The following is a 144179-nucleotide window of genomic DNA, read 5'->3' as shown; positions in this document are numbered from 1 at the left end:
GGTTCATGTGAACTGGGAAATATTCAGTATTAAATACCTGATACTAATGTTTGTTTGCTGACCTATCTAATATAGACATGTCTTAGAATAATTAACATTAAGTAGAATATTTTTATTGTACCTAGGTTTAATATAAGTTAAATATTATATCTGTTACAAGTTTATCAACAAGGAAATTACCTCGAGTGAAGAAACTTCTTAAAAAATGTAAATGAGATATGAGCTTTTATATAAACTCTATTAAGAATAATTATTCTTTAGAAATATCTGTCTAAAATAGTCTCTCCAGATTGGTGTAACTTAAATTTCTAAGGGTTGTGCCAAGTGTGCTAAGTGTTGGAAGTCTATTAAATAGTTAGGTCATCTCCAAATAAAATTAGATTTTGAAACATTTACTACTAAACACTAATTTCCTTTTACAGAGAAACTAAAGAGATTTGGGAATATAAATGAATGTTTGATGCCATCCTAAAATGTTCTAAGAAAGCAAGTGTTTTAGAAATTATCACTGGTATTTATGCTCACCAATCTATAAAATGCTAATATAAAAGTTAGTTCTTGGTTGCTAAGGAAAGCAGGAAGTGTGTTTTCCGTAAAAAAAAAAAAAGAAAGAAAGAAAGAAAAGAAAAAGAAAAAGGTATAAAAAAATACTAAAAAGAGTTATGCATGATCAGGATTTTCTAAAATTGGATTGCAATTAATTAGATAAATGGATTTTCTTAGAAATGACACAGCCATAAGAAAACTGGTTAGAGTCAACTAGGTCTAAGATGATGGAGATGACTTTCACTAGACCTTCAGCCTGGGTATTTAGGCCTTGTGACATATCAACAAGCTAAATGATACACCCATCAACATTGACTAAATCTGACCAAATGTTCTAAACCCTTTTAATTGATCTTTTCGATAAAACTTCCTAAATAGAATTCTTTTGAAGTTCTTTTGACCTCTAGCTAACTTTGGGGTGCTTCAGAGGGCCCCTAAAACATCCCAAAGAGAGATATTAAACTGTGTTTATTTGGTTGGTTAAAATATATGAAAAAGATTATCAAATGAGTAATAAATCTACTCATGTTATAATGTATGGTAAAATTACTAATACAGATATCCTAGAAATTATATGGAGTTCTTAACATTATGATATGTCCTGGTATTCTAATGGAAAACCTGATGACTTCACAAAGTTAACAAAAGGACTGAATGAACCAACGAATATGCTTATAACTTTTATGGTTTCTATCTGAAAAATTAAAAGTTTGAACCTTAGGTTTTCAGGGAGTAGGGAAAATCTTCCTGTCAAACTAATTATGACAATACTTTGGGAAAATTAAATGTTATAAACAAAACAATTATATTTTCTATCTGACTCCTCCAAAAATTGGAAATTCTTAGGTTTCCAGTAAGTTTATCAAATGAGGTAGGAAGATTATCTCACAGGTACAAAAATCTCAAGAAATTTTTGAGACCTTAAAAAGGGAAGAATTCACCTAGATTTGTTAGGCAAAATCTGTGGTAAGCCTTTGGTGTGAGTTTCCCAACCCTGTTTTATTTTAAAAGTTCAGTCTGAGACTCTATAAATGTTTCAGCAAAATGAAAAGTCTGTAATCAATTATGGTTATATAAATCATCAGACCAAAATTAGTGAGAACAGACCTATTTTGCAAACAAACTAGCCTTAATTTGGTTATATTTGATAAAAATGAGGGTAACTTTAGGGAGAAAAAGATATTTCAAAAAAATGTTAAATCCCAGTTTGTTAATGGGGGTCTGCATCTAGTAAGACTCATCTCTTAGATAGTTCTTTGCTGTTATGTGATATTAATGTAAAATTTAATTGAATTCCTAAAGAACACCCTAAGTTTGTTTCTGAATCTTATCTCAGTAATCTATCTTTGGATGAAGATCAGAAGTCTCATGACCTTCAACCAGGACTGGAAAAAGACATAATTTAAGGGACTTTCTCCAACCTGGATGGAAGGACTTTTTTATCAGGTACTCTTAACTAGCTCATACACAATGAAACTGAAGGGAAATTAACTCTTAGATTAATTCCCACTTCCAAAGGCCCCTACGATGGATTGGTCTATAGAGAAGACAGCTGACCTGATCTCACCTTAAAATGATGCTCAAGCAGGAGAAACTACACTACACCAGGATGAGAAGATGACAACATCAGAGGTAGACAGCTTGCCCAAGATGCTGGACCTGATTCATACAATCATTTATGTTTTCTTGACTTCTTAGACCTTTGCATATAAGTCAAATGCTTTTCTATCATAGGCCTGATTCTATGCTAGTTTTAGAAATCAATCCAATTGTTGGGTTTGTGGCCAATTACCTGTGTCTAGTTCTGGGTTACTTTGGAAAATTTCTCCACTACAAGACTCTAACTGGTTGGTCCTGGGAAAATTTACTTAAAAATAAAAATTATAGTCATATTCAGATCACTGAGATATTACTAGATGGGATCCCCACTCTGGGCCAATTAATAATGCCTGCTCTGACTCTGGCCATAAATTTGAGCTTTTTTTCTATTACTCAAGCTCAATCAGAGCAACAAGAAAAGTTTCAGCAAAGGAGGAAAAAATCTCCCACAATTATGGGATGGATTTATATAGCTAACACCAGGCTATGGTAATTTAGGCTTAAAGTCTCCTCTGTGTTGGAAACAATTAAATCATACTAAGGACAATCAATCTAGTAACACTAGAAAACTGGGCTATGTGCCTTATAGACGGTGCCAATATATAATTTCCCTGGAAGATAAAGATTCTACAGAGCAGACTAAGTCAGATGACCTGAGATATACTGAGCTACATCTAATGGAAGCTCTTAACTTAAGTCTTACTTGTGACTTTACTAATACTGCTGGCTATGTTATTTGTATTTCACCTATTTTACAAAATTGCTATTTCTTACACTGTCGAATGTGTGTCTGAGGCCTCTAATAGAATAATATACAGTCCCATATGAGATTGATGATGGTAACAGTGTAACTCTAGATATAGGAAGAAGCAACAAGAGGGAATATTTTCCTGGACCAAGAGGCTAGTAAAACAGGTGGTCCAGAGAATTTTGGATACTGTTTTATGGCCTAGTCCAGTAACAGCACATTGAGTGGCCTGTCAACAAAATCTTTGCCAAACCTGAGAATGGACATTCTCATCACCATGGGGTAAAATGATCATGAAATGCCCCCCCTCAAAATCATGGTCAAGTTTATGAGCAAAAGGGGCTCTGCCAACTGAAGACTAACACTTGCCATCTACATCTACAAAGATTAAGTCATGGCTGCTGCAACTGCTGACTTTCAACGCCCCTGAAAGGAGTTCAGGGTGAAAATCAGGAATGAGGCACTCTGTGCTCTGGGAAAAACTGGCAGAACAGGCCTTCAGATAGTTAGATCTTTTCAGGAGAAGATTTTATGAGTCCCAATTCTTGCATCTTGTCATACCTCGAGAAACACTGACATCATTAACGGTGAAATCTGCTTTGGCTATTAAGGAAAAGTTTACAATTAAAAGTCAAAATAGAGTAGCTATGGTTCCGATATCCTGGGAAATAACTAGGTGATCTATGGGTGTACTTTCAGATTAGACCTTATATTGCTAAACACTTGAGTTTTCTGAGTCGTGTCAGGCTTGGATGCCACCATTCCCAAAACAATGTCTGCTGAAAGCTAGTAACTGCAACCTTACTTTTTATAAAACTAGGCAACTGGCTACCTGGCTACAAGTCTCCCTGAAGTGCCAGGTCCAGACTGGGTTTCAGGCCTATTCTTCTAAAAAGAAATGAAATTTATTTTGTCTACTAAATTCCAGTTATCACTCCTAATTGGGTCTGTTACACCAAAATGGCAGACCAAGGGATTGAGATTTTACTCATAAAAGACTCAGATCTAGAACTTGGAACTCAGTAATACTTTCAATTCAGTGTCTATACTCCAAGCTGAGGCAGTCCTATGCTCCATTTTGACAGGAAGTTACCACAGTCATAGTTGCCTAGTTCCCTAAATTAAAACTGAGTAGAACTCTGTGGGGCTCTGGAGTAGAGATCTGTTCTGTGTTCTCCATTTCTTGTCTGTAGGATATACGATTCATTCAGCCTCCTTGACCTTCCCTGAGTTCCAAAGTGTGGATTCAAACAATTGCTAATCAGGGAAGGGAGGGGATACAGAAACAGGAGAAACAATCAAAGGTTGGTACAGCCTCCAAACAGAGTCCTGGTTCCTACTCAAAGAAATATACATAACAATGTCTTTGAGCCCCCACCCAGGTGGAGGATGGTAACTTCAGACTGAACACAAGATTCCTGGAGCACAGCTCTGTTGCCTCACCACCAACCAATCACAAAGGGTCACAAACCCTGCAACCCTCACCCCAAATGTTGCCTTCTGTTTCCAGGGACCAGAGATAACCATCCTGTTAGGTCTCCTGTTTGGCCCCTGTCTATTTCATCTCTGAGAGGTGCCAACAGTTTCAAACTAAATTGCTGTTATTATAAGGGTGAATGCTGGTTTCAGGCAAAAAATACCTTGACTTAGATCTGGTAGAGAGAGACTTCTGCTCTACTAGGCAGGCCTACACCCATGCACAGCAGGAAGAAGTTACAGAAGAAAGAGACCTCCGCCCCAATTCCCAAGAAGTATCTTGAGTATGAAGTCTCTCAGGGGGGAGTTGTTAGGGGAAGCACACTGTTTGAAACCGCCCACACTGGCCAGGCACCATAGTAACCATTGCATGAGTTGTTTTATGACAGGAGATCCTGATAAGTGATGTGGAACTTATAAGCCACCACCAACCGGAAGAGTTCAGGAAAGGTCAAAAGGAGACACCGCGTGTCCGTCCACTTCCCAGAATCCCTCTCGCTAGCATCCATCTTGGCTGAGCGATGCGTGCGCCACCAGGAAAGACTCTGAATTAGAATGATTGGCCAAAGACCACCCGGAAACTAATCCCATCACTATAAAACCCGAGACTGCGAGCCATGTGGCATAGCAGTTCTCTTGGGTTCCCTTACCCTACTGCTCTCCACCTGGGTGCCCTTTCCCAATAAAATCTCTTGCTTTGTCAGCACATGTGTCTCCTCGGACAATTCATTTCCGAGGGTTAGACAGGAGCCCAGTTTCAGGCCCTGGAAGGGGTCCACCTTCCTGCAACAGATTGACTGGTTTGATCTCCTTGCAGTCCAAGGGACTCTCAAGAGTATTCTCCAGCCCCACAGTTTAAAAGCATTAATTCTTTAGTACTCAGTCTTCTTTATGGTACAACTACAATCACAGAAAACGAACCAAAATGGCCTGCAGAGTTAAACCAGAGGGAGGACATGTTTTTCTGGCAGGAAAGCAGTGAAGTCTCCACATCCCTGACAGCAAAATCAACATGTATGTGGAATGCTCCCATTATGGTGCAGTGTGCTGAGGTCTTGGTACAACTTGCATAGAAAGCTGAGTTTAGAGAGTCTCACATATTTAGTAAGAGAACTGCATGCTTCTCTTTTTTTCCTTCTCTTTTCTTTTCCTTCTTGACATAAAAAAATGATATCCTGTGTTCCACCCTGACTTCTGTTGCAGAAGGTAAACACTGTTGAAAAAGCCTCATAAATTTTCAATGACTTTCTTCCTTCTGTTTCACAAGCGCCTCTACACATATTTGAACAACTAAGAACACTCAGGAGCAAAATTCTTTATACCAGCCATGCATGATGCTAAGGGTACACACATAGGCTGAATGCCGCTTTACAAAGCTCTCTGCTCCTCAGGAGTTTGGAAACCCTAATTAGGGTAAAATATCCTGGCCTCTGCATCGCAGTGATGTGTTTAAAGTTATATTGCTGTTGTTTAGTAGCTCAGTTGTATCTGATTCTTTGCAACGCCATAGGCTGTGGCCCATTAGGCTCCTCTGTCCATGGGATTTCTGGAATACTAGAGTGGGTTGCCATTTAATTCTTCAAGGGAATCTTTCCAATCCAGGGATCAAACCTGAATCACCTGCATTGGCAGGTGGATTCTTTACCACTGAGCCACCTGGGAAGCCCCCTTTAAAATTATATCCTGCCTTAAAAAGCTGTGTGATCATGAGCATGTTACAGAAACTCTATGAGTACCTGGAAGTGGGGGATAATACTCATCCCTTTGTAGGTGTCCTTTTATAATGAACTCAAAAAACATAACGAAAACAGCTGGCATACAGCAGGCACTCAACAATGGTCTATGTCCTTTCTCTCAACAGGAGAGTCACCTTTAAACTCACATCCAATAATAAAACCCCAAGAGAAGAGGATCTTCTTTTGAATATTTTGTATCAAAGTAGTTATTTGATAAATTTAATGTTTTGTGTATACACTTGGAAGTTATGCTTTCCCTTTCTATTCTTTGGGTGCATGGCTGTGTGTGTGCATCCTAAGTCACTTCAGTCATGTCCGACTCTGCAACCCCGTGGACTGTAGTCAGGCTCCTCGGTCCATGGGATTCTCCAGGCAAGAATACTAGAGTGGGTTGCCATGCCCTCCTCCAGGGGATCTTCCTGACCCACGGATTGAATCTACATCTCTTACATCTCCTGTATTTGGGTTCTTTACCACTTTACTGCTGCTGTTGAGAAGATGATGATGTCTCATTTTTGTTGTTTTTAGGCAACCTGGACTTTGCTCCCTGTTTCCATACAGGATCTTTGTTTTAGGTGTTTTGCAATTTTGTTCCCATGTAGCTAGCTGTTGTTTATTTATTTAGGCCTCACCGAGCTTCCTGAATATAAGAACTCTTTTTATTCCTTGATATTGGAAAATTCTCAGCCATTATTTCTTTGAATGTTGCCTCTATCTCTTTCAAGCTCAGTCTTGCACTTGGAAGGATCATTTTTTATGTCATCCAGTATTCCTAGAGTTTTATTTAATAGTAGTGAATGTGGACCTCCCCATTGACAGAAATAAAAGTCCTAATCTTTGCATTTTTAAAGTTCTCTGAACTTAGCATTAAATTCAAATGTAATACCAAAGAACTCTTTAGAGCCCCAAATTACTTATTTAAATCACAAAATTTGTATACGCTGCATACAATGACATTATTCTTATAACAATGTTAAGTTGAGCAATGAAAGCAGGTGAATGATTGAACTTAAATTTCCTGACTGACACTCAAAGGATGCTCTAAAACCTTATTAAGTCAACATCCTTCCTCCCAAAATTTGCCTGCCTGCAGAAACCTCTTACCATGGCCAACAAGTGCAAGTTACACCATGTGTTTCTTTTTTAAAATCACCAAACTGCCCATCATTATTCTCTTGTCTGTGGGCTAAATAAGCATCATGATTTCATTCCATTAAATGTATTAACACTGAATTTGCTGTTGTCATTTAGTTGCTAGGTCAAGTCTGACTCTTTGGGACTCCATGGACTGTAGCCTACCAGGCAGGCTCCTCTGTCCATGGGATTTCCCAGGCAAAATTACTGGAGTGGGTTGCCATTTCCTTCTCAACACTAAGTTATTTATATTTTTTTCAGAATACTTTATAGCATTTTATATACTTGCCAGCTTTTTTTTTTTTTTTCCTTTTTGCCTAAATTCACCCTCAAAATCAAATATCCCTTTTTCTTTTCTGTGTTCTTCAAACACAACAACTGTTTGCAGGGACCCTGCACTCTCACAGGCACATCTGCTAAGTTTTCATTTGTGTGACTGACAACAAAGGCCACCCCAGGGCAGAGACCTCTAGACCATGTCCTCAGACAACACTATTTGAAGACAGTCCTTCATCAGGGCAGAATCCACCTCCTGGAACCTCAACCCACATTTCCTCGTTTCTTTGCCATATCCAAGAACATTTCTATGCGAAACTTCATGAAGTATTTTTAATGAGATGAAAATGTTCAGGCAGTATTCCTAAGTCCACTAATTAAAAACAAGAAGAAATGAAGCTGATTAGTGATGGATTTGTTCATCAGGAACGTCAGCTGGCACCCAGTGTTCATTATCTCCTCTTGTAAATGTTCCCACACCATCTGTTTCATGTGGCATTCCCGAGGCTACCAGGAACTGACTTGAAGTTCATCAGTCCTGAGTCTTCATTTCCCCCCCTTTTCTGAAAGGAACTCACACAAGTCCAGTGTCTATTGTGCCTCCCCAGGACTCTTCAAAGGTGCCTGGCAGGGGCTCTGAGAAATACTCTGGAATGTGACTGGTCTGGAGCTGAAGGGTCCACTTGCCAAATGCTTGACCAGTTTTCTGACTCTCCTTTCACCTCTCCTGAGTCTTCGTTGTTGTTGTTCAATCACTAAGTTGTATCTGACTCTTTGTGACCCCATGGACTGCAGCATGCCATACTCCTCTGTCCTCTGCTATCTCCTGGAGTTTGCTCAAATTCATGTCCATTGAGCAGGTGAAGTTGAAGGAGGAAACAGAACAGGCTCCGTCTTGAAAGCAGGACTCCATCTTGGGCCAGACTGTGGACTTTGAGTTATATGCCTGGTATCTGTGTAAACAACATACCAACTGGGAAACCAGGTCCCTGGAAGGAAGAGCCCCAGGGCTTGTACCTAGATACTCCATTGCCTAAAAGAATACCCTAATTATCTGTGAAACTGAATAGAATCATAAATTCTACTATGCTTATTGGGGTATGACCACAGGCCTATTAATAGTTGTCCACTGTTAACTACCTAGGCTTAAGGCATACGATCACGGGTTAACTTTGATTGTATCTTTCTTTTCCTTTGTTCAGACTAGTTTCATAGAATTTGGGGAGGTGGGTTTGAGCACGTACACTTAGGGTATATAAAGTTTTCACAAAAACTGGTCAGGGTCCTTGGCTAAGAGGAGACTCTGCCTTGGGCCTGCCGGTGTAATAAACTGCACTCCACTATCTGCATTGTCCTTCTTAGTGAGTTTGTTTCCGGGAACGCGTGGCTACAATAATGCCATCTAACCTTCTCATCCTTTGTTGTCCCCTTCTCCTGCCTCCAATCTTTCCCAGCATCAGGGTCTTTTCCAATGAGTTGGCTCTTTACATCAGGCCCTCAGTCTACCTCTCTTTTTATATTATTTTAATTTTTCAAACCAGAAGACCCTCTTTGGAGGACCATAATGAGTCTGTTGGCTTCCTTCTATCTCATGCACAAAAGCATCTTCCTCAGGGAAAGGTACTTACATTTCTCAGTCACCTGATCCTCTTCTTACAGGTCACTACCAAAGAATTTTATTCTATTTATATAGAGCCCCTCCCTCTCTGTCTTTTTACATTATTTCATAAAGCTGAGCTCAAAGACCTTTTTATGCAGCTTTCCATCTTCTCTAGATGCCTTTTCCTTTAGTATTATTTGTGAATTCTAAGTCATCTTATTTTTTCAAATCTTCTATTCTCATGGGTAAATATCCCTTTTAAGATTCTGTATCAGATCATTGATACAAAGATCACAGCATCCAGTCCCATCACTTCATGACAGATAGATGGAGAAACGTGGAAGCAGCGACAGATTTTTATTTTCTTGGGCTCCAAAATCACTGTAGGCAGTGAGCACAACTATGGGATTAAAAGACGCTTGCTCCTTGGAAGGAAAGCTGTGACAAATCTAGACAGCATATTAAAAATCAAAGACATCATTTTGCCAACAAAGATCTAAATAGTCAAAACTATGGCTTTTCCAGTAGTCATGTATGGATGTGAGAGTTGGATCATACAGAAGGCTGAGCACTGAAGAATTGGTGCTTTTCAATTGTGGTGCTAGAGAAGACTCGAGAGTCCCTTGGACAGCATGGAGATCAAACCTGTCAATCCTAAAGGAAATCAACCCTTTAGGGGTTGAATATTCATTGGAAGGACGGATGTTGAAGTTGAAGCTCCAATACTTTGGCCACCTGATACATAAAATCGACTCATCTAAAAAGACCCTGATGCTGGGAAAGATTGAAGGCAAAAGGAGAAGAGAGTGGCAGAGAATGAGATGGTTAGATAGCTAATATCACTGACTCAATGAACAGGAGTTTGAGCAAACCCGAGGAGATAGTGAAGGACAGGGAAGCCTGGCATGCTGCAGTCCATGGGGTTGCAAAAAGTTGAACACGACTTAGCCACTGAACAACAACATCAGACTGCTAAACTTTAACATCTTTTTAAAATAAAAAGAATAGAAAAATTCAGGAAGTAGGGGAAGTTGTGTAGAAGCAAGAGATTAAGTACAAAAGATGCCAAGAAAATAATTAGAGAAGTTTGTAGCCAATGAAAAGAGATTACTTTCAAAATTTCTAATACAGGAATGTCAAAAATAGAAATAGATGTCAAAATAGAAAGGCACCTCCATTATAGAAACATAAAGGGGATACTTGGGAATGGAAGCAAAGAAGCACATGATTTTACCCATACTTACACTACAAACGTCAAGAGTACACACACTTGCCGTGGAAGAATCCAAACATTCCAGAGCTTCCCCAAGTTCGCCGAAGGCCATGAGCACTGCCCAGAGACAAACCACAGTGGACAATGCTGTATGTCTCTTCCTAAGGTGTGAGGATTTCTTTGAGACAGGCTTTATTGAATCTGAAGATTCAAATGGAGTTTCATGGCACAGAGATCAGAAGCATCAGACTTGGTCATGCTTGGCAAACAGGATGTTCTAAACCAAACTTGAAAGAATCCTTTCTAAGTAAGTCATTCAGCCTTCAGGGCACGCACCCAAGGTGAACTTCTAAAGCAGCCACTCCTAAACATTGCCTTTGAACTCCCCCTCCCTGGAGGACAGAGGCTGGAGCTGAGACCCCAGCCAAATACACCTACTGAGAGACTTGCATATTTTACCATTTAAAAGGATGCTCCATTCCTCATACATAAGTAAAATGAGACTATATAAATGTTTACATGTATATGTCTGCATATCTATTGCTGTTGTTGTTTAGTCCCTTTCAGTTCAGTTCAGTTCAGTCACTCAGTCCTGTCCGACTCTTTGCAACCCCATGAATTGCAGCACGCCAGGCCTCCCTGTCCATCACCAACTCCCAGAGTTCACTCAAACTCACGTCCACTGAGTCAGTGATGTGATTCAGCCATCTCATCCTCTGTCGTCCCCTTTTCCTCCTGGCCCCAATCCCTCCCAGCATCAGAGTCTTTTCCAATGAGTCAACTCTTCGCATGAGGTGGCCAAAGTATTGGAGTTTCAGCTTTAGCATCAGTCCTTCCAAAGAACACCCAGAACTGATCTCCTTTAGAATGGACTGGTTGGATCTCCTTGCAGTCCATGGGACTCTCAAGAGTCTTCTCCAACACCACGGTTCAAAAGCATCAATTTTTCGGCACTCAGCTTTCTTCACCATCCAACTCTCACATCCATACATGACTACTGGAAAAACCATAGCCTTGACTAGATGGACCTTTGTTGGCAAAGTAATGTCTCTGCTTTTGAATATGCTATCTAGGTTGGTCATAACTTTCCTTCCAAGGAGTAAGCATCTTTTAATCTCATGGATGCAATCACCATCTGCAGTGATTTTGGAGCCCCCCAAAATAAAGTCTGACACTGTTTCCACTCTTTCCCCATCTATTAGACTCTGCCCGCCAGGCTCCTTTGTCCATGGAATTTCCCAGGCAAGAATACTGGAGTGGGCTTTCATTTCTTTCTCCAGGGGATCTTCCCAAACCAGGGATTGAACTCCTGTCTCCTGCATTGTCAGGCAGATTCTTTACGAGTGTGCCACCTGGAAAGTCCCAAGTCTATATACTTGTATATATTATAGATATGTATGTATACATATACATATTTTATACATATAAATGGGCTTCCCAGGTGGCTCTAGTGGTAAAGAGCCTGCCTGCTACTGCAGGAGCCACAGGAGATACGGGTTCAGTCCCCAGGTTGGGAAGATCCCCTGGAGGAGGGCATGACAACCCACTCCAGTATTCTTGCATGAAGAATCCATTGAACAGAGGAGCACATATACATACATAAATGAAAGTATGAAAGGGTTAGTCAGGCAAGAATACTGCAGTGGGTTGCCATCCCTTTCTCCCATGGATCTTCCTGACGCAGGGATCAAACTCGGGCTTCCTGCATTTCAAGTGAATTGTTTATGTCTGAGCCAAGATACATACATACACATCCCTATTCCTTGCCATCATACTTGTTTTGACCACGAGGTTTCCTCACTAGTCCTGAATCTGTCAGTCCCCCTGTTTCAATGTTCTTGGGCTGCTGTAACAAGGTATCCCAGACTGGGTGGCTTATCCAACAGAAATGTGCTGCCACATTCCTGGAGATGTGTTTGCTGGCAAGGCTGTTTCCCTCTGAGGGCTGTGAGGAAAAGATCTGTTCCAGGGCCTCTCCTTGGCTTGTCCACAGAACTGTTCATGCTTTCATTGTCCTATCCCCATCTGCAAGTCTGTCTCCAAATTGCCCCCTTTTATAAGGACTCCAGTCATATTGGATTTCAGTTCAGTTCAGTTGCTCAGTCGTGTCCGACTCTTTGCAACCCCATGAATCGCAGCACGTCAGGCCTCCCTGTCCATCACCAACTTCTGGAGTTCACTCAAACTCATGTCCATCGAGTCAGTGATGCCATCCAATTATCTCATCCTCTATTGTCCCCTTCTCCTCCTGCCCCCAATCTCTCCCAGCATCAGAGTCTTTTCCAATGAGTCAACTCTTTGCATCAGGTGGCCAAAGTATTGGAGTTTCAGCTTTAGCATCAGTCCTTCCAAAGAACACCCAGGACTGATCTCCTTTAGAATAGACTGGTTGGATCTCCTTGCAGTCCATGGGACTCTCAAGAGTCTTCTCCAACAGCACAGTTCAAAACCATCAATTCTTCAGCGCTCAGCTTTCTTCACAGTCTAACTCTCACAGCCATACATGACCACAGGAAAAACCATAGCTTTGACTAGATGGACCTTTGTTGGCAAAGTAATGTCTCTGCTTTTGAATATGCTGTCTAGGTTGGTCATAACTTTCCTTCCAAGGAGTAAGCATCTTTTAATTTCATGGATGCAATCACCATCTGCAGTGATTTTAGGGGCCACCTTAATAACCTCATTTTAACTTGGTAAAAACTCATCTCCAAAAACAGCCTCTCTGAGGGATTAGGGATCAGGATATCACCATATGACTTGGGGGGTTACATAATTCACCCCATAATGCACCCCCACCTCCAGCCTCTGCCCCATAAGTCACTTTATTCTGAAAGAAGCAGCTCTTTAGCATCAAACAACAAAATCAGCTGAGAAGAACCAAGGCTCCAAAGTCTATGTACAGTTCTTGTAGAAATCTGTGTTCCAGCTGGTTGAGTATCTATGGAAAAACAGCCTTTCCCAGGAGAGTAAGAAACACAGGAAGGGACTTCCCTGGTGGTCCAGTATTTAAGAATCTGCCTTGCAATGCAGGGGACAATCCCTGGTCTGGGAACTAAGATCCCACAATCCACAACTACTGAGCCCCATGTACCACAACTAGAGAGTCCCTGCACCACAATGAAAGATCCCACATGATGCAAGGAGAATTCCCCCATATGCCACAACTAAGATTCAATGCAGCCAAATAAATAAATATTTAAAAAGAAAGAAACAAACACAGGAGTTATAAGAAGGAAAAAATAAAAAGAAAGGAAAAGCACAGCAAAGTCCCCTAAGCCAGGTGAAGGTTGCAGAGGGAGCTGTTGAGTGTCTGTTTGTTTAGCTCATCTACACAGTTCCACTCTGGAAAACAAAGTCTGTCATGCCCATGTTTGGAAGCCCAGGGCCCTGACAGCAGACAAGAGGAAGTCTGCACGTGGGCCAGCCAGATTTGTCCAGGCACCCAGGATGTTTATGTTCCACGTTTCACACCTGCAAGGTCACCAATGTAACTTACCTACTAGATGGTTGTGTAGGTCATTCACTGTCACTGAGAATCCCTTCTATACTGTAGGTGTGGATGAGGGTGTCCCAGGATATAGGAATGAGGCTACATGGAACCCAAGGTTTGCCCACTGTGTGCCACTATATATTTATTGAGCTCCTACTCTGGGCAGGGCACTGTGCTAAATATTGTACTTCAATGTAGCTGAGAGTCTGAGTGGAGATTGAGTGCATATGGGGTGTAGGACTGTGGTTCCTTCCATTCTACTCAGGCATCCATTTTCATAAGCTTATAGGGGTGAGTGGGAAGTAGCATTGGAGTTAAAGGGGGAAACAGGAGATGGTGCTTGGGGACTAGGAAAGAGGCTTGGAGGGAACCAAGGAACTTTGTAGGAGGATATGGGGGACCCAGTCCCTCCCCAGAGTCTCCCTTGGTTGTAAGGCAAAGGCAAATGGAATGTTTTGAATAAAACTTTCTGACTTTGGGCTCAGATATAAGTTTTTTCTGGTTCCTGTGTGGACCTTGTAGCTTCATCCAGTGGCAGCTTTAGAAGGTCAGCAGATCAGCCCTGCTCTTCCCTTCAGTTCAGTTCATTGCAGCTGCTCAGCCGTGTCCGACTCTTTGTGACCCCATGAATCGCAGCACGTCAGGCCTCCCTGTGCATCACCAACTCCTGGAGTTCACTGAGACTCACGTCCATCGAGTCAGCGATGCCATCCAGCCATCTCATCCTCTGTCATCCCCTTCTCCTCCTGCCCCCAATCCCTCCCAGCATCAGGGTCTTTTCCAATGAGTCAAATCTTCGCATGAGGTGGCCAAAGTACTGGAGTTTCAGCTTCAGCATCAGTGCTTCCAATGAACACCTTGGACTGAGCTCCTTTAGAATGGACTGGTTGGATCTCCTTGCAGTCCAAGGAACTCTCAAGACTCTTCTCAAACACCACAGTTCAAAAGCATCAATTCTTCGGTGCTCAGCTTTCTTCACAGTCCAACTCTCATATCCATACATGACCACAGGAAAAACCATAACCTTGACTAGACAGACCTTTGTTGGCAAAGTAATGTCTCTGCTTTTGTATATGCTATCTAGGTTAGTCATAACTTTCCTTCCAAGGAGTAAGTGTCTTTTAATTTCATGGCTGCAGTCACCATCTGCAGTGATTTTGGAGCCCAAAAAAGTAAAGTCTGACACTGTTTCCACTGTTTCCCCATCTATTTCCCATGAAGTGATGGGACCAGATGCCATGATCTTCGTTTTCTGAATGTTGAGCTTTAAGCCAAATTTTTCACTTGCTTCTTTCACTATCATCAAGAGGCTTTTTAGTTCCTCCTTACTTTCTGCTATAAGGGTGGTGTCATCTGCATATCACTCTTCCCTTAGGATCTTCTAAAATCGCAAATGCTCCCACACTTGGGTCAGTGATTTATTTTGCAGTATTTTCTGAACTAGTTTTTCTTTTCTATCTATCCCCAAAGTATTTTGTTTCTGAGAACAGAGCTCTGAGACTTGTAAATAACTGCACATGTTTTGATTTAACAACACGTGAATTATTGAATCACATCGTTCCTAAGTTACTGAGGTAGCCATTAACAAAAGAAGCATCTCCATGCTGAGTCAGGCCACTGGGAGAGTTTTTCAGTGACGCCATTCGAAAGTATATAACCACATCTCCTTAGAAAGAAACCGCTAAATTATAAAAGAAAGCATATTAAATGCTGTTTGGTATTAATATTCACAATAATGTTTTAGAGTTTGCCTCATCACATTTTAAAAATCCATTTCCATCCCACTTAAATAGTCATGATCGACTCTGAGCTTGCAACCTGCAAGGGTATTTCAGAATTAAAAACACCCTATTGTCTTCTGTGCATTATTCCAATAAGTTACTAATTGTTTAATTTTGCTTTTTTCTCCAAGAAAAAGGCTATTTCACAAAGTATAATTTCTCAAACAGTAGTTTATGGTTCTCTTTATTCTGCCAGCATATAAAAGCTTCTGTTATGATTTGTATAAACTTGCCAAGTGAATTAAATCAATGTACAAAATGCATATGTTACCATGCAAATGTAGAAACCTGTCTGAGTGTGAGGGAAACCCACCCACCCTCATGCCAACAAGAGCCAGGGAGCTGCCCAAATATAGAGAAGTTTGGCTCAGGGCACAAAACAGTCATTTTATAATTCATTTACTGGGTTCCAGAACTGTTCATAATTCAATTTCCTGTAGTTTCAAGTCAGGGCTTTCTTTGTTAGTGGACTGATGCTCTGTGCAGATGGGCCAGCCACTCGCCCAAGGACTATTTCTATGTGCTTCAGCTAAGAACCCTGGAGAGTTCTTCTGACCTTCCACCCAGAAATTAAAGTAAACATGGCCATCAATTGGTTTTAAAACCTGTGTAGGAGGACTTCCCTGGTGGTCCAGTGGTTTAAGAATCTGCCTGTCAATGCAGGGGACATTGGTTCAACCTCTAGTCCAGAAGATTCCACATGCTGTGGGGTAACTAAGCCCATATACCATAACTACTGAAGCCCAGATGCCCTAGAGCCCATGCTCCACAACATGAGAACCCCACACCACAAATAGAGAGTAACCCCACTGCTCGTTGCAGCTAGGGAAAGCCCACTCACAGTTAAAAAGATCCAGCAGAGTCAAAAATAAATAAATATGTGTCATTGTTGTTCAGTTGCCAAGTCATGTCTGACCCTTTGCAACTCCATGGACTGCTGCACACCAGACTTTCCTGTCCTTCACTATCTCCAGGAATTTGCTCAAACTCATGTCCATTGAGTCAGTGATGCCATCCAACCATCTTATCCCTTGCCACCCCTTTCTCCTCTTGCCCTCAATCTTTCCCAGCATCACAGTCTTTTCCTTTTTTATATTTATAACTATATACAGGGCTTCCCTGATAGCTCAGTTGGTAAAGAATGCGCCTGCAGTGAAGGAGACCCCTGTTTGATTCCTGAGTCAGGAAGATCCTCTGGAAAAGGGATAGGCTACCCACTCCAGTATTCTTGGGCTTCTCTTGTGGCTCAGCTGGTAAAGAATCCGCCTGCAATGTGGGAGACCTGAGTTTGATCCCTGGGTTGGAAAGATCCCCTGGAGAAGGGAAAGGCTAGTATTCTGAAGGGAAAGGACAGTATTCTGGCCTGGAGAATTCCAAGGACTGTATAGTCCATGGGGTCGCAAAGAGCCGGATGCAACTTTCACTCACTTTCACTCACTCACTCATAACTATATGAATAAATTGTTTTTTAAGCCTGTACATATTTTTAGGGTATATCTAGAAACAATAAATATAAGCCATACTTCAAACAATTGTAAATTTAGCCAAAGTCACCATTCCTTTATTTTTCACAATATTTAGGTTTCTTCTCCCCATCTGCTTCTCTCTCACTCCACCCCGCCCCTCTCCATTGTCTCCACCTGGCCTGCAGCATTTCCAGGATAGAAATAGAGAGCAAAGAAGTGGTGCTGGGAGGAGAGGTAAGTTATCTGCTTTAGCTCCTCTCCCTACAGAGTGTGCACCTATGGTACCCAGCTTTGGAGGGACTCTGAAAGAATGAAATTGCTTGAAAGAAAATTGGAGCAATACACTCAAAGAGCATTTTCCCCACTTATCTTCATCTTTTGTCAAATTCCGAGTGCACTCTTTTTCTCTGAATCCCTAATTAGAGCTGTGAGATGTTCTCTGTAAGGAGAATGCATTTATTTTTTCTATGTCTTCCTTAGCATTTTTTTTCTCTTCCAGCCTTATGGAGATAACTTACATACAGCACTGTATAAATTTAAGATGTATAACATAATGATTTGACTTACGTATATCATGAAATGATGATCACAGTAAGTTTAGTGAAGATTTATCCTCTCATATGGGTGCAAAATTAAAGAAACAGAATTTTTTTCCTTGTGTGAGAACTCTTGGGATTTACTCTCTAAACCACTCTTGTTTGTACGTGCAGCAGTGTTGGTCATATTTGTCATGTTGGACATTACACCCCTAGTACTTACTTACAACTCTAGGTTTGTACCTTTTGAGCACCTTCAACCAATTCTCCCCACTCCAACTCATCCCTGCCTCTAATTGCTACAATCTGATCTCTTTTTCTATGCATTTGTTTGTTTTTAAAGTATAATTAAACTACAACACTATTTTAGTTCCTGTTATGCAACACAGTGATTTGATATTTCTATGCACATTTGGGGCTTCCCAGGTGGTAAAGAACCCACCCGTCAATGCACAAGACTTAAGAGATGCAGGTTTGATCCCTGGGTCAGGAAGATCACCTGGAGAAGGAAATGGCAACCCACTCCAGTTTTCTTTCCTTTAGAATTCCATGGACAGAGGAGGTTGGTGAGCTATGGCCCATAGGGTCACAAAAAATCAAACACAACTGATGTGACTTTATACACTTGCACACATACACATTTAAAAATGATTACCATAATAAGTCTAGTTATGATGTATCACCATACAAAGATATTACACAATGATTGACTGCACTCTCCACACTGTACATTTCATGGTTGTGACTCGTTTATTTATTTTGTACCTCTTAATCTCCAGCACCTATTTCTCTTCTCACCTCACCCCTAGCTCTGGCAAGCATCTGTTTGTTCCCTGTATCTATAACTCTGTTTTGTTACATTTGTTCACTTGTTTTGCTTGTTATGTTATGTTCATGTGTTATGTTTGTTCTTTTGTTTCTAGATTCCCAACACAAGTGAAATCACACAGTATTTGTCCATCTCTGACTTATCTCACTTAGCATAATACACTCTAAATACATCCATGTTGTTGAAAATGTCAAGAGTTCATTTTATGGCATATATATATATATATATCATATATCATATATCACATATCTCATCTTTATCCATTCACTTACTGATGGGCATTTAGTTTGCTTCCATATCTTGCCAGTGTAAATAATATTGCAATGAACATAGTGGTGCATATATCTTTTGGAATGAGTGTTTTCATTTATTTTTTTTTATAAATACCCAAGAGTGGAATTGCTGGATCATATGAGAGTTTTATTTTTAATTTTTTGAAGAATTGACATACTGTTTTCCATAGTGGCTTCACCAATTTACATTACCATCAAAGTGCACAAGGATTCCCTTTTCTTTCCTTTTTTTTTTTTTTAAGATTTTTTGATGTGGACCATTTTTAAAGTCTTTCTTAAATGTGTTACAATAGCACTTCTGCTTTATGTTTTGGTTTCTCAGCCCTGAGGCATGTGGGATCTTAGTTCCCTGACCTGGGGTTGAACCCACACTCCCTGCACTGGAAGGCAAATTCCTAACCACTGGACCACAAGGGAAGTCCTAACCAATCCCTTTTCTACGCATCGTTGCTAACAATTGTTATTGATAACATTGTTATTGATTTGTCTTCTTGATAATGGCCATTCTGGTCTTGATTTGCATTTCCCTGATAATTAGTGACATGGAGCATATTTTGATGTACCTATTATCAAAATCTGCAAATTATTTAGTTCCAAGGAGCAAAATCCTATATACTGCTGTTGTAAAACTTGGAAGTGCTTAGGAAATTGAGTACTTAGGAAACTGAAACAGATTTAAGCAATGAAGGTCCATACAGCAAGAGGAATGAACTATCTACAACAACATGCAGAAATGTAGATGAAACCTCACAAACATAATGTTGAGAAAAGCCAGACAGCAAAGATGACCTACAGTAAGTTCTAATGACACAAAATTAAAAAACAGGCAATATTAATCTCCAGTGTTAGAGGTCAGGAGAGTGGTCATTCTGGTGGCATGGGAGTGAATGGAAGGGGTCTTAGGGGAATACCTGGGGTTCTGGTTATGTTCTGAATCTTAATCTGAGTTCTCATACATAGGTGTGCTCTATGAAAATTTGTTGAGCTGGGAACACAGAAAAGTCTCTTTTCTGAAGTACATTCAGTTCAGTTCAGTCACTCAGTCATGTCCAAATCTTTGTAACCCCATGGACTGCAGCATGCCAGGCCTCCCTGTCCATCACCAACTTCCAAGTTTACTCAAACTCATGTCCACTGAGTTGGTGATGCCATCCAACCATCTCATCCTCTATCGTCACCTTCTACTCCCACTTCAATCTTTCCCAGCATCAGGGTATTTTCAAATGAGTCAGCTTTTTGCATCAGGTGGCCAGAGTACTGGAGTTTCAGCTTCAGCATCAGTCCTTCCAATGAATATTCAGGACTGGTTTCCTTTAGGATGGACTGGTTGGATTTCCTTGTAATCCAAGGGACTCTCAAGATTCTTCTCCAACACCACAATTCAAAAGCATCAATTCTTTGGTGTTCAGCTTTCTTTATAGTCCAACTCTCACATCTGTACATGACCACTGGAAAAACCAAAGCTTTGACTAGATAGACCTTTGTTGGCAAAGTAATGTCTCTGTTTTTTAATATGCTGTCTAGGTTGGCCGTAGCTTTTCTTCCAAGAAGCAAGCATCTTTTAATTTCATGGCTGTAGTCACCAACTGCAGTGATTTGGGAGCCCCAAAAAATAAAGTCTCTCACTGTTTCCATTGTTCCCCTTCTATTTCCCATGAAGTGATGGGACCTGATGCCATGATCTCAGTTTTTTGAATATTGAGTTTTAAGCCAACTTTTCCACTCTCCTCTTTCACTTTCATCGAGAGGCTCTTTAGTTCCTCTTCACTTTCTGCCATAAGGGTGGTGTCTGAGATTATTGATATTTCTCCCAGCAATCTTTATTCCAGCTTGTGCTTCTTCCAGCCCAGCATTTCTCATGATGTACTCTGCATAAAAGTTAAATAAGCAGGGTGGTAATATACAGCCTTGATGTACTCCTTTTCCTATTTGGAACCAATCTGTTGTTCCATGTCCAGTTCTAACTGTTGCTTCTTGACCTGCATACAGATTTCTCAGGAGGGAGATAAGGTGGTTTGAGATTCCCATCTCTTGAAGAATTTTCCACAGTTTGTTGTGATCCACACAGTCAAAGGCTTTGGCATAGTCAATAAAGCAGAAATCAATGCTTTTTTGGAACTCTCTTGCTTTTTCCATGATCCAACAGATGTTGGCAGTTTGATCTCTGGCTCCTCTGCCTTTTCTAAATCCAGCTTGAACATCTGAAAGTTCTTGCTTCATGTACTGCTGAAGCCTGGCTTGTAGAATTTTGAGCATTACTTTGCTAGCGTGTGAGATGAGTGAAATTATGCAGTAGTTTGAGCATTCTTTGGCATTGCCTTTCTTTGGGGTTGGAATGAAAACCGACCTATATATGTCAATAAGTTTTTTAAATGTGTGCCTTGTTGGTCCATTTCCTACTTTGGCCCTCACTACCACTTTTTTCCCTCACATTTGAACTACAGCACAGCACAGTATTCTTGCCTAGAGAATCCCATGGACAGAGGAGCTTTGTGGGCTGCAGTCCATAGGGTGGCACAGAGTTGGACACACACACACACACACAGTTTTAGAGACAGAATCCCTGTGTTCAGACAAGACCCACTCTACCATGAATATAGTTCAGTATTTGTGCAACTTCATTGGCTGACTACTAAGTTGTATAGATGGAGAGGTGAGCCCTAGGAAGCTGGGCTTTAAAACAAAACCAAAAAAAAAAAATTTTTAAGGAAGGTATATTCAATAACAGCTGGATGCCACAGGGCAGGGGGACCAGGAGTTGATTCGCAGAGTTAGCCCAAATACATCATAAACAAAGAAACAAGGAAAAAAGACCAATAAAAACGTTTAGGGAGAAAATCAGAATTCAGAGTTGATACAATATGCAATCTCAGAAGTCAAGTTTTCAACACAAAATTACAAAAAGTAAATAAAACAGTGACCCATACTCCAGAAGAAAAATATTTAATAAAAGCTGTCACTGGGGATGGTGCTAGTCACTCAGTAGTGTCCAGCTCTTTGCGACCCAATGGACTCTAGCCCATCAGGCTCCTCTTTCCTTGGAATTCTCCAGGCAAGAATACTGGAGTGGGTAGCCATTCCCTTCTCCAGGGGATCTTCCTGACCCAGGGATCAAACCCAGGTCTCCACAGGAATCTGCATTGCAGTCAGATTCTTTACCATCTGAGCCACCAGGGATGCCCAAAGAATTAAATGTTCTATTACTTTTTTGTTTTTTGATCCCAAGGGACTTGATCTGTTGTCTTTTTTTTTTTTTATAGCTACTCATTAGTGGTGGTGGTGGCTGTGTTTAGCTGACAAAGACTCAAAAGTAGCTATTATAAATAAATCAAGGAACTAAAGAAAACCAGGTGTAAAAATTTAAAGGAAATTATGACAATGAATCAACAAATGGATATTTTCAATAAGAAGTAGAAATTATAAATAAAAAACAACAAAGAAGTTCTGGAGGTGAAAAATCCAATAACCGAAATGAAACTTTCACCAAGAGGACTCAATAACAGATTTGAGATGGAAGAAAAAGTTTCTGTGGACTTGAAGATAGAGGAATAGAAATTTCCAATACGAAGAATAGAGAGAAAAAATATTAAGTAAAAATTAACAGAGCCTCAGAGACCTGTGAGTAACCATCAAGCATAACATCTACACTCAGTGAGAATCACAGAAAGGGTTAAAAAAAAAAAAAAAAAAAAAAAAACAGGAAGGAGAAGTAGAAAAAAATTGAAGGAACAACAATCAAAATTTTCCAGAATTTATGAGAAAAGCATTAATCTACCATCTTAATTCAGTGTGCTGAATCAATGACTATGAACTGGGCAACTTATTATCATGCATTTATTTTTCACAATTCTGGAACATGGCATCCAAATCAGGGCTCCAGCACCACTGGGTTCTGATGAGATAAAACTTCCTGTTGTATCCTCAGGTGGCAGAAAAAGGGAAAGCTAGTGCTCTGGCCTCTTCTGATGAAGGCATCAGTCACCTAATTACCTCCCAAAAGCCCCACCTCCAAATACCATCACATAGGAAATTAGATTTCAATATATGAATTCAGTGAATATTCAACAAATATTCAATCAACAACATCTACATATGCAAGAAGTCTGATGAATACTAAGTAGGATAAATTCAAATACTGCATAGTTGAATTGTAGAAAGGCAAAGAGAAAATCTTGAAAGTATCAAGAGAGGACATCTATGGTAGTGCAGTGGATAGAAATCCACCTGCCAATGCAGGGGACACGGATTCGATCCCAGGTCTGGGAAGAATCTACATGCCACGGAGCAATTAAGTCCGTGTGCCACAACCACTGAGCCTGTATGCCACAACTACTGAAGCCCATGCACCCTAGAGCCACACAGCAAAACTACTGAGTCCCTAGGCTGCAATTTCTGAAGCCAGAGCACCTAGAAACTGTGCTCAGTAACAAGAGAAGCCCATGCACCACAACGAAGAGTAACTCCCACATGCTGCGACTAGAGAAAGCCCCAGCACAGCAAGGAAGACCCAGTGCAAGAATAAATTTTTTTAAAAAAGAAAATAATTTAAAAAATAGAAAAATAATTCATGAACAGAAGAGCATCAACATGATTGATGGGCATCTTCATCTAACAAGAGAAAGCCAGAAAGCTGGAGAATGACATATTCAATGTACTTAAAACCAAAAAAAAAAAAACCTATCAATCAAGAATTCTAACTATTGCAGTAACCATTTTGCAATATATACACACATCAAATCAGCATGCACAACTAAAACTAATACAACTGTTAGATGTAAACTGTATCTCAGTAAAACTGGTGGGGGGCAGAGAATTCTATATCCAACAAATGTCTTCTTCGAAAATGAAAGTAAAATAAAGATATTTCCAGATGAACAAAGAATCCATTGCTAGCAGACTACATTACAGGAAATACTAAAGGAAGTTCTTCAGGCTGAAAGAAAATGGCACCAGCTGGTAAACAATCCAGGGAAAGAAATTAATAGCTCACAAAATGGTAAATATGGAGCTTAAAGTCTATAAACGTATTTTTTCTTATTTAGCCTCTTAACTTCTTCAATAGACACAGATTCTACAAAACCATCACTCTAACATTGTATTGTTGGATTTCTAACTTCTATAAATTTAATGTATAAGACAACAACAGTACAATTGGAAGTGAAAGTAAAGTCACTCAGTCGTGTCCAACTCCTTGTGACCCCATGGACTGTAGCCCACCAGGTTCCTCTGTTCATGGAAATTCCCAGGCAGAAATACTGGAGTGGGTTGCCATTTCCTTCTCCAGGGAATCTTCCCAACCCAGGGATCAAACCCAGGTCTCCTGAATTGCAGGCAGACGCTTTAGCATCTGAGACAATTGGAAGAGGGATTAAAAAAAAGAAGGCAGGGACACACATGGTGCCTGGGTTCAATCTCTGGTCAGGAAACTAGATCCTGCATGAAGGACCTAAAGATTCCTGTGTGTGTGTGTGTGTATGTGTGTGTCTGTGTGTGTGTGTGCATGATCAGTCATGTCCAACTCTTTGCGACCCCATGGACCATAGCCCTCCAGGCTCCTCTGTGCATGGGATTTCCCAGGCAAGAATACTGGAGTGGGTTGCCATTTTCTTCTTCAGGGTATCTTCCCAACCAAGGAATTAAGCCCACATCTCCTGTAGCTCCTGCATTGGCAGGCAGATTCTTTACCACTGAGCCACCTAGGAAGCCTCTACGAAGATCAAAGTCCCACTTGCTACAACTAAGGCCCAGTGCAGACCAAAAAAAAAAATTTTTTTTAAGGAGAAGGGGACAAATTTCTACATTTTACTAGAATTAAGTTAATATTAGTTTGAAGTGGCTTATGACAAATTAAGTCATATTATGATCCCTAACTCAACCAAAGAAAAAACTCAAAAGTGATACATCTTTTTAAATCAGCAGGAATGTATGTTTAAAAATACTTACCACCAGTCAGAATGGCTGCGATCCAAAAGTCTACAAGTAATAAGTGCTGGAGAGGGTGTGGAGAAAAGGGAACCCTCTTACACTGTTGGTGGGAATGCAAACTAGTACAACCACTATGGAGAACAGTGTGGAGATTCCTTAAAAAACTGGAAATAGAACTGCCTTATGACCCAGCAATCCCACTGCTGGGCATACACACTGAGGAAACCAGAAGGGAAAGAGACACGTGTACCCCAATGTTCATCGCAGCACTGTTTATAATAGCCAGGACATGGAAGCAACCTAGATGTCCATCAGCAGATGAATGGATAAGAAAGCTGTGGTACATATACACAATGGAGTATTACTCAGCCATTAAAAAGAATACATTTGCACCAGTTCTAATGAGGTGGATGAAACTGGAGCCTATTATACAGAGTGAAGTAAGCCAGAAAGAGAAACACCAATAGAGTATACTAACGCATATATATGGAATTTAGAAAGATGGTAACAATAGCCCTGTGTACGAGACAGCAAAAGAGACACTGATGTATAGAACAGTCTTATGGACTCTGTGGGAGAGGGAGAGGGTGGGAAGATTTGGGAGAATGGCATTGAAACATGTATGATATCATGTATGAAATGAGTTGCCAGTCCAGGTTCGATGCACGATACTGGATGCTTGGGGCTAGTGCACTGGGACGACCCAGAGGGATGGTATGGGGAGGGAGGAGGGAGGAGGGTTCAGGATGGGGAACACATGTATACCTGTGGCGGATTCATTTTGATATTTGGCAAAACTAACACAATTATGTAAAGTTTAAAAATAAAATAAAATTAAAAAAAAATACTTACCATAAAAATCAGCTTTTAAAAGGAATAGAACATTTACATTCATTATATGAATCTAAGCATTGTAAACAGCATTTACTGTTTTCAGAGTTTTTTTTTTTTTACTTGTATCGGGCAGAACCGGTTTGGTTGGAAGGAACATCAGATCCAGTGAAAAAATGGATTAGGAATGTGACTGGCCGTCCCAGGAGCTGAGGAGTTGTCAGGAGCCACTCCCTTTCTGCGGCCCCAGGGATTTTGGCCTATGCTCCTTTCCTCACTTTGCTCCCCAGCCTCAGTGTTGGTTTACCACCACACACTGAGCTCCCAACATTTACCAGCCCCAGGGCTACTCGACCTTACAGATATGGCCTCACCTCTGTCTGACCAAGTACGTTCTTTTTCTTCAGTCTCAAGAGAGGCTCTCATTGGTAGCCTGACAGTCACCTGTCATCTCTCCTGATCACCTTTCCCTTTTGGTGTTGGGAGAGGCTGAGCAGAAGAACTTCAGCAAGGGCTGGGAGAGGCCAGCAAAGTGACTCAGGTGACTGCACTACTTTCTTTACTGGAAAAGGAACATCACTTTGCTTTTTCCCTATACACTGGCATGTCTGGTGGACACATTTAGTATTGTACATTCATTTTTAGTCAGAAATCTTGACAAGTGCCCTGAATCTAAAGAGAATTTTTTGGTCTCAGCAGTGGTCAGGGACCAGAACAGGGGCCTTCTCTGGGAGCAGTGGTTGAGCTAGGTGGGGCAGGACCCCAGGAACTGGGAAGAGGGGATACTCTGGCCTGAGATGCACAGCAGAAGCACCATGGGAGGTGTTAGTACCAGGAGATGCTGGGGCTGCTGTCAAGAAGGACTGACTGGGAATCTCTGGAGGGGGGGGGGGGGCGTCCCAGGGGACAGAAATGTGGTCCTGACACTGAGAATCACTTATATAAAGGAAAATCTTGGCAAAATAGTGACATCCAGAAATTTTAAATAATCTCATAAAAACTTAGGTGTTATGGGGAGGAGTGTGTGGAAAATAGAGCCAAGGAAATAAACTCCAAAAGATTGCGTGTCAGGACTTCCCTAGTGGTCCAGTGGTTGAGAGTGTACCTTACAATACAGTGGACAGACATGGGTTCAATCCTCAGTTAGAGAACTAAGATCTCACTTGCCAGAGTGCATCTAAGCCCATGCACCACAACTATTGAGCCCAAGCACTTCAACAAGAGAGTCTATGAGCTGCAGTGAAAGATCCTGCATGACGCAAGGAGGACCCTGCTTGCCACAACTAAGATCTGATGCAGCCAAATAAATAAACATTCAAAACAAACAAAGGGCTGTGTACGATATCCTGGACATTGTTAGCCTTGTGTTTTGGAGACTGAGTCCTCTGATGGATGTGGATGGCTGTCTGAGGAGAGGTAATTCATGGCTTTGGACTCAGACTGCACTCTGTCTCCAGCAGGTGCTGATTTCCTCAGCTGATGTCCTTTCCCTTAGCTGGGCTCTATCCCTCTCTGGTCGGTTCAGGGATCAGGCAGGATGGTGAAGCTTCTGCTGAGAACTGGGGACACCCTCCCTCTGGTCCCTTCCTTCCCAAGATCACCCATCACTCACCAGTGCCTGTGATTTCACCTGCCTCTGTTCTCTGACCATTCAGGAAAGAAAGAATCAAGATTTTTACAGGAGTTTTGTCTTTTCCATGGGTCTTGGCATGCTGCCAGGCTCAAGGCCATGAAAACAGTTAACTCTTTCCAGGCTATTCTCATTTTTCAAGGGTCATCACTGAATCACCTGCTTTTCCTCATTCTTCTGTGTTGTTTGTGTGTTTTGGGTCCAAAGTTTTACTTGTCTTCTGTAGGGTGCTCAGAATGAGGGAGACAGGAATGACTTGGGGTTCCAAGGCACCTGGCGGTGACTGACATCAATGAGCTGAGAGACACATGGAGAACACAAGCCGTTATGAGGCTGAGGATGTTGGAGGTGAAAGAGGAACAGGATTCAAGTCCCCTCCACTTGAAACCGAGCAGGGTCCTGTGGGGCTCCCAGGCACGTAGGTCTCTTTTTTGTTCCCCATTTCATTTGGCAAGACTCCAGCCTCCATGACCTTCCCTGAATTCCAAAGGGCAGATTTAAACAGTTGAGGCTCCAATACTTTGGCTACCTGATGTGAAGAGCTGACTCACTGGAAAACACCCTGAGGCTGGGAAAGATTAAGGGCTGGAGGAAAAGAGGGCAACAGAAGATGAGATGGTTGGATAGCGTCACTGACTCATTGGACATAAATGTGTGCAAACTCCAGGAGGTAGTGAAGGACAGGGGAGCATGGCTTGCCGCAGTCCATGGAGTTTCAGAGTCGGACATGACATAGTGACTGAACAGCAACAACAATCAAGGGAGGAGCAGCCAAGAAACCATCTGAGATGAGATTAAAGGAACCATAGAACTCATCAAAATTAGGAGACCAACCGCCTGAGACCCTGTTCAAATCTTAGTGACCCCACATTTGAATCTTCATTATAAAACCCTTCATCAGATACTCCCAGGTTGGGACACAGTTTTTTGAGGCAGAAGCCCACTGTTTCCCTCTTGCTCTGCCAAAGTAATCAGTTCAGTTCAGTTCAGTTGCTCAGTCATGTCCAAGCATTAGGGTCTTTTCTAATGAGTCATCTTTTCATATCAGATGGCCAAAGTATTGGAGCTTCAGTTTCAGCATCAGTCCTTCCAATGAATATTCAGGACTGATCTCCTTTAGGATTGATTGAGTGCAAGGCACTCTCAAGGGTCTTCTCCAATGCCACAGTTCAAAAGCATTAATTCATTGGCACTCAGTTTTCTTTATGATTCAGCTTTCACATCTACACACGACCACTGGAAAAATGATAGCTTTGACTCAGTTCAGTTCAGTTCAGTCGCTCAGTCGTGTCCAACTTTCTGCGACCCCATGAATCGCAGCACGCCAGGCCTCCCTGTCCATCACCAACTCCCGGAATTCACTCAGACTCACGTCCATCGAGTCAGTGATGCCATCCAGCCATCTCATCCTCTGTCATCCCCTTCTCCTTCTGCCCCCCAATCCCTCCCAGCATCAGAGTCTTTTCCAATGAGTCAACTCTTCGCATGAGGTGGCCAAAGTACTGGAGTTTCAGCTTCAGCATCATTCCCTCCAAAGAAATCCTAGGGCTGATCTCCTTCAGAATGGACTGGTTGGATCTCCTTGCAGTCCAAGGGACTCTCAAGAGTCTTCCCCAACACCACAGTTCAAAAGCATCAATTCTTCGGCGCTCAGCTTCCTTCACAGTCCAACTCTCACAGCCATACATACTGGAAAAATCATAGCCTTGACTAGATGGACCTGTGATGGCAAAGTAATGTCTCTGCTTTTCAATATGCTATCTAGGTTGATCATAATTTTTCTTCCAAGGAGTAAGTGTCTTTTAATTTCATGGCTGCAATCACCATCTGCAGTATTTTGCAGCCCCCAAAAAATAAAGTCTGGCACTGTTTCCACATCTATTTCCCATGCAGTGATAGGACCAGATGCCATGATCTTCGTTTTCTGAATGTGGAGCTTTAAGCCAACTTTTTCACTCTCCTCTTTCACCTCCATCAAGAGGCTTTTTAGTTCCTCTTCACTTTCTGCCATAAGGGTGGTGTCATCTGCATATCTGAGGTGATTGATATTTCTCCCAGCAATCTTGATTGCAGCTTGTGCTTCTTCCAGCCCAGCATTTCTCATGATGTACTCTGCATATAAGTTAAATAAGCAGGGTGACAATATACAGTCTTGACGTACTCCTTTTCCTATTTGGAATCAGTCTGTTGTTCCATGTCCAGTTCTAACTGTTGCTTCCTGACCTGCATACAAATTTCTCAAGAGGCAGGTCAGGTGGTCTGGTATTCCCATCTCTTTCAGAATTTTCCACAGTTTATTGTGATCCACACAGTCAAAGGCTTTGGCATAGTCAATAAAGCAGAAATAGATGTTTTTCTGGAACTCTCTTGCTTTTTCCATGATCCAGCAGATGTTGGCAATTTGATCTCTGGTTCCTCTGCCTTTTCTAAAACCCGCTTGAACATCAGGAAGTTCACGGTTCACGTATTGCTGAAGCCTGGTTTGGAGAATTTTGAGCATTACTTTACTAGCGTGTGAGATGAGTGCAATTGTGTGGTAGTATGAGCATTCTTTGGCATTCACTTTCTTTGGGGTTGGAATGAAAACTGACCTTTTCCAGTCCTGTGGCCACTGCTGAGTTTTCCAAATTTGCTGGCATATTGAGTGCAGCACTTTCACAACATCATCTTTCAGGATTTGAAATAGCTCAACTGGAATTCCATCACCTCCACTAGCTTTGTTCGTAGTGATGCTTTCTAAGGCCCACTTGACTTCACATTCCAGGATGTCTGGCTCTAGGTCAATGATCACACCATCATGATTATCTGGGTCGTGAAGATCTTTTTTGTACAGTTCTTCTGTGTATTCTTGCCACCTCTTCTTAATATCTTCTGCTTCTGTTGGGTCCATACCATTTCTGTCTTTTATCAAGCCCATCTTTGCATGAAATGTTCCCTTGGTATCTCTAATTTTCTTGAAGAGATCTCTAGTCTTTCCCATTCCATTGTTTTCCTCTATTTCTTTGCATCGATCACTAGACAGACCTTGGTCGGCACAGTAATGTCTCTGTTTTTTAATATGCTGTCTAGATTCTCCTTTTCTACTACACCCAAAAGTCTGTCTCCAAGAATTTGATTCAATACTGATGTACAGAGAAGCCGAGCTTTCTGTAACATACCTCCAACCCCCACCTCCCTCAGATGGAGACAGGGATCCTGGGAGAAAACAGCATCCAAATTTCCCTTTGGGGCCTCTGGAAACCCATTCTGATGGATTATTCAGACCAAGAGAGCCATGCTCCGTTCTGGGGCAGGAATGCCCTCAGGCTTCACTCTCTACTTTATCACTGGGTGTGAAGGGGTCAAGAAGCCATGAAAGATAACTCAGATAGGAAAACACTAGAGGGGGGGAAAAGTGTCTTTCTCCTTGCCTTAACCTGTAAATGCATGCAAAGTGAATGAAAACTCCAGCCAGGTGGAATCTCAACAACCATTTGAAGATTATATGGAGGAATAAAGGTTTGTAAATGCTAAGTCAACTTTGAAAAATCAGTAAAATAGTGGGCTTGGCCAAGTAGATACAAAGACATACCTCAAAGTTAGAGCAATAAAAAAGTGTGCCATAAGCACCCAAGATGGACGGGTCATGGTGGAGAGATCTGACAAAATGTGGTCGGCCCACTGGAGAAGGGAATGGCAAACCACTTCAGTATTCTTGCCTTGAGAACCCCATGAACATTATGAAAACACAAAAAGATAGGACACTGAAAGGTAAACTCCTCTGGTCAGTAGGTGCCCAATAAGCTACTGGAGATCAGTGGAGAAATAACTCCAGAAAGAATGAAGAGGTGGAGCCAAAGCAAAAACAACACCCAGTTGTGGATATGACTGGTGGTAGAAGTAAAGTCCAATGCTGTAAAGAACAATATTGCATAGGAACCTGGAATGTTAGCTCCATGAATCAAGGTAAATTGGAAATGGTCAAACAGGAGACGGCAAGAGTGAAATACACATTCTAGGAATCAGTGAACTAAAATGGAATGAAATGGGTGGATTTAACTCAGATGACCATTATATCCACTACTGTGGGCAAGAATCCTTTAGAAGAAATGGAGTAGCCATCATAGTCAATGAAAGAGTCTGAAATTCAGTACTTGGGTGCAGTCTCAAAAATGACAGAATGATCTCTGTTCGTTTCCAAGGCAAGCCATTCAATATCACAGTAATCCAAGTGTATGCCCCAACCACAAACGCCAAAGAAGCTGAAGTTGAATGGTTCTATGATGACCTACAAGACCTTCTAGAACTAACACCATCATAGGGGACCAGAATGCAAAAGCAGGAAGTCAAGAAATACCTGGAGTAACAGGTAGGTTTGGTCTCGGAGTACAAAATAGTTTTACCAAGAGAACACACTGGTCATAGCAAACACCCTCTTCCAACAACACAAGAGACAACTCTATGCATGGATGTCACCAGATGGGCAATACCAAAAGCAGATTGATTACATTCTTTGCAGCCAAAGATGGAGAAGATCCATACAGTCAGCAAAAACAAATCCAGAAGCCGACTGTGGCTCAGATAATGAACTCCTTATTGCCAAATTCAGACTTAAATTGAAGAAATTAGGGAAAACCACTATACCATTCAGGTATGACCTAAATCAAATCCCTTACATCATAAAGAGGAAGTGACAAATAGATTCAAAGGATTAGATCTGATAGAGTGCCTGAAGAACTATGGCCCAAGGTTCATCACATTGAGGTGCAGGAGGCAGTGATCCCCAAGAAAAAGAAATGCAAAAAGGAAAAATGGTTGTCTGAGGAGGCCTTACAAATAGATGAGAAAAGAAGAGAAGTGAAAGGCAAAAGAGAAAACGAAAGATATACCCATCTGAATGCAGAGTGCCAAAGAATAGCAAGGAGAGATTTCATGCAAAGATGGGCACAATAATGGACAGAAACAGTATGGACCTAACAGAAGCAGAAGATATTAAGAAGAGGTGACAAGAATACACAGAAGAACTATACAAAAAAGATCTTAATGACCCAGATAATCACAATGGTGTGATCACTCACCTAGAGCCAGACATCCTAGAATGGGAAGTCAAGTGGGTCTTAGAAAGCATGACTAAGAACAAAGCTAATGGAGGTGATGGAATTCCAGTTGAGATCTTTTAAATCTTAAAAGATGATGCTTTGAAAGTGCTGCACCCAATATGCCAGCAAATTTGGAAAACTCAGTAGTGGCCACAGGACTGGAAAAAGTCAGTTTTCATTCCAATCCCAAAGAAAGACAATGCCAAAGAATGTTCAGACTACTACAAATTGCACTCATCTCACACACTAGCAAACTAATGCTCAAAATTCTTCAAGTAAGGCTTCAACAGTACCTGAACCAAGAACTTCCAGATGTTCAAGCTGGAAAGGCAGAGGAACCAGAGATCAAATAGCCAACATCTGCTGGATCATAGAAAAAGCAAGAGAGTTGCAGAAAAACATCAACTTCTGCTTTATTGACCATGCCAAAGCTGTTTGGATCACAACAAACTGTGGAAAATTCTTCAAGAGATGGGAATACCAAACACCTGACCTGCCTCCTGAGAAATCTGTATGCAGGTCAAGAAGCAACAGTTAGAACTGGACATGGAACAACAGACTGGTTCCAAATTGGGAAGGGAGTATGTCAAAGCTACATATTGTCACCCTGCTTATTTAACTCATATGCAGAGTACATCGTGAGAAATGCTGGGCTGGATGAAGCACAAGCTGGAATCAAGATTGCCGGGAAAAATATCAATAACCTCAGATATGCAGATGACACCATCCTTATGTCAGAAAGTGAAGAGGAACTACAGAGCCTCTCAAAGTGAAAAAGGAGAGTGGAAAAGTTGGCTTAAAACTCAACATTCAAAAAACTGAGATAATGGCATCTGGTCCCATCACTTCATGGCAAATAAATGGGGAAACAATGGAAACAGTGACAGACTTTATTTTCCTGGTCTCCAAAATCACTGTAGATGGTGACTGCAGCCATGAAGTTAAAGGATACTTGTCTCTTTAGAAAAGCTATGACCAAAAAGCAAAGATATCACTTTGCTGATGTCAAAAGTAATGTTTTTCCAGTAGTCATGTATGGATGTGAGTGTTGGACCCTAAAAAAAGTTGAGTGCCAAAGAACTTATGCTTTTGAACTATGGTGCTGGAGAAGACTCTTGAGAGTCCCTTGGATTGCAAGGAGATCAAATCAGTCAATCCTAAAGGAAATTAGTCCTGAATATTCGTTGGAAGAACTGATGCTGAAGCTGAAGCTCCAATACTTTGGCCACCTGATGTGAAGAGCTGACATTCTTTTCTAGGAAAGACTGAGGGCAGGAGGAGAAGGGAACAGCAGAGGATGGGATGGTTGGATGGCATCACCAACTTGATGGACATGAGTTTAAAACAAGCTCCAGGAGTTGGTGATGGACAGGCAAGCCTGCTACAGTCCATGGGGCTGCAAAGAGTCGGACACAACTGAGTGACTGAACTGAACTGAACTGAAGCACAAAAATAGAAAATGAATCAAAAGGGACAGAATAGACAGCCCTGAGTAAAACCTGGGTCTATATGGGAATTCTTTTTTTTTTCTTTCTTTCTTTCTCTGTGTGTGCTCAGTCCCATTGTTAGAGAAAACCAATTAGGAAAGAGCAGATTACACATGTATACCTGTGGCGGATTCATTTTGATATTTGGCAAAACTAATACAATTATGTAAAGTTTAAAAATAAAATAAAATTTAAAAAAAAAAAGGAAAGAGCAGATTGTTTAGTTGATAGTACTGTGGAAATTGTAAGGGTATCAAGCAAAATAAAATCAAATTTCTATCTAATATACAAATAATGTGAGCTCTAGATTGATTCAACACTGACATGAGAAAGGTAAAACTATGAAGTTAGTAGAGAAAGATAAGAGAGTACCTTAATGATTGACCCGTAAGGTAGGACTTCTTAAGCAGAACTTCAGGTGCACAGAAAAGCTGGTAAGTTTGATGACATGAAAATGAAGGACTATGGGGACTTCCCTGTTGGTCCAGTGGTTAGGACTTTGCATTTCCACTGCAGGGGGCATGAATTTGATCCCTGGTCAGGGAGTTAAGATCCCATAAGCCAAATATCACAGCCAAAAACAAAGAAAGAAAATGAAGGACTTTTGGTCAAGAAAGATCATCATAGACTAAGATAATAGGTAACAAAGTGAGAGAAGATTTTGAAAGAAATAAATCAACAAGGTATTAAAAATGTGGAACAAGAAATGTCTGCAAGCAAAAGAAAAATCTTAACAACCCTGATAGAAAAGGGGTTAAAAACAACTTACAGGCAGGAAGCTGTGGAAGTCCCCTGCACTTGAAGGGGTGCTCAAAATCCTTAGTAGGCAGAAAAATGCAAATTAATACCACTGAAAATCACTTTACACCTCTCAACCTGGAATTAATTCAAAAGCTGACTGATACCAAGAACTGGCAAGGGTGTGGGGCTCCCTGGACCTTGTACTGGCTCTGCTGGTGGGAGTAATGGCAGGGGCACTTTCTGAGGCACAGGCTGTTCCTGGTTTAGGCATATTAAGCCAAATCACTCCATTGTTGTTGTTTAGCTCCTAAATTGTGTCGGACTCTTTGCCACCCCACGGACTAGTCCGCCAGGCTCCTCTGTCTGTGGGATTCTCCAGGCAAGAATATTGGAGTAGGTTGCCATTTCCTCCTCCAAAGCAGCTTCCTGACCCAGGGATTGAACCCAAGTCTCCTGTGTCTTATGCATTGCAGGTGAATTCTCAAATCACCCCAATGACCCAGCGATTCTGACCCCAGGTGTGGGAATTCTTACCCAGTCCATGGTGGAGAGGTGTTTTAAAATGTTTACTGCAATAAGCAGCTCACAAAAGGATAAATACTGCTTGATCCCACTTCTATATGGTACCTGCTACTGCTGCTGCTAAGTCACTTCAGTTGTGTCTGACTCTGTGCAACCCCATGGACTGTAGCCCACCAGGCTCCTCCAACCATGGGGTTTTCCAGGAAAGAGTACTGGAGTGGGGTGCCATTGCCTTCTCCGATATGGTACCTAGAGCAGTCAGATTCATCTAGACAGGAAGTAGAAGGGCAGTCACCAGGGGCTGGGTAGGGGAAATGGAGAGTTAGTATTTAATGGGGACAGAGTTTCACCTGGGGAAGTTCTGGAGACAGATGATGGTGAACAAGTGGGTATGGATGTGTGCACCTGAGAAGGTATGCTTGTGATGGGGGGTTGTCACTTGAATATCCAGGCTCAAGGAGAAGGTCTGTGTTAGTCCAGAGTGGGAGATAAATCAGGGGCACAGGTTGGGACTAGATTGAGAGTTTGAACTTGATCTCTGAAGCCAGGTCAGTAAGGTTTTAGAACAATACAGTGCAGGGTTGGTAGAAGTATGCAGACAGGGATGGAAGGAGCAAGATGTCATCAAGGTAGATGGCCCCTAACACTGTGGACCAGATCAAGGGAGCAGGTGAACACCAGGCTCACAACCTGCACCCCTTCCCTTCTCCTTGTAGCTCCACACGTTTTCAGCCCCCAGGTTCTAGTATTGCAGGTGAATTTGAGGTTCTTCTTCATTGAGAAAGAATTCGGAGATGAAGCAAAGAGGTTGAGAAAGTAAAGTGAAAGCTTATTTGAGCAAAGATACACTCTCAGGGCTTCTTTAAGTGGCTCAGTGGTAAAGAACCCACCTGCCAATGCAGGAGACTCAGGAGACATGGGTTCGATCCCTGGGTTAGGAAGGTCCCCTGGAGAAGAGAATGGCAACCCACTCCAGTATTCTTGCCTGGAGAATTCCATGGACAGAGAAGCCTGGCGGGCTACAGTCCATGGTGCTGCAAAGAATCAGACATGACTTAGAGACTGAGCATGCAAGTCTTACTATAATGAGATCACAGTGAGCAAAAGATTACATTTAGACACAGAAGATTCCTGCCCTTCCACTGCTTTTGCTACTTGGACCCTTATCACCCAAAATATGCAGCTTCCAGTCAGTCTGAAGGTTCCTGCTTTCCTCTCTCTGCCCATGGACCCTCACTGTTTACAAATTGTGTGATTTCCTGCTGCCTGGCCCCGTCCCCTTTTCTCTGGCTCAGACCTAGCTACCTGCCTGCTGTAACACCAGCAGCCTTCCAGCCCCCTAGGGTCTAAGGTGGACACACTGGAGGTGCAGTCTACCTTCAAAAGGACGGACCCGGAACTGCCCTGGTGGTCCAGTGGTTGAGACTCCACACTTCCACTTCAGGAGGCATGGGTTCAATCCCTGGTCAGGGAACCAAGATTTGGTGTGTCCCATGGTCCAATCCCCCCACCCCTAAAAAAAGAAAGCACTGGGAAAATAATCTAGAAAGGAGTGTGTGTGTGTGTTTTAGTCGCTCAGTCATGCCTAACTCTTTGCTACCCATGGACTGTAGCCCACCAGGCTCCTCTGTCCATGGGATTCTCAGGCAAGAATATTGGAGTGGGTTGCCATTCCCTTCTCCAGGGGATCTTCCTGACCTGGGGATTGAACCTGGGTCTCCTGTATTGCAGGAAGATTCTTTAGCATCTGAGTCACCCAGGAAGCCCTAGAAAGGGGTGGATATAGCTATATGTTTAACTGATTCACTTTTCTGTGCAGCAGAAGCTAACACAACATTGTAAATCATCTGTACTCCAATAAAAATATTTTTAAAAAGAGGATGGATCAAGGAAGAGCTCACACTGAAACTAGAAATGGCCTGGATCACTTCTAGGGGTTGAGGAGTGCTCAATGGTGACACCCCAAACTTCACAACTCAAGATGTTGAACTTGAATCACTCACCAGCCACCAGCTACCCTGCTTTGCAGAGAGTTCCTGCTGAGCCACCACGCCTTCTGAAACACTTGAATAAAGAAATGGGTGGGAATATTGGCACTAAACTTACACAGAAAAGAATCAAGTTGTATTCAATCCAAGCCCAGATCAATCCATCTCTTTGATCTTCCCTTCACTCAGTCATGTCTGACTCTTTGCGACCCCATGGACAGTAGCCTACCAGGCTCCGCCGTCCATGGGATTTTCCAGGCAAGAATATTGGAGTGGGCTGCCATTTCCTTCTCCAGGGGATCTTCTCAACCCAGGGATCGAACCCGGGTCTCCTGCATTGCAGACAGATGCTTTACCATCTGAGCCACCAGGGAAGCCAGGTTAATAGGGGCTGGGCAGGGGCTGGAATGCAGGAAGCTGAGATGAATCAGTACTGCCCAGTTACCACCCAGTGAAACGGATACTTCTCAAGGAGCCAGGAACTAATTCATGAGGTCACATCCCCAGCAACAGACAATTGTGATTATTCACATGGCAGTAAACCCAGAGTCGAATCTTTCTGGATGACCCAGGAGGAGGAGCTCCAATACTTTGGCCACCTGATGTAAAGAGCTGACTCACTGGGAAAGACCTTGATGCTGGGAAATATTGAAGGTAGGGGGAGAAGAAGGCAACAGGATGAAATGGTTGGATGGCATCACCAACTCAATGAACATGAGTTTGAGCAAACTCCAGGAGATGGTGAAGGACAGAAAAACCTGGAGTGCTACAGTCCGTGGGGTCACAAAGAGTAGGATCCAACTGAGCAACTGAACAACAACAGAAATACTTCATAAGCAAACAATCTGAATGAATCATACAAAATAATACAAGATTGGAAAGCTTTGGAGATTATGGTTTGTTAGCCCATCATTTCATATCTGGCAAAGAGAGAGTCTGAGTCACTAATTGGAACAATGTTTCTGGATTTGTCTCCACTGGCATCCTTTGGGTTGTCCCCAGAGCTTACAGAGGAAAAGGAAGACGTTTTCAGTGCCACACCCTCTGCACGTATTCTTTGCGATTTCCACCCAAGCAGCTATCTCAGCAGAAAACTCAGAAGCTGGGTCAAGCAGAGCTTGCCCTATTAACTGGGACCAAAAGCCCACATCCCATGACATTCAGTAAGTCAGGCAGAGCAAGATGTCATTCCCAAAAGAGATACCTACATGGGTGTGCTCCTGCAGTCAGCTGATAACCACAGACCCAGAAGCATTTCTGGGGGGAAAAAATGGTGGAGATATTTTGGTTAGACTTCCTAAAATTTCCCCAGAGTGATAAGGTAAGGGAAGAAGTCATTCTTCTATAATAACTCAGCTGCTTTTCCAACCACAAGACTTTGTACACCCACCACCAAAGCACAAGTTCAACCTCAAGAAAAGGTCCTCCCTGACTGAGCCCAGCAGCCATAAAACATGCTGATAATTTAACTCTGTGACCCTTTCCAACTTATGTGTGAGGAAAAAAAAAAAATCCTAACTAAAGTCAGATGATAAATGGCAAATGATTAAGTTATTCTCCATATGCATGCTGTATGTACCATTCTAATGGCAGGAAATGAAGAGGAACTGAAGAGCCTCTTGATGAGGGTGAAAGAGGACAGTGAAAAGGCTGGCTTAAAACTCAACATTCAAACAACTAAGATCATGGCATCCAGTCCCATCACTTCATGGCAAATAGATGGGGATAAAGTAAAAACAGTGGCAGATTTTGTTTTCCTGGGCTCCAAAATCACTGCGGATGGTGACTGCAGCCATGAAATTGAAAGACACTTGCTCCTTGGAAGAAAAGCTATGGCACACCTAGACACGATATTAAAAAGCAAAGATATCACTTTGCTGATGTCAAAGCTATGGTTTTTCCAGTAGTCATGTATGGATGTGAGACCATAAAGAAGGCTGAGCACCGAAGAACTGATGGTTTCCAATTGTGGTGCTGGAGAAGACTCTTGAGAGTTTCTTGGACAGAAAGATCAAACTATTCAATCCTAAAGAAAATGTACCCTGAATATTCACTGGAAGGACGGATGCTGATGATGAAGCTCCAATACTTTGGCCACCTGATGGAAAGAGCCAACTCATTGGAAAAGACCCTGATGCTGAGAAAGATTGAAGGCCACAGGAGAAAGGGGCAGCAGAGGATGAGATGGTTGGATGGCATCACCAACTCAATGGACATGAGTTTGAGCAAACTCTGGGATATGGTGAAGGACAGGGAAGCCTGGCATGCTACAGTTCATGGGGTCGCAAAGTCAGACATGACTTGGCAACTGAACAACAATGTACACAAGAGCTTATTCTTCACTATGAAAAGAGCTTTTAAAAATCAGTAAGGAGCCACCCAATAGTTGGGGGGAAAAACAGGATTTAAATAGGTAGTTGACATGAAAGCATAGGAAAATAGTCTCAAGCTGGCTCATAATTACAGAAACTAAGATAAAAATAATTAAAATGCTTTCTTTTCAATGTTGGCAAAAATTTAAAGTTTAGGTATGAGAAACAAGCATTCTCATACAGCGTGGGCTGCAGTGTAAGTACAATATCTGTGGGGAAATTTGGCAACATATATTTAAAATGTACAAACTAGCACAGTTTAAATTCTTAAAATATTCCTTAAGAATTTATTCTATGCAAAGAAGACATACAGATGGCCAATGGGCACATAAAAAGATGCTCAACATTACTAATCATCAGGGAAATGCAAATCAAAACTGCAATGAGGTACCGTCTCACACCAGTCAGAATGGCCACCACCAAAAAGTCTACAAATATATTGCTGGAGAGGGTGTGGAGAAAAGGGAACCCTCCTACACTGTTGGTGGGAATGTAAGCAGGTACAGTCACTGTGAAAAGCAGTATGGAGGTTCCTTAAAAGGCTAAAAATAGAGGATTTCCTGGCAGTCCAGTGATTAAGACTCCTTGCTTCCAATTCAGAGAGCGCAGGTTTGATCCCTAGTTGGGAAACTAAGATCTCACACCCCAGGCAGTGCAGCCAAAAATTAAAAAAACAAAAAAGTTAAAAGTAAAGTTACCATGTGATCCAGAAGCCCCACTCCTGGGCATATATATGGAGAAAAACATGCTACATGAACTCTGATGTTCATTTCAGCACTATTTACAATAGCCAGGACATGGAAGCAATCTAAATGTCCATTGACAGATAAATGGATAAAGTATATGTGGTACATACATACAACAGAATATTATTCAACCATAAAAGAATAAAATAATGCCATTTGCAGCAACCATGGATGGACCTAGAGACCATTACAAGTGAAGTAAGTCAGACAGAGAAAGATAAGTATCATATCACTTACATGTGGAATTTAAAACAACAACAACAACAAAAAAAAAAACAGTATGAATGAACTTACTTACAAAACAGAAATAAAGTCACAGATGTAGAAAACAAGTGTATGATTACCAGGGGGAAAGAGAAGGAAAGGAGAGATAAATTGGGAAATGGGGATTGACATATACACAATACTATATATAAAATAGACAACTAATAAACACCTACTGTATAGTAGGGAACTCTACTCAATATTCTCCAATGATCTATATGGAAAAATAATATTTAAACAAAAAAGAGTGGATATATGAATACATATGGACTTCCCTGGTGGCTCAGTGGTAAAGAATCTGCCTGACAATGTAGGAGACACAGGTTTGATCTCTAGATCTGGAAGATCCTTTAGAGAAGGAAATGATAACCCACTCCAGTATTCTTGCTTGGGAAATCCTATGGACAGAGGAGCCTGGTGGGCTACAATCCATGATGTCCCAAAAGAGTGGGACATGACTTAGTGTCTAAACAACAACAATGTGTATATATATATATATATATATATATATATATATATATAACTGATTCACTTTGCTGTACACCTGAAACTAATGCAACATTGTAAACCAAATATATTCCAATCAAAATTAAAACAATATAATATAAAATACATAAACAATAAGGTCCTTCTGTATAGCACAGGGAACTATATTCAATATCCCATAATAAACCATAATAGAAAAGAATATGTGTATATATATATATAACTGAATCATGGTGCTGTTCACTAGAAACTAGCAGAACATTGTAAATCAACTATACGTTAATCAAAATTTTTTAATTAAAAAAATGACTGCTCAAAAATGTTTATAGTAGCACTATTTGCTATAGCAAATAAGTAGAAACTGCCCCCAAGGTCTACAGTATAAACCTGGTTAAGTCAACATAGTAATGATACTATGCTGTTTTTTTCCCAAAAAATCCAAAAGATTTATATGTGCTGATATGGAAAGATTGCCTGGATATTTTAAGTAGAAAGAAAAGAAGAGTAGAAAATAAAGTCCACACTATACTATATTTACTGCACTATACATAGTCTTCTTAAACATTTTACAATTTGATTTTTAATTTATATACTATATATATATATGAATTCCAGAAGAATATACAAAAACTATTTTAATAGTTTTTTATTAATTATGAATAAATCACTAATATTAGCCATTATTAAATGATTACTTCTAAAGACGGGGGAAAGAATTGGCAAGAGAAAGTGAATTTTGACTCATCCGTTTGAATCTTTTGTTTTACCATGAACATGTATTATATTGATCATTTCTTTAGAGTGACTCTAATGTTGAAGGGACCCCAGTGGTGGAGAGCACATGTAATAGCTTAAGGGCACTTGGTGCAGACTTACAGGCTTTGTTCATATGAGTCCTTGTTTATTGATATTCCAACATAATTTACACCCACTCTTTACGGGGACTTTAACCCTTCAAGAAAGTTCTTGACTTTCCATGGATTGATATTATGCATGTGCACACTTAATTGGGTCTTCTGCAGGGTGGTACAATTTGCCCCTGCCCCCTGGCTTCTATTGCTGCATTACTAAGACAGGCAGAAACAGATGGAGACAGAGACAACTAAAGGCATCTCTTTATTCCCAGGTAACATTCGTTGGGAGAAGGCAATGGCACCCCACTCCAGTACTCTTGCCTGGCAAATCCCATGAAGGGAGGAGCCTGGTAGGCTGCAGTCCATGGGGTCGCGAAGAGTCGGACGTGACTCAGCAACTTCTGTTTCACTTTTCGCTTTCATGCTTTGGAGAAGGAAATGGCAACCTACTCCAGTGTTCTTGCCTGGAGAATCCCAGGGATGGGGGAGCCTGTTGGGCTGCCGTCTATGGGGTCACACAGAGTCGGGCATGACTGAAGTGACGCAGCAGCAACATTCATTGATCATGGAGAAAGCAAAGGAATTCCAGAAAAACATTTACTGCTGTTTCTTCGACTATGCTAAAGCCTTTGACTGTGTGAAACACAACAAACTGGAAAATTCTTAGTGAGATGGAAGTACCAGAGAACCTTACCTATCTGCTAAGAAACCTATGTGCAGGTCAAGAAGCAACAGTTAGAACTGAACATGGAACAATGACTGGTTCAAAATTGGGAAAGGAGTATGACAAGGCTGTATATTGTCACCCTGTTTATTTAACTTATGTGCAGAGTACATCATGAAAAATGCTGGGCTGAAGGAATCACAAGCTGGAATCAAGATCAAAACCTCAGATATGCAGATGATACCACTCTAATGGTAGACACTGAAGAGGAACTAAAGAGCTGCTTGATGACGGTGTAAGAGAGTGAAAAAGCTGCCTTAAAATGCAACATTCAAAATACTAAGATCATGCCATCTGGTCCCATCTCTTCATGACAAATAGATGGGGAAAAGTGGAATCAGTGACACATTTTATTTTCTTTGGCTCCAAAATCACTGTGGACAGTGACTGCCCTATGAAATTAAAAGACACTTGCTCCTTGGAAGGAAAGCTATGACAAACCTAGACAGCATATTCAAAAGCAGAAACATCACTTTACCAACAAAGGTCTATATAGTCAAAACTGTGGTTGTTCCAGTAGTCATGTACAGATGTGAAAATTGGACTATAAAAAAGGCTGAGCACTGAAGAATTAATGACTTCAAACTATGAGCTGGAAAAGACTCCTGAGAGTCCCCTGGACAGCAAGAAGATCAAACCAGTCAGTCCTAAAGGAAATCAACCCTGAATATTCACTGGAAGGACTGATGCTGAAGCTCCAATACTTAGGTCACCTGATGAAAAGAGCTGACTCAGTGGAAAAGACCCTGATGCTGGGAAAGATTGAAGGCCAAAGAAGAAGGGAACAGCAGAGGATGAGATGGTTGGAAGGCATCACCAATTCCATGGACATGAATCTGAGCAAATTCCAGGAGATAGTGGAGGACAACAGAGGAGCCACACAACCACAAAGCAGAAGAGCCAGGAGGCCTCCCCTTTCTACCCCAGAGCCAGAGTCATGACCTCACACAGGGGCCCCTCGCAGATCCTTATGACCTTATGACTTGAGGAACCGAAACTCAAGCCATCTACTGGAAGACAGTCAGACTTCTGTTTTCATGCTTGAATTTAAAAGCCACAGGATACTCTGCTGTCAGGGATTTGTACTTGCAACTCAAGACTCCAGAGGTGCAGATGGGCCTGGACCCTGGTCTGTGATCCCCTGTCTTTGGAATTCTTCTTCGTGTTGCAGGTAAGAGCCAATTCTGACTCCATGATGGAGCTGTTTCTTTGACTTTAACCTTTGTTTTTCATTGCTTTTGTTATTATAATCATAAATCATGACCTGCCTAAGGGAACCCTGGCCCTCAGTTGTTGTTTAGTCACTAAGTTATGTCCCACTCTTTGTGATGCCATGGACTGTAGCGCACCAGGCTCACATGTCCTGCAATATCCCCCAAATTTTGCTTAAATTCATGTCCTTTGAGTCTCTGGTGCTATCCAACCATCTCATCCTCTGTCACCTTCTTCTCCTTTTCCCACCATCAGGGTCTTTTCCAATGAGTTGACACTATGCATCAGGTGGCCAAAATATTGGAACTTTTAACTTCAGCATCAGTCCTTCCAATGAATATTCAGGGTTTATTTCCTTAAGGATTGACTAGTTTGATCTCCTTGCTGTCCAAGGGACTCGCAAGAGTCCTCCAGGACTACAATTCAAAAGCATCGATTCTTCAGCATTCAGTCTTCTTTATGGTCCAACTCTCATATCAATACATGACTACTGGAAAAACCATAGCTTTGACTATATGGACCTTTGTCAGCAAAATGATGTCTCTGCTTTTTAATATGCTGTCTAGGTTTGTCACAGCTTTTCTTCCAAGGAGCAAGCATCTTTTTATTTCATGGCTGCAGTCCCATGACTGCAGTGATTCTGGAACCCAAGAAAATAAAGTTTGTTACTGTTCCCATTTTTCCCCCTTTTATTTGCCATAAAGTGATGGGATTGGATGCCATGATCTTAGTTTTTTGAATGTTGAGTTTCAAGTCAGCTTTTTCACTTTCCTCTTTCACCTTCATCAAGAGGTTCTTTAGTTCCTCTTCACTTTCTGCCATTAAAGAGGTATCATCTGCATATCTGAGATTGTTGATATTTCTCCTGGCAATCTTGATTCCACCTTGTGAGTCATCAAGCCAGGCATTTCACATGATGTACTTTTCATATAAGTTAAATAAGCAGAGTGAAAATATACAGCCTTGTTATACTCCTTTCCCAATTTTGAACCAGTCAGTTTTTCCATGTAAGGTTCTAACTGTTGCTTCTTGACCCTGCCTCTCTACCTGAAGAGATTAACACAATCCCTCCCTTAGGTTGGCCATGCCAGGAGATATTTGTAAGGTAATGATCTTTACTGCCCCATCTCTGTCCTATAAAAGAAACTGGCATCCAGACCCTGCCAAGATGGTTATTTTGAGACATTAGTCTGCCATCTTCTCAGTCAGCTGGCTTTCCAAATAAAGTCATATTCCTTGCCTCAACATTTCATCTCTCAGTTAATTGGCCTGTTATTTGGCAAGCAGACCAAGCTTAGACTCAGTAACATTTGTGTCCCCTTTTCCTTGCTCTAGACTCCAGGTAGGCAGTTGCCCAAGGAGCACCATGTGTTGCTGATTCTCCTCTGTTGGAAAAAGAGCTTCCTTCCCATTGCCAGGGCAGGATGCTCTGTAAGGAACAGAATGATTTTCCAATTCCATAGTGAATCCAGTGGTAAGCTGTCAAGTCCAGAAGTTGAAGCTAACATCTTGAATAACTTCTGACCCAAACCACCATGTGTGCATGCTCAGTCACTCAGTCGTGTCTGACTCTTTGCATGTGACCCCATGGACTGTATCCAGCCCCAATTCTCTGTCCATAGAATTTTCCAGGCAAGAATGCTGGAGTGGGTTGCCATTTCCTTTCTCCAGGGGATCTTCCCAACCCAGGGATTGAGCCTGCATCTCCAGCTTCTTTTGCATTGGCAGGCAGATTCTTTACCACTGCACCACCTGGGAACACAAGCCAAGAGATAAGCTAACTTTTACTCTACACTTCCACCACCACATTTTCTACTGCATAATAGTTTCAACTGCTACTGCTGCTGAGTCGCTTCAGTCGTGTCCAACTCTGTGCGACCCCAGAGATGGCAGCCCACCAGGCTCCCCCGTCCCTGGGACTCTCCAGGCAAGAACACTGGAGTGGGTTGCCATTTCCTACTCCAATGCATGCAAGTGAAAAGTGAAAGTGAAGTCGCTCAGTCGTGTCCGACTCCTAGTGACCCCATGGACTGCAGCCCACCAGGCTCCTCCATTCATGGGATTTTCCAGGCAAGAGTACTGGAGTGGGGTGCCATTACCTTCTCCGAATAGTTTCAAAGAAATGTACATATGATCTGGTGAATGTAGCCACAACTGATCCATTAAGCATGTACCAATTTTATAAAGCAGTACTGAACCCTTACTGTCACAGAGCTAAACACATCACATAGACTATTTAATGTAATTTAAATTTGATCTCATTTAATGCTCACAATATGCTGAAGAGTGGCATCTCCCATTGTTTTTATCCCCATTTTAGAACTCAAGAATCTAAGGTATATAAAGAACTCATACAATTCAAAAACCATAAAACCAAACAACACAATTTAGAAATGGCCAAAGGATCTGAATAGTCATTTTTCCAAAGAAGACATACAAATGGTCAATAGGCACATGAAAAGGTATTCAACACCACTGATGATTAGACAAATGCGTATCAAAATCAAAATGTAGTGTCACCTCACATCAGTCACAGTAATAATCATCAAAAAGACAACAAATAACAAGCGTTGGTTGAAGATGTGGATAAAAGGGAACCCTGCACTGTTGCTTGGAATGTAAATTGGTGCAGCCACTATGGAAGCCATTAGGGAGATTACTCAAAAAATTAGGGATTTAACTGTCTGTTCCTCTTCTGGCAGTATACTCAAAGAAAACAAAAACAGTAATTTGAAAAAACATATGCACCCCAATGTTCATTGCAGCATTATTTATGGTAACCAAGATCTGGAAACAATCTAAGGGTTGACTGATGGATGAATGGGTAAAGAAGATGTGGTATGTATAGTGAAAAATTATATATACAGCCATAAAAAGGAATTAAATCTTGCCATCTGTCACAACATAGATAGACCTTGAGGGTATTACATTAAGTGAAATATGTGAGCTAGAGAAAGACAGATACCATATAATTTTACTCATAAGTACCATCTTAAAAAAAAAAAAAAAACGAGTCGCTAATGAAACCTGTTTAGAGAAGGACATGCACTCCCCTACTCTTGTGAGAGCACCAAAATCACAACTATCTGTTGAACAACCAGAGGACACAGGAATCCACTAAAAAAAGATACCCCACATCCAAAGACAAAAGAAAAGCAGAAACAAGATGGTAGGAGGGGCACAATCACAATAAAATCAAATCCCATACCTGCTGGTGAGCAACCCACAAACTGGAGAACAATAATGCCAAAGAAGTTCTCCCCACTGTTGTGAAGGTTCTGAGCCCCATGTTAGGCTCCCAGCCTGGGGCTCCAGCAATGGGACTGGGAATCCCCAGGGAACTTTACTTTGAAGGCCAGCAGGATTTGGTTAAGGACTTCCACAGGACCAGGGGAAACAGAGACTCCACTCTTGAAGGGCATGCACAAAATCTTGTGCACACCAAGACCCAAGGGAAAGGAGAAGTGACCCCACAGAAGACAACCTCTTTCTTTAAAATCCAAAATTAAACCTCTTTTCAGGTTTAATACTTCCCATCCCAATCATTTTATTAACTTGGGGTCTACTTTCTCTTGAATTTGATTGATTATCTGTAAGTTGACAATAAACTCCCTAAACAATGGGGCTGAAATAGAAAATTCTGGAAATCACACTTCATGAAAAAGGCGATACTTTTTGTTCCATTACATTTTTGACTGGGGAACTGGTGGCAACACCACTGAAGCAGCATCTAATGGAAGCATAATATTCTAATAGTGGGGGTTCTTCTAAAACAAACTCTGTAGAGAAGGTGGCTTTTCCAATCCCTTCTAGACATTTGAGATGGCTTTGGCTACTGTGAAATTTGGACATAAAATGAGAAATCCTTAAAGACCATGTCCAGACTCTGTGGACTATCCAATGCACTCATGTGATAACATTTTGAATGAAGCAAAGACACTTTTTAGGAGAGGAGCCCAAATCATATGAGGACCTTCATCAGGTTTGCTGGCATTTTCATTCATCTTTTCATAAAATAGTTAACAGTGAACAATTAAGACTCAGATATTTCACTTCAGGGGTCCTTGGGTTTGTGGCCACTGTTCCAGCCCACAGCTTCCCTGGTTCCACTTGAACACAGAAAAGACTTTGTTGTAGGAATTAGCCTAGCAGCCTGAGGACCATGAGCTCTGAGTGCCAGCTGTTGCCATAGTTACCAGGCCCTACTAGGGTGCCTTCCAGATTACAGATATTGTTTGAAAACAAACCAGCTCCTTGGCTTCCATTCACATTGTTTCCACTGTTTTATTCTTGAATTAAAAATCAACATGAGCCTCTGATACTAAAGAATACTTCTCAGTTCTGGTATTCAAGAGCCCTGTGAGCATGGCATGGTCTTTTCAACCATATTGCACACCACTTGGCTTGACAAATGGATTTTATACCTTTACATTAATGTCTTTATATTATGTCTAATTTCAGGTCTGGGTGGGACTTCCTGTCAGGGAATCCTATGATGAATGGCTTCAATGCTGCTGCTGCTGCTAAGCCACTTCAGTCGTGTCTGACTCTGTGCGACCCCATAGACGGCAGCTCACCAGGCTCCCCCGTCCCTGGGATTCCCCAGGCAAGAACACTGGAGTGGGTTGCCATTTCCTTCTCCAATGCATGAAAGTGGAAAGTGAAAGTGAAGTCGCTCAGTTGTGTCCAACTCTTAGCGACCTCATGGACTGCAGCCCACCAGGCTCCTCCATCCATGGGATTCCCCAGGCAAGAGTACCAGAGTGGTGTGCCATTGCCCTCTCCATAAGCAAAAGTAAAAGAGAAAAACACTCCTCTTGAAATATATGTTACTGATATAATAAAGTAAAAATTGCAGTGACCAACTAAAAACCACAGCTGATGTCTTGCCAGTGAGAAATTCTTTCCCAGCGATCAGAATTACTCAAGGTGAAGCACAGATTGGTCATCAGGGCCCTAGAGAAAATCAAAGATCTCAGGGGGGTTGTCAGCATCACTTCAACAGCCCCAGCTTCAGGAGAGGTCTCTCAGAGAACCTGCCAGAAGGCAGCCCCCCACATCAACCAAGGTGAGGGTAGCACACACCTATGTGGGTACCCAACCCCCACTGTCATTATGAAGTTGTCAATGCGAACTATACAAGTATAAAACAACACCAGGGGTGTCACTACTGACCAAGGAATTTTACAAAACCTACAGGAAGGCCTGAGCACTGTTGAACCCATGCCAAGAGAGAAAGCTATGTGGTTTTTGAGAGAGGCATTTTGCACAATTAAGGTTTACAGATAAGTGGATATCAAGCCTCCATGCTCCATGATAGTTCAGAGAACCAGCTTTGAAATCAGGTCAGTCTGAGGTCAAAGCCCAACCCCTTGCTAGCCCTGAGAACTTAGGTGAACCATGCAATGCTTCTGGGTGTCCATTTCCTCATGGCAGAATGAGAATGACGACACCAGTTGTACAAAATAACAATGAAATACTGGAGGTTTTTCCCTGTGGCTCAGACGGTAAAGAATCTGCCTGTAATGCAGGAGCCACAGGAGATGTGGGTCAGGAAGATCCCCTAGAGGTGGGTATGGCAACCCACTCCAATATACTTGCCTGGAAAATCCCATGGACAGAAGAGCCTGGCAAGCTACAGTTCATGGGGCCACAAAGAATCCAACTTGACTGAAGTGACTTAGAATGCATGCACAATGCTTGACACAACACTCAAGACACAGCATAGTCAATATTTGAGAAGTGGTGGCTATAATAATAATAATCATGAGAAGAAAGAGGAGATGTGGAAAGGGAGGGGGAGGGGACAGTGGCAGGAGGAGCCCTGAGCAGGAAGAAGAGAGAAAGAGGAAGAAGATTCAGAAAAGGAGTATTTACAATGTTTACAAGATGTCATGTATAATGTCAACCCACTCCAATATTCTTGCCTGGAGAATCCCACGGACAGAGGAGCCTGGCGGGCTACAGTTCATAGGGTCCCAAAGAGTCGGACACGACGGAAGCAACTTAGCACCCACACATGCATGTATAAACTGGGATGGAAATGGTAAGGCATGGCCTTGACATACAGAGAGACCTGGGCTCAAATTTTAACTCTGACATGTCAAAATTATTGGCTTCAGAACTGGGCCTGGGAGGGAAGGAGTAAAGATTACCAAAGAAACAAGCTGCTGCTGCTAAGTCGCTTCAGTCGTGTCCGACTCTGTGCGACCCCATAGACAGCAGCCCACCAGGCTCCCCTGTCCCTGAGATTCTCCAGGCAAGAACACTGGAGTGGGTTGCCATTTCCTTCTCCAATGCATGAAAGTGAAAAGTGAAAGTGAAGTCGCTCAGTCGTGTCTGACTCTTAGCGACCCCATGGACTACAGCCCACCAGTCTCCTCCATCCATGGGATTTTCCAGGCAAGAGTACTGGAGTGGGGTCCCGTTGCCTTCTCCGAAGAAACAAGGCTTAGGGGAAAAATGCTGACCTGATTTTCATCTTTTCCTGTGAAATTCCCCCTGCATATTTCCCCCTAATATTCTCCTAATATATTATATTAGGAGAATATATATATAATATAATATAAAATTATATATAATATAATATATATATAATATATCTCCATATTATATTAGGAGAATATATATAATATAATATATAATTATATATAATATAATATATAATTATATATAATATAATATATATATAATATATCTCCTAATATATCTCTTCCCCCTAATATTCCAAGAGCAGGGTAGCTGAGCCATTTTAGGAATTTGGAGTAGCGGATACAATTGTCCGTGTGTGCATGCATGCAAAGGTGAGTGCAGTGTGTATATAAAACCTAAGCATTTGAAATACAGTTAGCAATTAGAAATTCTTAAAAATAAGCTTTCACTTTTCACACACATCAAACAGTACTTGATAAAGATACATGGCTGGCCAGAACAATAAAGAACGGTATACATTCTTAACCTCCAGCCTAATGACTTGATCAAGTTTAAAGGTATAAGGAGTAATAATGTCTGGATGTTGGCCAAAATTTGAGTGAAATTCAATTATTTCACAGTGTGCCTGGAACAGATAACATGTAAGCACCAGTGAACATTACAACCAAAGTAGGACACAGGCCCCTGGCACCTTTCAGTATCAGTTCAGCAGCTTCATAGACATAAGGTTCTTCCAGGCTTGGCTTATTTCTTCTAGTTGTTACTACCGGTTTTCAGATCCAGCTCCTCAAAAGGCCTTCAAATATGGCCTCCATGCCCATTCCAGCATATGCGCTAAGTTGCTTCAGTTGTGTCCGACTCTTTGCCACACTATGGACTGTAGCCCGGCGGGCTCGTCTGTCCATGGGATTCTCTAGGCAAGAATACTGGAGTGGGTTGCCATGCCCTCCTCCAGGGGATCGTCCCAGCCTAGGGATGGAGCCCACGTCTCTTGCATCGCAAGCAGATTCTTTACTACTAGTGCCACCTGAGAGAAGAGAGTCTTACATCTTAAAGTCTGTACTGACATTTTCAACCCAAACCTAGTAACCTAACACAAAAGTGTCTGCATATTCATTCTCTTTTCCTTTTCTAAGCAACTATCTTTTTTTATCATCTTTTTTTTTTTTTTTTTTTTTTTTGAGAGGATATCCTTGTGCCAGCTTCAGTGTATAGACAGTTGACCCTCAAATAACATAGGTTGAAATTGCTGGGTCCACTTATACTTGGGTTTCTTTTTTTTTTGGTTGCACCACATGATTTGTGGGATCTTAGTTCCCCAACCAGGGTTCAAACCCCCCATGCCCTCTGCAGTGGAAGCACAGAGTCCTAACTGCTGGACCACCAGAGAAGTCCCACGTGGATTTTTTTCAACAGTAAATACTATAGTACTACTCGACCTGGGGCAGTGAATCTGCAGATACGGAACCCCAGATGTAGAGGACAGCTATAAGTTACAGTCAGATTCTCAACTGCATGAAGGTCATCATCCCAACCTCCACATTTATTTAGTCAATTAGACAACACAGATTTACTGGGCATGTAGTATGCACTATTTGGGCTCAAGGACATAATTGTGAACAATACAGCAAAAAATCTCTAATTACATGGAGCTTATAACCTAGTGAATAAGACAGACTGTACACAGAATAAATGGCATATAGTAGGATGGGACTAGGGCTTCCCAGGTGCCTCAGTGGGTAAAGAATCTGTCTGCAATGCAGGAGACATGGGTTTGATTCATGGGTTGGGAAGATCCCCTGGAGGAGGGCATGGTGCAACCCACTTCAGTATTCTTGCCTGAGAATCCCATGGACAAGAGGAGCCTGGTGAGCTACAGTCCATTGCAGGGAGCGAGCTCTGCCCATGGCAAAGGTCATGAGGAAGGAGGCTTGGCATACGCAAAGGCGGGATCAAGCCTCAGGAGTCTCCCTGGAAATTCTCGAGCATCTACCCCCAAAACCAGAGTCTGCCTACTTTCTGCTTTGTGCTTTCACCTACACCTCTGACTTTATGGGGGGCTGTCCCCCACTACCTCTCTCTGAAAAAAGAGCTTACAGCTCCAGTTAATAATTCCTGGGTGTGACAGTGTTTCAACCTACAAACTCCTTTGGAAATCCTCTAGCCTGCCTGAATAGGTTTTTCCGGCCACATGTGATTGCTCAGAGCCTCCCAACTGTGAGAGGCATGAGATGTTCTAAACTGTCTAAATACAGATTCCTTTGAGCAGTTAAAAGATTGATTAGAAATTGTATTGGTGAAGGGTTTTTCACTTGTTGGGCCAATGCTTGCTGCTAAGTCTCCATATCCCTTACCTGCTGTGTCCTGGCAGTGTATTGATTAATATAATTGGTGTAAATAGTAGCTTTAATGTTTGTAACCTGGGACCCTTGAGTTAATTCTTTTTCTTGTTATACCCCACCACACCTTTGCTCTGTAGGAATGCAACTTTATCTAATGCTTTTGGAGGGTGGCGCTTGACTAATCACCTTTAGAGAAAAATAAGTTTTCTGAAGAAAGGGTCTTAAAATGTTAACAGGCCTCTGGGCCAGAAGATGATGCAAATCACCTAAACTTTTGCATATGATAAGTTTGCAGGAAGAAAGCCTGGCTTACTGCATGACTCTACCCCTTCCCCCATTATCCTCTATGCATAACTTAAGGTATAAAAACTACTTTGGAAAATAAAGTGCGGGCCTTGTTCACCAAAACTTGGTCTCCCCATGTCGTTCTTTCTCTTACCTTCTGGCTGAATTATTCAGCCTCTTTTCTTCACTGAATTTTCCTACTGAGCTATCCTTATTTTACCACTCTTTATATCCTTAATTAACGTTTTATTAAGCAGTTGTTTCCTGATCCTCGCCGACGCCGTCCCCGCCTCGAATTCCCTGGATCCACTGGGGCTGGACCCCAGCAGTCCATGGGCTCGCAAAGAGTCAGACACAACTGAAGTGACTGAGCATGCCCGCACGCAGGTTGGAATCAGCAGGAAAATAAAGCAGGAAAGGAAGATAATGAGTACTAGGCAGACAGGGAGTTCACATTATTTTATAACAGTTTTATTGGGATATCAGTTCAGTTCAGTTCAGTCTCTCAGTCATGTCTGACTCTTTGCAACCTCATGGACAGCAGCATATCAGGTTTCCCTGTCCATCAACAAATCCCAGAGCTTGCTCAAACTCATGTCCATTGAGTTGGTGATGCCATCCAACTATCTCATCCCCTATTGTCCCTTTCTACTCCTGCCCTCAATCTTTCCCAGCATCAGGGTCTTTTCCAATGAGTCAGTTCATCTCATCAGGTTGACCAAACGATTGGAGTTTCAGCTTCAGCATCAGTCCTTCCAAAGCATATTCAGGACTGATTTCTGCTAGGAGTGACTGGTTTGATCTCCTTGCAGTCCAAGGGACTCTCAAGAGTTTTCTCCAACACCATAGTTCAAAAGCATCAATTCTTTGGCATTCAGCTTTCTTTATAGTCCAACTCTCACATCCATACATGACTACCGGAAAAACCATAGCTTTGACTTGACGGACCTTTGTTGTCAGAGTAATGCCTCTGCTTTTTAATATGCTGTCTAGGTTGGTCATAACTTTTCTCCAAAGGAGCAAGTGTCTTTTAATTTCAAGGCCACAGTCACCATGTGCAGTGATTTTGGAGCCCCTAAAAATAAAATCTCTCACGGTTTCCATTGTTTCCTATTCTATTTGTCATGAATGGATGGGACCGGATGCCATGATCTTAGTTTTTTGAACGTTAAGTTTTAAGCCAACTTTTCACTCTCCTCTTTCACTTTCAGCAAGAGGCTCTTTTGTTCTTCTTCACTTTCCAGGAGGCATAGGTGTGAAGATGAATGTGGACCTGTGTTGGTAGTAACACCAGCATGCAGTGGAAGTGAGAGAGCACACAGATCCCAGTGGGGCCAGCCGGGAAAACCTAGCCAACCAGATGGGAGGCAGCAGATGTCTGCACTTGAGGCAGAAACCCTGCCAGGGTGGACTGCCCAACTAACATGGTATTTCACTTGCCTGACCACAGGTCTCAATTCTACTGGAGTGAGGCAAGATTTACCCAGAAGCCCTCTGTCTCCCACTCCTTACTCAGGCACACACACACACACACACAGCTCCCTGTTCCACACACTCCTCACCTGGTTATGACATCTAATAGTTTCCCATTCCCTCCAAACTGTCTGTCTTCATCAAGATGCTCTTTAGTTCCTCTTCACTTTCTGCTGTAAGGGTGCTGTCATCTGCATATCTGAGGTTATTGATATTTCTCCCAGCAACCTTGATTCCAGCTTGTGTTTCATCCAGCCTGGCATTTCACATGATGTACTCTGCATATCCGTTGTTCTATGTCTGGTTCTAACTGTTGCTTTTTGACCTGCATACAGAGTTCTCAGGAGGCAAGTTAGGAGGTCTGGTATTTTCATCTCTTGAAGAATTTTCTACAGTTTGTTGTGATCCACACAGTCAAAGGGGTTAGCATAGTCAATGAAACAGAAGTCAATATTTTTCTGGAATTCTCTTGCTTTTTCTATGATCCAATATAGAAATTTGATCTCTGGTTCCTCTGCCTTTCCTAAATCCAGCTTGAACATCTGGAAGTTCTCATTTCATGTACTGTTGAAGCCTAGCTTGTAGAATTTTGAGCATTACTTTGCTAGCGTGTGAGATGAGTGCAATTGTGTAGTTTGAACATTCTTTGGCATTGCCTTTCTTCGGGATTGGAATGAAGACTGACCTTTTCCAGTCCTGTGGCCACTGCTGAGTTTTGCAAATTTGCTGGCATATTGAGTGCAGCACAGCATCATCTTTTAGGATTTGAAATAGCTCACTGGAATTCCATCACCTCCACTAGCTTTGTCCCTAGTGATGCTTCCCAAGGCCCACTTGACTTCAGGCCCACAGCACTCCAGGATGTCTGGAGCTAGGTGGCAATCACACCATCATGGTTATCTGGGTCATTAAGATATTTTTTGTATAGTTCTTCTGTGTATTCTTGCCGCCTCTTCTTAATATCTTCTGCTTCTGTTAAGTCCATACTGTTACTGTCCTTTATTGTGCCCATCTTTGCATGAAATGTTCCCTTGGTTATTGGGATATAGGTCACCCTTTAAAGCTGCCCAGTTCTATGATTTCTAGTGTATTCACAGAGTTATGCAACCAAATCCACTACCTACTTTCAGGACATTTTCATCACCCAGCACTGATCCCCTGCCAAAAAAAAATACCCAGTAGCAGCCACTCCCCATTGCTTCCTCTCCTCAACCCATGGTGATCACAGATCTCCTTCCTGTGTACAGACTTGCCTGTTCTGTACAATTCATATAAATGGAGTCCTACAATATGTGGCCTTCTGTGTCTGACTTCTTTCAATCACATAATGTCTTTAAGATTCATCCATGTTGCTGTCTGTGTCAACATTCCATTCCTTGTTGTGGATGAGTAACATTCCACTGTATGGAGAGACCACCATCTGCTTATTTATTCACCAGTTGGTTGAACATTTGGGCTGTTTCCACTTTGCGGTTATTGTGGATAATGTTGCTATGAACATTCATGTACATGTTCTTGAGTGGACATATGTTTTCCTGTCTCTTGGGTATAGACCTATGAGTGGAATTGCTGGGTCATACTTTGAATTGTGGTGAAGAAGATTCTTGAGAGTCCCTTTGACAGCAAGGAGATCAAACCAGTCAATTCTAAAGGAAATCAATCCTGAATATTCATTGGAAGGACTGATGCTGAAGCTGAAGTTCCAATACTTTGGCTACCTGATGCGAAGAGCTGACTCATTAGAAAAGACCCTGATGCTGGGAAAGACTGAACGCAGGAGGAGAAGGAGATGACAGAAGATGAGATGGTTGGATGGCATCACCAATTCAGTGGACATGAGTTTGAGCAAGTTCCAGGAGATGGTGAAGGACAGGGAATCCTGGTGTGCTGCAGTCCATGGGGTTGAAAAGAGTCAGACACAACTGAGTGACTGAACAACAACAATGGTAACTCTATGTTTAATTTAGGGGGAGAGAGTTTCATTTTAAATGGAGTGGCTGCAGGAGGCCTTGTTGATAAGAACACTGAGCAGACAGCTGAAGACATCAAACCTGGTACATTAAAAGAAACCTAAAAAATTAAAAGAAAAATTAGGTTCCCCAAGCTTGTTTTTTTGAATGTTGAATTTTAAGGCAGCTTTCTCACTCTTATCTTTCACTTTCATCAGGAGATTCTTTAGTTCCTCTTTGCTTTCTGCCATAAGGATGGTGTTATCTGCATATGTGAGGTTATTGATGTTTCTCCCGGCAATCTTGATTCCAGCTTGTGCTTCATCAGCCCAGCATTTCGCATGATGTATTCTGCATATAAGTTAAATAAGCAGGGTGACAATACACAGCCTTGACATACTCCTTTCCCAATTTGGAACCAGTCTGTTGTTCCATGTCCAGTTCTAACTGTTGCTTCTTGACCTGTATACAGATTTCTCAGGAAGCAAGTTAAGGTGGTCTGGTATTCCAATCTCTTGAAGAATTTTCCAGTTTGTTGTGATCCACACAGCCAAAGGCCTTATCATAGTCAATGAAGCAGAAGTAGATGTTTATGGGGAAACAATGGAAATAGTGACAGACTTTATTTTCTTGGGCTCCAAAATCACTGCAGAACAATTCTGCACTGAAAAACAACCTAACCTCAACGAGGTTAACTTTTAAAATCTACAACAAACAAAGAGTCTTCAAACTGCACTCTGAATTGAGTCCCCATGGGGGTCAAAGTCCCTATAGCTATACTCAGAGCAGCTCTTCATCCATCTGATTTTTATATGGAGATCCATTTAAACAAAGAGATATATATATATATATATATATATATATACACATACATGTATTTGAAAACAACTGGATCCTTTGTAAAATTCCATCAGTAATGATCAACTTTATTGTCCCATACAGGTGTGTACATGTGTGATAAGTAGATTCAGTCATGCCCGATTCTTTGTGACCCTACGGACTATAACCCACCAGGCTCCTCTGTCCATGGGATTCTCCAGGCAAGAATACTAGAGCGGGTTGCCATTCTCTCCTCTAGGGGATCTTCCTGACCCAGGGATTGAATCTGCATCTCTTATATCTCCTGCATTGGCAGGTAGGTTCTTTACCACTAGTGCCACCTGGGAAGCTCCCCTTGAGGGAGAACAAATTGGATGTTTTCCAGGGTCTAAATTCCTCCTGGCCAGCAATTTTTTTTTAATTGAAGGATAATTGCTTTACAATACTGTGTTGATTTCTGCCATACAACAACATGAATCAGCCACATGTATATATGTCTCCTCTCTCCTGAACCTCCCTCCCACCCCATCCCACCCCTGTGAATGGTCACAGAGCACTGGATTGAGCGTCCTGTGTCACGTAGTATTTCTTAAACCTAGTTTCACAGCTCAATTATCTGAGGAGCTTCTAAAAATACTTTGGCTCATGAACCCCATAAAGAATTTCATAGTGAGCCAAAGGTGACATCACTGGTCTAAAACTATTCCAGAAATTCAAGCCAGGAGGAGAACCATCAACAGGTGTATTCAGGAACCATGCAAAACTCCCATTCTCTACCTAGATATTTTGCAATCCCGACATATCAAGCAAATCCCCTGTAGCCACTCTGAAACACCATCAAGGTGCACATTTTTAAGTGAATTTGATCTACCAGCATTTCTGTTTAAAATCTATGAACCTGGTCAAAGGCTGGAGAAAGTGATTTATTATTGTTGTTGTTCAGTTGCTGAGTGGTGTCCAGCTCTTTGCAACCTCATGGACTGTAGCCCGCCAGGCTCCTCTGTCCATGGAATTCTCCAGGCAAAAATACTGGAGTGCATAGCCATTCCCTTTTCTAGGGGAATCTTCCCGACCCAGGGATCAAACCTGCATCTCATGTCTCCTGGAATGGCAGGCAGGTTCTTTACTGTCTGAGCCACCAGGGAAGTCCAAAGTTATTTATAGAGAAATCTGTTTATATCTAGAGAGTGGTCTCTAGACAAAAACAAAGCCAGGCTGCATTTCTCTGCTTTTTTTTGGAGACCCTGAGGAGAAATTAGTCTATGAGTGCAATGTTTTCTTGTGGGAGCTTTATTTGCATGCCTAGATAACTTCTGTTTCTTTCGAGGGATGGACAAAACAAACAAACATTTTATGCAACAAACCACAGAGAAAAGTGACCTGGTACAAAACAAGCAAATTAAAATTCTTGTCCTGGGACTAAGGCATAGTTTACCTCGTTAAAGTCATTCTACCAGTGTGTTTTAGAGGTTTCACAACTAATTTTTTTTCCTACTTACCTGAAGTCTTTCCAAAACAAATGGTCAAAACGCCGAGCAGCTCAGGCACCTGTGAAAAGAAGGCTTCTGCGAGGATAATGAGTCTATTTCCAAACATTTGGAAACACATCATACTAGGCTAAAAAGGCTTGAAACAAGGGCAGTCAGCCACTTGGCCCATGGGGGTTCTGTTTATACTTCCACGAGGAGCTATTTACAGGGTAAAAGAAGATTCTGTATCTTGATCAAAATTGTAGTAGGCTATCAGTTGTTGACAACTTTAGACTCCTATCAACCGCATAGACTATACAGCCCATGGAATTCTCCAGGCCAGAATACTGGAGTTGGTAGCCTTTCCCTTCTTCAGGGGATCTTCCCAGCCCAGGGATTGAACCCGTATTGCAGGCAGATTCTGTACCAGCTGAGCCACCACAGAAGCCCAAGAATATTGGAGTGGGTAGCTTATCCCTTCTCCAGCAGATCTTCCTGAAAGGAATCAAACCAGGGTCTCTTGCATTGCAAGTGAATTCTTTACCAGCTGAGCTACCAGGGAAACCCCCCTATGTAACCCAGCATTTGAAATTCAGTCAACCACTGGTTTTCATGTCTTTTAAGAATGTACCACATTTTGCCAAAAATTGATTGTCCTGGATAAAAGCATTGTTACAAAATTACAGAAATCCAAGATGGTGGAGTAGAAGGATGTGCACTTATCTTCTACTCCAAAATTACACATTTCTGCTGAGCAACCATCAACAGGAGAATGTTGGATCCCACCAAAATAAAATACCCACATCCAAGGGCAAAGGAGAAGCCCCAGCAAGATGGTAGGAGGGGCAAAATCACATTTAGAATCAAACACCCTACCTGTCAGAGATACTCAGAGAGCTCAAACAAACGCTGTGCACACCAGGACCCAGAGACCCCCACAGAGACTGAGCCAGAACTGTGTTCCAGTGTTTCTTGTGGAGGTACAGGTTAGCAGTGGCCTGCCACAGAGTCAGGGGTTCTGGGTGAAGCAGACCTGGGTATGGCATAAGCCCTCTTGAAGGAGGTCACCATTAACCCCACCATAGAGTTACCAGAACTTACACTGCTGCTGCTGCTGCTGCTAAGTCGCTTCAGTCGTGTCTGACTCTGTGCGACCCCATAGACGGCAGCCCACCAGGCTTCCCCATCCCTGGGATTCTCCAGGCAAGAACACTGGATGGAGTGGGTTGCCATTTCCTTCTCCAACGCGTGAAAGTGAAAAGTGAAAGTGAAGTCGCTCAGTCGTGTCTGACCCTCAGCGACCCCATGGACTGCAGCCTTCCAGGCTCCTCCATCCATGGGATTTTCAGGCAAGATACTGGAGTGGGGTGCCATTGCCTTCTCCAAGAACTTACACAGGACTGGGGAAACAGACTCTTGGAGGGCACAAATAAAGCCTTGTGCACACCAGGACCCAGGAGAAAGGGGCAGTGACCCCACAAGAGACTGACCGACTTCCCCGTGAGTGTCCAGGAGTCTCCAGCAGAGGCGTGGGCTGGCAGTGGCCTGCTGCAGCGTCGCAGGCACTGAGTGCAGCAGCGCACCACACCTTTTGAAGAGGCGGCGATTATCTTCCTTACCTCCACCATAGTTTGGACTCAGGTCAAACAACAGGGAGGGAACACAGCCCAGCCCATCAATAGAAAATTGGATTAAAGATTTACTGAGCATGGCCCCACCCATCAAAACAAGACCCAGTTTTCCCCTCAGTCAGTCTCTCCATCAGGAAGCTTCCATAAGCCTCTTACCCTTATCCATCAGAGGGCAGACAGACTGAAAAACCACAATTGCAGAAAACTAACCACACTAATCACACTGACCACAGCTTTGTCTAACTCAATGAAACTATGAGCCATGACATGCAGGGCCACCCAAGATACACAGGTCATGGTGGAGAGTTCTGACAAAATGTGGTCCCCTGGAGAAGGGAATGGCAAACCACTTCAGTATTCTTCCCTTGAGAACCCCATGAACAGTATGAAAGGGGAAAAAGATATGACACTGAAAGATGAACTCCCCAGGTTGGTAGGTGCCCAGTAAGCTACTGGAGAAGAGTAAAGAAATAGCTCCAGAAAGAATGAAGAGACAGAGCCAGAGAAAAAAGAACACCCAGTTGTGGATGTCACTGGTGATAGAAGTAAAGTCTGATGCTGTAAAGAGCAATACTGCATAGGAACCTGGAATGTTAGGTCCATGAATCAAGGCAAATTGGAAGTGGTCAAACCAGAGATGGAAAGAATGAACATTGACATTTTAGGAATCAGTGAACTAAAATGGACTGGAATGGGTGGATTTAACTCAGATGACCATTATATCCACTACTGTGGGCAAGAATCCCTTAGAAGAAATGGAGTAGCCCTCATAGTCAACAAAAGATTCTGAAATGCAGTATCTGGATGCAATCTCAAAAATGACAGAATTATCTCTGTTCATTTCCAAGGGGAACTATTCATTATCACAGTATTGCAAGTCTATGCCTGGATCAGTAATGCTGAAGAAACTGAAGTTGAATGGTTCATGAAGACCTACAAAACCTTCTAGAACTAAGACCTAATAAAGATTTCCTTTTCATATAGGGGACTAGAATGCAAAAGTGGAAAGTCAAGAGATACTTTAAGTAACAGGCAAATTTGGCCTTGGAGTACAAAATGAAGCAGGTCAAAAGCTAACAGTTTTGCCAAGAGAACACACTGCTCATAGCAAACACCCTCTTCCAACAACACAAGAGAAGACTCTACGCATGGACATCACCAGATGGTCAATATCAAAAGCAGATTGATTACATTCTTTGCAGCCAAAGATGGAAAAGCTCTATACAGACAGCAAAACTAAGACTGGGAGATGACTGCGGCACAGATCATGAACTCCTTACTGCCAAATTCAGACTTAAATTGAAGAAAGTGGGGAAAACCACTAGACCATTCAGGCATACCCTAAATCAAATCCCTTATGATTATACAGTGGAAGTGACAAATAGATTCAAGGGATTAGATCTGATAGACAGAGTGCCTGAAGAAGTATGGACAGAGATTATGACATTGTACAGGAAGCAGTGATCAATACCATCCCAAAGAAAAAGAAATGCAAAAAGACAAAATAGTTGTCTGAGGAGGCCTCACAAATAGCTGAGAAAAGAGAAGCTAAAGGCAAAGGAGAAAAGGAAAGCTATACTTATTTGAATGCAGAGTTCCAAAGAATAGCAAGGTGAGATAAGGAAGCCTTCCTCAGTGATCAATGCAAAGAAATAGAGGAAAACAATGGAATGGGAAAGACTAGAGATCTCTTCAAGAAAATTAGAGATACCAAGGGAACACTTCATGCAAAGATAGACATAATAAAGGCCAGTAATGGTATGAACCTAACAGAAGCAGAAGATATCAAGAACAGGTGGCAAGAATACACAGAAAAACTATACAAAAAAGATCTTAATGACCCAGATAACCATGATGGTGTGATCACTCACCTAGAGCCAGACATCCTGGAATGCAAAGTCAAGTAGGCCTTAGGAAGCATCACTACGAACAAAGCTAGTGGAGGTGATGGAATTCCAGCTGAGCTATTTCAAATCCTAAAAGATGATGCTGTGAAAGTGCTGTATTCAATATGCCAGCAACTTTAGAAAACTCAGCAGTGGCCACAGGACTGGAAAAGGTCAGTCTTCATTCCAATCCCGAAGAAAGGCAATGCCAAAGAATGTTCAAACTACACAATTGCACTCATCTCATACACTAGCAAAGTAATGCTCAAAATTCTCCAAGCCAGACTTCAGCAATACGTGAACAATGAACTTCCAGATAATTCAAGCTGGATTTAGAAAAGTCAGAAGAACCAGAGATTAAATTGCCAGCGTTGGATCATAGAAAAAGCAAAAGAGTTCCACAAAAACATCTACTTCTGCTTTACTGACTACACCAAAGCCTTTGACTGTGTGGATCACAGCAAACTGGAAAATTCTTAAAGAGATGGGAATACCAGACCACCTGACCTGCCTCCTGAGAAATCTGTATGCAGGTCAAGAAGCAACAGTTAGAACTGAACATGGAACAACAGACTGGTTCCAAATTGGAAAAGGAGTGTGCCAAACCTGTGTATTTGTCACCCTGCTTATTTAACTTATATGCAGAGTACCTCATGCGAAATGCTGGGCTGGATGAAGCACAAGCTGGAATCAAGATTGCCGGAAGAAATATCAGTGTCATCTCAGATATGCAGATGACACCCTTATGGCAGAAAGCAAAGAAGAACTAATGAGTGTCTTGATGAAAGTGAAAGAGAACAGTGAAAAAGTTGGCTTTAAACTTCACATTCAAAAAACTAAGATCATGGCATCCGGTCCCATCACTTCATGGCAAATAGATGGAGAAACAATGGAAACAGTAAAACACTTTATTTGGAGGGCTCTAAAATCACTGCAGATGGTGACTGCAGCCATGAAATTAAAAGACATTTCCTCCTTTGGAGAAAAGCAATGACCAACCTAGACAGCATATTAAAAAGCAGAGACATTACTTTGCCAACAAAGGTCCATCTGTCAAAGCTTTGGTTTTTCCCAAAGTCATGTACGAATGTGAGAGTTGGACTATAAAGAAAGCTGAGCACCAAAGATTTGATGCTTTTGAACTGTAGTGTTGGAGAAGAATCTTGAGAGCCCGTTGGAATGCAAGGAGATCAAACCAGTCAATCCTAAAGGAAATCAGTCTGAATATTCTTTGGAAGGACTGATGCTGAAGCTGAAACTCCAATCCTTTGGCCACCTGATGAGACGAACTGACTCATTGGAAGAGACCCTGATGCTGGGAAAGATTGAAGGCGGGAGGAGAAGGGGACGACAGAAGGTGAGATGGTTGGATGGCATCACCAACTCAATGGACATGAGTTTGAGTAAGCTCGGGCAGTTGGTGATGGACAGGGAGGCTGGCGTGCTGCAGTCCATGGAGTCGCAGAGAGTCAGACACCACTCAGCGACTGAACTTAACTGAACTGAAAAGCATTATAAACAATATACTAATTAACTGACCAGTGGATGTGGAAGAGGGTTTGTTTGCTTTTCCTCTGTTTGGTGGATAAATGCTTTATGCTCACCTTCTGATCTCCACAGTACCCGCACACAGCCAGGGGTCTCCGGGGACAGCGATGCTGTTTATCAAGAGGCTTGTGTTTTATCGCCATCTAGTGGCTCTTCTCTATTACTACACCTCACCGGCTCTCTCAATGGCCCACGAATCCACCTGCAATGTAGGAGATGTTGGTTCCATCCTTGGGTAGGGAAGATCCCCCGGAGAAGGAAATGGCAACCCGCTCCAGTATTCTTGCCTGGAGAATCCCAATCCATGGGGTCTCAAAAGAGTCGGACACAACAGCAAAACAGTCACCCTACACTCACTACCTATGCACAGGTTTGACACTGTTTTTTAAAGAAGCATTTCTAAAATCCCTCAAGGAACTTTGTAAGTAATACACTCCATTCCCTTTCTATACCTCTCACTTTAATCTAGAAAAATTGATGACAAAAATAAACCCTCTTTATCTCTTTTCTTGGATCCTTGCACCAGAGGAACATTTCAAACCAAAGAAATGCAAAAAAAAAAAAAAAAAAACCCAAAAGTAAAAAGTGGAAGAGGAAGCACTTACTGTTCTGTGGTTAGAAAAATGCGCTTGAATATTTGTGTACCTGCTTTTCAAGTTAAAAAATAAAAAAGGAGGACTTCCCTGGCAGTCCAGTGGTTAAGAATCTGCCTGCCAACCTGCAGGGGACACAGGTTCGATCCCTGGTCCAGGAAGATTCCGCATGCTGCAGGGTAACTAAGCCCATGCACCACAACTACTGAGCCTGTGCTCTAGGGCCTGTGCTCCACAAGAGAACCCACTGCAGTGAGAAGCCTGCCCACCACCACCAGAGAGTAGCCCTGACTCCCTGCAATTCAGAAGAAGACTGCAACAACAAAGACCCAGTGTAGCCTAAAACTCAATTAAAAAAAAAATTAAAAAGGAACAGTTACTCTGAATGTTCAGGCTCTGTATAAACTAATCAAAACCAACTCTTTGAACCTCTGTTAGTTGAGATCATCATAGAATTGTTCCGTTTCTTTGGTCTTTTCTCTCTCTCTCTTTCTTTCTTTCTTTTTTTTTTTGAAGAAGGATTTTGTTTATTAACCTGGATGTTTCTTTTGAGCTTTTTCTTTTACATATTTGTAATGCTGTTTGTTTTCTAGAAACTTTATATATGGACAAAGCATGTGGATTTTTAAACTATATTTTGATATCTCATAGTCTACATTTGTCATTGTGCCTCTGGACCCACTAGCCATTGGAGGCTAGACTGATGGGTGAAGCCAAATCTGGATGAGAACTTATACTAGTTACATGGTATTATTGATCAAAATGATTTTTGCATTTTAATAATACCTTGTAAAGAGTGAAATGTGAGTGAATAAATAATATATACTAGAATATTAATTTCTTGACTACAAAAGACAACATAATAAAAATAATTCAATTAAGTGATTTATTAATTAATTTAAATAAGTGATTTACTCTGCTTATTATTAGCACAAATATTTATTCTCATTCAAAAATACAAAAAAAAAAATAGGAAAACTGGCATCTAGATGAATAAATCTGTCTCCAGCCTGCTCTACCACAAGAGCTATAAATCAGCCCCAGAAACAGTAAATGCTTAAGGCCTATTTGGGTGTGGAGCAGCTATAAAATTGTGATGCTTTTTACATAGGACATAATCTAATGAAAGAGAGTACAAGGTAGAAACTAAATTTTAAGCATACGGATTTCCATCCCACTGCAGTCTCTCACCTTATTTTTAACAAGGAGAGAAATTTCCTCAGAGGAGTCTACTTCAACATTTTGGAACAAAATAATGTTAATTCTCTTCAAAATGCCTCTTTTTGTTACCAGGGTAACCAGAAAAGAGCTGTCTGCCAGAGTTCCCGTGAGCCACACGACTTCTGCCACCAGAGACTACATTCCCCAGTGACACCAACAGGCTTAGCCACAAAATCAATAGGCAGACTTAGGAGGAGGAAAAGTTAAGGGCTACTCCAAGTCGACAGCCAGCTTTGTCCTCAATTAAGAAAACAGCACAGAGAAGGGCCCTTCTGGTGGCACAGAAGCAATCCTGGCTGCAAGGAAAGCACACAGAGCACCACACACGCAGAGAGGGGCGAGATGTCAGCAAAACCTTACGAGGAAGGGAAAAAATTGCTATCAGACACTAAGATGGGGCAGGTGAGCAGAGAAACGCTTCAAACCTACCTGGTGAACAAGTCAAGGGGCTGGACCAGCTCTTGGAGAACAGACACTCAGCATCAGGAGGCAAGATTACAGTCACAGGCTTTGCACGTAGCAGTCATGGCTGCGAATCAATCAGTACAGGAGAAGCAGAAGCAGCCACTCCCTCCAGCGTGGAAACGTGCACAGGGCACTAGGGTGGCGAATTTCTTTGTCTGCCTCAAGATCCCTACACACATGGACAGCAGCGACATTTAAACAAGGCTTGGGAGACAAGGTACACAGTGGTGCAAATAATACAAAATAGGACATAATGAGACAATCAGTGTCATTGGAAAACATGGACCAATGACATTGATGCAACAAAAAGCATCCATCCCAGCGGGCACAGAAAAGTTCTGCCGAGGATCCAGGACCACCCCCTGCCCCCCACTACAGACAGACTGAGCCAGCCTGTACATGGAGAGGCTAGAAATGAAGAAATCCACTCCTTGGGACAAGATATTTGTTATTCAACTTTATTTGTATGGTTGTTCTCTGGAAAGTTCTTCATCTTCAAAGCTAATTCTGAGAAAAGTAGCATAAGGCACATACAAAGAAGTACTTTTGTCTTATCACAAAGAGAAGTTCTATATTTTGTAATTTTTTTTTCAGGGTATTAGTGAGAAGGACTATTCATGCAAAGCAAAAAAAATTTAAGCAAAGGCCACAAATGTCAGGCCCGTGAAAGTATGTGTGGGCTGTCTTCACATTTGATTTCATGTCGATATGATTAAGTAAATACATGTGTGGAGATCTAATCGCATCATATCATACAATTCCCCGGTGAACCCTGGACATCCTGACAGAGGTGTGCTAGCTTCAGGCCAAAGCGTTTTGTTGAATTCAGTTTGTGGGGAGACAGATGAAATGGTGCTTCATGGTTTGGGTTTCCTAAAAGAAAGGGAAAATATTAGGGAGATGAAAATTAAAGAGAGACAGAGAATGTTTACCACAAACTTAATTATTTATCAAGAGAAGTGAAGTGAAAGTCGCTCTGCTGCTCCTGCTGCTGCTAAGTCACTTCAGTTGTGTCCAACTATGTGACCCCATAGACGGCAGCCCACCAGGCTCCTCCGTCCCTGGGATTCTCCAGGCAAGAACACTGGAGTGGGTTGCCATTTCCTTCTCCAGTGCATGAAAGTGAAAAGTGAAAGGGAAGTCACTCAGTCATGTCCGACTCTTAGCAACCCCATGGACTGCAGCCTGCCAGGCTCCTCTCTGTCCATGGAATTCTCCAGGCCAGAATACTGCAATGAGTTGCCATTTCCTTCTCCAATCAAGAGTCAAACTGCCTTTTATTCTAGAAACTACTACTCATCAAGGGCAAAGACAGGAAATTAAATTTTTCTTGTGGAAAACTAGCCGAGGTTTATATCCTTTCTCCGTACTAACCTATCAAACAACAGAGGGAAGCTGGCATCTTCCATTACAGTTTCCCCATTGCATTTTCATGAAAAATGGAGAGACTGAATTTACAGCTTAGTCCTGGGGGTGGGGGGGAAGCAAGGCAGGAGCAAGCAGGGGTAGTTGAAATGATCCACAGCTAGACTAGAGACAGCATAAAGCAGCATCCCGTTAGGAGACAGAACTCAGTCTCAGACTATAGACTGTTTCTCCTGGGGCATCAACTTAGCATCAATTTCAAATATAAGAAATGAGAAATCTTTCATAGTTCCATTCACGGCCATATTCTCCCTAGGACCATTTCTTCAAGCAAAATGCCTGGCATATGCATGAGTTATGAGATGGTTTGCTTTTAGACACAGAATGGTTTGCCCAGTGAAATGCGCCATGCCATGCATTTCAAGTTGCATTTTCAAGGACATAGGATCTCTCTGGGGGTCAGGGATGCGATTTAGGAAAGTGATTCTTGCCTTCCCTGCCAGGCATTTTGACCTCACGACAAACTTCTACGAACTAAATTCCAAACTAGAAGGCATAGGTTGTTGTTGTTCAGTCACTAAGTCATGTCCAGCTGTTTGCAACTCCATGGACTGCAGCACGCCAGGCTTCCCTGTCCTTCACCAACTCCCAAAGCTTGCTCAAACTCATGTCCATTGAGTCAGTGATGCCATCCAACCATCTCATCATCAGAGAAACAGGTAAAATGGCCTTGCCATAGGTTTTTTTTTTTTTAATCAGTCTATAGAGCCATCTGGCTACTGAAGGATTCTCTCTCAACTGTGTCATTTCATATTCAATATTTTTTATAAGTATCACATTAAATTGCATAATTTTAAAAGACTTTACAAGCGGAGTGAATAGAAATGCATTTAACTGTATTTATGAGTCTTTTACTGTTGAGGGGAAGGTTGCTATAAATATCAGCATATTTTCCTTTTCTATCATTCTTCAGATAGAATTCTAAAAGTTAACTTGCCAGTCTTCATTTTTTTCAAAATTGAGTCCTAATCCATTCCTAAGAAATGGGATTAGGGACACTAATCAGACTGAATTCTCAATTGTAACTTTTTTCTTCTACTTAGAAGAAAATTAAAAATAAAGAAATGAGATCGCTTCCAAATTGATCATCATCTGGACCTGAAGTGGAGGTCTGTGTGGTCACAAAATGAAAGAAAGCACCTGGGAAAGCATCAAATGATGGGCTAGATTTGCTTCCCTGGGGCTCAGACAGTAAAGAATCTGTCTGCAATGCAGGAAACCTGGATTCGATCCCTGGGTCAGGAAGATCCCTTGGAGAAGGGAATGGCAACCCACTCCAGTATTCTTGCCTGGATAATCCCATGGACAGAGGAGCCTGGATGGCTACAGTCTATGGGGTTTCAAAGAGTTGGACAATACTTTGGCCACCTAATGCAAAGACCTGACTCATTGGAAAAGACCCTGATGCTGGGAAAAATTGAGAGCAGGAGGAGAAGGGGACGACAGGATGAGATGGTTGGATGGCATCATTAACTCAATGGACATGAGTTTGGGTGGACTCCGGAAGTTGGTGATGGACAGGGAGGCCTGGCGTGCTGCGGTTCATGGGGTCGCAAAGATTTGGACACAACTGAGTGACTGAACTGAACTGAACTGAGTGACTAACACTTTCACTTTCAGATTTGCTTTGTAATTTGAATAAAGCAGTGATGAAACTTCCATAGTCGCAATAATACAGTGTGATGGCTGCTCCCACCAGCTCCAAGATTTCCTAAAAATACATCTTTTTTTTTTTAGTATCAGTATTTTATGTATAAGTGTAAGTATATTAAAAGGAGAGATATATACTATTCAAATTGGTCTTTGGTGCACAGTGTGGAGCCTTATGTTAGCTGATATTTATAAGCACTGGAGTTTCTTTTCCTGTCTACAGTGGGACCCTTTTGTCTGCCCTCCACTAGACAGGCTCCAAGTGTGACTGCAGACCTTAACTGAAGACTTGTTGTGTGTCCAGCGCTCATTCTCTCATCCTCTGTTTCTTCCTGCTCCCCTGGTATCAACAGCCGCCAAATCGGTCTTACCTGCTTCAGTGGAGGCATGGTACAGACAGAAAGGAGACTAAAAAAAAAAATTTTTTTTTTTTTTAATGAACAAGAACCCTTAGGGTACCAGAGCAAATTGTGAGCCTCACTGCCCTAGAGAATAAATACTTGCCCTCAAATCTGTTGGCAAGGTCAAATCATGTCAATGGAAACATAATGTTCACATGGGTATTTGCTAAAAGTCTGTTATACCAGATACTTTTATAGCTCTTAATGACCTTATCATCTTTTCTGTATAGGCCACAACATTTGAGTATTTTCTCTGTGTCCTCAATATCCACTTTCAGCATCTTACTAATATAATACATTTAGGGTTATCTGCTGAAGCCAAAGCTCCAATACTTTGACCACATGATGCCAAGAGCCAACTCATTGGAAAAGACCCTGATGCTGGGAAAGATTGAGGGCAGGAGGAGAAGGGGACGACAGAGGATGAAACTGTTGGCATCACTGATTTGATGGAGATGAGTTTGAGTAAGCTCTGGGAGTTGGTGATGGACAGGGAGGCCTGGCATGCTGCAGTCCATGGGGTCACAAACAGTCGGACACGACTGAGCTACTGAAAAACAAAAGGGTTAACTCACCGAACTGTTAAGAACCACATAATTCTTTTTCATTGTCAATAGAAGTTTAAAATTACAAGGTAGTAAGCATACTTGTCAAAGATACCTAAAGTGACTTCACCATATTGCAAACTGTTTCTACATGAGTGCTCTGGCTAATATTGAATAAATGGAATGTTTTTATATAAATCAATGAATAGTAATATCAAGTACTTATCATTGAATCTGGCAATATTTTTTTTCATGGGCAGCCAGCTTTGTGGTTTTTTTTTTTAGGTTGTATTGATAATTTATCGCCATTGTTATGAACATCTATTGTAAATTCCCCCACAGATACGTAAAGGAGTTCATGTGATAGATGCTGAGAACAGAATACTTCCTGTGCTTTCACTTAAATAAAGAGGAAGAAGCAGCAGCAGGTGCAACACAAACTTCCTCACCTGAAAGTCACACTTTTTACTAGAAATTGTATCAACCACAGCCTTCCTTGCCCTGGTGCCCAAGAAACGGGTCCAGGAGAGTTCACCAGCCCAGCAGCTCCAAGAAGGGGCAGCCCAGGGCCTCGGGAAGACAAACAGGTCGAATTGGAATCCACCTCCGTCACTAAGTGAAATGTGGTCTAGACGGCGGACAGTAATAAGCAAGCCTTCAACCCCAGAACGATGTGGCTACCTGGACAAGTGGAAAAGTAGAGCATGAAAAGGCCTAAGACTCTTCTTCCTCGTCTCCTTCTCCTTCTTCTTCTCCTGGTTCCTCTTCTCCTTCTTCAGCTTCTTCTCCCTCTGCTTCCCCTTCTGCTCCCTCTGCAGTTACTTCTTTTGTCTTTAACAAAAATTACACCGTTATGGAGACGTGTAAGGGTCAACAGATATGGTGAGGAAGAGTGTAAAATATCAGACTAGAGGTCAGGGCCTCCCACACCCCATCTAACACACACACACAACATACCCATACCACACACACACAACACACACACCCGCCACACATACACACCCCACATATATACCCACCACACACACATACAAGCCCAACACATACACACACCACACACATACCCCACAAACACATCACATACATACCCCACACACACCACACACATACTCCCCCACACACTCCCTGCATATACACCTACCACACACACATACACACCAAACACACACACAGAATACACATACCCCACACATACACACCTCACACACACACTCACCACATACATACACCTACCACATACACACCCAACATACAAAAACCACCACACACTCAACACACAACACACACATACCCTCCCAACACACCCCACACATACATCCACCACACACACACATCCATGCCCAACACACACACACACACAACCCACACACATACACTCACCACATATACACACACACAGACATCATCTTCCTAAACAGAGACGCTTCACCCTGGGATGGTTCTGCTGGCAATATGTTAATTCTAATGAGTTTCATGATTCCTCTCAAGCATATAGTCTTTACTTGTATTAACAGATTGTTCTAATACAATTACCTTTAAAAATTCAGAAAGCACTTGGAAGAATAAAACACAAAAAGAATCTCAGCAAAAAGAATTTTGTCAGAACTTTGATGAGGCTTTTAAACATGGAAGCTGGCTATATTTTGTTATACAAAGTAATTTCTTGAATCCAAAGTTATCAGCAACCTACGTATATAATCTGAAACTACTTGCAAATTAATAACCTGTTTGTCTTATTTTTATACATAAAAATGGGATTTTTTTTAAATGGAAGCTTGCCTAGCAAGAGAGGAATGAAAATTTATTATTGGAAAGATATAACATACAGATAATGAAAATTCACTGTATAGAATAGGCTAAAAATAACTTTTAGGTCTAATAATAGGGATGAGTTTGATAAAATAATATTAAAATAATGAAACAGACCTATATTTACCATCCCTGTAAAATATATGGCTTAATTACATGAATAAAAGTAGATTACAGAAGAGTATCCATGAAGGTTTGATAAATATGTGTGTGTATGTGTATGAGTGTGTAACTAGTGGGTCTCTCTGGGTAATGGGGTTATAAACTATTTTTAGTTTCTGTTTTTCTCTGTATTATCTAAACTTTCTATAAATGTCATGAATTATTTACAATTTTAAAAATCAGCAAAAATTTTGGGGGGGAGTTTCTTATGACAGTTGGGACCTTCTTTAATGTGAATGACCTTCCACTGAAATACCTAGACAATACCTGTGACTTTTGGTAAATATTCTATCTTTCCTTGAGTTTTCAATTTTAATTTAGCTCTCTGATTAGCATTTGTACTTTTTAATTAATTTTTATTGGAATATAGCTGCTATTTCTTTTCCTTTCCCGTGGTTGGTGTTTTCCTTTATGGGTACAGGAAGGACGGCGGAGAGGAAGGCTCTGCCCAAACAGTTGGAGGCTCTGATCAGCTGTTTTTACTTCTGATGGTCCCTCATTCCTTTCAATCCTGAATCCCTACAATGAAGATGCTCCACCTCAGCTTTTACAAACAAACTGACTGCACACTAAGCCCTGGAGCAAGGATCCCCAACTCCGGGGCCACGAACAGGGTGGTGGGCAAGCAAAAGCTTCATCTGCCATTCTCCATCCCCTCCATCACTCACATTACAACCAGAACCACCCCCCAACCCTGGTCCATGGACATATCGTCTTCCACGAAACCCGTCCCTGGTGCCATATAGGTTGAGAACTGCTGCCCTGGAGCGTCTTATTCACCGACTGAGAAAAGCAGGCTTCTGAAGGTTCCAAAACACCATGGGTGATTCTGATGCACACCAGTGGTTAAGAACCAATCTTCTACCAATACTTTGGTCACCTGATGTGAAGAGCTGACTCATTGGAAAACACCCTGATGCTGGGAAAGACTGAAGGAAAAAGGAGAAGAGGGTGCCAGGGGATGAGATGGTTAGATAGCATCACCCAGTCAATGGACATGAATTTGAACTAACTCCAGGAGAAAATGACAGACAGGGAAGCTGGTGTGCTGCAGTCCATGAGATCACAAACAGTCAGACACGACTTAGCAACTGAACGACAACAGTTGCTTTGACATATACACACTATTGATACTATATATAAAATAGATAGCTAATGAGAACCTGCAGTATAGCACAGGGAACTCAAATCAATGCTCTGTGGTGACCTAAATGGGAAGGAAATTCAAGAAAGTGGGGATATATGTATAACTGATTCAGTTTGATGACTATCAGTTTTAAATGATGAGCCCAAAAATGTTCACAAACAATAGTCTTAAAAGTCTTGATTATAGTGCAGGTCTAGCTAACCTGAGAGGATGAATAGAAGTAGGGAGAATCCAAGAATGTCCCTTTGGACCTATCCTCAGAATCCACTAACATTCTCAGAACAGACTCATCCACCTGTTGACAAGATTCCATCCCCATTAGGAATTAAAGTTAAAACTCCCCAACACCCAGCTAATAAAGTGCAGGTTCAACAGGCAAGTAGTTCAGTAAGAATCTCAGTTCCACTTTGCTTTTACATGTAATACCTCTTCCCCATTGTCAGCAATACAAAAACAGCATGCTGACCTTGCCAAGCTCAACCAATGAAAATTATCATAAAGCTCCTTATTATGGAGTCCTCCCCCCAGTGCCTGTGAAGGAGCAAGTCTGATAGGATCCAAATGTTTCAACAAGCAGGGAAAGAACAGGAAAGGAGAGGATTATCTGTGAAAATTTAGATTGAGTTAAAGACCTTCCTCAGTCTTAGATACCTTCTCTTTCTCTTTACTCATTTCCATTACTCATTTCAGTCACCAAAGAAAAGTAAAAGTTTTTTTTTTTCCATCAAACACAAGTTCCTCATGTAAAATAAATATTGTGTTTGAAATTAAATGGACCTTTTATTACAAGCTGAGCTAAAGAAGGCTGAGCACTGAAAAAGTGATGTTTTAAAATCATGTTGCTGGAGGAAACTCTTGAAAGTCCCTTGGACTACAAGGAGATGAAACCAATCAACCCTAAAGGAAATAAATCCTGAATATTCATTAGAAGGACTGTTGCTGAAGCTGAAGCTCCAGTACTTTGGCAACCTGATGCAAAGAGCATCAGGAAAGACCCTGATGCTGGGGAAGATTGAAGGCAGGAGGAGAAGGGGACGACAGAGGGTGAGATGGTTGGATGGCATCACCAACTCGATGGACATGAGTTTGAGTAAGCTCCAGAAGTTGGTGATGGACAGGCAGGCCTGGTGTGCTGCAGTCCATGGGGTCGAAGAGAGTCAGACGCCACTTAGTGACTGAACTTAACTGAACTGAAAAGCATTATAAACAATATACTTTCTATAAATGCCATGAATTATTTGCAATTTTAAAAATCAGCATAAGTTTTGGGGGGGAGTTTCTTATGACACTTGGGACCTCCTTTAATGTGAATGACCTTCCACTGAAATACCTAGACAATACATGTGACTTTTGGTAAATATTCTATCCTTGAGTTTTCAATTTTAATTTAGCTCTCTGATTAGCATTTGTACTTTTTAATTAATTTTTATTGGAATATAGCTGCTATTTCTTTTCCTTTCCCGTGGTTGGTGTTTTCCTTTATGGGTACAGGAAGGACGGCAGAGAGAAAGGCTCTGCCCCAAACAGTTGGAGGCTCTGATCAGCTGTTTTTACCTCTGAGTGATCCCTCATTCCTTTCAATCCTGAATCCCCACAATGAAGATGCATCATCGACGCAATGGACATGAGTCTGAGCAAACTCGGGGAGATAATGAAGGACAGGAAAGCATGGCTTGCTACAGTCCCTGGGGTCGAAAACAGCTGGACACAACTAAGCGACTGAACAACAGCAATTACCAGCATCAAAACAGTAGGCGTTCTTGCCCTTGACCTCTACTTGGCAACGCTTGGGTCACTTAGAACCTGTGTTCTCAGCATTGATAGAGCATCAGAATCACCTGAAGAGCTTCTCAAAACAATCTTCTTGGCTCCAACTCAGGGCTTCTGACCTTATAGATCTGGGGCCAGGCCTGAAAACACGTATTTGTAGAGGTTCCCAGGTGAGGCAGCTGCTTCTTCTCTGGAAACCCACTTTGAGAACCTCCACTGAAGCCTGGACTTCCCTGGTGGCTCAGACGGTAAAGAGTCTGCCTGCAATGCAGGAGCCTGTGTTCTCTCTCTTAAATCACACTGGTTGATGACGGCATGGTTGAGTGCTTACAAGTAGTAGGTTTGGTATCACCACCCGCCAAAGTCTTCATTTACCAGGGTGGGTTATGTTTGTTCCCATGCTGGTATATCCAAGTCAGTCTTATTGTAATTACACAACTTAAATAAATATCACAGGGACTTCCCTGGTGCAGTGGTTAAGACTTTGCCTTCCAATTCCGGGGGTACAGGTTCAATTCCTAGTCAAAAAGCTAAGATCACACGTGCCTTGAGGCCAAAAAACCGAAACATAAGACAAAAGCAATATTGTAACAAATTCAATAAAGACTTTAAAAATGGTACACATCAAAAAATTTTTTAAAAAAATAAGCACCATGGAATCCAATGATATATGAACATGAAAAGAACTTTTTTCCCATGTAAAGTTAATGGAATGCTTTGAAAAGACCAACATATGTCTGTCATCAAATGAAGTGTCAAAAAGCTTGGGTGCTAAGGAGGACTCCTGAAACCCAAAAGGAAAGAAACCAAAACTGGAATTTCTAGACAGACTACTGATTATGTTAGGAAGACAGCAGGTAGTTCTAGCCATTGGACTATTTTTTAAAGAAGCGATTTTTGTCCTGCATCCAAAAACTTGGCAGTAAATACACATCTGTATATTTCAAGTTAAAATAAATGTTTAAGGTCTCTACATTTCTGTGATTTAACATTTTAATTAAATTCTTCATTTGTTCAAATAACTCCCAGCTCCAAATATGAGACATGAGGTCTCCCTAGGAATGTTGGTTATTATTTGAGCATAGATCCTGTAAACAAACATGTTGGCCAGCCCAATAATAGTTTAAATTATATGTTACAGAGGATATATTTCATTCCTTTAAATTTTATCCTTAATATCACTAATATTGTTTTATAACTTCTCTTTCATTGTTTTAAATGTACTTGTATTCTCAGTACTCACTTATTTAATACTTCTTACTTTGTGCAACTCTTTTTTTATTATTATTATTATTTTATTTGCCTGCTCTGGGTCTTAGTTGTGGTGCACCGGCTCAGTAATTATTGCATAGCACAGGGAATTCTACTCAATATTTTATAATAACATGTAAGGGAAAAGAATCACACATGAATCACTTTGTTACACATCTGAAACTAACATAACACTGTAAATCAACTATGTTCAAAAAAAAAAAAGAACACCCACACACACACAAATAGTAATGCTCCCCCTGGGTAGATCCACACTAGAAATCCTGGAACCATGTGGTTACTTACCTATGTCACATGTCTTCCAGACACTAAATGATGAGCTGCATGTTTAAAGCTCCTGGTGTCTAAGGTACACACCATGGTACAAGACTACAACTAAGACTCAGTATTATCCGCTGCCTTAACATTGGTAAAATTGGGAAGACTTACAATGGCCTGACCACTGGCTCCCCTCCCCGTCTGATCCCACAAATTAGGTCTCTCACCCAAGCAGCCCTCGGTATCAAGGGACCAGATGCAGTGCCTGCTTTCACCCCAGAATTACTCAATCAGGCCAACCATGTCCCCCGTGTGGACTCGGGGACACCCCACCCTCTTGATTCTACACAACCTGCCTCCCACAGCCCTAGTTGTTCACACTGTTCCCAAGAGACCCTACCCCGTGTGGCCCTGCACTGTGTGGATGACCTCATCCTCTGGGCTTGGAGAACATGTGAATAATAAACCCTGTCCAAACCTGTGGCTGATTCATGTCAATGTATGGCAAACACCACCACAATATTGTAAAGTCATTGTCCTCCAGTTAAAATTAATTAGTTAATTAAGAAAATAAAATAAGCCCTGTCCATCTCACTTGTCCAGTGAGTGTGTCCAGTTGTGTGTCTGCCATTCCCATAACCAGAGGGAGGGAATTCCTCACTCACTAACAAGGTAAACAGGAGGCCATCAAGTAACACCAGTGAGAACCACACAAGCAGTATAAATGGTGCACTATTCAATGGGATGGGAAGGAAGAAGGGAGACGGCATCGCCACTGAAGGACTTGGTCCAGCTTGGCCTGACTTATTGATGACACCTTCACCACAAAAGGTGAAGGCTTCAGAGCCCCTATTTCTCCATTCACCTCCAAATGTATCTCCAACTTATTTTATTTCTCTTCTTGGCAGGCTAAAGGAGGACTTGCTGGGAATGTGGGTCGAGTCAGCTTCTCTGTATCATGAACATGGAGAAATGTTGGAAAAGCTGCAATTCTCTCACCTAAAAGATGCTTTTGTTAAGCACAACACAACTGTGAAATATGCTACTGTACCTCTTCTGCTGCTGTCTCTCCCTCTTCTTCCTTAAATCCACAAACAGAAATTAAATAAAAACATAAGTTTTAAGTTGAATCTAAAAATTAAGCAAACTATATAGCCAATACTTGGTAATAACTGTAAATGGAAAGCAACTTTTAAAATGGCATAAAAATTTTAAACTATAAAAAATTTTAGTTAAAAAAATAAATAGAAATTAAGCAAGCTATAATAAATGCATATTTACCAAAACTAAGAATATCAATTTATTGAGAAAACATCAATAGCAAAGATATGATAACTGAGCAATGCTTACTTATTTCATGCATTTTATTTCAAGTCCTTGGAATATTATAAAATCAAAGACATATTTTCATCACTCTTACTCCTAAGAAAATACAACTAATTAGTAATACTGCTTAATTATATGTTTAATACTGTTCTATATCCAAAGCATATTGCAGACCTATAGAGCTATCAAGGAAAATTCAGACTATATATGTAAGCAACTAGAAAATTTGAACAAAATTATGTCTTTTCTGCTTTTATGACCTTATAAGTATGCCTTACTTCAGTTCTGAACCAATTAATAAAAGTAGATTAAAAACTTTTCCTCCATCAGAACAAATAACATTTCTAAACCATTTAAACACTGAGTCCTGGTTAAAGAAAGAAACTTAAAGTTAAGAAATGATAAAACCATTTCCAGGCTCAAACAGGTCTCCACTCTGCCAATGCACAGAAGTTTCTATTTCCCTGGGATCAAAGTAGGAAAACCAGGCAATACCTCCTAAAATTGCAAAGAAATAAGAACCTTCACATCCTTTCCCAGAATGGCCCTCTCATGAGCCTTTCTGGGGCCAGAGTATTACAACGGCTTTAATTGGGCAGGAAGATCTGGTTCTAAAAAGTAGTCCCTAAACATTCCTAATGCCTTTCAAAGCAGGCAGTAAGTTCATGGAATTCTGGACCAGAGGAGTTGAAAGCAACCTCATAATTACCTATATCCTCTTACTCAGTCTTTTCTTTGGACAAATGAGGACACAAAGACCACAGGGTTAAGTAATTAGACAAAAATCAGAAGCCAAGTAACACAATCAGGACTTACTCTGAGACTCTCTGTTGTTGTTGCTGTTTAGTCACTAAGTGTGTCCAACTCTTTGTGGCCCATGGACTGCAGCATGCCAGGCTTCCCTGTCCTTCACTATCTCCCAGAGTTTGCTCAAACTCATGTCTATGCAGTCAGTGGTGCCTTCCAACCACCTCATCCTTTGTTGCCCCCTTCTCCTGTTTCCTAACTTAGTGTTCTTCCTACTCCACCACACAACCTCTCAAGATTATCACAGAAGACAAGTCATGGAGGGCCTGCCATATGGCCACCTTCTCTGGCTCAAGTTCTTGACCAGCTCCAGAACAATACTCTCAGATTTCTGATGCTGGCAAAGAAAATACAGAAAGCCCGATCCAGCCGGCTTAACCTGAGTCAACCCAAGAGGTGTCCCAGTACGGGGAATCTCTAAACTGAAGCTGGCAACACAGCAAGTCTTATAAAGTTCAGGAAAAGATAGTCCTGCACTTGTTGCAGAATCCGAGTGTTGGTTTTTCAGCAATGTGTTGAATATTAAATGTCTTTGATATTGTCTACCTCTGCCAATGCCTTGTCTTTCCTTCACCATGACTGCCATCTTCTCTCACCAAAATTACATCACTTCTAGGCTTCCTTATCTCCAAGTAACTCTCCACACTATAGCCAGAGATATCATTCTAAAAGACATCCCAGGGACTTCCCTGGTGGTCCAATGGTTGGGAATCTGCCTGCTAAAGCAGGGGACACAGGTTCCATCCCTGGTTCAGGAATCTCCCACATGCTTCAGGGCAACTAAACCTGTGCACCACAACTACTGAGCCTGAGCTCTAGAGCCTGTGCTGAGCAACAAGAGAAGTCACTACAATGAGAACCCCGTGCACCGCAATTAGACAGTAGCCCCTGCTAACTAAAACTAGAGAGCCCACACACAGCAAGAAGATCTAGTGCAGTCAAAAAATTTAGTTAACTTAAAAAAGACAATCCACCTCATGTCTAAAACCTTCCATCTTTTCATGATAAATCCATAATCTTTAGGATGGTTGAGAGGCCGTCATGATTTGGCTCTTGCTCACCTTTCTAGTCACATCATGTTTTACTTCAGCTAATGATCACATGTAACTTTCTCACATCAGCCACACCTTCCAGGACACTGCATACAATGATATTTTCAAGGAAGACTTTCCTGACCCCTAGGGGCTTCCCTGGTGGCTCAGTAGTGAAGAATTTGCCTGCCAATGCGGCAGAATCAAGTTTGATCCCTAGGTGGGGAAGATCCCCTGGAGAAGGAAATGGCAGCTCATTCCAGTTTTCTTGCCTGGGAAATCCCAAGGACAGAGGAGCCTGGCAGGTTACAGTTCATGGGGCAGCAGAGTCAAACCCAACTTAGCGACTAACCAACAACAACAACAAGGGATGAGTTAAAGAATCCCCTTATTTGCTCCCACAATCATCATTTATCGGCCTCCCTGACTGTGTGCTCTTGGGGGCACATGTGTCCTTGTTCATTTTTGGGTTTTCAGGACCCAGCTACTGTCTGGAATAAATACAATAAATGTATTAAGTGACTAAATTAATGAACCTGTAACTCTTTTAGATCTATTAACTCTTTAGATCTCAAAGAACATTCATTTTCTTCTTATCCACATACAATCAAATTAGAATTCACACTACATAATACAGAACTATCAGCTATGTAGAGTTTTACACTTTCTAAATCCAATTATTTTTATTAATTGTGTACAGTTGAAACAACTGAGTTAACAAAACCACACTATTAAAAATGGGGTTATCCTTAGAGCTAGGCTGGAGGCCACTAAGAGTTCTTATAGGAATAAGTGGTCATCTCAACTTCTAGAGGTTAGCTAGCAGCAATTACCACGGAATCTAGGGCTTTTATCAATACATGAATTGACCTTGATTTCTTGAAAGAGGCATTAAATATAAAAAGTAATTGCTCAGAGAATTTCTAGAGATACTTAGCCTCAAAAGGTCAAGTAAAGAAAAACAAATATTGTATATTAACACATATATGTGGGATGTAGGGAGAAGGCGATGGCACCCCACTCCAGTACTCTTGCCTGGAAAATCCCATGGACAGAGGAGCCTGGCAGGCTGCAGTCCATGGGGTCATGAAGAGTCGGACACAACTGAGTGACTTCCCTCTCACTTTTCACTTTCATGCATTGGAGAAGGAAATGGCAACACACTCCAGTGTTCTTGCCTGGAGAATCCCAGGGACAGGGGAGCCTGGTGGGCTGCCGTCTATGGGGTCGCACAGAGTCAGACACGACTGAAGTGACTTAGCAGCAGCAGGAGTGGGATGTAGACAAATGGTACAGGTGAATCTATTTGCAAATCAGAAGTAGAGACATTGACATAGAGAACAAATGTATGGACACCAAGAGAGGAAGGAGGGGTGGGATGAATTGGGAGACAGGAATTGACGTATATACACTCTGTGTATAAAATAGGTAACTAATAAAAACCTATTGTATAGTACAGGGAACTCTACTCAGTGCTCTGTGGTGACCTGAATGGGAAGGAAGTCCAGAAGGGAGGGGATATATGTATACATATAGCTGATTTACTTTGCTGTAATGTAGAAACTAACACATATTGTAAAGTAACTATACTCAAATTAAAAAAAAGTTTTAAAGGTCATGTAAGCTTTGAAGAAACTTGGCTAAGACCATCATCAGCTCTACCAGAACAGAAGCTCATTTTCACAGCTCCATCCCTGATCCCTGCACTGCCTGGCATGAGGCAGCATTCAATCTGTCAATAAAATGTTGAATTAAGGTATTTATGTATGCCATTCCTGCCTCAAATCTTTCTTAGGAGGAGATGGGATATTAATTAAATAAAAACTTCAATGCCCATCCTACAGTTCAGTTGCTCATTCATGTCCGACTCTTTGCAACCCCAAGGACAACAGCATGCCAGGCTTCCCTGTCCATCACCAACTCCCAGAGCTTGCTCAAATTCATGTCCATCATGTCAGTGATGCCATCCAACCATTTCATCCTCTGTCATCCCCTTCTCCTCTCGCCTTCAATCTTTTCCAGCATCAGGGTCTTTTCCAATAAGTCAGTTCTTTGCATCAGGTGGCCAAAGGATTGGAGTTTCAGCTTCAGCATTAGTCCTTTCATTGAGTATTCAGGACTGATTTCCTTTAGGTTTGACTGGGTTGATCTCCTTGCAGTCCAAGGAACTCTCAGGAGTCTTCTCCAACACCACAGTTCAAAAGCATCAATTCTTCGACACTCAGTTTTCTTTATGATCCAACTCTCACATCCATATATGACTACTGGAAAAACCATAGCTTTGATTAGATGGACCTTTGCTGGAAGAGTAATGTCTCTGTTTTTTAATATGCTGTCTAGGTTGGTCATAGCTTTTCTTCCAAGGAGCAAGCGTCTTTTCATTTCATGGCTGCAGCCACCATCTGCAGTGATTCTGGAGCCCCCAAAAATAAAGTCTGTCACTGTTTCCACTGTTTCCCCATCTATTTGCCTTGAAGTGATGGGACCGGATGTCATGATATTGGTTTTTCTGAATGTTAAGCTTTAAGCCAACTTTTTCACTCTTCTCTTTCTCTTTCATCAAGAGGCTCTTCAGTTCCTCTTCACTTTCTGCCATAAGGATGGTGTAATCTGCATATCTGAGATGATATTGATATTTCTCCCAGCCATCTTGATTCCAGCTTGTGTTTCATCCAGCCTGGCATTTCACATGATGTACTCTGTATTTAAGTTAAATAAGCAGGGTGACAGTATATAGCCTTGACATACTCCTTTTTCTATTTGGAACTAGGCTGTTGTTCCATGTCCAATTCTAACTGTTGCTTCCTGACCTGCATACAGATTTCTCAGGAGGCAGGTCAGGTGTTCTGTTATTCTCATCTCTTTAAGAATTTTCCACAGTTTATTGTGATCCACACAGTTGAAGGCTTTGGTGTAGTCAATAAAGCAGAAGCCGATGTTTTTGTGGAACTCTCTTGCTTTTTCTAGATGTTGGCCATTTGATCTGTGGTTCCTCTGCCTTTTCTAAATCCAGCTTGAACATCTGGAAATTCTTGCTTCATATACTTTTGAAGCTTCACTTGGAGAATTTTTTTTTTTGCCTTTTTTTATTATTTTTTATTTTTTTAATTTTATTTTATTTTTAAACTTTACATAATTGTATTAGTTTTGCCAAATATCAAAATGAATCCGCCACAGGTATACATGTGTTCCCCATCCTAAACCCTCCTCCCTCCTCCCTCCCCATACCATCCCTCTGGGTCGTCCCAGTGCACTAGCCCCAAGCATCCTGTATCCTGCATCGAACCTGGACTGGCAACTCGTTTCATACATGATATTTTACATGTTTCAATGCCATTCTCCCAAATCTTCCCACCCTCTCCCTCTCCCACAGAGTCCATAAGACTGTTCTATACATCAGTGTCTCTTTTGCTGTCTCGTACACAGGGTTATTGTTACCATCTTTCTAAATTCCATATATATGCGTTAGTATACTGTATTGGTGTTTTTCTTTCTGGCTTACTTCACTCTGTATAATAGGCTCCCGTTTCATCCATCTCATTAGAACTGATTCAAATGTATTCTTTTTAATGGCTGAGTAATACTCCATTGTGTATATGTACCACAGCTTTCTTATCCATTCATCTGCTGATGGACATCTAGGTTGCTTCCATGTCCTGGCTATTATAAACAGTGCTGCGATGAACATTGGGGTACACGTGTCTCTTTCAATTCTGGTTTTCTCAGTGTGTATGCCCAGCAGTGGGATTGCTGGGTCATAAGGCAGTTCTATTTCCAGTTTTTTAAGGAATCTCCACACTGTTCTCCATAGTGGCTGTACTAGTTTGCATTCCCACCAACAGTGTAAGAGGGTTCCCTTTTCTCCACACCCTCTCCAGCTTTTATTACTTGTAGACTTTTGGATCACAGCCATTCTGACTGGTGTGAAATGGTACCTCATTGTGGTTTTGATTTGCATTTCTCTGATAATGAGTGATGTTGAGCATCTTTTCATGTGTTTGTTAGCCATCTCTATGTCTTCTTTGGAGAAATGTCTATTTAGTTCTTTGGCCCATTTTTTGATTGGGTCATTTATTTTTCTGGAGTTGAGCTATAGGAGTTGCTTCTATATTTTTTTGAGATTAGTTGTTTGTCAGTTGCTTCATTTGCTATTATTTTCTCCCATTCTGAAAGCTGTCTTTTCACCTTGCTAATAGTTTCCTTTGATGTGCAGAAGCTTTTAAGGTTAATTAGGTCCCATTTGTTTATTTTTGCTTTTATTTCCAATATTCTGGGAGGTGGGTCATAGAGGATCCTGCTGTGATGTACGTCAGAAAGTGTTTTGCCTATGTTCTCCTCTAGGAGTTTTATAGTTTCTGGTCTTACATTTAGATCTTTAATCCATTTTGAGTTTATTTTTGTGTATGGTGTTAGAAAGTGTTCTAGTTTCATTCTTTTACAAGTGGTTGACCAGATTTCCCAGCACCACTTGTTAAAGAGACCAATAGTATTCTTCACAGAGCTAGAACAAATAATTTCACAATTTGTATGGAAATACAAAAAACCTCGAATAGCCAAAGCGATCTTGAGAAAGAAGAATGGAACTGGAGGAATCAACCTACCTGACTTCAGGCTCTACTACAAAGCCACAGTTATCAAGACAGTATGGTACTGGCACAAAGACAGAAATATAGATCAATGGAACAAAATAGAAAGCCCAGAGATAAATCCACGCACCTATGGACACCTTATCTTTGACAAAGGAGGCAAGAATATACAATGGATTAAAAACACTTGGAGAATTTTGAGCATTACTTTGTTAGCATGTGAGATTAGTGCAATTGTACAGTAGTTTGAACATTCTTTGGCATTGTCCTTCTTTAGGATTGGAATGAAAACTGACCTTTTCCAGTCCTGTGGCCACTGCTGAGTTTTCCAAACTTGCTGGCATATTGAGTGCAGCACTTTCACAGCACCATCTTTTAGGACTTGAAATAGCTCAGCTGAATTCCGTTACCTCCACTAACTTTGTTCATAGTGATGCTTCCTAAGGCCCACTTGACCTCTCATTCCAGGATGTCTGGCTCTAGATCAGTAATCACACCATTGTGGTTATCTGGGTCATGAAGATCTTTTTTGTATAGTTCTTCTGTGTATTCTCGCCACCTCTTCTGAATATCTTCTGATTCTGCTAAGTCCATACCATTTCTATCCTTTATTGTGCCCATCTTTGCATGAAATGTTCCTTTGGTATCTCTAATTTTCTTGAAGAGATCTCTAGTCTTTCCCATTCCATTGTTTTCCTCTATTTCTTTGCATCAATCACTGAGAAAGGCTTTCTAATCTCACCTTGCTATTCTTTGGAACTCTGCATTCAGATGAGTATATCTTTCCTTTTCTCCTTTGCCTTTCACTTCTCTTCTTTTCTCAGCTATTTGTAAAGCCTCCTCAGACAACCATCTTACCTTTGTGCATTTCTTTTTCTTGGGGATGGTCTTGATCACTGCCTCCTACACAATGTCATGAACCTCCGTCCATAGTTCTTCAGGCACTCTGTCTATTAGATCTAATCCCTTTAGTCTATTTGTCACTTCTACTGTATAATCGTAAGGGATTTGATTTAGGTCATACCTGAATGGTTTAGTGGTTTTCCCTACTTTCTTCAATTTAAGTCTGAATTTTGTAATAAGGAGTTCATTATCTGAGCCACAGTCAGCGCCTGGTCTTGTTTTTGCTGACTGTATAGAGCTTCTCCATTTTCGACTGTGAAGAATATAATCAAACTGATTTCGGTATTGACCATCTGGTGATGTCCACCTGTAGAGTTTTCTCTTGTGTTGTTGGAAGAGGGTGTTTGCTATGACCAGTGTGTTCTCTTGGAAAAACTCTGTTAGCCTTTGCCCCGCTTCATTTTGTACTCCAAGGCCAAACTTGCCTGTTACTCCAGGTATCTCTTGATTTCCTACTTTTGCATTGTAGTCCCCTATAATGAAAAGGAAATCTTTTGGGGGTCTTAGTTCTAAAAAGCCTTGTAGGTCTTCACAGAACTATTCAACTTCAGCTTCTTCAGCATTACTGGTCGGGGCATAGACTTGGATTATTGTAATATTGAGTGTTTTGCCTTGGAAACGAACAGAGATCATTCTGTGATTTTTTTTTTTTTTTGCAAATCATTTTTTTAAATTTTATTTTATTTTTAAACTTTACATAATTGTATTAGTTTTGCCAAATATCAAAATGAATCCACCACAGGTATACATGTGTTCCCCATCCTGAACCCTCCTCCCTCCTCCCTCCCCATTCCATCCCTCTGGGTCGTCCCAGTGCACCAGCCCCAAGCATCCAGTATCGTGCATCGAACCTGGACTGGCAACTCGTTTCATGCATGATATTTTACATGTTTCAATGCCATTCTCCCAAATCTTCCCACCCTCTCCCTCTCTCACAGAGTCCATAAGACTGTTCTATACATAAGTCATTCTGTGATTTTTGAGATTGCATCCAGATATTGCATTTTGGACTCTTTTGTTGACTATGAGGGCTACTCCATTTCTTCTAAGGGATTCTTGCCCACAGTATTAGATATAATGGTCACTTAGCTCACGAAATTTTAAAACATCAGAATTACACAGATCCTTAAATGTCCTCTGGAGGCTCAGATGGTAAAGAATCTACCTGCAATGCAGGAAACATGGGTTCGATCCCTGAGTCGGGAACATCCGCAGGAGGAGGAGGAAATGGCTACCACTCCAGTATTCTTGCCTGGGAAATCCCATGGATAGAAGAGCCTGGTGGGCTACAGTCCATGGTGTCACAAAGAGTCAGACATGACTGACTGGACAAAGCTACAACTTAAAATTATTTTACCTTGTTGTTCTTCTAAGAAAGCTAGTCCATCAGTGGAGACACAGACATAGAGAACACACTTAAGAAAAGATGGGTGGAAAAGAAGGAGAGGGTGGAATGCATGAAGAAGGTAGTATAGAAACATACACTACCATATGTAAAATAGATAGCCAGTAGGAATTTACTGTGTGACTCAGGGCACTCAAACCAGGGCTGTGTAACAACCTAGAGGGGTGGGATGGGGAGGGAGATAGGAGGGAGGTTCAAGAGGGAGGAGACATGGGCAAACATATGGCTGATTCATGTTGATGTTTAGCAGAAACCAACAAAATATTGTATTGCAATTATCCTTCAATTAAAAATAAATAAATAAACTTTTTTTTTTTAAGAAATCTAGTCAAAGGAAGCCTCCAAAGTGAGAAGTCTTAAAATTTCATAGCAGCTGTTTCTCTTGGGAAGTTGGCCAGGGAGGCAGGCTGCTGACATGGCATGTGACCAGGACTAAGGACAGGTGTCAGCCGTGGTGAGTGTCAGGCAGTGGCTGGTTAAGACAAGTGGCCAGCGTGGAAGGAAGGCAGGGACCAGCCCAGAGGGATCTGAAGAGGGTGACCAGGCTGGAGGTCAGGAATAAGAGCAGGGTTCTTGTCGGGAGCCGCGTTAGGCATTACTGACAAAATGGAGGCACGGTCCCCAGCCCCCTCTCCTCATTCCGCAGGCAAGGATCCTGGGATGAAGGAGTTAGGCCTTGTAATTCTGACTTGTCTTTTCCTCTCCTCGGCTGAGTTGACTGAAAAGGAATATTAAGGTGCTTATTGTTCTTGAGAGGAGCATGAAAAGGCACAAAGCCTTCTTCAGTTGTGCTCAGAAAATAATTCATAAAGTTAATCATTGACATTGGTTTAAGGACTTTTACAAAAGAATGTTCCACGATGAGCACATAGGCCGTAGCTTGAGGCCATGGGAGGGATTGATATCTGAAGCCTATTTGTGAGGAGAATGTTTATGGCAAAGGAGTTTACTGAATTTAGGGCTTAGAAATAATTAAAATAGTTAGAAGTTAAAGATTTAAGGAATGTGGTAAAGTTAGCATATTTTACTATAGCTTATAGAAGTTAGGAATTTTTAGACACTATAGCTAGAAATGGAATGAAGCAGGGCAAAGGCTAATAGAGTTTTGCCAAGAAAATGCACTGGTCATAACAAACACCCTCCTCCAACAACACAAGAGAAGACTCTATACATGGACATCACCAGATGGTCAATACCGAAATCAGATCGATTATATTCTTTGCAGCCAAAGATGGAGAAGCTCTATACAGTCAGCAAAAACAAGACCAGGAGCTGACTGCGGCTCAGACCATGAACTCCTTATTGTCAAATTCAGACTTAAATTGAAGAAAGTAGGGAAAACCACTAGACCATTCAGGTATGACCTAAATCAAATCCCTTATGATTATACAGTGGAAGTGAGAAATAGATTTAAGGGCCTAGATCTGATAGATAGAATGCCTGATGAACTATGGAATGAAGTTCGTGACACTGTACAGGAGACAGGGATTAAGACCATCCCCATGGAAAAGAAATGCAAAAAAGCAAAATGGCTGTCTGGGGAGGCCTTACAAATAGCTGTAAAAAGAAGAGAAGCGAAAAGCAAAGGAGAAAAGGAAAGATATAAACATCTGAATGCAGAGTTCCAAAGAATAGCAAGAAGAGATAAAAAAAAAAAGCCTTCTTCAGCAATCAGTGCAAAGAAAAAGAGGAAAACAACAGAATGGGAAAGACTATAGATCTCTTCAAGAAAATCAGAGATACCAAAGGAACATTTCATGGAAAGATGGGCTCGATAAAGGACAGAAATGGTATGGACCTAACAGAAACAGAAGATATTACGAAGAGATGGCAAGAATACATAGAAGAACTGTACAAAAAAGATCTTCACGACCAAGATAATCACGATGGTGTGATCACTGACCTAGAGCCAGACATCCTGGAATGTGAAGTCAAGTGGGCCTTAGAAAGCATCACTACGAACAAAGCTAGTGGAGGTGATGGAATTCCAGTTGAGCTCTTTCAAATCCTGAAAGATGATGCTGTGAAAGTGCTGCCCTCAATATGCCAGCAAATTTGGAAAACTCAGCAGTGGCCACAGGACTGGAAAAGGTCAGTTTTCATTCCAATCTCAAAGAAAGGCAATGCCAAAGAATGCTCAAACTACTGCACAATTGCACTCATCTCACACGCTAGTAAAGTAATGCTCAAAATTCTCCAAGCCAGGCTTCAGCAATACATGAATCGTGAACTTCCAGATGTTCAAGCTGGTTTTAGAAAAGGCAGAGGAACCAGAAATAAAATTGCCAACATCCGCTGGATCACTGAAAAAGCAAAGAGAGTTCCAGAAAAAACATCTATTTCTGCTTTATTGACTATGCCAAAGCCTTTGACTGTGTGGATCACAATAAACTGTGGAAAATTCTGAAAGAGATGGGAATACCAGACCACCTGATCTGCCTCTTGAGAAATTTGTATGCAGGTCAGGAAGCAACAGTTAGAACTGGACATGGAACAACAGACTGGTTCCAAATAGGAAAAGGAGTACGTCAAGGCTGTATATTGTCACCCTGCTTATTTAACTTCTATGCAGAGTACATCATGAGAAACGCTGGACTGGAAGAAACACAAGCTGCAATCAAGATTGCCGGGAGAAATATCAATAACCTCAGATATGCAGATGACACCACCCTTATGGCAGAAAGTGAAGAGGAACTCAAAAGCCTCTTGATGAAAGTGAAAGTGGAGAGTGAAAAAGTTGGCTTAAAGCTCAACATTCAGAAAACAAAGATCATCGCATCCGGTCCCACCACTTCTTGGGAAATAGATGGGGAAACAGTGAAAACAGTGTCAGACTTTATTTTTCTGGGCTCCAAAATCACTTCAGATGGTGACTGCAGCCATGAAATTAAAAGACGCTTACTCCTTGAAAGGAAAATTATGACCAACCTAGATAGCATATTGAAAAGCAGAGACATTACTTTGCCAACAAAGGTCCGTCTAGTCAAGGCTATGGTTTTTCCTGTGGTCATGTATGGATGTGAGAGTTGGACTGTGAAGAAGGCTGAGCACCGAAGAATTAATGCTTTTGAACTGTGGTGTTGGAGAAGACTCTTGAGAGTCCCTTGGACTGCAAGGAGATCCAACCAGTCCATTCTGAAGGAGATCAGCCCTGGGATTTCTTTGGAAGGAATGATGCTAAAGCTGAAACTCCAGTACTTTGGCCACCTCATGCGAAGAGTTGACTCATTGGAAAAGACTCTGATGCTGGGAGGGATTGGGGGCAGGAGGAGAAGGGGACGACAGAGGATGAGATGGCTGGATGGCATCACTGACTGGATGGACGTGAGTCTGAATGAACTCTGGGAGTTTGTGATGGACATGAAGACCTGGCATGCTGAGATTCATGGGGTCGCAAAGAGTCGGACACAACTGAGCGACTGATCTGATCTGATCTGATCTGATAGCTAGAAACCTTTTTTAAGAGATAGTGAGCTCAGGATGTTAGGGGCAAACAGGATTTAGGAAGATAAGTAGTAAACTGAGGAATGTAGCATGAGCTACAATATAATCACAAGTTAACTATAGGACATTAGAGGAGGTAGATAATAGATGATAAGGCTGATTCCAAGAGAATCACTGAAACAAGAACTCTGTTTGAAGAGCAACAGTGATTTATGGAGATAATAAATCTGGAAGAGGGGGAACTGAAAATGTCAAACCTCTGGCCTAATGTTTTTGTAAAAGTATAAAAGAGAATCTTAAACTTGGAATAAACAGGCAGTCCATAGAAAACTGAGAGGCTGTCTCATTGGCCGACCCCGTCCATCTCTTCAGGTTGAATCCCTGGTTGCTGGAGTTGGACTCCGGCAGGTTCTCTCCATCATCAGACAGTATGGGAGCTCAGCCTTAGACTCACAAGTTCATGGTGGACATAAACCAACACCTGCCCCTTGATGTAGAAACTACCCTCCAGATTGATTTTGGAGGAATCAGAGTGGGGAATATGTATAGACCATAATCATGTAGTCAGTCAAGCCAAGGTGTCAGAAGGTTTTGGAGAGGATCACTGAATTGGCAAAGAACACAATGTAAAATATTTTGGCCTCAATGAAAACCAAACACAAAGATGAACAAATTGCATCTTTTATTTCCAGGGTTTCATAAAGTTCTCATGACACCCCCAGTGTGCAGTCCCCTTCTCAGAGTTCCCAGAAGCTGAGGTGACCTGCTTGCCTTCTTTCCTCCTCTGGTAGTATTCACAAACCTCCCCTCTCCTCCTTAGCCCCTCATCCCTCCCTGGTCATCAGGGAAGGGAACCATGAAGTCCCCTCTCTGTAGATCTGAAGCTACAGGTGATTACATCTTAGACAGGAATGAAAGCCCTTTTCATGGTGCACCATTTTGCCTCCCAAACACTGCCCCGACCTGTCAGCAAGTAGGTAACATACACTTCGGCATCTTATGTGTAAGAACCCCCGAGGTTTGGGTTGGTGGTCAGGAAAAGTCCACATCATTAAAGGAAATAATTATGATTTTTTAAATTTAAATTTATTTATTTTGATTGGAGGCTAATTACTTTACAATATTGTATTGGTTTTGCCATACATCAACATGAATCTGCCACGGGTGTACACGTGTTCCCCATCCTGAACCCCCCTCCCACCTCCCTCCCCGTATCATCCCTCTGGGCCATCCCAGTGCACCAGCTCCAAGCATCCTGTATCCTGCATCGAACCTGGACTGGCGATTCATTTCTTATATGATATTATACATGTTTCAATGCCATTCTCCCAAATCATCCCCCACCCCCCCACACTCCCCCCGCCCACCGCAGAGTCCAAAAGACTGTTCTATACATCTGTGTCTCTTTTGCTGTCTCACATACAGGGTTATCATTACCATCTTTCTAAATTCCATATATATGCGTTAGTATACTGTATTGGTGTTTTTCTTTCTGGCTTACTTCACTCTGTATAATAGGCTCCAGTTTCATCCACCTCATTAGAACTGATTCAAACGTATTCTTTTTAAGGGCTGAGTAATACTCCATTGTGTATATGTACCACAGCTTTCTTATCCATTCATCTGCTGATGGACATCTAGGTTGCTTCCATGTCCTGGCTATTATAAAAGTGTTGCGATGAACATTGGGGTACACGTGTCTCTTTCAATTCTGGTTTTCTCAGTGTGTATGCCCAGCAGTGGGATTGCTGGGTCATAAGGCAGTTCTATCTCCAGTTTTGTAAGGAATCTCCACACTGTTCTCCATAGTAGCTGTACTAGTTTGCATTCCCACCAACAGTGTAAGAGGGTTCCCTTTTTTCCACACCCTCTCCAGCATTTATTGCTTGTAGACTTTTGGATCACAGCCATTCTGACTGGTGTGAAATGGTACCTCATTGTGGTTTTGATTTGCATTTCTCTGATAATGAGTGATGTTGAGCATCTTCTCATGTGTTTGTTAGCCATCTGGATGTCTTCTTTGGAGAAATGTCTATTTAGTTCTTCGGCCCATTTTTTGATTGGGTTGTTTATTTTTCTGGAATTGAGCTGCAGGAGTTGCTTATATATTTTTGAGATTAGTTGTTTGTCAGTTGCTTCATTTGCTATTATTTTCTCCCCTTCTGAAGGTTGTCTTTTCACCTTGCTTATAGTTTCCTTTGTTGCACAGAAGCTTTTAATTTTAATTAGGTCCCATTTGTTTATCTTTGCTTTTACTTCCAATATTCTGGGAGGTGGGTCATAGAGGATCCTGCTGTGATGTATGTCGGAGAGTGTTTTGCCTATGTTCTCCTCTAGCAGTTTTATAGTTTCTGGTCTTACATTTAGATCTTTAATCCATTTTGAGTTTATTTTGGTGTATGGTGTTAGAAAGTGTTCTAGTTTCATTCTTTTTTTTTTTTTTTTTTACAAGTGATTGACCAGTTTTCCCAGCACCACTTGTTAAAGAGATTGTCTTTTCTCCATTGTATATGCTTGCCTCCTTTGTCAAAGATAAGGTATCCATAGGTGCGTGGATTTATCTCTGGGCTTTGTATTTTGTTCCATTGATCTATATTTCTGTCTTTGTGCCAGTACCATACTGTCTTGATGACTTTGGCATTGTAGTAGAGCCTTAAGCCAGGCAGGTTGATTCCTCCAGTTCCATTCTTCTTTCTCAAGATTGCTTTGGCTATTTGAGGTTTTTTGTATTTCCATACAAATTATGAAATTATTTGTTCTAGCTCTGTGAAAAATACCGTTGGTAGCTTGATAGGGATTGCATTGAATCTATAGATTGTTTTGGGTAGTATATTCATTTTCACTATATTGATTCTTCCGATCCATGAACATGGTATATTTCTCCATCTATTAGTGTCCTCTTTGATTTCTTTCACCAGTGTTTTATCGTTTTTAAATCAATGTGATATTCTTTGATAAATATCTTCCCCATGAAACTAGCATCATCTGAGCACTTAGAAGTGTGTACTGAATAAACACGTGCAATAGTTGAAATCAGGTGAGCTTAGACACTCAGCTGGTCTATCACTGGTTTTAATGCTCCCAGCCACTGGAGGGAGCTATTACCACTGCCCACTTGAAAATGGTTCTGAACACACAGTTCAGTTCAGTTGCTCAGTCATGTCTGACTCTTTGTGACCCCATGGACTGCAGCACGCCAGGCCTCCCTGTCCTTCACCATCTCCCAGAGTTTGTTCAAACTCATGTCCATTGAGTCAGTGATACCATCCAACCGTCTCATCCCCTGTTGTCCCCTTCTCCTCCTGCCTTCAATCTTTCCCAGCATCAGGGTTTTTTCCAATGAGTCAGTTCTTCAAATCAGGTGGCCAAAGTATTGGAGTTTCAGCTTCAACATCAGCCGTTTCAATGAATATTCAGGACTGATTTCATTTAGTCCTGAATGGACTGGTTGGATATCCTTGCAGTCCAAGGGACTCTCAAGAGTCTTCTCCAACACCACAGTTCAAAAGCATCAATTCTTCTGCACTCAACTTTCTTTATAGTCCAACTCTCACATTCATACATGACTACTGGACACACAGGAATGGTGTTTAACACACAAATGAAAGGTTTGGGGAAAATGGTCAACCCTAAATATGGTCTATAAGTCTACTTATCAGAGATGCACCAAGGTCATACTCTTGGTTTCTACCTCCTACTGTAGCCAGCTGAGATGTCACCACTAGAGGAAGCCAGGAGAAGAGCACACAGGACTCAGTACTAGATCCTTGTGAATCTGTAATTCTTTCAGAATAAAAGGTTAAAATATGTTTGTATTCCTTGTCATGAACAGTGTGGCTGTATACATGTGCTCAGTCACTCAGTCGTGTCCAGCTCTTTCTAACACCATGGACTGTAGCCTGCGAGGCTGCTCTGTCCGTGGAGTTTTGCATGCAAGAATACTGGAGTGGGTTGCCATTTCCTTCTCCAGGGATCTTCCCCACCCCAGGCTCAAATCCTCATCTCCTGAATTACAGGTGGATTCTTCACCACTGCGCTACCTGGGAAGCAATGGTTTATACCAGGATACAAATTCTCATTTTGTTCTCCCTGCTACCCAAAATAAGAGTTACTGTCTTCCCCACACAAAAAAGGAGACAGCCACATACTTGTTCTTGTTCCCCACCTGCTGGGAAGAAGTTACCAACTGTGCTTTTCAAAACCCTGGGCTGAGAGAGGTGAGGAGGCTAGATGATCCCTGTGAAAAAAGTCCTTGGAGTTTAGGACTTGGAGCTGAGAAGATGGAAGCAGCCAGATTCAAGAGAGAAGGAGGTGGATGTTCCAGGTGGTGCCAGGACTTACCTGATGCAAAAGCTGAGTCAGGGACCCTTGGGGCATCGGGACAGCACCTGGACATGATGCTCGGGGAAGCATCAACTGTGGTCAGAGGGCTGGTCACTGTGAGAGGCATGGCCATGTCCAGCCAGGGCAGAGGGCCTAACCCATGCTGAGGGACCAGCATTAACAGTTTCCAATGGGCTTCAGGAAACCCACATCACAGCAGGACCACCATAAAGAACCAGGGCCCTCTTGCCTCCAGTCACCCCTGAAGACCCCAGGATGACTCTTAAGTCCCTGGAGAGGAGTGGGTCTCTGAAATGCTTCACCTAGATTGAATTTCCTGCCTTCCAGAAGTGGAGGCATGAAGCAGATAATATTATGTCTAGAGAAATCAATGACGGTCCACGACCACAAGTTTTAAAAAACTAAACCTAGATTTAGCAGCAGCAGCAGCAGCCCACAAATCCAATGTTATTTAAATCCCTCACGGAGTGTTGGTTAGAAAAGGAAGTGCAGGGAGCCGCTGTTTAGTTACAACAGACTTAGCGAAAGCTAAGAATCCATGAGATCTCCCTAAGATGGTTTCAACAGAGCCAGGGTTTGCACCTAAAAGCCTTGGATTTATCTGAATTGTGATATCTAGAAGAACCTACTACATGTGACTGGTACTTTAAAAATCCATGTTACAAAGGTAGAACACAGTGATCTAATTGGCCTTTCTGCTCATCACAGATAAGCCTGTGTAAGCCTGGGTGCACAGCTGGGAAAGACATGATGACAAAGAGCTGAGACAGCCATCTCAACCTTGAAAAACAACCCCAACCAGAAAAGCAGACAGAAAGCTCTTGAAGCACAAAATGCAATCATTCTAAATATCAGATCGCTTTTGTCTCTGTTTAAAATTTTAATCAAGTTTTCTATGCATTCAATCCCAAAGCTAATGATGTTATTATGTCATTTTTAATGTTCTCTGACAGATTATGGTTTTCTCCCTTATTTAACTGAATTACAGTAAGTCATAGGGCATGCATCGCTTGTTAAATGAGAAAAAGTCAAAATCTTTCTTTATGTAGAATGAAAAATTTTTAGTCACTCAATCTTGTCCAACTCTTTCCGACCCCATGGACTGCAGCCCACCAGGCTCCTCCATCCATGGGATTTTCCAGGCAAGAGTACTGGAGTGGGGTGCCATTGCCTTCTCCAATCTAAACCACTGGACTAGAATAAATATTATTAAAGAATTGATAGTTAACATTGATGTTAATTAATTATTAACATTAATTCATCTAAAATAAAAATGTCTTCTAAATTTAGTCATTCCTTCACCACAGCCCACGCAAAAATACCAAAACAATGTTTTTATTTCCTATGGGGATCCACAAGATTGCAATTTATTTCACAAAGTGCTCACAATTTTAGAAAATATTAACAAGAAAATCCCCAGGCTGAATGGCTTATCACTTCACTGAACTAACCGGCCCAGCAACTGAGAAGCTGGGAAGTTGAAGCCAGCAGGCTCTGGCCTCAAGATGCTGTCTTCCTCTTAGGTCTCATGAGAGAAAGGGTGTGGGGTGTAATGTTTCTTTTCTTTGTTTCTCTGCCTTAAAAAGAGAAAACTGAATTTCAATGTATAAATCAATAATTCTGTACCAGTTTTAGGCAATCCATGCAAAGTCAGATTATAAAATGCTTTTAAAGATTTTTATAATCTCCAAGATAATTAAATGGTCACTCCATTTCATGTTAAATTGATTATTTCTGAATTATACAGGCAGCCATGATACCCCACCTAACTTCTAAGCAAAGACTGAAGAAGATTTGGTCTTTCTTCAAAACAGAAATGTCAAAGGGTCTTAAATTATCAACACTGAAATAGCAGTGTTGAAACATAAGGGAATTTACTGCCCTGGTTCCTCCCAAATTTAAATTCCTTGAGATAAAGATAAACTGATGCCATCTCACATTTTCCATAGCAAGGCATCAGTCTTGGCCCCTTTCCCAGTCACAGTCTCTTTGCTGGGAACAAGGGTCCAACGATCAAGAGCTGTTCACACCTCTCCTGGAATCAATAAATAGGGACAAAAGCAAACCACTGGGCTTTGGTAAATAATCTTTTCTACAATTGGCCCAAAGCAGAAACCCACTGAAATCCTCCTGATTTCTACCCTGCCCATTCAGGCTCCCTTGGCACCAGGGTCTCTCCTTTGCCTGGCTTCCCAGCCACATTTTCAGAATTTCTTGAATAAGTAGCCCATCTGACCCCTCATTATCTTAGCTTGGCGCTTCCAGAACCACAATCTCCACTTGGCCCTTTACTCTGCAGCCCCTGCATTGGAACCTTTTAGAGGTAGCCTTGCATCAGCTGGGTTCTGCAGTTCCTCTGATTGGCCTCAAATTGGAAGCCTCAAATCCCTCCCCCCAGCCCCTCTATCCTCAGCTCCTGTTGGCTTCCCACAAATCCTCTTGCTGGAGTATGTCAACTACAAATCATATGTCATCTACCTCTACAAGGATTAACCGTGAGCCACTGCAGCTGCTGACCTTCAGCACTCCCAGAAAGGAGTTCAGGGTGGAGATCAGGAACAAAGCCCTCTGTGCCCTGGGAGGAAGTGGCAGAACAAGTCCTCGGATAGATATTTTCAGGCCTAGATTTTATGAGCCCAATTCTTGCACCTCCTCATATCTAGAAAAGCACCAAAATCCTTCATGGTGATGACTGCTTCTCAAGACTACCAGAAACCTTCTGCAGAATATATAAGCGTGATTGCATTTACCCCTCCTTCACAAAGACCATATATACTGACCTTCCCCTTACCTCTTTGAAGCGGTTTCTCAGAGCTAACTGAAATGATGTCTCCCAAGCTATAGTCCTCATTTTGCCCAAATAAAGCTTAATTCAAAACTCTCACAATGTGCATTTTTTTGTCCATATATTTTATTCATTTTATATTTAATGATACATTCCTTAGTTAAAATTATAAAACATTGCACACTTGCTTGTTAGAGTAACAATGTGTTATTAAAAGATTAGTAGCATTTAGATAAATGGGAGAAGGAAATGGCAACCCACTCCAGTGTTCTTGCCTGGAGAATCCCAGGGACGGGGGAGCCTGGTGGGCCGCCGTCTCTGGGGTCACACAGCATCGGACACGACTGAAGCGACTTAGCAGCAGCAGCAGCAGATAAATTGAGGTTGATAAACTTGTGGCCTTAGGAAACATCACTACAAACAAAGCTAGTGGAGGTGATGGATTTCCAGTTGAGCTATTTCAAATCCTAAAAGATGATGCTGTGAAAGTTCTGCACTCAATATGCCAGCAAATTTGGAAATCTCAGCAGTGGCCACAGGACTGGAAAAGGTCGGTTTTCATTCCAATTGCAAAGAAAGACAATGCCGAAGAATGCACAAACTACCACACAATTGCACCCATCTCCCATTCTAGTAAAGTAATGCTCAAAATTCTCCAAGCCAGGCTTCAGCAATACATGAACTGTGAACTTCCAGATACTCAAGCTGGTTTTAGAAAAGGCAGAGGAACCAGAGATCAAATTGCCAAAATCTGCTGGATCATCAAAAAAGCAAGAGAGTTCCAGAAAAACATCTATTTCTGCTTTATTGACTATGCCAAAGCCTTTGACTGTGTGGACCACAATAAACTGTGGAAAATTCTGGAAGAGATGGAAATACCAGACCACCTGACCTGCCTCTTTTTTTTTTTTCAACAAGTATGATAGGAATTCACCAATACTTGTGAACAAGGCATAAGGTCCCTTGTTTCTGAAAGAACATGAACCCAACCTAATCCTAACAACACAACAACAAGCCTTGTGTAGCCTGCCACTCCAGGCCTGAGTTCAGGCCCTTCCTCTGGCTTCCTTTCAGCCCTCACCTACCTCACACACAGCAGTTAACATGTTAAGTGAAAATTACCTGCTGCCTCCTGGCTAATCCCTCAGTTCCTCACTTTTGAGCTCACTATTGTGTGCCTAGAAAGATTCCTAGCATCTGGTCAGAGCTCAATAAATGGTTATTGAATAGAACTGAAACCAGTGAAACTACAGTGAGAAAAGCAAACACTCACATCCTTCTCTTGGGATCCAGCGAGGTCGCCTGCATCTTCATCACCCTCTTTCTGTGCCTCCTGTTCTCCACTTTCTTCAGCCTTCTCTGTTCCCTGGTCACAAAGGAAACCCATGGTATCACCAACCTTGGATAAGCTTCCAAGACAACCCCAGGCCATAACTGCTACAGTTTCCTTATTTAGATACAGTATATACCTGAAGCAAAGGTAGACCTCTATTTACTAGTCACTCAACTCCTAGAGTATAGGATCACCAACCCTCAACATTGCTAATTGGATCTATCAGTGTCAGTGAACAGACCCAACTCACATGCATGGTAGAGTCATAAAGACCCTGAAGTGAAGTGAAGTGAAGTCACTCAGTCACGTCCAACTCTTTGTGACCCCATGGACAGTAGCCTACCAGGCTCTGCTGTCCGTGGGATTTTCCAGGCAAGAATACTGGAGTGGGCTGCCATTTCCTTCTCCAGGGGATCTTCCCAACCCAGGGATCGAACCCAGGTCTCCTGCATTGCAGACAGACGCTTTACCCTCTGAGCCACAAGGGAAGCCCCATTAAGACTCTAATAGGAGTTAATTCATCCACTTAAGGCTTGTGAAGAGAACTTCAAAGGATTCCCTATTTAGGGAGTATTTGTTTTCTATTGCTTATGTGGAGAGAGGCATTATAATTTTAGAGATTAAAAAAGATAGATGATAGAGATAAATGATGGATGATTGATAGATACATAGAGAAATGATAGATGTGATGGATAGATGGATAGATAGTTGGATGGGTAGCTAAATAGGTGTGATGGATGGATGGATAAATAGATAGATGTGATAGATGGATGGATGGATGGATGGATAGATGGGTGGATGGATGGATGGATAGATGGATGGATGGATGGATGGAAGAGGTAGACAGACAAACAGATATGGAAAAACTAGAACCCAGTAGACATTCTACGTAAAACAGGTTTCCCGGAAGATAGTTCAAGACCCCAACTCTTACCTCTGTGGTGCTCTGAGCCTCTCCTGCCACTTCACCATCAGGAAGGGAAGATGCTTCCTCAGGCGACTTTGTCACCTGCATCACAGAAATTAAGAATGTTTGAGAGTTTTCTTGAGGATAATGGCTTGCATTTCAACACCTTTTAAGTCTCCATACTATGTTTGTCTTCACCCCTCATTTTATCTTCACTATGATGTTGTAACCTAAGTCAGTCGATAGTCACCACCACTCACACCTAAGAAACAAGAAACAACATAAGTCAGTAGATAGTCACCACCACTCACACCTAAGAAACAAGAAAATAAGGCAAAAATTGTCACACTGCAAGTTAGGGGCAGGGCTAGGATATACCTTCTACTTTATGATTTCCTGACCTATCCAGCGGTTTCCAGCCTTTTATAGTACTAGTTTATTTTCCTCATCAGAAGTAAATTGTAACTATGTGAGGTAACAGATGTTAAATAAACTTACTGTGGTGATTATTTCACATATCTACATATATCAAATCATTGTGTTGCACTCCTTAAATTCATACAATGTTATATTTCAATTATATCTTAGTAAAGTGGGGTGAGGGTAGAATTTGGTGATTTTTTTAACTTTTTATTTTATATTGAAGTATAGCCAATTAACAATGTTGTGATAGTTTCCAGTGCACAGCAGAGTGACTCAGCTACACATATACATGTATCCATTCTCTCCCAAACTCCCCTCCCATCCAGGCTGCCACATAACATTGAGCAGAGTTCCCTGTGCTATACAGTAGGTTCTCATTGTGCACATCTGTGAGTGTGTGTTAGTCACTCAGTCATGTCCAACTCTTTATGCTCCCATTGTAGCCTGCTGCCAGGATTCTCTGTCCATGGAATTCTCCAGGCGAGAATACTGGAGTGGGTAGCCATTCCCTTCTCCAGGGGATCTTCCCAACCTATAGACTGAACCCAGGTCTCCTGCTTTGCAGGCAGATTCTTTACCCTCTGAGCCCCCAGGGAAGCCCAGGTTCTCATTAGCTGTCTGTTTTACACATAGCCTGCATGTATATGTGTCAATTCCAATCTCCCAATTCATTCCACTCCCCTTCCTCCTTTGGTGTCCATGTGTTTGTTCTCTACATCTGTCTCTAGTTCTGCTTTGCAAATAGGTTTATCTATACCATTTTCCTAGATTCCACATCCACATGCAAGTTGTGGATGGACCTAGAGACTGACATACAGAGTAACATAAGTCAGAAAGAGAGAAACAAATATATAATAATGCATAAAGATTTGGTGATTTTTATTCCAAAGGCACTTCAAGTTCATGGGAACAAATTGGGCCATAAACACACCCTCCAATCCCACGCTCCTACAATACTCAATATTAAAATCTTTGTATGTATTCAACTCTATGTTAACATATACATAGGCTATTTTTGTTTCATTTTTGTGTTTTTTCAAAACAATAAATAGGTACATACTACACACAACTTGATTCTTTTGCTTAGTATATCATGGGCATTTGTCCAGATTAATTCATATGGTTGTAACTCATTCCTATTAACATTTGCTTAATGTTAAAAATATAATAACTTATTCATATATTTCCCAACTGATGGCTATTCAGAAAGTTCACATGTTTGTGTGTCTACAAACAACACTATACTAAACTGAATAAATGCATGATAAATCACTTTTTAAAAAAAAAAATTTTTTGTTTTGTAGCCTTTTATATACACAAATCTATCTAACTTTTGGGGCTTCCTAGGTGGCACTAGTGGTAAAGAGAGAGAGAAAGTGAAGTCACTCAGTCATGTCCAACTCTTTGCAACCCCATAGACTGTAGCCTACTAGGTGCCTCCATCCATAGAATTTTCCAAGCAAGAGTACGGGAGTGGGTTGCCATTTCCTTCTCCAGGAGAGTGGTAAAGAACCTGCCTGCAAATACAGGACACCTAAGAGACGGGATTTGATCCCTGGGTCAGGAAGATCCCCTGGAGGAGGGCATGGCAACTAACTCCAGTATTCTTGCCTGGAGAATCCCATGGACAGAGGAGCCTGGCAAGCTATAGACCATGGGGTTGCAAAGAGTCAGACACGACTGAAGCAACTTAACATGCACACATCTAACTTTTATTTTCTGACATGTAGTTATTTTATATTAATTATTAACATCTAGTGATTTAATCAGTGTGAAATCTAATTTTGTGTATAATATAAAGTAGGGCTCTGTTTTCTTCCAGATAAATGACAAAGTATGCCTGTCACATTTATATACCACCATTGTCCTGTCAATTAAGATGTTATTTTTGTCATTTATGTATATATACATTTGGATCTGTTAACACACTAGTCTATGTATAAATATATAAACATATCCATGGATGTATTTATTTTTTCCCTTGGATGTATTTATATGTTCCCAAGCCAATATATAGCTTTTATCACTGTAGTTTTAACCTGAATTTTAATATTCAGAAAGGCAAGCTGCTACAAAGTCTCCTTTTTCAAAGTTTTTTGGCTCTTTTCAGACCTGTATTATTCCAGTACATTTTAAGAGCATTTTTCCCAGTATCAACAATTTTTAAATAGGCTTTTCTTTGAAATACCACTAAATGTATTTATTAGTTTAGAAATTTTCACTTCTTATTGTTAAGTCATCTCACCTAGGGCATCATAATCTCCCCATAACTTTAGTACTTGTTGGTGTCCTTCAGATAAATTTACTCCTAAAAATTTTAAAGATTTTTATCACCATTGTGAACAGGATTTGTTTTTTACATTTTAACTTCTCATCCATTATAGTTGATACAAGTAAAAGCTACTAATTTTTCCATTCTTTAACCCAGAAACTCTATGTTATTAATTCTAATGAATTTTACTGGAGTCTCTTGAAATTTCTAAGTATACATTTACATCATACACAAGTGAAGATATTTTTTATATATCATACATTACATATATATGAGATATTTCATTTTCTTACTTTATTGTAATAACTACAGCTTCTAAAACAATGTTTAATATTACGTCCATGGCGCCTCTGTCCATGGGATTTTCCAGGCAAGAATATTAGAGTGGGTATTTGTTCCCTTCTCCAGGGGATCTTCCCAATCAAGGGATCAAACCCAGGTATCCCACAGTGCAGGTGGAATCTTTAGCATCTGAGCCACCAGTGAAACCCAAGAATACTGGAGTGAGTAGCCTATCCTTTCTCCAGGGGATCTTACCAACCCAGGAATTAAAACCAGGGTCCCCTGCATTGCAAGAAGATTCTTTACCATCTGAGCTACCAGGGAAGCCCAATAGCCACAGTTTCTAAAACGTTTAATAATATGGTGATGATGGGCATGCCTATTGTCTCTTGATTTTAATAGAAATGCTTCAGTATTTCAGGTTCATTATGATAGTTTCCTCTTGACAACTGGTTTTTATCACATTTAATCAGTTTCCTTCTGCTTATATTTTAATCCATGTTTATTTTTAACCAGGAATATGTGATTAATTATATCAAATATCTTCTTGGTACTTACAGACAGAATCTTACAGTTTTTCTCCATTAATAAGTTCATGTAATGAACTATGTCAATAGAAAAAATTCTGCTTTAATTAGTTACCTGTAACCCACTGCTAGATACAGTTTGCTAATACATTATTTAGACTTTTCCCATCCAAATTCATAACAGAAATTGATTTATGTATAACTGAAAGTTTTCTAAGTAATGCCTCAACTGATCAGGGATTTTATCTATTTTATTTGTCTGTTCAAATTATATACAGCCAAATTACATATAAACAGGAGACCTCCCTGGTGGTCCAATGGTTAAGAATCTGCCTTGCAATGCTGGGAATGCAAGTTTGATCCCTGGTCGAGGAACTAAGATCCCATATGCTGTGGAGCAACTAAGCCTGGGTGCACTGCAACTACTGAGCCCATGTACCACAGAGCCCATGCTCCACAACTAGAGAGTCCACGCACCACAACAAAAGATCCTGTATGATGAAACTAAGACTCCAAGCAGCCAAGTAAATAATAATAAAACAATAAATATTTTTAATTCATATAAATGTATTCAAGTTCAGTCACTCAGTTGTGTCCAACTCTTTGCGACACCATGGACTGCAGCATGCCAGGCTTCCCTATCCATCACCAACTCCCAGAGCTTGCTCAAACTCATGTCCATGGAGTTGGTGATAACATCCAACCATTGCATCCTCTGTCCTCCCTTTCTCCTCCTGCCTTCAATTTTTCCCAGCATCAGGGTCTTTTCCAGATTCTCAGTTCTTCACATGAGGTAGCCAAAGGATTGGAGCTTCAGCTTCAGCTTCAGCATCAGTCCTTCCAATGAATATTCAGGACTAATTTCCATTAGGATTGTCTGGTTTGATTTCCTTGCAGTCCAAGGGGCTCTCAAGAGTCTTCTCCAACACCACAGTTCAAAAGCATCAATTCGTTGATGCTCAACTTTCTTTATGGTCCAGCTCTCACATCCATACATGACTACGGGAAAAACCATAGCTTTGACTCGACAGATCTTTGTCGGCAAAGTAATGTCTTTGCTTTTTAATATGCTGTCTAGGTTGGTCATAGCTTTTCTCTGAAGGAGCAAGCGTCTTTTAATTTCAAGGCTTCAGTCACAACCTGCAGTGATTTGGGAGCCCAAGAAAATAAAGTCTCTCACTGTTTCCATTGTTTCCCCATCAATTTGTATTCAAATGACATATAAATTGTACATATATATATATATACATACATACACACACATAAACGTACACGTTTGTGTAGATAGATACTTTCTATTTTATATTAATCTTGGTTTTCCCTTTTATTCATTCACTGCATATGAATTATTCTGTTTTTCCATTTTCCTAATTTTAAAAGTTGAGTATTCATTTTACTAGGTTTTTATTTTTCTGTTATTTTTTGTTGTTTAGTCGCTAAGTTGTTCTGGCTTTTTGCAACCTCTGGACTCATAGCCCACAAAGCTCTTCTGTCCATGAGATTTCCATGGAAAGATGCTGGAGTAGGCTGTCATTTCCTTTTCCAGGGGATCTTCCTGGACCAGGGATCAAACCCACATCTCCTGCCTTGGCACGTGGATTCCCTACCACTGAGCCATGAGGGAAGCCCCAAAATATTTAAAGCTACAATTTTCCTCTGTATAGAAATTTGGCCATATGTTGTGATTTGTATATGCAATAATATCTTTTGCTTATTATTTTATGATTTGTAATATCAGTTTTGTTTTCCTTTGGATATGGAGTTATTTGAAATATATTTATTTCTTAATTTTTATGTTATTCCCCTTTCATATGGTAATTCTACACTTGGAATAAAAATGTATCCTATAAAATCATCCCCTTTTGAAGTTTTTGAAGGTTTCCTTTGTGACCAAGACTATAATAGATTTAGAAATTGTGTAATAAGTATACAAGAAAAATACATTCTATTTCTATCCAATATATTCTTATTCTTGTATTTGCACACATATGTCTACACATTTCTATTAAATTGTTTGCTGTCACAGAAGACCCCAAGGTACCAAAATAATCTTAAGAAAGATAAAACTGGAGGTATTATGTTCCCTGATTTCAAATTATGCTACAAAGCTACAAAATGAAAACAGTATGGTATTGGCACAAAAACAGACATACGGATTGATGGAACAGAATAGGGAGCCTGGAAATAAACCCACACATTTATGGTCATTTAATTTATGACAAAGTAGGCAAGAATATACAATAAGGAGAAGACAATGTCTTCAATAAATGGAGTTGGGGAAACTGGACAGCTACATGCTAAAGAATCAAAGTGGACTACTTTCTCATACCACATACAAAAATGAACTCAAAATAGATTAAACATTTAAATGTAAGACCTGAAACCATAAAACTTCTAGAAGAAAGCCATAAGCAGTACACTCTTTAACATCAGTCTTAGCAATGTATTTTTGGATGTCTCCACAGAGAAGAGAAACAAAAGCAAAAATAAATAAACTGAACTACATCAAACTAAAAGGCTTTTGCACAGTGAACGAAAATATCAAAAACAAAAAGACTGCCTACTGAATGGAAGAAGATATTTGTATACAATACACTTCAGGAGGGATTAATATCCAAAATATACAAAGAACTCATATAACTCAACACACACAAAAATTTTAATGGTCAGAAGACCTAAATAGACACTTTGCCAAAGAAGATATACAGACGGCTAACAGGCACATGAAAGATGCTCAACATCACTAATCATCAGGGAAATGAAAATCAAAACACAATGAGATATCACCTCATACCTGTCAGAATGGCCATTATCAAAAAGACAGCATAGAGGGCGGTCCAAAATGGTGAAGAATAGGACGGGGAGACCACTTTCTCTCCCACAAATTCATCAAAAGATCATTTGAATGCTGAACAAATTCCACAAAACAACTTCTGAACCCTGGCAGAGGACACCAGGCACCCAGAAAGACAGCCCATTCTCTTCAAAAGGAGATAGAACAAAACATAAAAGGTAAAAAGAGACCAAAGAGTTAGGGACAGAGACCCATCCAGGAGGGAGCCCTGAGAGAGGAGAAGTTTTCAAACACCAGGAAACCCTCTCACTAGCGGGTCTGTGGAGAGTTTTGGAATCTCACAGGGCAACATAACTCGGAGGGGGAAAAAAAAAAACAGATTATGCACCTAACCACAACTCCCAGCGGAGTAGCAGCCCAGATGCTCCCGTCTGCCAGCAGCGAATGGGGGCTGAACAGGGAGGCCCGGGCTACATGTTTAGGGCAAAGACTGGGCCTGAATGCCCTGAAGACAATCTGAGGGAGCTAACATAAGATAGCAACCCAAACTGTGGGATAGTCAGAGAGAGAGAAAAGAGAGAGAGACAGAGAACTTCCCCTCAAAAAGCTCTAAGGCACAACCTGGCCCACTCACAGAACAAAGGATTGAGCAAATACCAGAGGAGAGCTAGCTGGCTGTGGACTGGCCCCTCCACCCACTGGAGGCAGAGAGGCAGGTGGGCAACAGCCAGAGCCAGAAGGCGAGAGGCAATCTCAGCCCCAGAGATGGCATCCTCCACGAAACTGTGAGCAGGCTCCCAGTTGCTAACCAAGACTTCCTGGGATCCTGGATGGTTGACATCCACCAGGAGGGTCATGGTAAGAGATCAGCTCCCCAGAAGAGACACACAGCACACCTGAGATGGCGCTCTTGTGGTGCACCCAGAAAACTGAGTGGCTCGGACTAAGGAAGTGATATGATGCACCACCCACCTGTGGAGAGTGTGCTTGCCAAGCACCTGGTCACCTGAGCTGCTCGGACCTGGGAAGGGCACAAAACACAGGCCCAGCTGAGTCTGTGCCTTTGTGGAGTACCCGAGAACCTGAACCTGAGCAGCTTAGACCTGGGAAGTGCAAACAACCCAGGGCTGGCTTTACACAGTTCCCCTGCAGAGCAACCTGGAGCCTGAGCAGTATAGACTGGGAAAGCACACACGCAGTGAACGGGGGCAAACCCAATGTGGCCCAGACACTGCAAGCACTCCCCACATATACCAGTGATATTTGTTTGCAGTGTTCCTCCCTCCTCACAGCACAACTGAACAAGTGGGCCTAAATAAATAACCACCTTCGCCCCCTTGTGTCAGAGTGGAAATTAGACACTGAAGAGACTTGCAAACAGAGGAAGTCAAAATAAACAAAGAAGAGGGAACTGCTTTGGAAGTGACAGGTACAATAGATTAAAACCCTGTCGTTAGCATTGGCTACATTGGAAGGGGCCTATAGACCTTGAGAAGAAGTATAAGCTGGAACAAGGAACTATCTGAAACTGAACTGACCCCACACTGCCCTCAACAGCTCCAGAGAAATTCCTAGATATATTTTACTATTATCATTTTTTAATATTTTTAACATTTTTTATTTTTAAGTTCTTTATTACTCCTTTAATTTTCATTTTAAAAACCTACTATTACCTTGCAAAGAAAATACCCTGTTTTTAAAGCAAATTTCACATCTATATTTTTTATAATTTTTATGATTTTGTTTTTTTTTAATATTGTATTTTTGAGAGTGTAACCTCTACTCTAGATTTTTAACCTGTGCTTTTTGGTATTTGTTATCAATTTTGTACCTTTAAGAATCCAATATTCAGTACCCATTCTTACTTAGGAGTGTGATTACTGGCTTGATTTCTCTCTCCCCTTTTGACTCTCCTTTTTCTCCCCCAGGTCACCTCTATCTCCTCTCTCCCCTTACTCTTCTCTACTTAACTCTGTGAATCTCTTTGGGGATTCTGGGCTGTGGAGAACACTTAGGGAACTGATTACTGGCTAGACTAGTCTCTCTCCTTTTGACTGCCCCTCCTCTCCTCCTGGTCACCTCTATCTCCACCCCCACTTTTCTCTTCTCCATGTAACCCTGTGAACCTCTCTGGATGTCCTTCACTGTGTAGAATCTTTTCACCATTAACCTAGATGTTTTATCATCAGTGCCGTATGGATGGAGAAGTCTTGAAGCTACTGTAAGAATAAGATTGAAAGCCAGAGGCAGAAGGCTTAAACCCAAAACTTGAGAACACCAGCAAACTTTTGACTCCAGGGAACTTAATCGACAGCAGCTCATCCAAAAGCCTCCATACCTACACTTAAACCAAGCTCCACACAAGAGCCAACAAGTTTCAGAGCAAGATATACCAAGCTAATTCTCCAACAATGCAGGAACACACCCTGAGCATTAAAATACAGGAGGCCAAAAGTCACACCAAACTCATAGACACCTCAAAACTCTACTGGACACTTCACTGTACTCCAGAGAGAAGAGATCTAGCTGCACCTACCAGAACACTGACACAAGCTTCCCTAACCAGGAAACCTTGACAAGCCACTCATCCAACCCCACCCACAGTGAGGAACCTCTGCAATAAAGAGGAACCACAAACTTCCAGCATACAGAAAGTCCACCCCAAACACAGCAATCTAAGCAAGATGAAAAGGCAGAGAAATATTCAGCAGGTAAAGGAACATGATAAATGCCCACCAAACCAAACAAAAGAGGAATAGATAGGGAGTCTACCTGAAAAAGAATTCATAATAATGATAGTAAAAATGATCCAAAATCTTGAAAACAACCTGGAGTTACAGATAAATAATCTGGAGACAAGGATTGAGAAGATGCAATAAAAGTTTAATAAGGACCTATAAGAAATAAAAAAGAGTTAATCAATAATGAATAAAGCAATAAATGAGATCAAAAGCACTCTGGAGGGAACCAACAGTAGAATAACTGAGGCAGAAGATAGGATAAGTGAGGTGGAAGATAGAATGGTGGAAATAAATAAGGCAGAGAGGGAAAAAAAGAATTAAAATAAATGAGGACAACCTCAGAGAATGTTAACAATGTCCTCAGACAATCTCTGGGACAATGTTGAATGCCCCAACATTCAAATCATAGGAGTCCCAGAAGAAGACAAAAAGAAAGGCCATGAGAAAGTACTTGAGGAGATAACAGTTGAAAACTTCCCTAAAATGGGGAAGGAGATAGCCACCCAAGTCCAAGAAACCCAGAGAGTCCCAAACAGGATAAAGTGAAAGTGAAGTTGATCAGTCATGTCTGACTCTTTGCGACTCCCTGGACTGTAGCCTACCAGGCTTCTCCATCCATGAGATTTTCCAGGCAAGAGTACCAGAGTAGGTTGCCATTTCCTTCACCAGGGGATCTTCCCAACCCAGGGATTGAACCTGTGTCTCCTGCATTGCAGGCAGACACTTTGCCCTCTGAGCCACCAGGGAAGCATTCAAACAGGATAAACCCAAGGCAAAACACCCCAAGACACATAGTAATCAAATTAATGAAGACCAAACACAAAGAACAAATATTGAAAGCAGCAAGGGAAAAACAACAAATAACACACAAGGGGATTCCCATAAGGATAACAGCTGATCTTTCAATAGAAACTCTTCAGGTCAGAAGGCAATGGCAGGACATACTTAAAGTGATGAAAGAGAAAAACCTACAACCCAGATTACTGTACCCAGCAAGGATCTCATTCAAATATGAAGGAGAAATCAAAAGCTTTACAGACAAGCAAAAGCTGAGAGAATTCCGCACCACCAAATCAGCTCTTCAACAAATGCTAAAGAATCTTCTCTAGACAGGAAACGCAGAAAAGGTTTATAAACTCAAACCCAAAACAACAAAGTAAGTGGCAATGGGATCATACTTATCAATAATTACCTTAAATGTAAATAGGTTGAATGCCCCAACCAAAAGACAAAGACTGGCTGAATGGATACAAAAACAAGACCACTATACATGCTGTCTACAAGAGACCCATCTCAAAACAAGGGACATATACAGACTGAAAATGAAGGGCTGGAAAACGCTATTTCACGCAAATGGAGACCAAAAGAAAGCAGGAGTGGCAATACTCATTTCAGATAAAAATAGACTTTGAAATAAAGGCCATGAAAAGAGACAAAGAAGGACACTACATAATGATCAAAGGGTCAATCCAAGAAGAAGATATAACAATTATAAATATATATGCACCCAACATATGCAATATGTAAGGCAAATGCTAACAAGTATGAAAGGGGAAATTAACAGTAACACAATAATAGTGGGAGACTTTAATACCCGCCCTCACACCCATGGATAGATCAACTAAACAGAAAACTAGCAATGAAACACAAACTTTAAATGATACAATGGACCAGTTAAATCTAATTGATATCTCTAGGATATTTCACCCCAAAACAATGAATTTCACCTTTTTCTCAAATGCACACAGAACCTTCTCCAGGATAGATCATATCCTGGGCCATAAATCTAGCCTTGGTAAATTTTTAAAAATTGAAATCATCTCAAGAATCTTTTCTGATCACAATGCGGTAAGATTAAATGTCAACTACCAGAAGAAAAAAAAAAAAAAACTATTACAAATTCAAACATGCTGCTACTGCTGCTAAGTCACTTCAGTCGTGTCCGACTCTGTGTGACCCCATAGACAGCAGCCCACCAGGCTCCCCTGTCCCTGGGATTCTCCAGGCAAGAACACTGGAGTGGGTTGCCATTTCCTTCTCCAATGCAGGAAAGTGAAAAGTGAAAGTGAAGTCGCTCAGTCGTGTCCGACTCTTAGCAACCCCATGGACTGCAGCCCACCAGGCTCCTCCATCCATGGGATTTTCCAGGCAAGAGTACTGGAGTGGGGTGCCATTGCCTTCTCCGAATACAAACATATGGAGTCTAAAAAACACGTTTCTGAATAACCAACAAATCACAGAAGAAATCAAAATATGCGTAGAAATGAATGAAAACAAAAACACAACAATCCAAAACCTATGGGATTCAGTAAAAGCAGTGCTAAGGAGAAGGTTCATAGCAATACAAGCTTACCTCAAGAAACAGGAGAAAAATCAAATAAATAACCTAACTCTACACCTAAAGCAACTAGAAAAAGAAGAAATGAAGAACCCCAAGGTTAGTAGAAGGAAAGAAATCATAAAAATTGGGGTAGAAATAAATGAAAAAGAAACAAAGGAGACCATAGCAAAAATAAACAAAGCTAAAAGCTAGTTCTTTGAGAAGATAAATAGAAAAACCATTAGCTAGACTCATCAAGAAAAAAAGGGAGAAAAATCAAATCAACAAAATTAGAAGTGAAAGTGTAGAAATCACAACAGACAACACAGAAATACAAAGGATCATAAGAAACTACTATCAGCAGCTATATGCCAATAAAATGGACAACTTGGAAGAAATGGAAAAATTCTTAGAAAAGTATAACTTTCCAAAACTGAACCAGGAAAAAGTAGAAAATTTTAACAGACGCATCACAAGCACAGAAATTGAAACTGTAATCAGAAATCTTCCAACAAACAAAAACCCAGGACCAGATGGCTTCACAGCTGAATTCTACCAAAAATTTAGAGAAGAGCTAACACCTATCCTACTCAAACTCTTCCAGAAAACTGCAGAGGAAGGTAAACTTCCAAATTCATTCTATGAGGCCACCACCACCCTAACACCAAAACCAGACAAAGATGCCACACACAAAAAAAGAAAAGTACAGGCTATAATCACTGATGAACATAGATGCAAAAATCCTTAACAAAATTCTAGCAAACAGAATCCAACAACATATTTAAAAAAATCATACATCATGACCAGGTGGGCTTTATTCCAGGGATGTATGGATTCTTCAATATTTGCAAATCAATCAATGTGATACACCACAGTAACAAATTGAAAAATAAAAAACATATGATTATCTCAATAGATGCAGAGAAAGCCTTTGACAAAATTCACATCCAATTATGATTTTAAAAAACCCTCCAGAAAGCAGACATAGAAGGAACATACCTCAACATAATAAAAGTCATTTATGATAAACCCATAGCAAACATTATCCTCAGTGGTGAAAAAAATGGTGAAAAATTGAAAGCATTTCCCCTAAAGTCAGGAACAAGACAAGGGTGCCCACTCTCACCACTACTATTCAACATAGTTTTGGAAGTTTTAACCACAGCAATCAGAGAAGAAAAAGAATAAAAGGAATCCAGATTGGAAAAGAAGTAAAACTCTCACTGTTTGCAGATGACATGATCCTCTACATAGAAAACCCTAAAGACTCCACCAGAAAATTACTAGAGCTAATCAATGAATATAGTAAAGTTGCAGGATATAAAATTAACACACAGAAATCCCTTGCATTCTTATACATTAACAATGAATAAACAGAAAGAGAAATTAAGGAAACAATTCCATTCACCGTTGCAATGAAAAGAATAAAATACTTAGGAATAAATCTACCTAAAGAAATAAAAGACCTATATATAGAAAAATATAAAAACTGATGAAAGAAATCAAAGAGGACACAAATAGATGGAGAAATACACCATGTTCATGGATTGGAAGAATCAATATAGTGAAAATGAGTATACTACCCAAAGCAATCTACAGATTCAATGCAATCCTTATCAAGCTACCAGTGGTATTTTTCACAGAACTAGAACAAATAATTTCACAATTTCTATGGAAATACAAAAAAACCTCAAATAACCAAAACAATCTTGAGAAAGAAGAATGGAACTGGAGGAATCAACCTGCCTGACTTCAGACAATATTACAAATCTACAGTCATCAGGACAGTATGGTACTGGCACAAAGACAGAAATATAGATCAATGGAACAAAATAGAAAGCCCAGAGATAAATCCATGCACCTATGGACACCTTATCTTTGACAAAGGAGGCAAGAATATACAATGGAGAAAAGACAATCTCTTTAACAAGTGCTGCTAGGAAAACTGGTCAACCACTTGTAAAAGAATGAAACTAGAACACTTTATAACACCATACACAAAAATAAACTCAAAATGGATTAAAGATCTAAATGTAAGACCAGAAACTATAAAACTCTTAGAGGAAAACATAGGTAAAACACTCTGACATAAATCATAGCAGGATCCTCTATGACCTACCTCCCAGAATATTGGAAGTAAAAGCAAAAATAAGCAAATAAGACCTAATTAAGCTTAAAAGTTTTTGCACAACGAAGGAAACTATAAGCAAGGTGAGAAGACAACCTTCAGAATGGGAGAAAATAATAGCAAATGAAGCAACTGACAAAGAATTAATCTCAAAAACATACAAGCAGTTCCTGCAGCTCAATTCCAGAAAAATAAACGACCCAATCAAAAACTGGGCCAAACAACTAAACAGACATTTCTCCAAGAAGACATACAGATGGCTAACAAACACATGAAAAGATGCTCAACATCACTCATTATCAGAGAAATGCAAATCAAAACCACAATGAGGTACCATCTCACACTGGTCAGAATGGCTGCTATCAAAAAGTCTACAAAAATAAATGCTGGAGAGGGTGCAGAGAAAAAGGAACCCTCTAACACTGTTGGTGGGAATGCAAATTAGTACAGCCATTATGGAGAACAGTGTGAAAATTCCTTCAAAAACTGGAAATAGAACTACCATACGACCCAGCAATCCCACTGCTGGGCATACACACTGAGGAAACCAGAATTGAAACAGACATGTGTACCCCAATGTTCATCGCAGCACTGTTTACAATAGCTAGGACATGGAAGCAACCTAGATGTCCATCAGCAGACAAATGGATAAGAAAGCTTATACATATACATATACATATACATTGTGTATATACATATACACAACGGAATATTACTCAGCTATTAAAAAGAATGCATTTGAATCAGTTCTAATGAGGTGGATGAAACTGGAGCCTATTATACAGAGTGAAGTAAGTCAGAAAGAAAAACACCAATACAGTATATTAACACATATAGATGGAATTTAGAAAGATGGCAACAATGACCATATATGTGAGACAGCAAAAGAGACACATATAAAGAACACTTTTGGACTCTGTGGGAGAAGGTGAGGGTGGGATGATTTGAGAGAATAATATTGAAACATGTATATTATCATACGTGCAATAGGTGCCAGTCCAGGTTTGATGCATGAAACAGAGTGCTCAGGGCTGATGCACTGGGACAACCCTGAGGAATGGGATGGGGAGGGAGTTGGGAGGGAGGTTCAGGATTGGGAACACATGTACACCCATGGCTGATTCATGTGAATGTATGGCAAAAAAACACCACAATATTCTAAAGTTAAAAAAAAAAAAAGACAACATATAACAAGTATTGGTGAGAATATGGAGAAAAGAGAACCCTAATGCACCATTGATAAAAATGCAAATTGTTACAGCTACTAGGGAAGAAAGTATGGACAGTCCTCAAAAAATTAAAGATAGAACTGCCATACTATCCATCAGTGGTACTCCTGAGTATTTATCTGAAGAACATGAAAACACTAATCTGAAAAAAATATATGCACTTCAATGTTCATTGCAGCATTATTTACAATAGCCAAAATATCAAAGCAACCTAAGTGTTCTTAAATAGGTGAGTAAATAAAGAAGATATTATATATATATATATTCCATATATATGTGAATACTGCACCATTATATAAAAATAATTAGGACAAAATAAAATAAAATTAAAAAAATAATAATAATAATTAGGACTTCCCTGTAGCCCAAATGGTAAAGAATTTGTCTTCTATGCAGGAGACCAGGTTTGATCCCTGGGTCGGGAAGATCCTCTGGAGAAGGGAATGGTGATCCACTCCTATGTATACTTGCCTGGAGAATCCCATGAACACAGAAGCCCAGTGGGCTATAGTCCATGGGGTCGCAAAGAGTTGGACATGACTGAGCAACTAACACACAACACACACATATAAAAGAATGGAATTTGCAAGTGCATGGATGGACCTAGAGGGTATTATGCTAACTGAAATAAGTCAGACAGAAAAAGACAAGTACTGTATGATACCATTCATATATGGAATCTAAAAAGCAAAACAAATGAACAAACATAACCAAACAGAAGCAGAGTCATAAATACATAGTGGTTGCCAGAGTGGAGAAGGATGGAGGGAGGAAATAAATAACTGAGGGAGATTAAGACATACAAACTTTAAGTTACAAAATTAATGAATCACTGTTATGAAACATACAATATAGGGAATACAGTCAACAATTATGTAATATCTTTGTATGGTAACTTGATTTATTATGGTGATCATTTTGAAACGTCCTGAAATAATGAATCACTATTTTGTACAATGGGAACTAATGTAGTGTTGTTGGTTAATTATATTTCAAAAACAAATAAACAAACTCATAGGGGAAAAAATGTATTTACCAGAGGCAGGGGGTGGGGAGAAGTGAACCGGATGATGATGGACAAAACGTACAAATTTCCAATGACAAAATAAATAAGAACTATAGATGTACTATACAACATGATAATATAATTAACATAGCTGTATGTTATATATGAAAAATGTTAAAAGAGTAAATCCTAAGAATTCTCACACAAGGAAAACAATTTCTTTTCTAGTTCTTCAATTTGGTATCTATACAAAATAATCAGATCAGATCAGTCGCTCACTAAACTTACTGTGGTTCATTTCATGATGCATGTAAATGATTATGCTGTATGCATTAAATTATAGCGCTGTATGTCAATTATATCCCAATAAAACTGGAAGAAATTTTTTTTAATTTTAAGATTTTTAAAAATTAATTTTGCTAATTACATTTGTTTGTATGCTTAAAAGAGTACCCAATATGTAAGAAATGCAATGTATGTATTGAAAAGTATGTTTTTAACAAGTTTTCTCTAGGGGTTTCTGGTTTATGTATTTGACTGCCATGTACTATGATCCACAAAGATCCATGACTACTATATTTTCTTCATATATTTTTACCATTTTTCTTTATATAATACCTCTTTTACTTCATTATCACTTTTGGTCTTTAATTCCTCTGACAGCCAATATTCCAGCTTTCTTTTTGTTTATGCCCTTCATTTCAAGTTTTCTTTGAATTATTGTTCTATTGTTATAAATAACATATCTCAATCTTCACTAAAATCTAATTTCACTGGCAACTCTAATTCTGTTATAGGAAAGTAATCTTCTACAGACACTCAAACAGACAATGATTATAAACTCTAGGTGAAATTTAAAAAATAAATTTTCTATAAGACATAAGTTAAAGGAAAAATAAAAAGCTAGATGATTCAAGAGGAAGTTGACACTTGAAAGATGAGAATGATTTGTACCCTCATGCTCACAGCCACATTATTAACAAAAGCTAAGAACTGGAGACAATCCAAATACCATCAGTGGGTGAATGGAATATATAATGGAATGTTATTCAGCCTTAAAAAAAAAAAGAAGGAAATCCTGACACAAACCTGTCACAAAAAGACAACTACCATTTGATTTCACTCATATGAGGAGTCTAAAATGGAAAAATTCATAGAAACAAAAAGAAAAATGGTGGTTACTAGGGACTGAGAATAAGGAGAAATGGGGAGTATTATGAATATAAGGCTTTCAGTCTTACAAAATGAAAAGTCCTGGAGATCTTTTACACTGCAATGTGCCGGGGTCCAGCCCCAGCTGATCCAGGGTATTCGAAGGAGAGACGGCTAGGCGAGGGTCGGGGAACAACTGCTTAATTAAACGTTAATTAAGGATATAAAGAATAATAAGATGAGGATAGCTCAGTAGGAAAATTCAGTGGAGAAAAGAGGCTGAGTAGCTTGGTTTACGCGGGGGACCAATAAAACTTCAAGACAAGAAGCTTGCACCACTTACGTAGGCCGCAGGCGTCCTTCCGTTCTCCCGAAGGAGAGGAGACACTGAGGCCTCCCCGGTCGGATCTTAGAAGCCCAGACATAATTAGTAAGCATGGTGGGTTCCGCGCTCCAGATGGAGACTCAACCAGAGTGAGAGAGAGAGAGAGACATGGGGAGACCAGTCTTTCGAGGAACTGATCCCAATTCTTTATTTTCCATGGTCTACTTTTATACACTGAGGTGTTATGCAAAAGTCACGCGGGGTCAGCAGTCCTGACTTTTATCAAAGTCAGGTGCTTCATACAAATGTATACAGAGGTCTTAGGGGTGTTACATCATCTTCTGGCCAGGGGGCCTGCTGACAATTTACGACCCTCTCCTTGTGACAGCGGTCAGTCAACCAGGATACTTATTTCTCCAGGGGTGATTATTCTTAAAACAGACGCCACCCAAATAAAGTTACATTCCTATAGGGTGAGGGTGTAGTGGGTTTTAGTTAAGGAAAGAATTTACTTAGCCTAAGGTCTAACGTGATTAATATCAAAGGTTAATACTTATGTCTTCTATATATTCATTAATGTGTATAAGGGCAGGGGATGTGGAGACTTAGCAGTAAACACTGGCTCAACAAATGAAAAACCCTTCACCAATACGATTTCTAATCAGCCCATTACACTTATACTAATAATTTTCTAACTTTTCTAAAGAACCTGTTTTTAGAAGGTTTAAAGCATCTTGTGCCTCTCATGGTTGGGAGGCTGTGAGCAATCACATGTGGCCGGACAAGCCTGTCAGGCAGGCTAGAGAACCTTCAGAGGAGTTTGTAGGTTAAAACACTCTTGTCACGCCCAGGGATTATTAACTGGAGCTGTAAGCTAACTCTTTTTTCAGAGAGAGGTAGTGGGAGACAGCCCCCCGTAAAGTCAGAGGTGTAGGTGAAAGCACAAAGCAGAAAGTAGGCAGACTCTGGTTTTGGGGGTAGATGCTCGAGAATTTCCAGGGGGACTCCTGAGGCTCGATCCCGCCTTTGCGTATGCCGAGCCTCCTTCCTCATGACCTTTGTCATGGGCGGAGTGCCTCACGCTGGCTCCAGGCAGTGATAGAATTCCAGTTGAGCTATTACAGATCCTCACTCAATATGCAATATGCCGGCTCCCGGCAGCAATGTACATATAGTTAACACTACTGAGCAGTAATTTTTTAAAAAATATTTTTTTAAGAAAGTAGGAATAGCACCGAGTAAGTTGCCATTCTCCGGGCTTGAACCTGAAAGTAAGCAAATCTTGTGAGAAACATAAAACCACAACAGCAAATTCACAGGTTTTTTTTTTTTTTTTTTTTTTTTTTTTTCTTGTCTGAAAAATCAAAAAACCTGAATTTGGGGCAACCACAGCCCCTGGAAAATCAAGACATAATCTTGGACAGGAGAGAGGCAAATGGAGAGAGCCCCAAATTCTGTTTATAAACTCTGCCAATATCTTCAACTGAGCCCAGAACAATGTGTGCATATGATTGGTTTCAACTAAAGAAAAAATAATTCAAATTTAAGCTGCTACTAGAAACTTAGTGTTTGCAGTCTGAGTACAACAAAGCAAATGCCCTATTAAAGCCAAAAACAATCAACATTTTTCAGAGGAATGTAACAAAATACAGTATGCACAACACAATATTCACTATGTCGAAGTATCCAAAACCCTTGAAGTATAAAGAACAAGGAAAATGTGACCCATCCCCAAAAAGAAAAAAGAACAGAGACTGAATCCAGAAAGAAGCCAGATGTCAGAATTAGCAGACAAGGAATTTTAAAAGCAACTATTAAGACTATACTCAAAGATGTAAAGGAAAATATTCCTACAATGATGAAACAATTGGAAATATCAGCAGAGAAATAAAAACTGTAAACAGCAAACAAATGGGACATTCTAGAATGTAAAAAAAAGTACAATATCTGAAATTTAAGTGCCACTAGACTGAATGCAAAATAAAGATGACATAGGAAAAAGTAAGTAAACTTAAAGATAGACAAAAAGAAATTATACACCTTGAAGACTAGAGAGAAACAGGTTTAAAAAAAAGCTTCAGGGAAGTATAGGATAATGACAAAAGACTTAACATATATGGAGTTAGACTGTCAGAAGGGGAGATAAGAAAAAATGGGGCAGAAATAATATTTGAAACTATGGATGTGAGAGTTAGACTGTGAAGAAGGCTGAGCACCGAAGAATTGATGCTTTTGAACTGTGGTGTTGGAGAAGACTCTTGAGAGTCCCTTGGACTGCAAGGAGATCCAACTAGTCCATTCTAAAGGAGATCAATCCTGGGTGTTCTTTGGAAGGAATGATGCTAAAGCTGAAACTCCAGTACTTTGGCCACCTCATGCGAAGAGTTTACTCATTGGAAAAGACCCTGATGCTGGGAGGGATTCGGGGCAGGAGGAGAAGGGGACAACAGAGGATGAGATGGCTGGATGGCATCACCGACTCGATGCATGTGAGTTTGAGTGAACTCCAGGAGTTGGTGATGGACAGGGAGGCCTGGAGTGCTGCAATTCATGGGGTCGCAAAGAGTTGGACACGACTGAGCAACTAAACTGAACTGAACTGATAATGGCTAAAAACTTCCTAAATTTGGTCAAAAAATTTATAGATTCCACATTAATTCTTCCAATCCATGAACACAGAATATCTTTCCATTTATTTGTATCTTATTCAGTTTCTTCCAACAATGTCTTACTGTTCTCGGTGCATAGGTATTTCACCCCTTTGGTCAAATGTATTCTTAGGTATTTTACTTTTTGCTGCAATTGCAATGGAATTGTTTTCTTATTTTCTTTTTCTGCTAGCTCTTTGTTAGCATGTATAACAAAATTTCCTGCCAGGTGCACTATTCTTATCATAATTCTCATCAAGTCTTTCAAATTTGAAAATTAACAGTAATAAATTAACCACAGTCATTTTAAGTCTTTTGTCACACACAGATATTTTTCTTAGCTTCCCTGAAAGCCTTTGTAATCAGCTACAAGCCATCGTGCTTAATCTACTATGTAGAATGACTGCTCAGAGTGCCACAGAAAAGGATTATACGTCGAGTGCTGTGGAGTATAGGCTTCTGATAGCATCAGTTAGAGACCATATGACTGGACTCAGTCAGAATTTCCAAAATTCTAGTTGAGATGTAGATGGATTCCTGAGACTTCTAAACTCAGATCCAGTGGAATTAAGAGCTAATTACATAGAACAGAATGAATCAATGAGGTATGACTGTAGTTTTTGTTTGGAATATTGTTGATTTTTTTTAATGTTTTATTTTCTGGATATGTAAGGAAGCCCTGTTTTTTCTCTTAAGTATTTTATAAATTTTGACATTGTAGTAGATGCTACTTTTGTACATTGAAATCAAACATTTGTAAATAACATTCTATCTGATTCCTCCAGAATTCAAAAATTCTAATTGAATCTTTTTACTTTTTATGACAGTATAGTTATTTGCCTAGGTTCAGTAAGAATGTATATTCCTTGTTACCCAGGCATAATTGGAAACTGGTTATGCACCCAAAGCCTTGCTTCTGTGTTATTAAGAATGAGGCTCACTGAGCATAGGCAAAACATTCTCTGACATAAATCATATAAATGTCTTAGGTTGGTCTCCCAAGGCAATAGAAATAAAAACAAAAATAAACAAATGGAACCTAACCAAACTTACAAGCTTTTTCTCAGGAAAGGAAATTTAAAAAAAAAAAAAAGGACAGCCTACAAAATGGGAGAAAATATTTGCAAATGATACAGTTGACAAGGGCTTAATCTCCAAAATATACAAACAACTTAATTGAAAAATGGGTAGAAGACCTTAATAGACACTCTCAAAAGAAGATGTACAGATGACCAGTAGGCACGTGAAAAGATGCTCAACATTACTAATTATCAGAGAGATGCAAATCAAAACTGCAAAGTACCACCTCACAGGGGTCAAAATGGCCACCACTAAAAAGTCTACAAATTACAAATGCTGGAGATGGTCTGGAGAAAATGGAACTCTCCTACACTGTTGGTGGGAATGCAAGTTAATGTGGCCACTACAGAAAACAGTATGGAGGGTCCTCAGAAAACTAAAAATAGAATTATCATATGATCCCACTTCTGGGCATATACCCAGACAAAACTATAATTCAAAAAGATACGTGCACCCCTATGTTTACAACAGCAATATTCACAATAGTCAAGACATGGAAACAATCTAAATGTCCATTGATAGATGAACGGATAATGATGTGGTGCATATATACAGTGGACTACTATTCGGCCATAAAAAAGAATGAATCTACCTACAAAACAGAAATAGACTCACAGACCTAGAGATCAGGGTTGTGGTTGCCAAGGCAGAGAGAGAGGGGGGAAAGGGATGGACTGGGAGTTTGGGGCTGGTTGATGCAAACTATTACATTTAGAATGGGGAAACAACAAGGTCCTACTGTATAACACAGGGAACTATATCCAGCTCTGGGGATAAACCATAATGGAAAGGAACATTTTAAAAGAATGTAGATATGTATATACCTAGGTCATTTTGCAGCAGAGATTGGCACAACATTGTAAATTGACTATACTTCAGTTAAAAATAAAATAGAAGAATGATGCTCATTGAATCAGATATGACCAGATGCCTGTGAAGAACTAAGGTTGACTTTACAGAGACAACGCTTACTCACAAAGTTCTCTTAGGAAAACCAGCCCAGTACTTGGCCTGGAACAGCCTGCCTAAGACAAAAAACTGGTTCTGCAAGCAAAAATGCTGCTTATAATGCTGAATATCATTTTATAAGTATACATTTTCTCCACAATAGTCAAGAATGTCTATTTTTAGCTTGAGCAAGATTGATTTCTTTGCTGACACTTCTCCACGATGTTGTTTACTACAAAATGATACTGTGACAAATAATATCATTTCCATAAATCATCAAGTGTCTGTCTTCCCAAAGGAGACTTGAAGGACTTTGCCAGAGTGCACACACATAAACACTGCGCAATAGTGACAGCAACGAAGGTTCTAGCCCAGGCTGCATTGCAAATAGTGGGGTCCTTTTGTGGTGGCTCAGACGGTAAAGAATCCACCTGCAATACATCTCTTTGCTGTCCAACATGCTCATCGCTGATTCAGTCCATCAGCAGTTCTTACCAGCATTCTTCCTTCAGAACAGGCACTAAAGTCATCCACTTCTGTACCATTCTATCCCCACCACCCTAATCCAAGCCACCATGACATCTATAGTCATTCATCCCACTTCAATCCATTCATCCTGTTGCAGTCAAAAGAGTTCTAAGAAGGAAATAAGATCACTTTATTCCTCTGCTTAAAAACCCTTATGTCTTCACACACCTAAGATAGACTCCAGAGCACCCCAGTAAGCCACAGGCTGCTCACTTGCCACCCCTGCATCCCATGTATCTGTTCCCCTCACTCCAGGGACTCAGGCCTCATGGCCATCAAGCAGGTCTTCTCCAAGCTCTATGCTGCCTCAGGGCCTTTGCACTTGCTCTTACCTTTCCCTGAAACACTCTTCCCTCCACCCTTCCTTTCCTTTTCAAGATCCCAGGGACCTGAGTGTCCCCACCAAGAAATATATCCTAACACTAAGGCACCATCTCTTAAACATACTAGCTAAACTAATGTGACTCCGTTAACAAACTCTTTCATCAAATAAAAAAGATTGAATTGTGTATAATAGCTTTTAGCACTTTTTTTTAAGCTGTTAATAATTGACCAAAGCCAGAAAGGTGTTTCATTATCTTAACAGGAGGCTTTATCCTCCTATAGAACCATTAGCCACCTGGGAAATCTACATTACCATTTGGAGACAGAATCTGTTAAACTTCATAAAAGAGACCTCAGGCATTATTACCTGAAGAATGCAGACACATGGAAGACAGCACACCCACATGCCTCTGAGACACACCCATCTCTGTAAGGTAAGCCTTTGGGGGGAGCTCAGAATTTAATTGTGCAAGAATTAACTTTCACAAAAATCTCTTTTGAAATGAAGCAGGGCACAAACAAATTAACTAAGAAATAAATGAATTAGATAAATGTGTGCTTGTCTTGTATCTATGTCATGTATGAGATGCTTGGTAGAGGTAAGGGTTTCAATGAAAGTAAAGAATAAAGCCAGATGATCTCCATCAAACATTCAAATTCATGATACTTGTTTTATTAGCATAATTCTTTATTTCAATGATATTAATACATAATTAAATATGAAACAACACCGGGGGGGTACCTTATGAAATTTATTTTCAAGTCTAGATCATACTTTTTCCCTCCTTACCAGATACAAAAAGGCAAAATTCAATTTATTTTAAACAGAAATAATAGAAGAGTATATATCACTATAAAATTAACTAACATAAGCTGTTGTGAAAAATTCATAACAAAATAATTTCATAGATATAACCTGAGAATTTATATTTTTACATATTCAATTAACACCCTTAAAATTATTGAATGCAATATTTCTTAACTTATGTATTGTAAAACTTATTATAACCGGGTATAAACCTCAAAAATAATAAAAGTATAGTTCTGAAATATGTTTTAGTAGAACCCATGCATATCTCTGCATAAGAAAAAACAGTATATTGCAATCATGTTAATTTAAAGATCATTATTTATTTAACAGTCTCGGATGCTGATCTTATCCTCACTTATGACCTATATCGAACCCCATGGGGTGCTCAAGCTTACCTTTGAGCCTGGAGGGGGAGCCAAGCCAAGGAAGGAATAAATAATATTCTCTTCTTTTGCAGAAAAGAAAGAGTCAAAATCCTTGAAGCAAAGAAAAAGAATGATTAAACCCAATGCACACTTGTGAGCCAGTACATTGACCTAAGTTAATCTTTCTTATTTATTAGTCATAAAGTGAGGAGCTAACACAAAAGTTTATTCGCTTTGCCAAAGATGATAAACCCCAAATTTGGGAAATTGAACCATGAAGTTTACATTTGTTTTTACACGCCTTCATTGTGCCTGTTATAGTATAGTGAGAACACACACACACGGAGTATTCTGGCTCAGGAATTACTGACAAGACTCAAACATACATCGGGAAAGTCTTATCTAAAAGTTTCACGTCTTTAGCTGGTTTCCTTATAATTTGGTCCTATGGGTTCAGACCCTGATTAGGGTCCAAACTGCACAGGACTAAAACAAGATTTCTGTGCTGTGATTATAGTAGCTTCTAGTCAGTAAAGCAGCCACCTGCAATATAGGAGATCCAGGTTCCATCCCTGGGTCAGGAAGATCCCTTGGAGGAGGAAATGGTGACCCACTCCAGTATCCCTGCCTGGGAAATCCCAACAACAGAGGAGCCTGGTGGGCTACAGTACATAGAGTTGCAAAGAGTCAGATACAACTTAGTGACTAAATCACCACCAAGGGACTAGACTTGTCTCAGGCTCTTCCAATACCAGGAGCTGCAAGATTATAGAGGGTTTAGAAACATGTTCATTTTGCCCGAAGGGGAAAAACTGTAGAATCATTAGAAACCTGGAAGCAGATGGAATTCAGAAGCTCAGTAAAGATCTGCCCTTCCCCCGACTCCCACCGGGGCCAGGCCACACTCGTCAGTCCTTCACCAGGTGGATCCTGCCCTAAGCCAACTCTCCAGCAGTGTGTTAGTCAATAGCTCAGAAGAGTTTCACTTTTCATCATTAAAACATAAAAGATCCTCCTCCAGTCCACTTTCCTGTTGCCAGTCTTTATCGCTGGGGCTATAATGCAGTTTCAACAGTGTTGCCATAGGCTCAACCTGTACAGGGTTAGTCTGGCCTGAACTGAACAGGACTCGCAAACATGTGGTCTTGCTACTGCCTACCCTCCTCTGACATGTGTTAAGAGCTTAAAACCAAAGACAGTCCACCTATGTTAAGAAGATCTTATGTAATTCCTGTGTGTTCATCTTACCCAAAGCTTTGCTTTTTTCCTACCTGTCACCCTGATTCTCTGTGATTATTTTCTTCTTTGGTACTGAATGTATTTTTGTAAGCTGCCTCATATCTTAAGGGAAATATCACATACTGTGAGTGAGTCTTTGGTATTAGAAATACTCACTGATTCCCAGAACACACGCTTACTAGTTGTTGCGAAAGATTACATGATAGGATGCATTAGTAGTAGTAGTACTAGTAAGTTGTTGTTGTTCAGTCGCTAAGTCATGTCTGCCTGTTTGTGACCCCATGGACTGAAGCATGCAGGCTCCTCTGTCCTACACTATTTCCTGGAATTTGCTCAAATTCATGTCCATTGAGTCAGTGATGCTATTCAACCATCTCATCCTCTGCCAACCCCCTTCTCCTTTTGCCTTCAATCTTTCCCAGCATCAGGGTCTTTTCCAATGAGTCAGCTCTTCACATCAGGAGGCCGAAGTATTGGAGCTTCAGCTTCAGCATTGGTCCTACCAATGAATACCCAGGACTGATTTCCTTTAGGATGGACTGGTTTGATCTCCTTGCAGTCCAAGGGACTTGCCAAAGTCTTCTCCAACACCACAGTTCAAAAACATGAATTCTTCAGCACTCAGCTTTCTTTATGGTCCAGCTCTCACACCTGTACATGACTACTGGAAAAACCATAGCTTTGACTAGATGGACCTTTGTTGCAAAGTAATGTCTCTGCTTTTTAATATGCTGTCCAGGTCTGTCATGCCTTTTCTTCCAAGGAGCAAGAGTCTTTTAATTTCATGGCTGCAGTCACCATCCACAGTGATTTTGGAACCCAAGAAAATAAAGTCTCTCACTAACATGCAAATTTTCCCAGACATCTCTTGCTAAATTTTGGATGATTTCACAATGTTTTGCTCTTAACAACATATATATGTGTGTGTGTGTGTGTGCTTATACATATATATATATATATATATATATATGCCTGTATATATGTATATATATATAACATGTATATATATAACTAATATATATTTATATATATTAAACTAATGTATAATACTTTATCGAGCCCATCTTTGCATGAAATGTTCCCTTGGTATCTTTAATTTTCTTGAAGAGATCTCTAGTCTTTCCCATTCTGTTGTTTTCCTCTATTTCCTTGCATTGATCACTGAGGAAGGCTTTCTTATCTCTTCTTGCTATTCTTTGGAACTCTGCATTCAGATGTTTATATCTTTCCTTTTCTCCTTTGCTTTTTGCTTCTCTTCTTTTCACAGCTATTTGTAAGGCCTCCCCAGACAGCCATTTTGCTTTTTTGCATTTCTTTTCCATGGGGATGGTCTTGATCCCTGTCTCCTGTACAATATCACGAACCTCATTCCATAGTTCATCAGGCACTCTATCAGATCTAGGCCCTTAAATCTATTTCTCACTTACAGTGTATAATCATAAGGGATTTGACTGAGGTCAAACCTGAATGGTCTAGTGGTTTTCCCTACTTTCTTCAATTTAAGTCTGAATTTGGTAATAAGGAGTTCATGATCTGAGCCACAGTCAGCTCCTGGTCTTGTTTTTGTTGACTGTATAGAGCTTCTCCATCTTTGGCTGCAAAGAATATAATCAATCTGATTTCGGTGTTGATCATGTGGAAAATTCATCAAGAGATGGGAATACCAGACCATTTGACCTGCCTCTTGAGAAATCTGTATGCAAGTCAGGAAGCAACAGTTAGAGCTGGACATGGAACAGCAGACTGGTTCCAAATAGGAAAAGGAGTACATCAAGGCTGTATATTGTCACCCTGCTTATTTAACTTATATGCAGAGTACATCATGAGAAATGCTGGACTGGAAGAAACACAAGCTGGAATCAAGATTGCCAGGAGAAATATCACTAACCTCAGATATGCAGATGACACCACCCTTATGGCAGAAAGTGAAGAGGAACTCAAAAGCCTCTTGATGAAAGTGAAAGTGGAGAGTGAAAAAGTTGGCTTAAAGCTCAACATTCAGAAAACAAAGATCATGGCATCTGGTCCCATCACTTCATGGGAAATAGATGGGGAAACAGTGGAAACAGTGTCAGACTTTATTTTTTGGGGCTCCAAAATCACTGCAGATGGCGACTACAGCCATGAAATTAAAAGACGCTTACTCCTTGGAAGGAAAGTTCTGACCAACCTAGATAGCATATTCAAAAGCAGAGACATTACTTTGCCAACAAAGGTCCTCCTAGTCAAGGCTATGGTTTTTCCAGTGGTCATGTATGGATGTGAGAGTTGGACTGTGAAGAAGGCTGAGTGCCGAAGAATTGATGCTTTTGAACTGTGGTGTTGGAGAAGACTCTTGAGAGTCCCTTGGACTGCAAGGAGATCCAACCAGTCCATTCTGAAGGAGATCAGCACTGAGATTTCTTTGGAAGGAATGATGCTAAGTCTGAAACTCCAGTACTTTGGCCACCTCATGCAAAGAGTTGACTCACTGGAAAAGACTCTGATGCTGGGAGAAATTGGGGGCAGGAGGAGAAGGGGATGACAGAGGATGAGATGGCTGGATGGCATCACTGACTCGATGGACGTGAGTCTGAGTGAACTCTGGGAGTTGGTGATGGACAGGGCGGCCTGGCGTGCTGCGATTCATGGGGTCACAAAGAGTCGGACACAACTGAGCAACTGAACTGAACTGTGTATAATACTAGTATATATAATATATTATGCTTTTCCCTCTTCCATCATAAGGAAAAGGCAAAAACTCAATAGAAGAATATTCTAAAGATATACAGAAGAAGACATACAAACATAAAGAGCTACACAATCTCTTTACTAATGGCCACAGTCAAAGGATGCCTTCTGTGTGCCTCCATGGAACTGCCACAGGGAGTCAGGGTGGATGGTTTAGAACAATTTTTAAATACAAGAGGGGTTGAAATAGAGTTGGTGGTTTATTTTGTTAAGTAGGAAAAAAATTTTAATTGTCTGCTGTGGTCATCATTTTTTTCTTTTTTGTAAAATTGAAAAATACATTTTACCAATATAAAAGTGATAAGAATTTATAATTCACAAAGGTTCCACTTCACTTGACTCCAGCCCTGACTCCCAGGCCCTTGAGGGAGGTCAGATAAAAACAAATATTAAAACCTTCTTAGAGGGACCAGAGATATGGGGGTGATGTCACCCAGTGCTTCAAATATCCATGATGCCATCTTCTCTCAGGCTTCCCTGGTGACACAGTGGTTAAGAATTCCCCTGCAGTACAGGTGACCTGGGTTCGATCCCTCAGTCGGGATGATCCCCTGGAGAAGGGAATAGCAACCCACTCAAGTATTCTTGCCTGGAGAATCTCATGCACAGAGGAGCCTGGTGGGCTACAGTCCATAGGGTCGCAAAGAATTGGAGATGACTGAGTAACTAACCAGTCCATTCTGAAGGAGATCAGCCCTGGGATTTCTTTGGAAGGAATGATGCTAAAGCTGAAACTCCAGTACTTTGGCCACCTCATGCGAAGAGTTGACTCACTGGAAAAGACTCTGATGCTGGGAGGGATTGGGGGCAGGAGGAGAAGGGGATGACAGTGGATGAGATGGCTCGATGGCATCACTGACTCGATGGACGTGAGTCTGAGTGAACTCTGGGAGTTGGTGATGGACGGGGAGGCCTGGCGTGCTGCGATTCACGGGGTTGCAAAGAGTCGGACACAACTGAGCAACTGAACTGAACTGAATTACTAACAAGTAGTCAAGTAATAGTTATAGCACAGGGAACTACATTCAATATCCTGTGATAAACCATAATGGAAAGGAATATGAAAACAAATATATGTATAACTGAATCACTTTGTTATATATCAGACACTAACATAACATTGTAACTCAACTACACTTCAATAAAATTAAAAAAAAAAAAAGAAGGACTTCCCTGGTTGTCCAGTATTTGAAAACCTGCCTGCCAATCAGGGAACACCAGTTGGATCCCTCTTCCTAGTTGGGAAGATCCCACATGCCGCAGAGCCACTAAGCCCATGTGCCACCAACTACTGAAGCCCACATGCCTAGAGTCTGTGCTCAGAAACGAGAGAAGCTACCTCAGTGAGAAGCCTGTGAACCACTAGACGGTAGCCCCTGCTTGCCGCAACTAGAGAAAGCCCGTGCGCAGCAATGAAGACTGAGCTTGGCCAAAAACAGACAAATTAATTAATTTAAAAGGCAAAGAAAACTTGACCATAATGGCAAAACAAAACGTAATTTTTATTAACATGTTGATATGTACACATCAAAGTTATATGTAAGATATAATAAAATTGCCATCATACAAAAACATTAAAAAATAAAACAGCATGTTCAGTAACATCAGTGTGTTGAAAACACCCTCCCCCTGCCCTAATCAGGCGGGCATCCTGTCCCCTCTTGCAGCTCTGGGTCCCCAGACATATTTGCCTCTCTGCTGCATGGTTGAAGACCCTTTTAGCTGCGCTCAGGACCAGGCAGGCACTCCAACCCTCACATTGGTGAAAATGCACAGACTCCAACTTGGCATCAGCAGACAAGTCTGCCACTTCCTGTTAGTATTTTTCTGCCAGACAGGTGACCTGGCCTCCACTGGGCCTGGCTTCCTGGCGGTGTCCCCTTTCTGTAGCTAGAGGTTGTCTGCCATGCCCTCGAGATAACATCTTCATCTGTTCTGCCCAGAGCAGCAGGAATTCAGGCTGGCAGGGACACGATGGTACACAGAACCACCCATGACACCAGCCCTTGCACTGACCTGGTGCAGAGAAAGCCACTGCTTGCCCTTGAGGTCCCCTCCAGCTGCTGCCAGCATCATTTGAGAATTCACAGAGGCCATTGAGTCAACTTAAGTGATAGCCTTATTCTGATGCTCAACATTTCTATCATGTGGAAAGATATGCTAACCATTCAGATTTATGCCATTTTATTTCTTTAAAGCAGGTTTATTACTTAATTTTTTTAATTTTCATTTTATATTGGAGGATAGTTGGTTCACAATGCTGTGTTAGATTTAGGTGCATAGCAAAGGGATTCAGTTATACATAGACATATATCCATTCTTTTTCAGATTCTTTTCTCATATAGACTATTACAGAATATTGAGTAGATTTATGCTGGCATCCTTGACACAATGGACATGAGTTTGAGCAAATTCCAGGAGATAGTGAAGGACAGGGAAGCTTGGCGTGCTGCAGTCCATGGGGTTGTATGCAAAGAATCGGAGACAACTTAGCAACTGAACAACTATGCCATTTCAAACCTGACATGTCCTTCAGAACTTTGAATCTCTTTTTAAAATTGGAATCTACAATACAAATAGTCATTTTACCTACTTTCTGAAAACAAAGTCCTCTGCCTCATTAATGCCCTTTTGTTGGGAATATCCACAGATTGCAGAAAAGCAAGTTTAGCAAAGCTGCTAGTAAGAAAAACTACTAATACCTCTCTGAATGCAGAAAGAATTCAAAACAGCTAAACATAAAATCATTTGTATGCTTATCTCATTAGAGCCGTATTTATAATAGGAAAACACATCTTAAAAATAGAAGTCTTTTTTCTTAGTTGGGAAATCTTTTCTTCTTCCACAGTTAATACAGAAAGCATTGCTAGATGACAGTAAAATGAAATAAGAAATGCCTTTGAAGTTCTATTTCTGTAGCAGAAAATAACTACAGAATTTTTATTCTGGGATAAACATAGGTTGAAAGAAAAGACTTCAGTATCATCCCCACTGTAACTAGTCTTAACTGAAAAGGACAGGAAAATAAGAAAAAGTAAGAGATTTAAAATTCTACTTTCACTAGAAAAGTACTAGAAGAAAACAAGATGATTCCTTTAATGATATTAGAGCGCTGAATGATTTTCTAAACAAGACATAGAGTGCAGGGACTATAAAATATATTAATAAACTGTCTACAGAAAATAAATGTTAAGCCCTGCATTCCAAAAAAAAAAAAAAACTTCGAAAAGTCAAAAGACAAATAAGAAATATAGGGAAATATTTGCAACATCTATGGTAGTGAAAGGGCTACTTTCCATCATAAGTAAAGATTCTCACAAGCCAATAAACATTACCTGGAACCAAACAGAAAAAGTAGAAAGTTATAGAAAAAAAAAACACAGAAAGCTTATAAACAGAGGAAAAGATGTTCAGCCTCTGCAATAAAGACAGAAATCCAAGTCAAAGCAGTGAGAACACATTTTTCATGTAACAAATTGATTAAGTTTGTATATAGAGTATTGTCAAAGTCACAGGAAACCAGCCACACCCAAATATAAACTGGTGCAACTACAGTCCAGATTTAATATCTATTGAAATATGAGATGCCTATATGCTGTAACTCAGCACATCTTCTAGGAATTTATCCTATATATACACCCAGACTCAACACAAAGTTCTGTATGTGTAAAGAGACTTCTGCAGCATCGTCTGTAGCTGAGAAAAGACGTGAAGTCGCTCAGTCATGTCTGACTCTTTGCAACCCCACAAACTGTAGCATGCCAGGTTCCTCTGTCCATAGGATTTTCCAGGCAAGAATAGTGGAGTAGGTTACCATTTCCTTCTCCAGGGGATCTTCCCAACCCAGGGGTTGAATGCAGGTCTCCGGCATTGCAGGCTGAGCCAGAGGGAAACTGAAAACAACCTGAATGTTTCCCGTTAGAGAATTGTGGCAATTAATTATGTCATATCCAACGGAATGTTTTGCAACCACTGAAATAAAGAATATGTGACCCACCAATCCCACTCCTGAGCTTCCATGGTGGCTCAGTGGTTTAAAAAAAAATATCTGCCGGCAAAGCGGGAGACATGGGTTCGATTCCTGGGTCAGGCAGATGCCCTGGAGAAGGAAATGGCAACCCGCTCCAGTATTCTTGCCTAGAGAATCCCATGGACAGAGAAGCCTGGCTGGCTACAGGCCATGAGGTTGCAAAGAGTCAGGAAGAACTGAGCAACTAACACACTACATACGCCAATATAAAATTTTAAAAAGCTTTTCAAAAAGAATATGTGCAGCTCTGCAATAACCTCTGAGATACAGTTATTAAGTGAAAAGAACAAGTGTATAGAGTTTATTCCCATTTTTTAAAGTGATTAACAATGGTTAATACACATACAAAATTCATGGAAGGCCAAACAAGAAATTGCCAACATTGGTGGGTCAAAGCAGGACGTCTACATAATTTGCAGGGCCCAGTGCAAATAAAGTGATAAAAACAAGGCAACCCTTTTTCAAAAATCATTATGAATTTCAAGACAGCAACAATAGAGTGTTAAAATAAGCAGAGTGCTCTCTTGAGTGGAGCCAGGTGTAACTTCCCAGGTGGTGGGTTCATAAATCTGGCCCACCTCAGAAAAAGGAACTGCTACTGCTACTGCTGCTAAGTCACTTCAGTCGTGTCCGACTCTGTGCGACCCCATAGACGGCAGCCCACCAGGCTCCCCTGTCCCCAGGATTCTTCAGGCAAGAACACTGGAGTGGGGTGCCATTTTCTTCTCCAATGCATGAAAGTGAAAAGTGAAAGTGAAATCACTCAGTCGTGTCCAACTCTTAGCGACCCCATGGACTACAGCCCACCAGGCCCCTCCATCCATGGGATTTTCCAGGCAAGAGGACTGGAGTGGGGTGCCATTGCCTTCTCCGCAGAAAAAGGAACTAGAGGGGTCTAAAATGGGAGGAAGAATCATCTCCACTGTGGACAATTCTGGAACCATTTTAATTTTTCTGTGTGTACACAGACTCATTTTTCAATTATTAAAAAAAAAAAATTTATATGGAATTTTCTGGTGGCCCAGTAGTTAAGAATCCACCTTGCAATGCAGGAACTGTGGGTTAGACCCCTGGTTGGGAAATTAAGATCCCACATGCCATGAGGCAACTGAGACCACACACTTCAACAACTGAGCCCTCACACCACAATTAGAGAGCCCGTGCACCACAACAAAAGATCCCTCATGACTCAACAAAGATCCCCCATGAGGCAACTAAGACTGAGTGCAGACAAATAAATAAATAAATTTTTAATTTCTAAAAAATAAAAATTGACCATCACCATTGGCCCCCACCCCAAGAAGCCTTTTTCTCCCTTTCCTTATCTAATAAGAGCCACAATTCTTAGAAATTCAGGTCAGGTTGGAGAGATGTCCGGAAGCCAACCAGTCTGGAGAGTGTGGGGAGAGGAGTGTGGTGTACAGGGGAGGGACCCTCCCTTACCAAGGAAATATTTTCCTCACTCTGGGAGGCCCCAGCTTCAATCACAAGAGAGTTGAACTGGACCATTGTTCCTTGTTTAGTCACCAAATTGTGTCCAGCTCCTTGTGACCACATGAACTGCAGCACACCAGGCTCCTCTGTCTTCTACTATCTCCTGGAGTTTGCTCAAATTCATGCTCACAGAGTCAGTGATGCTATCTAAACTCTCATCCTCTGCCACCCCCTACTCTTATTGCCTTCAGTCTCTCCCAGCATCAGGGTCTTTTCCAATGAGTCAGCTCTTTGCATCAGGTGGCCAAAGTATTGGAGCTTCAGCTTCAGCATCAGTCTTTCCAATGAATATTTAGGGTTAATTTCCTTTAGGATTGACTGGTTTGATCTCCTTGCAGTTCAAGGGACTGGCCATAAGTTCCACTAAATAATTGCTCAACACCTTAAACCTGTTTGAAAACACTCTCATATCCACAGGACTTTAAGTTAAGCCTCTGAAGAAGCCTAACACAGCCATGTAAATTCACACAGCCTGTACTTCCCCCTCAAAAGCCATGTCCACCCAGAATCTCAGAAAATGACCTTATTTGGAAATTGGGATTTTGGCTTCTCTGGTGGCTCAGATGGTAAAGAACCCACCTGCAATGCAGGAGACCTGGGTTCAATCCCTGAGTCAGGAAGATCCTATGGAGAAAGGAATGACTACCCACTCCGTATTCTTGCCTGGAAAATCCCATGGACATAGGAGCCTGGTGGGCTATAATCCCTGGGGTCAAAAAGACTCAGACATGACTGAGCAACTAACACTTTCTCTTTTTACTTTCACAGATGTAGTTACTTATGATGAGGCCATGCTGGACTAGGGTGGACCCTATTCCAATGACTTCTGTCCTTATACGAAAGCCATGTGAAGACACAGAGAGACCCCAAGAAGGAGGCCATGTAAAGATGGAGGCAGAGATGGACCTGATGTGTCAACAAGTGGAGGAATGTCAGAGATGGCTGGCGGCCACGAGAAGCCAGGAGAGACTCATCAAACAGATTTTCGCTTAGAGCCTGCAGCACAAACCAACCCTACTGATGCCTTGATTTAAAACTTCTGGCCTCCAGAACTGTAAAAGAATAAATTTCTGTTGTTTTAAAGCACTGTAACCATCAGCTGGGGATGCCATAACAAAATACCATACTCTGGGTGGCTGACTAACAGAAATGTGTTCTGGGTACAGCATCATTGAGTGCTGCTCTCTTCCTGGCTCATAGACAGTTGCCTCTGGCTGTGTGACCACAGGGTGAAGAGAAAGGGGTCTCTTTTTCTTCCTCCTCCCATAAGGGAACTAATCGCACCATGAAGGCCCCACCCACAGGACTTCATCTGATCCTAATCACCTCCCAAAGATCCCTTCTTCAAATACCATCACCTTGGGCCTTAGAACTTCAATGTACAAATTTAGGGGGACACAAACATACAGTCCATAAGAATCACCAGGTTTGTGGTATTTTGTTATATCAGCCCTAAGAAAGTAATATGAACCCCCAACAGCAGAACAATTCATGCTTCAAATGAGAGGTCTAAAAGCTTTTCTGTAAATGTCATGTCATCTAGTCACTCAGTCATGTCTGACTCTAAGACCACATGGACTGCAGCACACCAGGCTCCTCTGTCAATGGGATTCTCCAGGCAAGAATACTGCAGTGGGTTGCCAGTTCCTTCTCAGGGGACCTTCCTGACTCAGGGATCAAACCTGGATCTCCTACTTTGCAGGCAGATTGTTTACTATCTGAACCACCAGAAAAGACAGTAAATCTCAATGTTTTTGGCTTTGTGGGTCAGATGGTCTCTGTTGCAACTGCTCAGTTCTGCCATCATGCAAAATTAGCCATAGGCACTAGGTGGTAAATTAGTGCAGGCGTGTCCAATAAAATTTCACCAAAACAGATAGCTGCAGGCCTTGGCACTCGGGCTGTAGTTTGATGACACTTGCTTTAGGTGAGAAATATAATAACAAAGAGAAGCTGAGCTAAAGGACCAGCAATTTTGTATAGCAAGGAGAAAGGTGGTGAGTTCCCTGGCAGTCTAGTGGTTAAGACTCCATGCTTCCAGGGCAAAGGGCAAAGGTTTGATTCCTGGTCGAGGAATTACGATCCCACATGCCATGTGGTGAAGCAAAACAAAATAAAAATTGCCTACAATTTTTTAATAAATAATTAATTTTTTATAAAAGCGAAGAAGTGAGTGAAAAAATCCTATGCCAGGCTCCAACCTCCAGAACCAGCACAGCTCTGGGTAATTAGTTCCCTCTGCCTTCCAGAAGCATGATGGCCAAGTCTGAAAAATGACCTGGAAGACTTAGATGACCCCCCAAAGCTAACTCCAGTTCTCATGCTCCAAACTCCTTTGAGCTTTTAAACGTTTCTTTTCAACAATTTGATTTACCAAGTAGAATCTGTAAACCCTGAGGAAAAAATGATTTTGTGGTAAAATGAATGACTAAATGTATAAAATAAAATTGCTATTATAATTAAATGCCCAGAAGAGTTTTTGTTGGTTTTGTTTTGTTTTTGGTGGTTTACAAACAACAGACATTTATTTCTCACAGATCTGGAGGCCGGAAGTCCAAGATGAAGGTGTCAGCAGATTCAGTGTCTGTTGAGTACCCCCTCTCTGGTTCATAAACAGTCATCTTCTTGTTGTGTCCTCACAAGGAGGAAGGGTGTCCAGAACAGTTTTTTAGCCATTTAGATGCATTTACACAAAACTTTCTGCCTGCAATGCAGGAGACCCGGGTTCGATCTTAGGTTGGGAAGACACCCTGGAGAAGGAAATGGAAACCCACTCCAGTATTCTTGCCTGGAGAAGTCCATGGACAAAGGAGCCTGGCGGGCTACAGGCCATAGGATCACAAACAGTTGAACATGACTGAGGGACTAACGTTTTCACTTTCACACAAAACTTTACTTCTGCAAATCATTCTTTACAAAGGTGAAAGTGTACGCAGTGGATGCACGTATGTGTACCCTACCAGGTTGAACAGAATGTCTTTTCAACTAAACGCTTGTTTTGCCTGAACAAGTGGCCTCCTCTCTTCAAAATAAAATAAAAAACCTAAAGGAATCCCAAGAACTTCTGAATCATCATTTTATTGTTTCTATCATTTTTAAAATCTTAACTATTTATTCTCCACCATGGATCTAACCATCCAGGTATCAAATGGTAGAAATAGATCACAAGCTGAAAAATGTCAACAAATGTAAATGCTACCTCGAAGCTTATCCGCTTTAAACAATTTCTGATAAACACACATGCAGAAGAATTTTCAGAGAAACTAAATCTCACCCCACAATACTGCTCCTCATTAAAGATCTGAGGAGGCAGCGGAATCCCATTCTGAGGTTTCTTCTCTCCGGGAACATTTTCTCTCATCCACTTCCTGTTGTCTTCATCTCCAGCGATATCAAACTCCTTAAAATCGATTTTATTAGCTTCCAAAAAGCCCACAACTTCTTGCTGTTTCTTCCTAATCTAGTCATGAGAAGAAAAGGATTACCGTTAGACTGTTTTGTAAAAACCCATTCTCCAACTATACCATACAATACCAATAACTTTGCTAAGTATTTAAACAAGAAAAATCATAAAATCACACTTCTTCATTTAATAGGATCAACAGAGCAATCATTTAAATTCTGAAAATTTAATCTCATCAATGTTTAAATCATGATATAGTCAACTGAATAGGAATAAAGATACTATCATCATAGCTTTTATTTGAGGTCGTCAAAATGCTTTTAATTCTCTGCTAAGCTTTAAAGCCAAAAAATAAATAGAGATTGGTTACAAAGAACAAGATGATAGAAAGAAGTAAAAGAACACAATTTACTATGAAACTCAAATACCAAGTATACCCACACTAAAAGGCACTATTCACAGTTATGAAAATGGGAACATGAGTCACGCTGAACAAACGTAGCTTTAGAAATAACACGGGAAGCCGAAAAGTCCGCATGGAGGTTATTGGAAAAGGAAGAGCAGGGAAAAAACTAGAAAAGCTGGTGGATATTTCTCCTGGCACATGAAAGAGTAAAGCAGTAAAATAACTGTTCTCTATTCACAACCAACTCTTTAAGTAAAATCAAAGTGCAGCCGCACCTAAGAGAAAACCCAGGTGCCCTTTTCTCCACACGTGGTTCACAAGTAAGGACTGTATTCTACCAATGTCATTTCTTTGGAATGTGGCCATCTTGAAATCTTAGCACTCCTTCCCCAGAAACAATTACAATTTTCTCTCTTCAGTCAGAATTTTTCTCTCTTCAGTCAAGGAATTTACTCCCAGAATGCACAATGCCTTTTTTTTTTTTTTTTTGACTGAGGGCATGTGGGATCTTAGTTCCCTGACCAGGGATCAAACCTGCACCTGCTGCATTGGAAGCATGGAGTCTTACCCACTGGACCACCAGTCTCTTTTGTAGACAACTTACAGCAGAGTGTGGACCACATTGTAAGAACCCTGGGAGAAACTTCAGAATGATCAATAACATAAATCAATCAATACTCATTTATTGATTCCTTACCCTGCACAAGACATGGTGCCAAGCTCTTCACATGAATAGATTCATAAGATGTTATTTGGGTAAAAAAAAAATGCACTCATTTGCACAGATGATAAAGAGGCACAATATGGTCCTTTCTTAAAACTGAAAGTTTACATTAGTATCTTCTTTGATATAAAAATATCCAATATCTTAATTTTAAGTCCTCTGAATGGAATATTGCCTCACAACGAAAATAGTCATTAAGAATGTTTTCTAGGATATGAGCCCCCTTGTCATTTTCGTGTAACTTGTTTATCAGCAGAAGGACTAGATTCTGAGGATTCCAAACGCTGAAAAGGTACATGCCCATCCTAAACCCAACATCTAGATTCAAATCCTCTTTTGTTTAAACCCAATTCATTCGATATAAATCTTTATCGATTTATAAAAGTCACTGAAAGTCACTCAGTCGTGTCCAACTTTTAGAGAGCCCATGGACTATACAGTCCATGGAATTCTCCAGGCAAGAATACTGGAATAGATAGCCTTTCCCTTCTCCAGGGGATCTTCCCAACCCAGGGATCGAACCCAGGTCTCCCACATTGCAGGCAGATTCTTTACCAGCTAAGCCACCAGGGAAGCCCAAGAATACTGGAATGGGTAGCATATCCCTTCTCCAGTGGATCTTCCCGATCCAGGAATCGAACCAGAGTCTCCTGCACTGCAGGTGGATTCTTTACCAACTGAGCTTTCAGAGATTTATACACCTTCCCAAAATTCTTATTTTATTTATTTTTGCCAAAATGATTGATTATATCAATGACTTTTGTGTAGAGGTTCCTTCCTAAGGTAAGGTAAAGAAAGATACATATGGATGCTTATGCCCTAGAATCAAATCACCACCAAAAACAAACCCTATGTAATTTGGTTTGGGTGGTGACTTGATTATATATAGATATAGCATATTAATTATAAGCATAATGTTACTGTTTAATAATTTAATTAATATAAATTACTGTTTTATAATTTTAATTAATGTACAGTGAATATAAATTATGGGCTTCCCTAGTGGCTTAGATGGTAAAGAATCTGCCTGCAATGCAGGAGACCTGGTTACATCCCTGGGTCAGGAAGGTCCCCTGGAGAAGGGAATGGCAACCCACTCTAGTATTCTTGCCTGGAGAATCCCAAGGGCAGAGGAGCCTGGTGGGCTACACTCCATGGAGTAACAAAGAGCTGAACACGACTGAGTATCCAATACTTACCTAAATATAAATTATATATAAATTTTTGTATATAAATTACATATACCCATATATAAATGGTAATCATACATTTTCTTAATTAATATTTGTACCATCAACATAACAAAGATAAAACAACTAAAAGCATTAGGTCAATAAATTAAAGGCTGCTCTTAGCTACAGTACAACATTTAATCCATAAGACTCAGGCCAAGGGATCTATTTCAGTTTGGGGCAAGCGTAGACAAAAAATAAAAACATAAGTCATACAGAAAGGAATAGAATGATGGAAGGTCCCTTAAGAATCTGGCATAAGCACTTGGGCACATTCCTGAGTGTCACATCTCTCAGAACCAATGGACAGACTGCTCACCTCCCCACCAGGGTGAGCTTCCCCAAGGCTATGCTAGGGGAACCCCAGATCTCCTGGTCCTTCTAGTGGAAACTGGACTCCATATTCCCGGGCCTCACGGAGGAGTTTCTGAATATCAGAAAATCCCACCAGACACGACGACCGGTTGTTGGACTAAATTATTACTTTAATTAATCATGTTTTCTCTACATACTCTCCAACCTGTTCATAATTACTTATGCCACTTTATAAATCACTTACTCCTTTAGTTATTTTCAGAGATAACCTTGCTGTTTCAAAGAGTAGAGACATCCTCACTTCAGGTAGATTTCCTTTTAGTTAAATACTCAGAAGGCAACATTCTGTATTCTGTTCAAACCCCTCTCTTCCTTGCTCCTCAAATACCTTCAGCCTGGCTGAAGTCCACTTCCCCACGGACGACATTCCCATCTCTATTAATCACGGCTCAGGACTTAACTGAATCACTATACAACACACTTGAAACTAACACAACATTGTAAATTAACTACATGTCAATTATAAAAAAGAAGAACTTAAAAAAAAATCATGCCTTAGGACTTGAGGTGGGATGGAAAAGGATTTAATTTTATTCCACAATTTCTAAATAGATGGAGAACATTTTCCCAAGTCCTGACTTATTTTTTCTCTTCTGGAAAGTCAAAGAAAAATGGAGAAAACAGGAGGGGACGATCTGTTGACTATTATCCCTCTCAAGACAAGCAATTACATCTACAGAAAGTTGACTGACTGTTGGGAGCATGATATTGCATTAAAGTTTCTCTCTCAGCACCTCATTCAAAAAAAGAGAAGAAAAATAAAATCTGCCATCCTGGACTTCCCAAACACCAGTCACTTAAAATAGGTCAAAAGCATTGCTCTCCTAGCTATCTGGAGCACTTGACTTCTGCTGGGGGCTGGAGAAGGGTCTTAGGATGAGCCCAGAGAGAGGGGTGAGCACGTGACTCCACCTGGCTGGCACGTGGCCTTTGCCCACACTCTGATACCCATTTGAGTGTGGGTGCACTCTCTTGCAACACCCCCTCGGTGGACCCTTGTTCAAGGAACCCCGCTACACACTCCCCACTCCTTGCAGTCGATGTACAGCTTTTCTCCACATGGCCTCCCAAGCTGACCCCAGGGACACAACATCAGCCCCCAGAGGGGAGCTCCCCTTCAAGACTTCAAGGGGAGGGGTGGTGCAGAGTCCCCCAACAGTCCTCACCACAGACCCACTTCTCCTTGCATGCTTCACCCCTTCTCCCCTCTCCAGGGTGCCATGGCCAAGGCTGCCTCATCCTTCTGAGCAGCCCCTCTGGAGGGTCTGGGGTCCTCAGGGTCTGTGCCACTTGGAGCCTTTGGGACCTCAGTGGAAGTTCAGAAAGCTCTGTTTTCTTATCCTGTTACATTGACTCATAAGAAAGTGTCATTCTCAAAGAGAACAGTTTTGTGGTTGCCAAAGGGGAGGAGGGTGTGGGAGAGATGGAGTGTGAATTTGGGATTAGCAGATGCAAACGATTGCATATAGAATGGATAAACAAGGCCCGACTATATAGCACAGAGAACCATAGTTAATATCCTGTGATAAATCATAATGGAAACGAATCTGAGAAAGAACGTATATGAATATATAACTGAATCACTTTGCTATACAGCAAAAATTAACACAACATGGTAAATCAACTATACCGAAATAAAATGAATCAAAAAATAAAAAGAAAGTGTCATTCGGGGTCCTGAAGTCACCGGCCACTGTTGGTGACTGTGATGCATCAGAGGGGTCTTTGGGCCACTCGCTTGGCACCTCCCACTTGTTGTCTTGTACAGTTAGAAACCTCTCCAAAAGAGGTGACTGCACTGTAACATAAAGCATGCTACATCTAAGTGACAGGTGACCTGCGAGTCCATCCTGGCCAGGAAGGTTACTATCTGAGCAGAAGCTCTGCTTGTCCATCACCTCATCTGCAAAATGGATAGAATTCTGCCTTTCTCCCAGGGCTGGTGAGAACTAAGGAATGCATGGAAAAGCCTTTTGCACCACAATTCGAGTAGCTGCACAATCAGGCACCCAGTACACTGTTACCTCATTGTCTCGTCCTGAATGCCACACCAGGCAAGAATTCTGATCAGCATCTTAAGATAACAAAACTGAGGTGCAGTGAATTAAAGAATTTCCCAAGGTCACACCCAGAGTCATCAGTTCAATAGCTATGTTTTTCCCTCTATGAAGTGATAAGGTTAGTCTCTCAACTGTGTCTGACTCTTTTGTGACCCCGTGGACTGTAGCCCACGGGGCTCCTCTGTCCATGAAATTCTCCAGGCAAGAATACTGGAATGGATAGCCATTCCCTTCTGCAGGGGATCTTCCAACCCAGGGAGAGAATCTGGGTCTCCTGCATTGTGGGCAGATTCTTTACTATCTGAGCCACCAGGAAAGCCCAAGACTGGAAAAAGGACTAAGAAATCCAGGAGCCACCATTAGTCTGTCCTTAATGATGGTGGCTCAGGGGCTGTGCATCTTGAAAACAGGGAGGACTGATCTGTCTCCCTTTGTCTTCAGCCCCTTGCAACAATGGCCTTCAAGATGAGGGGATGGTTAGACACAAAGACACAACCTTTTCCTGCTCCCAGGGTCTCTTCACCCACATCTATCTCTAAAGTAGTAAAACATGGAACCACAGTTGGGCATCAACTGTTAAAACAGAGATGTAATACACAACTGCATGTGTAATCTTCATCAAGAGATTACAATCAGTATTTTCCTTTTTCATTTATTTCATTCATCCAACAGAAGTCATAATGCTCTCTCCGATGATGTCACAGGCAAGAACCTATTTTTAAAGCATATAGACTGAAGAAATAAGGAGTAAAAGTTTTGTAGACCAACCACCATCCACACAGCGTAAGTGCTGGCAGCTGCCCTGGGCTGTCCTGCAAAGAAACTTCCGGGTGAAATTCCCTCAACCAGGAAAAATCTTTAGCACAGACACCGTAGGAATAATCTGTTCTTATTCTTTATGATAAGACAGAAATTCTTCAATTTATGTGGCTTGAGATAATTATTCTGAACATCATCATAAATGAAGACCTTCTAATATTAACTAATAATTATAACAATGACAATAATATTGATTAACAATTACTAATAATATTATTAACATTTAACATTAACTAATAATTATAATATCCAATAGCTATAACAATATTAATAGCTGATAATTATAGCATTAACTAATAATGATAATATTTATTAAGCACTTGACACCATGCTGGGCACTCTTAGCTTACTGACCCTTACTTACTGACCCTTGCTTACTGACCCTTACTGCCTCTCACTCTTAACTTACTTCCTAAGTAAGTTGAGTTGAGTTCTATTCTTATCATTTTACAGACAAGGAAATTGAGGCTTAACAAGGTGAAATAACTTTCTCAAGGTCACATCGTCCCACGTGGCACCAAAACATTTGCTTACAGCAGCAAAATGAACTTGGATTTTTCAAGATCCTGGAATAAACAGTACCCCTCCAGGTCCTCCCAGGCTAATTAAATCATGTTCCCAAATTTCAAGAACGTAGGAAATCAGAAAATCCAAAGAAAGGACCTGTTTGCTCATTGTCTTTGTTAAGGATGTCTAGGGTCACTTAGATCTGATCTATGGAATATGTACAAGATTGACAGGTTAGCAGTAAAAGTTTCCAGCAATGAGTGTGCCAACAGCTTATGTGAAGCCCACGATGAAAGCCATTTTCCATGATGAAAGCCATTTTCTTTAAAAAAAAATTTTTTTTTAATCTAAGCAATCCAAAAATGTGCTTTTTGTAGATCAAATTTCTGAGGTCATCAACAGCCGTAAAAGACTTTACCATTTTAACATTTGGAATTTTTTCATAAAATTGGAACATCATGAAAGATGCTCGGCAGATCATTAAACAGTTGTGTCAGAAGGAAAGACCAGGCTCTTTTCTCAGGTTTTCCTCTTGTCCTCTCTCGAAACGGTGTGAACTTTCAGGGCTGGAGGTGGGTGGTAGGGGAGAGGGGAAGCCATTCAGTAGCTGCTGTTAGGATTGTTCCCTGGGCCAGTCACTCGCCTAGGGTGTCATCCTGGCTGAGGGACCGCTGAAATCCAAGCTGCAACCCGAGAAGTTCCAGGAATCAGATATAAAAGGAAACAGCCCTTGTGCTGGTCTTCACTTCTCAGGACTAATAAAACTGTTTTCTCTCCACAGCCTTGCAGATGCTAAAATGCTGGTCCAAATATCAGTCCCAGAGAGACACTGCAGGTTCAAGTCTAATATCAAAGCCTGAATCATTTCCAAGGATAAAATGAGTCCCTCCCTTACCCCTATTTCTTAAGGCACAAAACGAAGGCTGGACTTAGAGAGATGGCTGGGTGATTCCCAGCCTTGTCCCAAGGAAATCAGATAAAGCACCTATTTTTGGTCTGTTTGGATTCCTAGAGCATTTAAATCTGTAACCTCAGAGATATTTGGTTTTTTTCACTGTGACATCATTACCCTCAAATAATAGTATTACACATGCTAACTTTACACTTTCCTTAGGATTACACCACATACACAAGTCATTACAGCCAGGGGTCATTTTAGTAATCTGGCCCATCATAAGCTAAAAATGTTGTTACATAAAGTGTCATTTACTTGCAATATTAGATTTGTCTAAGTCTCACAGGATGAATGGCAGAAACATTCCACACACACACACACACACACAAAAAGCCTCTGATTCTACCAAAGATGCGACACAATAGACACAAATCACACATTAAGTCTTAGCATCCAACACACCCCCCTTCCTCGAATCCCATTCCACACCCAGCTGCCCCAGATCACACGTTTTACACACCTTACACCATTCAGATCAAGGCAGAGAGCAAAGGGCTCGCAGGCTTACTTACACACGCCTCAAAAAGAAATGTAAGCCCAGCGCTGGGCCATACCCGCTGCTTCTACTTCCAAGTCTGAGTTTTTCAGAAAAGAGGACGAGAAGAAAGCCCCCGAATTCCATCAGACACCTACCGCTATGGACCCAGATGATGTGGCAACAAACACTTTGATAACCATTTTGAGAGTCGGAATGAGGACTCCCCCCAACACACCCCTGCGAGAGAACGCGGAGCTAGACAGATACTGACAGCGACACAGACAAGAGCCAGATGGGGGCTGGCGGGGCCCCAAGGCTGTCTGAGCGCCTGCCTCTCGGCTCAACTTAAGCCCGGCCTCTCCCGAGCATCCTGGGCTCTCCCCTCCATTGGCCCGGGAATATTTGGGGATCTGGCAAGAAAACAGTTGATTGGTTGATAAAAGCAGCCACTGCACCCTTTCCCTTACCTCTTTAAAAGCCCGACAACTGTCCCTAAAAGGCAAGGCTGCGCTCTGCACCAATCAGAGGCCTGCGCGGAGATGCCCGGGGCGGAGGGAGGCGGGGCCCGGGGCGGAGGGTGGCGGAGAGAAGGGAAGGAGCTGGAGAAGCCCAGATAACCACCTCTGTCCCTGAGGAGGCTTTGTTTACAGGGCTTTTGGCAAACGCACAAGGAAGGGTCAGAACAGCCACAGAAGCCTTTAAATAAATAAAGACGGGCTTCCTTAATTTAAAATTTTATGACAAATTAAAAAATTAAATGACCTTCAACTGAAGTCCGCTTTAATGAATCTCCACTTTAATTCTGCATTACATAGGTC

General features: G+C 41.1%; 1 protein-coding gene across 3 annotated transcripts; it reads right to left on the bottom strand.

Moving 5' to 3' along the window:
• Positions 1-66138: 66138 nt before the first annotated feature.
• On the bottom strand, positions 66139-143752 carry SH3BGR (SH3 domain binding glutamate rich protein). Of its 3 annotated transcripts, XM_055569715.1 has the most exons (8): positions 143517-143745; positions 135677-135862; positions 122940-123020; positions 99034-99108; positions 98040-98132; positions 77187-77216; positions 70399-70548; positions 66139-66569 (listed from the first exon to the last, which is right to left on the bottom strand). In XM_055569715.1, exons 1-7 carry the CDS (start codon positions 143559-143561, stop codon positions 70432-70434), a joined length of 627 nt encoding a protein of 208 aa, XP_055425690.1. In that variant the 5' UTR covers positions 143562-143745; the 3' UTR covers positions 66139-66569; positions 70399-70431. The 3 variants fall into 3 exon arrangements, with proteins under 3 accessions (XP_055425690.1, XP_055425693.1, XP_055425691.1); XM_055569718.1 differs by lacking the exon at positions 122940-123020 and having other exon boundaries at positions 143517-143752; XM_055569716.1 differs by lacking the exon at positions 77187-77216 and having other exon boundaries at positions 143517-143750.
• Positions 143753-144179: the final 427 nt, after the last annotated feature.

The sequence above is a fragment of the Bubalus kerabau genome, chromosome 2 (genome assembly GCF_029407905.1).
Source record: "Bubalus kerabau isolate K-KA32 ecotype Philippines breed swamp buffalo chromosome 2, PCC_UOA_SB_1v2, whole genome shotgun sequence".
Lineage (NCBI taxonomy): Eukaryota > Metazoa > Chordata > Mammalia > Artiodactyla > Bovidae > Bubalus > Bubalus kerabau.
Note: the sequence above shows the minus strand (reverse complement) of the source record. Positions and strands in the feature narration are given on the sequence as shown.

What these genes read in the sequence shown, in the direction of transcription:
- SH3BGR (XM_055569715.1), bottom strand. Translation starts at nt 143,561, where the DNA reads ATGGTTATCAAAGTGTTTGTTGCCACATCATCTGGGTCCATAGCG. An exon ending in CATCATCTGGGTCCATAGCG is followed by an intron (nt 135,863 to 143,516) that starts GTAGGTGTCTGA and finishes TCTCATGACTAG; the next exon opens with ATTAGGAAGAAACAGCAAGA. An exon ending in ATGAGGAGCAGTATTGTGGG is followed by an intron (nt 123,021 to 135,676) that starts GTGAGATTTAGT and finishes CTTTGCTTCAAG; the next exon opens with GATTTTGACTCTTTCTTTTC.